The 144,179-nt window shown below is 36.3% G+C and overlaps 1 pseudogene; it reads left to right on the top strand.

Moving 5' to 3' along the window:
• The first annotated feature begins 15,376 nt into the window (after positions 1-15,376).
• On the top strand, positions 15,377-100,310 carry LOC131919829 (tubulin alpha chain-like; annotated as a pseudogene).
• Positions 100,311-144,179: the final 43,869 nt, after the last annotated feature.

Raw genomic sequence — 144,179 nt, forward strand, 5'->3', positions numbered from 1 at the left:
CAAAGCTGTGTATGCAACCTCCCTGACCTTCATGCATCTGTGGAATGAAAACCCAGCAATGAAGCCTGTGCTTTATCCAGTACTCTCAGTACAGCACTGTAAACCATTTATATCAAATTATGTAGGAATTGTATCTATCTCATGCACATTAGAGCTGTCAAAGGAAATACTGCAGTGTTTGAACACCATATGCACAGTGTATAAAGTTCTCCCTAAAAAAATATAGGTTTACCCCAAAATTTAGACAGTTGGGAATGAAAAGGAAATGTTAATATTTGCTACCTAAGTAAAAGGGAAATTATAACACTTTTCTCAGCTCCTTAAGTTTAAGAAAGACGGCTGCAAATAATTCTGAAGAGCATAGAGTTTAATGGAATTACAAAGATAACTACATTTTCTACAACTCATTTTAAAAATGCAGGAAGGCCCTCACAGCACTTCATTACCTTTGAACATACCTCTTTAAAATTGTCGGTACTAACACCACCAATACAAGCCAGCAAGCACAGGACCATAAAACATGAAAGAGGGTCAATAAATTTGATAAAAGAAAAAACAAATCTAAACTAATACACAGGAAAAAAAAAACTTTTAGAAATTGACTTTTTCCCCTAGAATATTAACAGGGGTCCTTGAAACTTAATGTAAGACACAGTTTAAAAAAAAAAACCATAAAATTTTAATGTCCAAATCCCCAAATATTAAAATTCTTAGTGTTCAGTTGGAACCTCCAACTTGCCCCTGCAAGATCCAGGAAGTCCCATTCCTGTCTCTCTCTCCAAAGCCCACCCATTCAGAGAGCCTCTGAACAACGAAAGACACCCAAAAGCCTAGTTCTACATTGTTGGTTGTTACCACAGCTTCCTCCCCTGAAGTTGCCAGCCACCCAATTCTCCACCTAAAGTGTTCAGCTTTGGACCATAGTTGGGCACAAATCCAGTTTGTAGAGGCATGTGATCCTCCTGAGCCTACAACCTCTATGATCCCCCTGCTTTTGTTCGGGCATGGGGCTTCTCTGGCCTTGATTTCTAGGACTGGAGAACCCACCCAGGAGTTGCTTTGCTGAAATCAGCCTGTCAGACTTTTTCAGTTCTGCTTGATCTGTCTCACTCCTGCATCGGTGGGGAAACCTACTGGGGTAGGGAGCAGAAAACCTACTACTCAGTGTCTAAACACCTGGATTGTATCTTGTGTTGCCCTGTTTGGTTGTTATCTCTTGAAGGCCTGCTCTTCTTTGAAGAGGAAATGAAGGGGGAGTGGATCTTGGGGAAGAAGCAGGGTTTGAGTGGCTGGGAGAAGTAAGGAGAGGGGAAACTGGTAGGGATGTATTGCATGAGAAAGAATTAATTTTCAATAAAAATTGGAGAATGAAAAGATTTAAAAAGGGGAAAATAATAATTTTCCTTTACTAAAATCTAACTACTGATACCAGCAGCCCTTGTGGAAAAGAAAGTCTATAAAATGGAGGAAAGCTAAATTCTGAGGAGACTGAGATGACATAATAGCACAATGAAAGCTCCCTTTGCAACTTCCTTTCCCCTTGCATTAGGATTCCTTTAAGCTAATGGAATGCTTGAAGATTCTTACAGTGTAAAGCTGCATTTTGTGGACGAGGCGCCTGAGGTTGGGGACCAGTTAGGAACCACTGATGCTTAAGGCAGGATAAAAAGACCCCATGGGGAATGTTTTTTTTTTCTAATGTCCAGTATCTTTTCTTCCCACTCTGTCTTATACTTGAAAATGGTAGAATGGATGAGTGGGTGTCTCTTGGCACCCTTCTGTACCACAGAAGAACATTTAGCTAGAAATGAAATCACTGGCGAATTTTAAAAAGAAAACATCTTCTTAGGAAGGCAAATGTGAACATATTATCTGCAAAGTCATGACTGCCACAACAAAACCAATAGTAATGCAGCTATTGACCCTGATGCAAGATTTCAAAGTAAAATCATTAGTTGTGAACTTTGGCAGGCTATTATTTACTACCTCCATGCAACTGCTCTATCTAGTCTTGTAATAGAGATGTTTTTAAATTTTGAAATGTCTTATAAGAGTTTTTAGGGAGGGTCTTTAATATTATTTTTATTTCCTCTTATTATTTTTTGTAAATTTCTTGTAACCATTTGAAATTATGAAAAGTTTTAGAAAGTGATGTTATGTATTTGACCTTCTTGTCATTTTACTTTTAATAATAATTTTATTTACATTAACATATAATTACACCATTTCTCCTCTCCCCTTCCTCCTTGCAAGCCCATCCATGACTCCCCCCTTACTCTCTCTCAAATCCATGACGTCTTTTTCTTTGATTATTATTGCCTCAAATATTTATAAATATGTAGCTACAGAAATACAACTTACTGAGTCCCTGTAGTGGTGCTTGTATGTATATGATTCTAGGACTGACTTGTTATCACATAACCAGCTAGGAGGCTCAGCCCTTGTACAGAATAATTCTCATTACCTCAACATTCATAAGTTGCTTATAGTTCTTTGTCTATGGGTGGGGCCACTTGAGATTTCCCTCTTGTACTTTTATGTGTCTATTAGTGTTCTCATTATCTGTGTCTTGTTTAAGAAGTCATATTGTTGTGGAATTGGGTGTGCACCTTCCCTGTCATTTCTAAGAGGCTCAAGTTATTTCTCTACATGGGTGTAATATGTAGAATTTTAGAAGCTTCTAATGTGTTGCATCATTTCTTCTTTTTCTTTTCTTTTTTTTTTAGAAATTCAACCCTTTAAAACATTTACAATGTTGAGTTCATGTAGGAGCATTATGTATACATGTGGATATATATATATATATATATATATATATATATATATATATATAAAACAAATTAAGAGGTTCAGTGTTTGAACATCTGCATTTGTGGAAACAAAATTGCTTAAAATTTTGGTATTGGAGCTGCTTCATATACAGTGGCAAGCCAGCTTACTATGGTATTTCAAATGACTCGCTTATAAATATGGTAAACAATTACCAATGGCATAGATATTCATTTACATGTTTCAATTTAAATATATTTCTTTGATAGTTATGACCAAAATACTACACCCATGCAAATTTCTAAAACTAAATGCTTATTCTTTGAATGGGAATGTCATTCTGTATGCTGTGAATATGTGTTACTCTGATTGGTTGATAGATAAAGCTGTTTGGCCACTGGTGAGGTAGAATAAGGTTAGGCGGGACATTCTAACTAGAGAGAGAGAGGAAGGAGAAAGATCAGAGGAGATGCTGCTAGCCACCACCAGGAGAACCAAGATGTAAAGTACTGATAACCCACAAGCCATGTGGCAAAGTATAGATTTATAGAAATGGGTTAATTTAAGATATAAGAGATAGCTAGCAAAAAAGTCTGTCATGGCCATAGTTTAAAAATAATATAAGCCTCTGTATGTTTACTTGCATCTGAGTGGCTGCAGGACCAGGAGGTTCACAGGAATTTTATAAGTTACTGTGGGACCTTGGTGCTGGGCAAGCACAGGAAAACTTCTGATTACAATTCTTACAAACATGCATTATTATTTTTCTATATTATTGAGTAAAGTAGGAAGTACTTTGTTGTGTTTTTGCATGCTTCTCAAATGAAATCCCCTTTAGAAGATGAATAGATGTCTTCTAAATAATTTTAAATAGAAGGTGAGGGGGGCCGGAGGGGGGAGAACAAGGGAATCCGTGGCTGATATGTAGAACTGAATTGTATTGCAAAATAAAAATTAAAATTAAAAAAAATCCCAAAGACAACACACACAAAAAAAATTTAAATAATTTATTCCACAATTTTGATGTTAGTTTTGCTCTTTGGGAATTTAAAACTCTATTAATCTTAGAAATTAGACATTTTGGCATTTCCAGACTTCAGAGTTAATTACAACATCCAGACTGTGTCTTTTGTACACTTCAAAGGCCACAAAGAGTAATCAGTAATGTGTGTTTAGTTAATGCTTTTAAAGAATGTTTGCTAACAAAACTTATAAGTATTTTCTCCTATTTTAATCATACCTTCTATCAGACTCCAAGGAATAGTTAAATTCTGATATGTTTTAACATCCCCAACGATACAAAATCCTAAATTTTTATCCTTCAAATTTCTGTGTGCTTCCCTTTGGAGGACATTTGTTAGCATCTAGACACACTCTCTAATGATGTTTGTGCAGCAGGAAGTTTTGGAAAGAGTAAACACTATTAAGTGCTGGAGTAGACTTATTTACTGTTGAAGACAATAAGTATCTCTCTCACTGGAAGAGATGTACATGCTCAATTTACTATTATCCATGTGGATGAAATCAGGCTTCCTAAACCATTGTGTTCTCCTGTGTCATAACAGATTGCATGTTTTCCTAACAGTCATATTTCTGTGGGAACTGTCGTTCAAGCTAATAGTCCAACAATGTCAGTGTGGCTACAGCCATTGCTATAAGTAGTAAATCTTCTTAGTATTTTAATGACACTTTATATTTTGCTTTGTTATGTCTCTGTTAATATTGATACTAGTCTATTTTAGGATTGCACATGCAAACCAAAATAGAAATCAAATATGATTCCATTAAGCAAAAAAACATTTCTTTGCTTTCATTTTACTTTTCCTGAAAGCAATACATTTTGCTATGGAAAAATAAAAAATAGCAGATAAGCAAATGGCAATATAAATTTAAATTATCCCATAAGCATATCTCTTAGAAACAACTCCAGTTAAGAATTTCATAAACTTATTTCTGTGAGTTTTCAATAGAAATATATTGAATATTAATTATCTGCTTACAAACCAAATTTTTATTTACCCATATATCACAACCATTCCAAATATCAATTAAGCAGATGAAATAAATTTTATTAAAACATTACTGTTTACTTAAGATATACTTATATTTACAGTTTTACATATATATTAAAGTACTATCCTGGTTGGTTTATTTGTCAACTTGAAACAAGCTAGATTTATCTGGGTAGAAGAAACTTGACTGACAAAATTTCTCTACCAGATTGTCTGTGGGCAAGTCTGTAGTGCATTTTCTTGATTACTGATTGATGTGGGTAGGTCCACCCCACAGTGGGTGTATCCACCCCTGGTCAGGTAATCCTGAGTTGTATAAAAAAGCAAGCCAAGTAAGCCATGAGGAACAAAAGAGTAAGTAGTGTTTTTCTGTGGCTTCTGCTTCAGCTCCTGCCTCTAGATTCCTGACTTGAGTTCTTGCAATGACTCCTTACGGGGATGTCATGTGACATTGGAGCTGTAAAATGAAATAAACCCTTTCTTCCCTAAGTTACAATTGGTTATGGAAATAGGAATCTAACTATGATGGGTGTTCTTCCACCATGTTTTGATATTGTAATTAAGTATATGGTGAACCTCTCTTTTGAGTTAATGAAATATATTGCCTGTTCATGAAAATCTAAGCTCCAGATTTCAGAATTTGCTTAAAAAATAATAACGATGTGTTTATGATCATTGTCAATACTTTCTTTGCAAATAACTCAGCAGTTCATCTTGGACATACAGGAAGAAGAATCTACTTTAGTCTCTAAGGACTACAATTTCTATGAAACTGGTTATCAAAAAAATAGCAGCAACGTGAAACTTTGAATGTAATGGATTAACATTCTATGTCTTGATTTAATCTAGTGAAAAGAAGGAATGTTATGACCACTAGAATCTGGTCTTGTACAAATAAATAGATATGGGTTTTCTGTCTCTGAATGCAACTAATGTTACAGAATATTAACCTCAAAAACTGGCCACATATGTGATCATTTGTCCATGATGAACCAAGACCAAGCAAGACCACTCTTCAATGCCTAAACACAGACAAAAATTTTAACACTGTCCAAATCAAAAAAGGACCCAAATATTCCCTCAGTGCTATGTAGTATGAGGGACACTGTTTCTTGACCAATTAAAGTTTTGGACCCATTCTGCATAAGATTGGCATAACTAATCATAGAAATACTCCCACTTCCTGACAGCATGCCACCAGGAAAAAGTAGTCCTGCCTCATTAAATTCTCCCTAATATCACCCAATCAGGATAATAAGCCTAAATCCTATCACTCTGCTTAATTGCCTCTTACTGAGACACCCCACAGTTCCCCATAATGTGAGTTCATCCTCATTACAGTGAGTCATAATCTCAAATTGGTCAACCACAGTTGTATTCCTGGAGATCTTTGGTTGGAAAACATTGACATTTAAAATATTTGGAATAATTTCTGAAACTTTACACTTTTAAAAACATGAGCCATTAGTATTTTAGGAGAAGTTTCATTGGAAGATAAGATCCACAGGTCTTAGACCTTAAAGAGCTGTTATTTTGGATATATACCAGATTTCTTAAATCTACACTTTTGTTACCTGCAATGTGATGCATAGTAATGCTTTACTGCAGAACAATTAGTATTATTAGATGAGCAAATTAGATGAGTAACTCATTAAGCTTAATGACCCTTCTGTATCTTTCTGTTTATTCTATACATCCTATATAGCATTTCTAAAATGGTATGTGAAACCTCATCAGAACAATATATTTTCTTTGGCTCTTTCATAGGTGCCTACATTAATGAGAAACAAAGACATAAACATTTACAATAACTGAGCACATATTCACTTTTTATTTCTACACAAAGACAAAATTATATTTTTACATATGTAGATAGGTTTAAATATTTTTAAAGTGGTAAAATTTTAGTATTAATGATTAATGGTTATTTGTGTGTAACTCTGGCCATGGAGTTTGGGAAAGAAGATTGTAAATAGCATGTCTTTAAAGAACTGCTAAGAAGTGTCTAAACAAGAAAAAAAATAGATTAATTATTTGTAATATATTAATGAATCAGAGCAACGAGACCAGGTGTGCAAGAAATCAAGCATTCTATATTTTATGTGATGATATTTAACTTTGTAAATTTATTCCAACAATCTTCTAGTAGGAAAGAAAAATAACTTAAGCATTTCCTGATGGATCTTCTTCCTCTTCCTGCAGTTCATCAGAAAACTGCTTAGGGAACTTAGGACAAAAACCAACTTAGCTGAAGGATTGCTAAGCCAAAGCCCCGGGGTCAGGTGTTAGATATCTCCTTATGAATTGAGATAGGAGGCCCCAGAGGCTCCAAGATGATGCAAGCTCTAACTACTCTTTTTGAATGCATGCCAGAACTAGTTGATAAGACCCTAGTGCTGATGACATGGGGCGCTTGGATTGCAAGTATAGAGAAATTAAGTTGGAACTGAACTGGAGCTTTCCCCTTGCTGGATCCTTTGCATGGTGGTAGAAAGTGTGGGATAGGCTGCGGGGAAAACTGGCATCAAAACCTTACCCAGCTGTGAACCCTCCAGCCAATAGTGCCAACAAGCCTGGGAAGATGTGCCCATTAGTGCAGTGGTGGCATGACTTTTCTGTATGCAATGAATTGCTCTCTGAGTGGATTACATGCCTACTTTGCAGCAGGAAACTGATACTTGTTACTATAAACCAGGTCAAAAGCATACATAACATACATACATACATACATACATACGTACATACATGCATACATACAGAGAGAGAGAGGGAGAGGGAGAGAGAGAGAGAGAGAGAGAGAGAGAGAGAGAGAGAGAGAGAGAGAGAGAAGCAATTACAGAAAAAGGTGATGCATTTGAAAAAGAGCCAGATAGTTTACAGCAGAGGAACTGGATGGAGAAAAGGAAGAAGGAAAATGACTTGATTTTATTTTAATTTCAAAGAAAACTTAAAATTAAAAAAAAAAGAAAGGAATGAAAGTTGACTGCATTTTAGGATCTAAAGGGAACTCAATGTTGTTGTTCACCTAAATTATCATGGCACCAAAATATATTCTAAATATATTGATTTATACCCATAGATAAAGGCTTCTCATACATTTAGTAAAAAAAAAAATGCCTCTTTGTTTAATAAATGACAATAGTATGGAAACTCACAGCTACTCAAGGTGCTGAGAATAAGTGACAGTTGAGTACTCAGCCATCAAAAACAAAAACAAAAAAAATTATGTATACAAGCCACTTTAAGGCTAGGAGATCACCCTTGAAATAGGCAGAATGATAGAATCAAAACGCATGGTTTGGGAGGGGAGTTGATTAGCCCCAGCACTGATCCTACTACTATTATTTTGCTAAGTGGACATAATATCAAACTGGCTTTTAAATTCAGGTCTCTCTAATTATACACTGTTTGTTTGGGTTTTTTTAGTCTGGTTTGGTTTGTATGTGTGTGTGTGTGTGTGTGTGTGTGTGTGTGTGTGTGTGTGTAGAGGATGCTGTGCTGGTTAACCCAGAAACTCAAACTGGTTGAAGTGCAGAAAATAAGTATCTGTGCAGTGCTCACTGACAAATGGGACAAGCTATATTACAACACTTGCCAGAGATGATACTGGTGTAAGCAATGCCTTTAGGACATGACAAGACCACTGCACTCATAAACTCCCAGAAGCTGTGATTGCCTAATCAAAACCTGTAGAAGATCAAGCCAGTCAACATCCTAGAACAGAATGAGAAAGTGGTCCATATTACCCCTCCCAATTGAGGAGCTATGAAGAATTGGGGAAGGAAGAATCAGTTTTCATTAAGGATATGACTCCTGACAAGTTGAACACGTTCCAATTGATGGCCTTACATTCAGAAATATATGGCCAAAACAAACTGGAGTCCATGTTTATTAAATTAAAAACAGGAAAAGAGAAGAAAACATAAATTTGAAAGTAAAGAGTAAGTAACAGGAATGGGTCTGAAAGGAGTTAAGGGGGAGAGTTGAGGTGAATGGGATCAAAATGCACTGTATGAAATTTTTCAAAGATTTAGTGAAAGTGTTTATTTAAGAATAAAAATAATCAGAAGATGAGGGAAGGGCTGTGAAAGGCTGTCTTCTGGGTCTGTCACAGCCAATGCAGTCATTTCCTCATACCAGCTGTAGCTCTGCAGTGAACCACCCAAGCCTGGGCCTATCAACAGTCAGTTGTGGATTAGTGAAGAGCTTGGGGAGCTCTGTTCCTCCCCACCAAATTATCTAGTACTGATGGAATCTATAGACTACCCAAGGTTCTCTTAGGTGCAAATGAAGAAACTACCAGGCTACAGTGGACAGTTCCAAACCCATGGTCACACATATGATACCGGTTAAACACTATGGGTCTTGAAAAAATAAAAATAAATACCAAAACCAATAACAAAAGTAATAAAGTCCTGGATATTGGAAAAGAAATTGTATGAAGGATAAGGAGCAGGGTATGGATGTGGGAGCAAGATTAAGAGAGTGACTGATTATATGTATAGCTAAATGAACATAATATATGTATGAAATTGTTAAACTCAATGAATATTTAAAAAAAATAAATCAGGGACAAATGGCCAAACGAATGGAAACACATGAACTATGAACCAATGGCTGAGGGGTCACCAACTGGATCAGGCCCTCTGAATGGGTAAGACAGTTGATTGGCTTGATCTGTTTGGGAGGCATCCAGGCAGTGGGACCAGGTCCTGTGCTCATTGCATGAGTTGGCTGTTTGTAACCTGGGGCCTATGCAGGGTTGCTTGGCTCGGCCTGGAAGGAGGGGACTGGACCTGCCTGGACTGAGTCTACCAGGTTGATCTCAGTCCTCGGGGGAGGCTTTGCCCTGGAGGAGGTGGGAATGGGCAGTGGGCTGGGGGGAAGGTGAGGGGGGCCGGAGAGGGGAGAACAGGGCAATCTGTGGCTGATATGTAGAACTGAATTGTATTGCAAAATAAAAATTAAAAAAATAAAATAAAATAAGGCCAGGCATGGTGGTGCATGCCTTTAATCCCAGCACTGGGGAGGCAGAGACACATGAATGTCTGTGAGTTCAAGGCCAGCCTGGCACAGGGCCAGTTCCAGGACAGTCAGGGCTACACAAAGAAACCCAGTCTTGAAAAACAAAACAAACAAACAAAATAAAAATTAAAAGATTTCCTTGGCTGAAGGAAACTTGAGATAGCCTTTTTCTCCCCTGTGTTTTGTTTGATTGAATGACTTCACCATGCCTTTCCATGAATAACTAGCTTCAAAATAGCTTGCAAATGTTATAATCCAGGAATATCTGTCTCCCAGGAATATCTGTCTCAATGATCTGAGAGCCATTTCCTTTAAAAATTAGGGAAATACCACCCTTGCCTCCTAGTCGCTACCAGAAGGTATCTGTCTACGTAGATGTGACCTAATCACAGAGGGGCGAAAAAAAATTTCAAGCTTTGTAATAACTCTGTGTGGTCAATATACCATTGGTCAATCTCTCTGTCTCTGTCTGGAAATATTTATTTACTAGTGCAGTCCATTTGAAAACCTCCCCGGCTTTTATGCTTATAGGCTATATGACTCTAAAACTGGCCATTTCTTTTTGAAAATTGCACTTCCTATCACCCTTGCTTGAGATCAGTTCAAGGCTAACTTATTTGAATGTTCTCCCTGTCAGAATTCTCTTGGGTTTGTTCTGCAAGCAACAGGGGTCGACTGACACAAAAAAAGATACTTCATGAAATGGATATCTCCAAAACACCATGAGCTTAGCACCACACTGTGTGTGAAGAGTAAACACCCAGCAACTGTAGCATAAACCTGCTGTGCTGTACCTCTGCTCAGCACAATGGTGCTCCTTTCCCTGCCAATTCTAACAACCTTGATCCTGGCCTATTCATGCCTCTGGTTTCCCTGGCAACAACCCTTCTGCTGCTGCCGCTGCAGAATCTGATGCTGCTCACTCACCTCTGTGAGTGGATCTGTTTCCTTATAGTAGCCTCTCAACGACATGTGCTTGCTCTGTGGATAAAAAAAGACATGGAGAATGTGTTTTTAGATTCTACAATGAGAGGTGAGTTCTGCCCCTAAAGCTGAGAAATTCCAGAATTATTGAAAAGTACTATAGAAGTACCTAAAGGTCCTTCTTTTTGTATTATGTAAATTCCCAGTCAAGTATTTTCTGTGTGTTCTATCCTATATCTGGGATGTCCTTTCCTAATTTTTCTGTACAAATCATGAATGTTAGATTTCCAATTTAATAATACCAGACCTGTAATATAGTGTCCATCTGCACCACACCATTATCCTTAAAATAGCTATTATCTCTCCTGGGTTCAGCAGGAATATGAATAACTAAAGGTATGGAGAAGAAAATGAATCACCCTGTACCCTGCAAAATGTCTGCTTCTGTGGATAAGCTCTGTTCAACTTCCAAAATTTTAAGGAAGTACATCACTTGTAATAAGGCTTGTCAATTGACTATTGAGCATCATAATCAGTCTCTGTTAAAATCCAGGAAGTGAATGAAGATTCATTTTGTCACAATTCTATCTTTTTATTTTTTAGATAATCATAAACAAAACATTAAATCTGCACATGCCATGTTCCCTAGACAGCAATTCCTGAAATGTGCAACATGGGTGGTCTAGTGGTGACTGTAGGCCTTTCAGGAACGCCTTTCCTTGCCTCTTTTCAAAGTTAGCACTACAGCAGGTGACTAACTTTTTATAAGCTAAAAAGCAAATACTTCCCAGTAGGAATTTGCCTCCAGTTTGTCTTTTCGTTCATGGTGTTGGGAATCTCTTATTTTCCAAACTGACTCTTGTGACACGTTATGCTATTCTTGCTGTGCAAGGCTGTCATCTCATATTCCTAGCATGCCCTTGGTAGTGATGCTAGTGGATAAAGCATTGGCTCAGCATCTCTAGCAGATTCCCTAAGGTTTCTTGGTGTCTTGTGGCTGTTAAAATGTACTGCACTTGATTCCTGTGGCAAGTTTCATTATGCTCCCTCAATCGTCTGTTCTCACACTGCTTCAGCAACTTCACCTGTTGGGAAAATGTCCTCTCTTTCAGCTAGTGATTTGCAATGATTCAGCAAATACTTCAGTCAGGCATTTTACCATCAAGATTTTATGTGCATTAATTCTTCTATTGTCGTACTATTTGCTGCAGTTCTCATTCCTTCTGTATGCTAAGGAAAATCATGTGTCAGATCCTTAGGAATCATCCAGCGTGAGAAAATTATGATAATGCATTTTGAGCGTTTGAGTTTTGAATCTTAAGCATTTTGGTACATAGGCAGATTAGTTCTTTATGTAGCTGCAGAAAACTGCCAAAAACAACAAAAAAAAAGGAGATGGGGCTTATGGATCTCTCTCTCTCTCTCTCTCTCTCTCTCTCTCTCTCTCTCTCTCTCTCTCTCTCTCTCTCTCTCCGTGTGTGTGTGTGTGTGTGTGTGTGTGTGTGTGTGTGTGTGTGTATACACATGTATGAGTACTGGAAAGCATGGTTAGTTTTAGATAAAGTAGCTTGAATTTGTGACATACTAAATTAGACCTGCTATTCAAGTTAGAAACTATTCAGTTATCTTGCAACTTATGCCAAGAACAAATACACCCATATACACAATAATTTTCTAATATGCTTTTGCATTTCTTTGCTATATTTCCAGCATGTTGCATATTTCTGTACCACAGAGATCTTTTCAAAGGCCTAACCTAGTAGTCAAATCACAATCTACTTTTCTCATGGATTCATCACTCAGTTAAACTTGTGCCCTGAATCCCTGTCACATTCTATTTTTCACAATCTGATAAGTCTTCACAGAAACTCCAAATTTTCTCCTGTTGTTGCTTCATTCAGAAAAAAAAAAATCATTCTAAGCCTGCATTTCTTCTGGTAAGTTTTAAGCTGAGCCATTTACAAATCATCTCATTCAACCCCCTCTTCAGAAAGGTCCTCAGTTTCCTAGATTTTAGTGGTCCACACTCTAAATTCCAACTGAGTGGTTTTCTGTAATACTGACATTGACTACATTTCATAGTTTTCTATTGTCTGTTTATACCAGTCTTGCTGCCTGGAGATCAGAAGCTCAAGGCCACCAGATCCCACTTCATCCTTTGTGTTCTTAATGTCAGGCAAAGGTTCTGACAGATAGAAAGTATTCCATAAACAATGGGGATATTGACTGTGGACTTGCTATTATTATATTGGCCCTGATTTTGTGAATTTCAAAATATGGTGGATTTCTTTTGTTAATATTCCACTGAAAATAATTCAAAGGGCTGAATAAAATATAAAAAGCTTCATCTAATTTACTTTTAATGAGTTTTTAAAGTACATGCATTTGTGCATGTCTGTTTGTGAGTATACAACGTATGCAGGCAGCCACAGAGGCAGAGGAGAGAATTTGATCCCCTGGATGTATGCTTATAGGTGTCTGTGAACTACTAAACATGGGTTCTTTGAACAGAACTCAGGGGTACTAAATGTTCTTAACAGTGAAGACATAACTCCAGCCCCGAAAAATGTTATATCAAATTAATTTCTCTAAATGTTCTTAACAGTGAAGTCATAACTCCAGCCCCGAAAAATGTTATATCAAATTTAATTTCTCTAATAGGTGGAAGGACAGTTGAGAAGGGAAAACAATTTTAAATAACCTGGGCTTCCTTTGTTATGTCTGAAAGTTACACACCATATCTGAGGTGAAGCCTGGAGTTTACCCAAGTTGGTGATGCTTGAAGCCTAAAGCAGTGTTTGTCCACTATAACCAAAACCTTACACTGCATCTGCTTTGTAGGAAGTGTGTGTGCAGGCAAGGGAAATTTCCCCACATCATTGCTAGACAGAGGGGAAGAAAATCACTGTGAAATGAAGCTACCTATATGGTAGGAAAACATCAAAAAGGCAAACCAATAAAGAAGGACAAAAGAATAGAGGACATAGAGCTCAGAGAATGGATATTTCTGATGAGGTAAGAAGAACTAACATAAGAAACAAAACAGACAACAGTATAAGAAATTGATCATGTTTGTATTGAACATTCTATATACCATATTAACGTATCTTAAACATACCGGTTTATTTTTGTAACCAAATTGATATTTGAATTTGAACCACTATAATTTACTAATTCAGTAGCTATTTTTTGAAGTTTTTCTGAATGCAAGGGTTTGTCCTAAGGATTAGAGTGTAGCAGTAACTAAAGCAGATTAAATTCTTAGTATGGGGCAGAAGACATAGAACTTTTAGAGTGAATGACTAGCAGAGACATCCTTTTATTCACTGACAAAGAAACATATTAAAAGTCAAGATGACATTAACATAGACCTCAATGAGGATCAAAGTCCAGACTTAAACATGAACAGTTTTACAATGGGTCATTTTTCCTTTTGTTCCAAATTCAGCTGTCTGTAGAAAAAAATGCTATATAAGAGGAGACTAACTAGAATGATGAAAATGGAGCAAAGGAGAAAAAATGAGATATAGATTCACAGATATTGTACTTAAATCTAAACAAGATACTATGTTCCTGTGAAGTCTTATCTATTAGATGATGTTTTAATTTCTAATTCCTGATTATTAATCATAAAAACAAACTCTTTACAAATGCAGTCCCTAACACAGCATTTGTATTTTTTAAAATAAAATTACATTTTCTTTTTTTTTTTCCAACATAGTATTTTTATTATTTAGGAGTTTCACATGATGCACTATGATCACATTCACTTCTCAGTTCTCCCAGGTCTGCCCCTCCACCCTTATGATCTCCCCCAAGTAAAAGAAAAAGAAGAACATATAAAAAGTAAGTCCAGTTTGTGTTACCCACATACGCGGTAAAGTATGGGCAAACTCCCAGTGGCCAGCCCCTTAAAGGAAACTGAGTCCTTTCCCATCCCTACCCTTGCCAGAGTCTTCAACTCCGAAGAGTTGCACTTCAGGATCCCTATCACAATGCTTTGTTGTTGTTGTTTTCGAGACAGGGTTTCTCTGTGTAGTTTTGGTGCCTGTCCTGGCTCTCACTCTGTAGCCCAGGCTGGCTTTAAACTCACAGAGATCTGCCTGGCTCTGCCTCCCGAGTGCTGGGATTAAAGGCATGCGCCACCACCTACTGGCCCCCTATCACAATTTTTAAGACTTCTCTTCAATGGCTTCCTGTCTAGACAGTTTTTTTTTTTGGGGGGGGGGCGTTGGGGGTCAGATTGGGGGGAGAGGTTGTCAGGGAAGCTTTCTACGCGTATCATTATCAACCGTGAGTCTGTAGTCATTGATACCACTTCAATAGAAGCTTCCTTGCCATTTACAGTCAGCAACAGCAAGGAACACAGACATCCACATGGCCTCCTGTGTCAGCACAGATCACCATGGACCTCAGCATGATCTTTGGCTGCCGCGCAAGCCAAGGACACTAATATGACCACATGGCCTTCAGTGGTAACTAGGAACACAGACATCAATATGGTCTCCTGCAGAAGCACAGACCATAAACATCCACATGGACTCCAGCAGCAACAAGGATCACAGACCTCAACATGGCCTCTACTGGTAGCATAGTCTACAGACATCCAAGTGACTTTTAGCCAGAGAGGGATCACAGACCTCAACATGGCCTACAGTGGCAGCACAGACCATAGACATCAACACAGCCCTCAGCTGCAGCATGGGCCAGGTACACCATCACGGCCCTTGGCAGCAGCACAGATCACAGGTATCAACAGGGCCTCCAGTGGCAACAAGGACCACTAGCATCAACACAGACACAACAGTACCACAGATACCCACATGGCCTCAAGTGGCAGCACAGGCCACTCACATCAACATGGCCCATGGCAGCAGCATGGTTCAGGGACATCAATATGCCCTCTGTCAGCAGCACAGGCCATGTACATTTGTATTTTAAGTAGAAACAAAGACACTAAAATATTCTTCAAAACTCCCCATAAGGGTAGTGCTCTAAAGTCTCTAGCTAACCATGGTAAACTGATTAAATGATCTCTTTGTTAGTAACACATTACCAATTAGTGATACTTTCCTCTTTCATCTTAATCATCTCAAATGGCATGCCAAATGAAGCTTTTGTTAACTTATAGAGACCCATACCAAGATAACACCTCATGTAAAAGAGAAAGTGTAGGTTATGCATTTTGAAGATATTTCCTATTTTTTGCATTTCTAGTTTTATAAAACACATGTTCTTAAGGTGTAATTGAGTGCTAAAATTTCAAAGTAGTCCTATTTACCTGCAGGTATTATCTAAAATCTATACAATTTATAATTTACCTGTCTTTATTTCTGGGAATGTCAATACTTTAAGTACAATTAAATTTTAGTTTCTTTTTCTCTATAAATAAACCAATATACTTGGATTGTCAAATCATCTTTTCTTTATAGAAATTGGTTTTCTGACAAAAATTCACAAATATAAATATGACCAAGCTTTCAAAATTGCTGAATAGAGAAATCTCTGAATATGATTCTATCATAGTTAATATCTCAATTCTATCAGTCAGATAATAGGTTAAGGAACAAAGCATTTAACCCCATTGACAAAGTGTTAATATTTCAATGTTTATCCTGAGAACTGGAGTATAACAACCACCAACATACTGTGAAAGTACAGCTTGACATGGAAATAAAGTCATATGTTCACAGTTTGGCTTTCAGAATACTCATTTCTATTTTATTGAAATCCTCATTTTGCCTCATCTGGCATGGATACAACTACTTCCATTATACAGTATGTTAACCTTCTCTCCTTTAGGGATATGAGTCTTTCATATGGAGCCTGAACCTGTTCACTCAGATTTTTTGTTCTATTATATTAAACTCTTAACATATTCCAATGTAACTTTTATTCAATTACTTTATAAGGTTCTTGATACTCAAAATGAAAATATGAGCTAGACATCACCAGTGTTTCTCCTTTTTCTCTTATTTCAGTTCGTACTTAGTGCCTGTTTGGGGGCCATACACTTTTCAGCTATAAGGGAAAAACATGCTAAATGCATAATGGTTTTAAATGTAAATACGTAATTACTACCAAAAACCTCCTGTGTAAGATAGGAAAACCCTTCACTGATTGGGCCAGGATTGTAGATTGTTCCATTCTAAGACTCAGCTCTGTGCTATCAGGGTGCCAGTGAATATCATACAACACAGGGTTCTCCTTTCCCCATATCCAATAATCTTGACTGCAAACAGTCGAAATCCAAGATCCCTCTTCTGTTCTTGATACTTACATCTTACAAAAGTTGAACATTAATTTGTGAATATAAATGATGTTCCTCTTGGAGGATATCTTTGGGGACTCCAGAGATTAGATGTCTCTGTAGTCATATCTTAGATGCTCACTGGTCCACAATGTCCCCTACTCCACAGCCCCCTTTGGATCAGTGAGCTTTTTCAGAACCTTCCTGTCCTAGCTTAATTTCTGTTGCTATACTTTAGAATGATTTCCTGGAAGTAGTTTCATTTAAAAGAAAATCATAATCATTTACTTGTGCAATAATATTTTAAGAAAAAATTCTAACCTAAAAACACTTGCATAACAACTCATTTACATAGATATCACTTGCACTATCTTAATATGTGATTAAGGGAACCTTAATATGTGATATTAACATAGAAAGCTTATGCTGTATAGACAATATAAAACACAGTAATGCATTTTCATATCGAATTGTACCAAAAGGGATGTAATCATACTTACCTTATACTATAATTGCACTAAGTTCTCATAAAACCATCGTGGTGTCCACAGATTATATATAGAAGAGAGGGTTTATTGACATATGAAATAAAGATACCATACTTTCCTTGTGTGTACATTTCAATATTAGACTGTGTTTAATAAGTTTGAAAAAGTTATGAGAGGTACACATCCAATCACTTTTGAATCCCTACTAGAAGCATATCACTAAGAGGTAACTTCACCATACCTGGATGATGACAACACACAACAAATAAGAGATAAAGTATGGAAAATAGTATGAACATATTGAGTACATAAAATGTTCTAACAACTATTTCATAACCTCCAAAATCAATCAAAATAGCACCCAACTCGAAGATATTTTCTATTTAAATTAGTTATCTAATGTTATAGTCTTTTAAATTTATATTACATAAATGTAGGATATTATTATAGATATGGTATCCAAAAATATTTGTGCCATATTCTACATTATGTGAAACATATGATATATAAAACATGTTTATGAAACTGGCATTCAAAAGTTAAAATGTCAAATTTGTCATATTACATCAAATAATGGAAAATAATTATATCTGGAATAAGTAACTCAGTTCAATTTAAGAAATATTTCTAACAGAGAAATGATTTCTCCATTTTTGTGCTCCTTAATTAACATGGCTGACATATCCAATCCTAATATGAAATAACATTATGATAGGCTCTTCAGGAATTCAAAAGCCTGTTTCATTATTTCTCTCATTCCTGGACATATTTGTTAACATAAGCACAATTAGAGGCAGAGAAAACTTGAAGCATGACAAGTAAATGGTTGAAAATATTCAGTGAAAGATTAAGGTTTTATCTTTGTAGGACTTGGTAATTTATTGTCTGTTTAATTGAAGATTATTTCAAAGTCTGTTTAATGAATACAAAATTATTTCATTTTCTCCTGTGATGAGAAACTTATACTAACTCTTACAATATGTTCAGAGTCATCTTCTTTTATTTCAAGGACATTTTTGACATCTCTACAATTCGTTTTTTATTGTAATTTCATGCTGGTAAAGTATGAAGGATTGTCTGTGTCAATAATTGTCTATTCAGGCTCCAAGACAAAGCTTTAATAATCAAGTCCAATACATCTTATTTTAACTGAGAATACCAGTGTAGTTTTAATTAATATTTTTATTTAAATATAATAATATTACTCCCCCCTTTTCCCTTTTTTCTCCTCTAGTCCCTCCTATGTACCCACCTTGTTCTCTCTAATAATGTTTAATTGTTGAAGCATTATTTGTTTCCTTTGTAAGATATAAGAAAAGTATCCTCTATGTTTAACAACATTTATTATTAATTACTCTTCAGAACTGTAGATTTACAAAGGAAATTATCATATCATATAGACATATTTACTCTGCTTTGTAAAATTCTGCAGCTAGATGCAAACTGATTATTTTAGTGGCAGAAGACAAAACTGTACCATCCTTACCTGTAAGTACAGAAACAATAAAAGATTTATTTCTCAAATGTTATTACTATTTAGTCCAGAATTTTATTAACATCAAAGATATCATCCTTCTAACTAAGAAGAGAATCTTTTGATGTTCTAGAATATTTTAAAAATCATGTACATGCCCAGAAGACTTCAGCCAAGCAGGCTCAGGCCACACAAGCCAGAACAAGTGAGTGACCTGCCTGCCAGCAGAATTGTACTTCTCCCTGGATTCTGTCTTCCAGGACTCTTCCCCAGGCCAACACCATCCCAGATCCTCCCTGGCTCTGCTGCTGTTGGGCCCCCACCTCTGTTCCCAGTGGACTTCCACTACTGAGGCACAAAACACACCTGCCAGAACTGGTTAGTGACTGCCTGCCATAATAACTGCACCCCTCCCTGGATTCTGCCCCCAGTGACCCTTCACCAAGCCCATGCAATTGTACCTAGTTCCCAGCCACGTGTATGGACCCTACCCCCTACCCTAGAAGACTTCCACCAAGCAGGCCTGGCCAAAAAACCAAAAACTGTTACTGATTCAATGGAACCCCTATCAATATTCCAATAAAATTCTTTATAGACCTTGAAAGAATAATACTTAACTTCATATGGGACAACAAAAAAAAAAAAAAAAAAAAAAAAAAAAAAAAAAAAAACAAACAAACAAAAAAAACCAGAATAACCAAAACAATTCTTTACAATAAAGCAACTTCTGGAGGTATCATCAACCCTGATCTCAAGCTCTGCTTTAGAGTTATAGCAATAATAAACAGCTTGGTGTTGGCATAAAAACAGACACATTGATCAATGGAATTAAATCAAAGACTCAGACATATATCCACACACCTATGGACACTTGATATTTGACAAAGAAGCCAAAATAATGCAATGGAGAAAAGACAGTATCTTCAACACATGGTACTGGCATAAGTGGATGTTGGCATGTAGAAGAATACAAATAGGCCCATATCTACTGCCCTGAACAAAATCAAGTCCAAGCGGATCAAAGACCTCAACATAAATCTAGTTACACTGAACCTGATAGAAGAGAAAGTGAGAAATAGCCTTGAATGCATTGGCATAGGAGACTAATTCCTGAATATAACACCAGTAGTACAGACACTGAGATCAACAATTAATAAATGGCATCTCATGAAACTGAAAAGCTTCTCTAAGGCAAAGAACACTGTCAATAGGACAAAACTGCAGCCTACAGAATGGGAAAAGATCACCAACCCCACATCTGACAGAGGGCTGATCTCCAAAATATATAAAGAACTCAAGAAACTATATGTCAAAAATTACAATCCAATTAAAAAAATAGGGTACAGACCTAAACAGAGAATTCTCAACTAAAGAATCTCAAATTGCAGAGAAACACAAATAAATGTTCAACATCCTCGAGCCATCAGAGAAGTGCAAATCAAATGACTCTAAGATTCCACCTTAACACCTGTCAGAATGGCTAAGATCAAAACACAAATGACAGCTTATGCTGCTGGAAAGGATGTAGAGCAAGGGGAACACTCCTCCATTGCTGGTGGGATTGCAAATGTACACAGCCACTTTGGAAATCAATATGGCAGTTCTCAGAAAATTCCAAATTCATCTACCTCAAGACCCAGCTATACCACTCTTGACCATATACCCAAGGATGCTCAATTGTACCACAAGGACACTTGCTCAACTATAGCTCATAGCAGCTTTATTTGTAATAGCTAGAACCGGAAACACACTAGATGCTCCTCAACCAAGAAATGGATAATGAAAATATGGTACATTTATACAATGGAATATTACTGAGCTGTTAAAAACAATGACATCAAGAAATTTGAAAGCATTCATCCTGAGTGAGGTAACCCAGACCCAGAAAGACAAACATGGTATGTACCCCTCATAAGTGGATAGTAACTATAAATGATAATGATGTTACAATCCACAGCCGCAGAGAGGATAGATAACAAGGACAACCCAAAGAGGGAGGCACAGATCTCACTGGGAAGGGTAATAAGAGATCTCCTGGATGGACTGGGGGCAATTGGGCATAAGAACTTGAGGGATCAGGTTGGGGACGTGGTTGGTGGAGGAGAATTCTGAAAGAGATGACTGGAAAGGGGGGTTGAGGTCAGGTAGAAACATAATACAAGGGAAATTTCTATGAATCGACAAGGATGACCCCAGATAAGACTCCTAGCAATAGTGGATATGTAGCCTAAACTGGACACTTGATGATCAGATTGATGACTACCCCAATTGTCATCAGAGAGGCTTCATTTAATAACTGATGGAAACACATGCAGATTCCCACAGCCAATCATTAGGCCAAGTTCAGGGAATCCTGCTGAGGAGAGGGAGGAAGGATTGCAGGAGCCAAAGGGGTCAAAGACATCACAAGAAAACCCATAGAACCAATTTATCTGGGCTCATAGGGGCTCACAAAGACTGAACCAACAACCAGGGAACCTTCATGGAACCGACCTAAGCCCTCTACATATATGTGACAGTTGTGTAGCTTGGACTATTTGTGGGACTCCTAACAGTAGGAGCAGAGACTGTCCCTAATGCTTTGGCTGGCTCTTGGGAACCTATTCCTCATACTAGATTGCCTTGCCTAGTCTAAATACAAGAGAAGGTGCTTAGTCTTACTGCAATTTAATACGCCATGCTTTGTTGATACCCATGGGAAGCCTGCTGCTTTCTGAACAGAAACAGAGGAGTAAATTGAGTGAAGAGAGGTGTGTGAAGGGGAGGTGGGGAGAGGGAATGGGAGAAGAGGAGGGAGGGGAAACTGCAGTTAGGGTGTAAAATAAATTAAATAAAAAATATGTACATAAATTAATACTTCTATGATGAATACATGTTACTCACATAAAAAGATTTAACCGAAAAATAACTACACATAGAAACTTAAGTCAAAACTAATGAAAACTTGTTTTTTGTTTTTTGTTTTTTTACTATCAGAGCAAATGATTCTTATGTAAATGGTGCACTTAGTTTTCGTGAGATCTTTAAACTTGCCACTTTTCTTTTAGTTCTATGTTATTTTAATTTTTTTATTTTCCTATTGGTCTATATTCACTGTATATGTTACTGGGTTACATAGGATATTTTCCCATAACTATATAATGCACTTTGAGCCTATTTCCCAATACACACCCTTAACAACATCTTTTCCCTCGCTTGCCTTCTGTTAGTCCCTTTGTTCCCTTCTACTTTACTTTCATGTGTTCACACTTGATCTCATGTGTTTATATAAAATCCAGGGCTGCAAATGAGACTAAACATGGTATTTTCCTTTCTGAGAATCACTTAATTTACCTAATATGATTATCTCCAACTGCATCCATTTTACTGAAAACAATGTAACTTCAGTTTGCTTTATAATTGAAAAATACTCCAATTTTGTTATGTAAACTTAATTTTCTTTTATATGTTACCGGACACCTAGGTGGTTTTTGTAAGTTAGTTATTGTGAACAGTACTGTAATAAATATTGATGTGAAAATATCTCTGTGATAGGTTCAATATCAAGAGACATCAGAGAAATGAAATTAAAGATACAGTGAGACTCCATCTCACTCCAGTCAGAATGGCAGATATTTAGACAACAATACCAAATGCTCATGAGAATGGGGAAAGGGAAAAGTTTTACACACTGTTGGTGGGAGTGTAAACTAGTCAAGCCATTGAAGAAATCAGTAAAAATAGAACTACTTTTCTACTTGGCTGTACCATGTTTTGTCACTTTTTCTTTCTTTTATTGAAAAATAGGTTTTTTTTCCTCTCACATAATATATCCTGTTTATCACTTCCTTTACCCCTACTCCTCCAAGTTCCTCCATACCTCCCTTCCCATCCTGATCCACTCTGTTGCTGTCTCTCATTAGAAAAAAATGGCATTTAATAGATAATAATAAAATAAAATAAGATAAAGCAAAAAAAAAAAAAAACTCACGCTGGAGTTAGATAAAACAAACAGAAAGAAAAGAGCCCATAAGAAGGCACAAGAATCAGAGACCTCTTTCTTCACACACTCAATAATCCCATAAAAACATTAAACTGGAAGCCTTAACATATATACAAAGGGCCTGATGCAGACCCATGCAGGACCTGTGCATGCTGCCTCAGTCTCTGAGTTCATATGAACTTTGATCATGTTGATTTAGAGGACCTTTGTTTGCTTGGTGTCCTTCATCCCCTGTGGCTCAAACAAACTTTCCATCTCACCTTTCATGGCATTTCCTGAGCTCTTAGGGGAGAGATTTAAGAGAGACATCCTATTTAGGTCTGAGTGTTCCAAGGTCTCTTACTCTGCTTAATGTCTGGTTGTGGGTCTGTATTTGTTGCCATCTGCTGCAGGGAGGGAGCTTCTCTGAGGATGACTGAACAATGTACCAATCTAGGAGTGTAGCAGAATGTCATTAGGAATCATTTTATTGCTACATTTGTTTTTAGGACAGTGAGATTTGGTTTTATCCACTGATCCTGTACTATCTAGTCTCAGGTTCTTGGTCACTTGAGCAGTATCTGCTATGGGTTACATCTCACGGAGTGTTCTTAAGTCCAATCAGATATCGGTTGGTTACTCCCATAAGCTCTGTGCCACCATTGCACTAGTATATCCTACAGGCAGGAATCCATTGTAGGTGACAGGATTTGTGGCTGGTGTGGTGTTTATTCTGTCTTTTAGCAGAGTGCAAAGTACCTTTTTATACTAAAGATTCTTGCACATAGGGGTGATGGCTCTATGTAGGGACTAGGTTGATTTCTTCATGCTCAATGAGTTTTGTAAGGATTTCTTCAGGAAAAGTACCTTGCTATCAGTTTATAGAGAGCAATGTATAGTCTTGGCAATAGCCTGGGGTTGAAGATTGTTGTTTGAGAATTCTCTTTGGACCCTTTTTGCCAACAGCTCAATTAGATGGAACCCAATCCTGGTACTGAAATCTTCATTTGGTAACAGGAATTGGAAAGTTGGGGCTCTGTCTCCCTCATTATTTGGTGATTTCATTTAGATTACCTTAATATATGTACATATTTTTGAAATCTTCTACTGTATTTGGTTCACATACTAACTTTCAAATGGCCCCTAATTTTAGCTCTCTCTCCCATATTCCCTCTTTTGTCAGCCTGCCTCTCCCCTTTCCAATTTGATCTTCAGTTCCAGCTGCCCCCATGCATTTGTAATTCTTTATTCTATTTCTCTTTCTTAAGGAGATCTTGTTACTTTTTAAACACTAAAAACCTCCTATCAATTTTGGATAAAGTGTTGAAGGAAAAACAAAATGACTAATACAATGATGTTACCCGGATTACTTTAAAAAAACAAACAAACAAACTTGTCCTTGAGATTATGATTTAATTAAAAACTTTTCTTGCTTTCCTTTCCTCTCTCCAAACCCACCTGTATACCTCTTCTCACTTTCCTTCAGATTCATGGTCTTTTTTTTTAATTGCATACATATATGTATATACATTTACATTCCTAAACATTGCATGTTCAGTCCATACTATGCTACTTTTACGTATGCTTTCAGGGCTGACTGGCACTGAACAACCCATTGCTATGTTCTTCCTCAGCGAAGATCACCTCTCTTGTTCTAGCTTTCCTCAGTTGCCTACAGTTCTTGGTGTAGGGTTCAGGCCTCATGCTTTTCTCTGTACAATTTGACATCTCCATTGATATTGTCTTTATTCAGCGTGCATTTGGGTAGCCGTGTTGGTGAGATTTTTGCTGTAGCTTCTGATATTACTGAAAGACACAAATTTCAGCCAACTCCATAATCCTCTGGCTCTTACAATCTTTCTACTCCTCTTCTGCAATGTTGCACTGTGGGTGCAGGAATGATCTGCAAATGTAATTACCTTTTAACTATTCCTCTTGCTTAGATGTAATTTTTTTTTAAATAATGACACTTTCAAAAGTGATTTGTTGCAAACACTGATTAATATATCATTTTGTGACTCATTTTTTTAGATTGTACTTAATCAGAATATTTCTCTGTAGCAGGTCTTTCTTTGGAATGCCAGCTCCCAAATAAGGACACAGAGACATTTTATTAATCATAAAAGTTTGGCCTTAGCTTACACTTGTTCCCAACCAGCTGTTTAACTTAAATTAACCTATTTACATTAATCTAAGTTTTGCCATGTGGCTCGTTACCTCTTCTCAGCACAGTATGTCTGACTTCCTCCATATCTGCTGGCAAATCTCCTGTGCCTCAGATTCTTTCCCAGAGTTCCCATCTCTCCACAGAAGTTCCACCTATCTTCTCCTGCCTAGCTATTGGCCATTATGCTCTTTATTAAGCCAATCAGAAGGTGCCTTAAGTAGGTGAGGTTAAATAGCAACACAACTTCACACAGTGTACAAAGATTATCCCAACATTTTTTCCTTCCCCTTTCCTCCCTTCAAGCCCTCCCACAATAACCTTATCACTTTTCTTCAAATTCATGGCCTTTTTTCATGAATTGTTATTGCATGCATATATGTATTTGTATATACTTATATTTTCCCATTTGTAATGTGTTAACTCCATTTAATGTTACTTGTATGTATGTTTTCAGGTCTGACCATCTGGCACTGGGCAACCAATTAACTGATTAGTGTGCTCTCCTCTACAGTAGGCCACTTCACCCACTACCAGATTCATTCAGTTTCCTGCAGTTCTTTGTGTAGGACTGAGGCCTTAGAGGTTTTTCCTTGTTCAGTTTGGCATATTTTATGATTAATTTACAACTAACTTCATTTGATATTTCTCACTGGGGTTGCTCATTAGAGTTAGTATTTATCCATATTGTTCTTCAGATCTGACTTTGGAAAAACACTCCCCACTTTAACATATATAATAAATAGCAGTACTTGAATCTGATGAAAAGTTCTTTAATAAACATTATTTGGGAAATAAAATAAAAAATAATAAGTTGAAACCTTCTCAGTCATGACATTAATTGAAGAATTAAGGAAGTGTTTTGTATATGACATTTTCCCACTAAAATTATTTGCTTATTCTTCCCTTATAAAATTAGCATTCATATATCATGAAAAGCAAAGCTGCCAAGGATATGAGTTAATGTTGGAGACTATCAGGGACTGGAGAACATTAAGATGCTCAGTGCAACCTGTAGAATTTGAGGATAAAGAAAAAAAAACATAAAACTCGTCTATATCAGAAATGTCAAGTTTAGTGACAAAGAAGAGGAAAATCGGAGTAGATCCAAATGTCCAATTTTGAACCAAGAATTTGGTTGTCAAGATCTTGTCAATTTAAACCCCTGAAAGAAATGTAATGTCACCCAAACTGGTGGCAGAGGAAGTGTATGTCAATATGAAAGTAAGCATGTTGATGTTCTGTCATAAATTTTTTGTACTTTTTTCTAAACTTGCTAAAGGTCAGACACATAAAACATGCTGTTTCCTTTTCCAAATATACAGCAAATGGAAATAGTTGAGGGCCAATGATTCAGTTAATTTTAAGAGTACAAATTATTTCAAAGAGAATTAGTGAAACTAGAAAGTTCATTTTTGATAAAAGGGAAAGACTATGTTGGATAGGTGAGTTCAATGTAGTCAGAAAATTCCTAACTATTAAAATCACAGAAACACAAATATTTGTAAAATAATGTGAAATAAAAAAGGTTAGTGGAAAACTAAAATTAAAATTATCTTTGACAAGTTCTAGAGAAGAAAAAAAGCAAACAATTCAGGTCATGTTTAAGTAGAATTCACTAGGTTTTCTACTCTAATTCTGTTAACTATTATTATTAAAGTTATTATTGTTATTTCTGCTGATGTTTTACACAATGTTTTGTGCAAAAAAATAAGGTGAATATTAAAAAGCAGTTTAATTTACTGACAATCATTATTTAATGATTAACAAACATAGACCAGAACATTAAGTACATGAATTGAACATATTCATTCCCCAGGCAAAAAAAAAATTTGCTCTAACTATATATACAACCCAAAATATGTGTATAAGGTTCCTAAAGTCATGCTTAAACTGTTGGTGACACAAATTTCATTACTAGGTTAAAAACACCAAAGAAATAATTTAAGATCAAATTCACAATATTTCAGTGATGGGACAAAATCTATAAAAAGGAAACCAAGTTTATTTCAAAGTTAAAGTCATCCACAATTAGGTAAATTTATTATAACCCAAAGCTCTTTCAATAAAACACTTTGTTCTAAATCCTATTTGTATATCTACATGTACACATTCATACATACATGCTTACTATACTGCATTAGAATTTTTGTTAGTGGGACAAATACCCGAAACAAACAGCTCCAAGGTTGATTTTGTCTCCTCCTATCAGAGGTGTCATTCCAAGATCAGTGGGATCCAATGCTTTGGAACTGACGTGATGCAGAATTATGAGCCTATAGCATCAACTCATGCTGAGCAGAATGTAGACAAAATCAGATAGGAAGGAGTAAATAGCAAGGAAAGATATTTCAATAGTATCCAGAAAAGATCCCAGACAAGGGAAAGAGCCATGGGAGCCAAAACACAAGCTGCAAAGTTTCTACAGAATGCTGTTCATCTATCCGAATCATGTGTATCTGCCTAGACTATTACCAGAGCTGAAATAAGCATTTTTCAAGTCCAAATTTTCAGGCATGTTTGATAGCAAATTGCAATAAATTTTTGTTTGTTAATTAATATAACACTTTATTTTTATTTTGTCCTGACAAGAGGTCAGTTAGAATTCTCTTTTGAACAGTTGATTAGTTATATATCACAATCGGTGACTCTCCAGAAGTAAATGTGCTAATTATCCAGTGACTGGATAGCAGATAACTGGATATGCTCCTAGAACCCACATAGTCATTCAAATTCAACTCACAAGAACCCAAGGAAACAGACCTGACTTAAGTTTGATTTGAGATACAGGAGCTGCCTTCCACAGTTTTATTTGCCATTATCTTCTTTGTGTATATTTCTCTGTGTGGCCCTGCTTGTTAACCTTCCCTCGTTTTGAGCTGTCAGTAAAAGAAAATTCTATCAAAGTGTTATGTTCTACCACCAAAGGATCGTACATCTTATAAAACATGAATGCAATGCTATCTTGGTTGCAGTACATTCTAAACTTCTGTAAAATGTATTCACTTAGGATGCATAGTGTGTGCTTTCCTCCAAGAATACCACCAATTTGTTATGCTTAGTGGTTTGTCCATTTGATGAGATACACATTTGAATAACTTCAAGATGGTTCAATACACATGTTACCTAACTGACAATTGGGTGTATTGGGTGATGCAGCAAATCTGCATTTCAATGTGAATTTGTTCTTGCCTCACAATTGTCTTTACAAAAAAAAAATATAGTAAAGCACCCAAGTCTTTATATATTTGAGAGGCACAATCATGGATGGAGAGATGAGTTTCAATGAAGCTGAAAGAGAGGGAACATGGCTAGAGAAGTAAAGGTTCGTCACAGAATGTGATTCAGCAACAAGTTGGGAGCCTGTGTAAATATATTCATATACTTGAATTTCAGCTGTTTCAAATCACATCTCTCCCAAGTTTCATGACGTAAATCATACAAATTATGTAGTTCAGTGTGCCAAAACCTTTTCTGCTTTTTGTTTTTGTCAATGGACCTTAATATATGCTGTTCTAGCTTGAGACACGTAAATTATTTAATTATTTAATGCAGGATGGCTGCAAAATTTGAGACTCGATTACTGAAAGTAAAATAGCTGCTCTCAAGATCTATGCTTCTTTCTTACTGCATCAGCCCATGTTTAGCAGGGTGGAACTTCTCCAGGTTCTTTACAAAGGAGAAACTTGTAACTTCGTGCTTCCTTGAGCAAGAAAGAGAAAGTGGATTGCTTTCTTTTTCCTAGAGAATTGGGAGATTTAAAAGTCCAAGAAGAAAAAATATATATGTACAGGTGTGTGTGCATATGTGTGTCTATGTGTGTATTTATATATAAATATATATGTATTCTCTAAACAATATGAATTTACATATACAGCAATTTAGTTAAATAATGCATTTGAGTAATTTCTAAACAACAGCTAGGCTGAACTGTTCAATCATATGTTTAAACATTATGCAAGAGACAAAAGTTGTATTTGGATGACATTGCATAAATCATTTCATCTGCTTGGACTCTAATTTTTTTGTATAAAATTTTGGGGACAATAATAGGAACTGCTTTATATTTTTGTAAAGACTAGATGAATGAATGGTATATTACTTGAACATAAAACATGCTCAGAAATTTACCTACCACTGAAGGTGGCCTGTCATTGGTGTTTAGTTTAATAGGAAAGATACGGGGGATAAGATTGGTATATACTTTCATGAGTACTATAGTGATTCCCAAGTCCATGCCTGCAAAATGAGAGATCTGAGATACTTAGTTTTCTCAGGATTTTCCTAGCTTTAAATTTCTGAAAGTCAATTCTTACTTCATATCAATCACTTTACTATCACATCACTTTTACCCCCAATGCATGCTTATAAATGCTACAGGGGTGGTGTGGGAAATATTTGATGTGGTGAGTGCTCCAATGATGGCAAGTGCTGAATGAACCAGCAGCTGAAATATTTTAACGTTCATATTTCATTGTCCTGGACACAAATACCTAAAGAAAGGATAATAATTTAGTAAACTCATTCCATAAGAGATCACATCCCATACTGACCAAGAGAGAGGGATTCTCCAACATTTTCACTAATTTAAAAATAACGATTTATTGTAGCCTTAAGAATAACTGTTCTCCAAAAGTTTTAGATGATGACAAAATACGTGAAAAGTCACTAAGAGAGATACACTTTTGAGTATACAGTTCACCAACGTTAAATGTGCTTGTTCTTTTCTTACCACCACCACCAGCAGCCGCCTCCCCAAAAAACTAAATCTCATGTTCAGTAAGGAAAAGCCTCATTTTCTTTCTCTCCAGTCCCTGGCATCTCTCACTGGACTCTTTCTAAAATTTTTTTCCGAGTGACTCATGTAAGACGAGTCATGTACTATTTGTATTTATGAGACTGGATTATGATTATTTCACTTAGCACAATATCTTCAGGCTTCATCCATATTGTCACAATGACACAATTTCATTCTATTTTAATGCTCCCTAATTGTACACTGTAGGTATGTACTGCGTGCTACTTACTCATTAGTATAAGAATGGGGAGATGTCCTACTTTTTAGCTGTTGTGAATCATACTGGCGTGAACATGAGCTCACATTGTCTCCTGAAGATTCTTCTTTAAATTCTCTTGGATTTTTAATCACAGAAGGGATTGTTGAATCACGTAGTAACTCTATTTTATTTCTATGCTAGATTGGCAGATGTTTTATTTAATTAAAATATAATCACATCCTTTTCCCTCCCTCCTACCTCTCTGATGCACTACCACTCCCTCCCAAATTCTCTTTTTCACACATGACCATTACATATAAGTGAGTCAATAGAACCTGCTGAGTCCATTCAGTGTTCTCCTGCTTGACGAGATGGCCAGTTTGGGTCCATCTTCTTTATTATTTGGAGACTTCATTAAGATCACCTTCATATGTTATAGAGAGTCTCCACTGCACTAGCTTTTCACACTATTACTCAATGCCCTTCAGTTCTAGCTATTTCTCCTTATTCCCTCCCTCAATCCCATCTCCCCACCCTCTTCCTATCTGATATTACTTTTCTTGCCCCCCCCAACACATTTTGTCCACCCATCTAGTCTATTTCCCCTCTCAGGGAGATCCATTTTCCCTCCAGTCTTCCTAGTTCCTTCCTCTATGCTCAACGTCTCTGGGTCTATACACTGTAGCTGGTTATCATTTATTTAATGGCTGGTATCCAGTTATAAACAAATACACACCATATTTATATTTCTGTGTCTTTGTTACCACACTCAGGATAACTTTTTTATAGTTCCACACATTTGTCTGAAAATTTAATAATGCAAGTTTCTAATAGCTGAGTAATTCTCCATTGTGTAAAAATACTATATTTCCTTTATTCATTCTTCTGTTGAATAATATCTAGGTTGTTTCCAATTCTGGCTATTATGAGTAGAGCAGCAATGAACATGCCTGAGCAAGTTTTCCGGTGGCAGTACAAAGCATATTTTGGCTAAATGCCCCAAAATCGTATAGTTTGGGCTAGAGGTAGATATATTTCCACATTTCTGAGGAACCACTAGACTGATTACTATAGTAGCCACACAAGTTTGCATTCCCACCAGAAATGGAAGGTATTCCACTTGCTCTACATGAGCTGTCCCTTGTATTAATGATACTAGCCATTCTGACAGGTGTAAGGTGGAATCTCAAAGTAATTTTGATTTGTATTTCCCTGATAGCTAATCGTGTTGAGCATTTCTTTAAGTGTTTCTTAGTCATTTTGTGTATCTTCTACAGAGAATTCTCTGTTTAGATTTTTACCCATGTTTCAACTGTGTTATTTGGTTTTTATGTATCAAGTCTATGAATTCATTATATGTTTTGTATATTAGCCCTCTAGCTGATGTGGAGCTGCCAAAAATCTTCCTATTCTCTTGGTTGTAGCTTTGTCTGAAAGATGGCATTCTTTGCCATACATAAGTTTTTCAGTTTCATGAGGTACCGTTCATTAATTGTTGATCTTAGTGCCTGTGTTTTCAGTGTTCTGCTTTAATATATTGTCTTATAGTTGATCTATCAGAGGTCTTCCATATGAATAAGTTTTGTTGATTTAGGTTTTTAATTTCATTAAATGGGCTATAATTTTTAGTTCCTTTGTATAGCTAAGTTTTTTGAAAAGTGGACATTTTAAGACATTTGAACCTAGTTACCTAGTGACTCTGGACATCCTAATCCCTTCTTACCCTAGGAATTGATGGCTGGATACTTTGATTTCTGGTGTTTTTAGTTGTTTTTACTTTTTTAAAACCCTGAGTAAAAACTTAAGACTTTATTATGGCTTTTCTGAGCCCTTTCCTTTTCCTAGACATGAATGGTCACATCCATTTTGTCTCATATAAACATTTGTTTCTAAATAATGAATAATGAAGATTTTACTGTTCTTGCTGCTCAAAGTGGAAAAGAGAGAAAGAGAAAGAACATGAGCACACTGGCACTTAATCTCCTGAAACTTGCATTACCCAGTGCAGAAAAGGCTAACAAAACAGGAAGAGCTGAAAAGCAAGAGATACACATGTTTTATTTCTTTTTGGTCTATGTCTGAGCAGCAATCAGAACTTACCTTTAATATTGGGAGTAATCATTCTTGTCTGACTTCTATGCTTTCTGTTAACTATATATGAGTTATACTAGAAATATACTCACAATTGCCTGTCACAGGTCAGAGCAACAAGAGACTGGTAGTGGCCATAGTATTAGGAGCTGAGATTGATTTAAACTAATTGCAGCTTCTCCAGGAAACTGCAAGGCTTTAATAGACTCTCAATGTCCAAAATAATTGTATCAACTGGATTCTGCCATTGCAATTGTCAAGGTGCAGAGATTGATTCCTAGACTTTCCTAGTCTGCCATCTCTTTTGATACTTTATTTGCAATAAACAAAGTTAAACTCACTATTGCAGATCACTATTTGCTGCATAAGAATATTAAGCATAACACCTGATTTTGTGCTTACATGAATTTACCTTATTATAGAAATTCTGTATTTAAAAAGAAAGGAATTATGTGGTGCTCTTCATTTTTAACATCATCTTCATCTAGAATTATAGCCACAGCCAAAGATGTCTGCAGAAATTAACTGAAAATCTAAACCCACTTGGAAAATAATTATTAGTCAATAGTCAACTTTTAAATTTGATTTTTTCTAGTACATACAGACAAATGTTTATGACTACTCTCCGTTTATCACAGATGCCCCATATTTTTAAAGAACAGTCTCAGAGTAAGACACAGATGGCCCTTGTTCCATAAAATCTCTGGTCTTTTTCTCCTTCACTGACCACATAGCCAGTATGCACGAATCACAAAGCTGAGACAGAGCATTTTTTTTCAATTAGTCTGGGGCAACAGTAAATCAAAGATTCATTTCTGGAAATGGCAGACTTCACACATACAAGCTTTGGAGATCAGACAGACATCTGTTTTATGGAAGAATAAAACTAATGGGGCTCAGTTATGCATTAGTGCATAGTTTTCATTCATTCCCATGGGTCAAAAGCTTATTAGGTTAACTCCTCTTTATGTTACTAAAGTGAAGACTTTTAATGCCATGAATACATGACTCTGAGGATTTGAGGTTAAACATTGTAATAAATATTCTATGTCAAAATGCTGATATATCTGTAGCAATAGACAATAGGCAGATCACAACATTTGAAAATTACCTAAATAGTGGATATAAAGTTATAGGTTTTCTTTTAGGAGCTGACACGAAAAAGTTTTTGGAGCAATGCTACATCCAGCACAGCTCCAGGGATGGGCCTGACTGGGATAATGAAGGAATGAAGAAATGACAAACATATAGACACACAGCAAAATTATAATCAGGTGTAGTGTGCTCACAGATGGAGAAGCAGCATCCTGGAAGCTCAGCGTGTTTATTATATACAGTTAACAAGCAGAGGTATTGCATACAGCTGAAAAGGAGTCATGGCTTGTACATATAAATAAATAAGGAAGCAGGGTTAACATACACTGTTTAACAAGGCAGCAAGTTTAACTACCTTGGGGTAGTCTCTGTAGGGGAGTAGTCTTCAGGCCATGAAAATCAGGCCAGGGAAAAATATCAAGTGGATATTTTCTGACATACTTTCAGCATATGCACATGGACCTTTTGTCATCCCTTTGAACCTCACCAGTGTGTGTGTGTGGTCGGGGTTGTGTTGTATGATACTTTGTTTGTGTTCTGACAAATAAAGCTTGCCTGGACATCAGAGAGTAGAGCTAGCCACTAGTTGACCATAGAAGCCAGGCAGTGGTGGCCCACACCTCTAATTTCAGCACTTGAGAGGAGGAAGCAGGAAGATCAGGAGTTCAAGGCCAACTTGGGCTACTTGAGATTGAACCAGTCTAAAAGAGAAACAGAAACAGAACATGGTAGTGCAAATCTTTAATCCCAGCATTAGGGAGGTAGAGACAGGAATATAAGGCAGGTGGAGATGGGAACTTGCTTCCATTTGGTCTGAGGATTGGTAGAAGTAAGAAGTTTCTAGTGGCTGCTGCTCCTCTGCTCTTTCAGCTTTCACCCTCAGTATCTGACTCTAGATTTTGATGTTAAGGCAAATTAGGATTACACATCAGGATGGCTTTGTCATTTTCCCATGAGTCCTTGACAGCCAGCTGGCTCATGTCAACATGTCAACAAAACATTCACTCAGGGCTTCACCTGCTGAGGGCTTCCTCCAGTCTTCACAGAGCAACATTTGTTTTAGTTATGATATACACAGGTAAGAATTCCGAAGGCTAGAAACTATATCCAAGATGATAAATTTGTAAAGTTATGGGAGTCAATATTGAGGTCTCTATGCAATAAATTTAGGACATAAAACAGTGTTAAATTTGAGGTGTGATTTTCACTGGAAAAAAGAAGAAGATTAGAAGGTCCATTGAAACTAAAGAAGAAGGGAAGATTTATCTATTAACAATTTTAGTATATGACTATTGATGTATAAAGTCATCATTCTCTGGAAGATTCTTCTGCAAGCTTGAAATTTAGGAATTCGTGAAGAAATCTGACATTGAAAAGGACATGTGAGGAGTTCAAAATAGTAAGCTGAAGAAGAGTTAGGCAAAAGACAGCAGGAATTGGCATCTTCAGGATTATGGCAATAGACAAGGATCATATTCAAAAAAACATGTAGGAATTATCATAGCCCATTCATTAGGCTTCAGGCAGACTGAATTCTCAATGTGTACCTGTGGATGCATCATCCATCTTTGATGATGGAAAGGCAGAGAGTATATCATAGACAGGTATGAAAAAAGTTCCTTAAATGAAGTATTCTATAGTTCATGTCTGAAATATAGAAAGTGAATAGCTATGTGGAGGGGAGGGAGGATAGTACTTTTATTTTAAAAAAATATTATTTTTTTACTGAAAATAGATGCTGCTCTCATACAATACATTCAGACCACAGTTTCCCCTCCCTCGACTCTCCAAGCTCCCCAACACACACCTCCACTCTCCCCCAGATCTACTCCCTCTCTGTTTCTCTTCAGAAAAGATCAGACCTCCAAGTTCTAATGCAAAGCAAGCAGTTTCTGAAAAATCTTGAATAGAAAATTCTTATGAACTATGACTATAGAGGTTACCCATTTCCTTTATAATTCTGCCTGAGATACAGAAATTAAATATATTTATTCCTATATTACAGAACAATATTCTTGTATATTTATACAATATGAAATATAGTATTGTTGAAAAACAAGTATACAAAACCTATAATCAAAAATATCCTTTTAAAGAAATTTATATTAAGAATGTATCCTGAAAAATGTAGATTTACTAAATGAGATATTTTTTAATGAGGTATTATTAGCACCACATACTTAGACACAAACAATCAGAACATTCTTCATGGCTCCTGGTCAGGACTATTCTCTATGGGCAAAGAATCAGAAGGGACAAGAACACAACTCCATCTTATGCCTATGCTAGTCCTTGTAGAGCATTCTGTGTGACTATAATCACCCAGAATTCAAAGTCCTGATGCTGCCAATCTGTTTTCATCATATGTGTTGCTAAGTAGTTAATTTGGACCTTGCATCTGCTATTGTTACTTTTTCTTGGTATTAGCAAAAGAAACAGACAATGTAGATACTCTTTTTTTCCTTTATTCTTCTCTCATATATTACATCCCAACTGCCAAAGAAACAGACACTATAAATACTCTTTTTTCATTTTTATTTATTCATCTCTCATATATTACATCCCCACTGCATTTCCCTTCCTGCCTCTTCTCCCAGTCATTCCTCCCCACCCCACCCCTCTACCTCATATGCATTCCTCCTCCTTTCCCTTCAGGAAAGCATAAGCCTCCCAGGGATATCAACCAAACAAGGCATATTAAGTTGCAATAAGACTAGTCACCTCCCCTCATGTTGAGACTGGATAAGACAATCCAAGAAGAGGAGAAGGGCCCAAAAGCAAGCAAAAGAATGAGACAACCTCCACTCCCACTGTTAGTTGTTGAAGAAGAAAGTCATGCTACACAACCATAACATGTACGCAGAGGACCTAGGTCAGACATATACAGGCTCCCTGATGGGTGATTCAGTCTCTGTGAGCTCCTATGAGCCCTGGTTAGTTGATTCTCTGAGTTGTGTTCTTGTGGTGCCCTTGACCCCTCTGGCTCCTACAATCCTTTCTTCCCCTCTCCTGCAGGATTCCCCAAGTTCCACCTAATGTGTGTGTGACTGTGAATCTCTGCATCTGCTACCATCAGTTGTGAGACAAAACCTCTCAGATGACAATCTAGATGTCCCTCAATCTAAGAATGAATTAAAAATATATTCCACTTACACAGTGGAATATTACTCAGCTGGTTTGAAAATGGCATCATGAAATTTGTAGGCAAATGGATGGAACTGGAAAAAAATGTCACCCTGAGTGAGATAAGCCAAACCCAAAAAGACAAACATGGTATGTACTCACTTATAAGTGGGTATTATCCATAAAGAATAATCATGCTACAACCCACAGACCCAGAAACACTAAGAAACAAGGAGGGCTTAAGGGAGGATGCAAGGATCTCCCTGGGAAGAGGAAATAGAATAGATTTCATGGATGAACTGGGGGCACATAAGGATGATAACAGCAGGGATCAGGTGGGGGGATGAAGGGAGAATGTATAGCAATGACTGGAATTTGGAGGGTATTTTGGGAGTGGCAAGGAGGGTGGGAGGTAGAAACAGTGCAATGTACACTCCTTGGAATCTACAAGGGTGATCCTAGTGAAGTCTCCTAGTAATGGAGAATATGGAGCCTAAACCAGCCTTCTTATGTAACCAGACAAGACTTTGAGTGAAGGGATTAGAACACCAACCGAGCTACAAAACTTTCAACATAAAAATTATCTTGCCTGCAAGGTGTGGGGGTAATTATGGCACAGAACTTGTGGGAGTTGACTACCAATGGCTGGTCCAGCTTGAGACCCACTCTAAGAGAGGGAGCCCATGCATGATACTACCTGGAGGGCCAGGAACCAGAGGCTGTAGAGCTCAGAAAAAAGGATAGAAACAAATATAGATATTCCTAGCCATTAACTCAAGTATGCTGAACTCAACATTCCTTACAGTTAAGTAGCATTAGGCATGGTTTCTGAAATGACCACACATTTGATAGATTGTCATTTCTGCAATGTGGGAGCTGAAGTATAGAAATTAATTTAAAAATGAAACCAGAATTTTCATTGTTCATAACTGGGTTGATGATAGCAATGCTTACTGCAATAGGCACAAAAAGAGAGAGTCATTTATTGATCATTTTATGTTTAGCTTGGTATATGGGAATCAAGATGGCCACTAGAGCGTGGGCTAATGGGATATAAATATCTGCATTCTGGAGAATAAATTAGTGAGTTATTAGCCAATAGCAATTGAAGGAGTCAATATGTGAAAAGTAGTGAAAGAGGAGACATGAAGAAGAAGAAGTTAATGAGTAAAGCCAACAATGAAGGACATGAATTTGAAGACACTGCAATAAATGGTATATCTAGAGAATTCATGAAATTGTTTGAATATAAAAGATGAATAAAGCTTATAGTTTTTTCTTAGGCATTGCTTCTATCAATGTGAATATAATCTGTTGCAGGATATTTGATCACACTGTGTGAAGATGGCTCTGTTTTACCTCACCTGCCTAAGGCAACTTCTGATTGGTATAATTAAGAGCTGAATGGCCAATAGCTAGGTAAGAGAGGGTAAACAAGACTTCCAGGGAGAGAGAGGAAGATGGGGAAGAATCTGAGAGGTGGAGGAGTTCACCAGCTAAATGCAGAGGAAGTTGGTCATACAGTATGGAGGAGAGGTAACAAGCCATGTGACAGAACATAAATTAATATAAGTTGGTTAATTTAGGTTTTAAGAGCTAGTTAGTAACAAGCCTACACTAAGGCCAAAATTTCATGTCTAATAATAAGTCCCCATGTATGTATTTAGGAGCTGGTGGTCCAAAGAAAGACCTGTTACAGTAATCTGCAAAGATTTCCAGCTATTTCAAGTATTATACCTAAGTGCATAAAATATCCAATGTATTATGGATCAATTCTAATTAATGATCTTCTGTAGATTCTTTTCTTAAGTAATTTATCATACTATTTTGTACTGTTTGCATTTGTTGCATTAAAATAATTTACTTATTCTTCTATATGGCAAGCATAATGGGAACATTTTACTTATTGTCTAACTTAAAACCAACAAAAAAATCTTATAAAATGTACTCAATTTTCTCTCTTTCACATGTGAACAAGTTGGAGTTTAGAGAAATGAAGTATCTTGGCCATTATCACAAAGCTCATAAGTAGCTGATCTAGACCTTGAATCTGCTATTGCTACTTTAGCTAGGTATTAGCAAAAGAAATAGACAATATCCTGCTCTTAGCAGCTGATTCAAGTTTGCTGATCTCTCTCAACATTTCTTATAGTCAACTAGTATTAGGCATCTACACAAAAGCATTCTTTCCAGATATTCACTACCCAAAAACACAGAATCAGCTTAAATTAGCCATTTCTTCTTTTGGCAAATTAAATAACTGGGATGTAATAAGTTTTAATTAATTAATCTAAGTATTAATTTTTCTTGGTATAATAGACACTTCTTGACAACTGTACTATTCAAATCAAGTAGAAAAAAATCAGTATATACAAACAATTGAGAAGACCACACTTTGTATGTGTGACAAGTGCTAGAGAAAGTTAACATTCTTATTTTCATTGTTTACAATGTGTAACACTGTAGCAGAATCATGAATAATTTGGAATAAAATCAGATAAATTCTAGGTAACTTAATGTGACATAAAGTAAAATAATTGTAAATGAGCTCATTGATTATTTCCATGCAAAGTGACACAGCTAATGAACTAAAATATATTTCACTTATAATCATCTTAAAATTATATGAGCCACATAAATTTGTTTAATATAGTATTTTTTCTTGAAATATTAAAATGTCTCATTCCTACTAAATATCCATAAGCAAATCCCAAAAGTAATCAGTGAGACATAGTCAATGATATACAACTATTCTCAGTTACTATGGTAACTTGTAAGCATTTCTATATGCTGTCTTAAATAAATTAAGAGATCCCAACATTCTTCAGTCATCCATCTTACAAGATGGGTCTATCATGAAATTGAGGGAAAACGTTGAGGAATGTAAGGTGGGTGTTTATTGTTGATAAAGAACTTCCAAGAGTCATGTAATAGAAATTTAAGGAAAATAAAGCTGTAGTGACATGAGAATCAACTATTTACTTCCAGAATATTAATTCACAGAAATACTCCATTTATTTATAAACACACATAAATACCTATTGTACTTTTTTAGATTGATATATAGGAACATATTTTAACAGGATAAAAAAGAGATGGTCATGGAGAGACATGACATAAAATAGATAATATTGGTGGTAAATCTATCATTTCTAACAACTGACTTTAATGATCATTTTAAGCATTCACTGACCATGGAATTTTTCTATAATGATTACCATCAATAGTGAAATTCCGTTGAGTCAGAATCTGCTAAAGTATAAATGCTGTGTTCAAGCACATTAGCACTTCAGAGATATTGTGTCATTTCTGCACACTCCGAGAGTTTCTGATTTATAAATCACTCCTTTAACATACTAAGCTAATTCAACTATTTTCTATATATCATAGTATTATTGATTTCATTTCTTTTGAAGATCTTAATACCCACTAAGGTGCAAGAAGTAGAACAAAGGAGTAGAATTCTCTATGTTGCCAAGCTATCAACAGATGAAAAAGAAAAGTTATAATCAACTCAGGCTTGGAGCATCAAAGTTCATGAAATTATGATAACACATTATAGTCATTATGGAAACACATTAAAGAAGTAATCAGTGCTGTCACTGTTTTATGACATATCTCTCTCAAAATATGGCTGACAAAAATATGTTTGCATATTTCACTTTAATATTTAATAAGCATATGCAGTACTTACAAGTTATCATAGTAATTAAGAATAATTTTGGACCTCATTGAATGTCTCTCACTAATTAGGAATTTATGAAATTTTGGAAAACAGTTTTTAATAGTCTAATCTAACTAACCTGTTAACTATCTAAATCATATCTCAAAAGAATTTTATATTTAACTATTCATTAAAAATATATAAGATCATTCCCTATATATCAGACACTATATTTTACTCAGATAGCAGAAATAAACAATATAATTCCTGATCACATTGAACTTTAAGGTCTGTTGATAAAAACATAAAAATTATGATGACATTGTCATTTGCTAAGCAATAATATTAATTGATGCCCACATGCAATGAATGTAAAGGAAGGAATGGACTGGAAAAAATATAAGAATGTTACATATAACAGAAAACACATGTGAAAATGACAGCACAGAATTAAATAGCATCATATGTCTCCAAACTGTAAAAAACTGAATGAGTTAGGTAGAGGTCATGTATAGAGCAAGGTAGGAAAGGAAATAGAAGCTTTTTTCATCAAGGGGGCTTAAAAATTACTCCATAGCCTAGAAATCATAGATGAAGCTATTTGTGTGTGTATCTAAGCAACATTTTGACTTGTCTAGCAGCAGATCCTGCTATCAGATGAGGAGGTATTGAATGTGCCCCTCTGACATGGGTGTAGATCAGGAAAGCAGATCTAAAGTAAGGTGGAGGCTACTGAAAACATATTATAGTGGGCAGAGCATAAAGGATGTTCTGTGGAGGAGTGAGAAAGAGGCCAGTGATGCACATACAACTTACAGATTCACTGATGACAAGAGAGGAGTCAAGTAAACCTGAAAACCATCCTTGCTGTAGTGGTCAATGCTGATCCAATCCAAGCTTTTGGATAATTCTGGCCCTGTGATCGATCAATGGCAATAGGATGCTGAGATTTGGATCTTATGAGAGAGCTGAAAACGACATTAAGGACCACATCTCACACAAGTGATAAAATTTGAATTTATCGGGAGAATGAGAATAGTGAGGACATGCGAAAGGATAATCTCGTATTTCACTCAGAAAAGAAAACTTTAATCTATGGAAATGAAATTTTATCTGTTTCTTATGATAAAAAGATATTCCTTTCTCAAATATAAAGAGCTCTCCTTAAAGTCACTCATTACGTTGTGTAGAATGGGATGTTTCAAGAGAAAAAGTCATTGTAATGGGCATTATTTTCATCTGACATTTTTCTTCATTTGGTGCCAGTGTATTGTGTGTGTGTGTGTGTGTGTGTGTGTGTGTGTGTGTGTGTGTGTGTGTGGTGATTGTATGCATAACTGTGCATCTACACCCATATATTAAGTCCAGAAGTTGATTGGAATGTCTTTCACTCTATCACTTTCTACCTTATCTTTTGAGACAGGGACTCTCAGGGACCAATAGCGCATATAATTGCCTGGACTGTCTAGCCTGTTAATTTCAGGGATATATCTATATTCTACCTTCATGCAACTTCTGGCTTTTACAGAGACGCTAATGATCTGAACTGACATTTTTCATGCCTGCATGCCAGACACTTTACCAACTGAGCTCTCGTCTCAGGCTTTTCATCTGACTTTGGATGTAATCTTTACATCATGTTCAGAGGCAGGCTTATTTGAAGCTGACATCAGGATCTCCTACTTGCACAGTTTTATTCCAAGGCTGAGAAGGGTTCCTCCAAGATGTGCCTGTGGTCATGTGATTTTTTTTTTTGTTTTACATATACAAAAGTAAAATATTTAACTGTCATTTATTAAGATCACTGGGTTTTTTTTTTCTATTGAACTTCATCCCTTGTTAGGTAGCATAGGATTCCTTTGAACAATTTGGAGCTATCTAGATAAGGAGAAGTGGAGTTGGTGATATAGGTTAAGGTTACTGGAAAATATTTATATGAGTTTGTCAATTTTATGCACATCCAGACAATTGCTGCCTGGTTCAATGTAGGGAGAACTCCTAGAAACATCCTTTTCACTTAATAACCTGTTATAATGCTGTTAGAAGGAAATCACTGTATAGATGAAATAGGCAGGTTCCTTGACTAATCAAACCATAACTTGAGATAAGATATGGCTTTTAAATCACACATATTACAAAAGCATCTTTAAAGATTTCTCAGTTTGGGAAAATACTTCTTAAAACTGCATGACATTTTCAGCCATGAGCTATGAAACTAAAACAAACTATTATAAACTATCCAAAGTAAGTATATGTTGATCAAAAAAAACTTAGTTGTTTCTTTCTCTTTAGACAAAAAGGCATAAGAAAACATCAATAATATGAAGCATTGACCAGAGTGAACAACAAAGTTTAGGAGGAAAGTATTGCATAGTATCAGGCAACTAACTGATTGAGTGAGCACCATGCTGCTTCTCTAGACTCTTTCAATTTTAGTGTATGGAGAGAAAGTTTAAATATAATGGTAACTATAATTATTTTTCTCATTGTACACATATGCAAACTTTACATTTGATTATGTACTTACAATTTTACGTGAATTTTAAAGTGGCACCTCCCAAATTGTATAAAACCCAAATGCCCTAAAACCTAGTTTGGCCTTTACATAGCTGTGGGGAATGGAAACAGTTATAAAATACTTACTGTATGATAACTACACAATTGTTGAAATGGATGGAAAAAATATCATTGAACCCTATTCACAGATTTTTAGTTTTTTGACTAATAGTCTAATGTCTTTAAATGATTTTTAATACATCATTTAATGTCATGAGGAGAGCAATATTTTAAGGGTATCACTGTCATCAAACAAAATTACATTGAATTTTGCGTGTTAGAATCTATGATGATTTATTTAAAGCTGTATTTGTCTATTTATTTTGAACAATTATTGTCTAAGTCTCAGAATAAATATACACTTTAGTAGTAAAATATACATTATACTTCCTTTATGACTTAAACTGAGAAAACATTCTATATTTAAAGACTTTTTTAAGAATCATTATCCATGTAAAATGGATGTTTTAAAAATAATGTGTTTTTTGCTTTATTCTGCAGGGTTATCATGCTATGTACGGTACCAGAATCACTCTTTGATGTCTTAGAAGAATAGAAGGAACAAAATGTCCATAAAAAATTATTATTCTGATACTTGGACTGCAATCCTCAAAGATACTGATATTTAGAAATGAATAAGAGAAAAAAGCAATTTTCTAAAATGTCAATTGTTCAGTTTGTGCTAGCCTGAAGCCTTTCAAAATTGCAAAATACCCCTTGGCAGACAGTATGAGAAGCTTCACTGTCCTAGCAGAGCTGGGAGAATGATTTCTTCATTATATTTGTCTATTATACCTTCACTTCATTATACTCTTATATCTCAGACTTAAGTTTTTAAACTATATTTATAACTTTAAATGTTTCCTTAACTCAGCTATGGAAATTGATACTCCTTAAACAAAAATTGGAGTTGGTACATGATTCTTATCATTTAAATCCAGAAATATTTGTCTGATTATTTGCATAGAAGCTCTCTTACTTTAAGAATCAAGCAGGCAGAAGGAATTCCCTACAAACACTTCAACATGAAAATGTATACAATGTCCAACTAACTCCATCTCATAGGGCCCAGCCATTCCACTTTTCACAAAAATTAGTAGATATAAAACCTAATAGAAAATATGGATAATAACTGATCATATACCTGTAAAAGTACATCTATTTAACCACTGTAAGAGCACTACCCAACAATCCTATAACAAAGGCAGATTAGTAACAGAAAATGTCATGAATTAAAGTTTTTATGTGACGGAAAAGTCTTAAATATTGCAGATCAACACACCCATGGAAAAGGGTTTATTTTTCTCTTTAGGTTTGATGAAGAATGGAATTGCATAAAACTGAAAACCTACTGATAATAGATGGAGGGGAGAAAGTCAGCAAGGCCTCTTTACAGAGTATTCATTACTTCATCCTGGTTTTGAGCCAAGAAACCTCTGGAATGAAGATTTTCAAAAGGGTGAGAACAGGAGAAAAGTGAGATTTCAAGGGTTTATGGCTTGCTTTGTAGGAGAGAAATTCTACTCCCTGTGGCTTGGTTTGAGAATAAGGAATTCTACTATCTATGATTTCTTCACTGGAGAAAGGAACAGAGCACAAGAGAGCAGGAGAAAGTCAAAAGGACATTGTTTCTGGAATTTTCTATTCTCCTTCACCATATTGTTCAGATCCTCAGCAATCAAGAGAAGAAAACAAAGCATGGAGGTTGACTTCTATAATCCCAGCTGCAGGGAGGAAGAGACAGAAAGATTCTAGTGCTTGCTAGCACTGAGTCTAACCCAATATGCAAGTTCCAGGTTCAGGGAGAGACTCTGTTTCAACAGCTAAGGTGGAAAACAATTGAAGGGTTGATTAAGATACCCAACATTGACTTCTGATCTCCATATGTACAGGTGCGCATGTACACACACACACACACACACATTCACACATACACACACACACACACACACACACACAGATAAAAACATAAATAAACTTGATGTTCCCTTTCCTATCATGCTACTGACTATAGCTAGCTTCTTAGTAGATTCAATTATTGCTCCCCTATGTAGCTATATTCACATTATATAAAATATGTATGCTTTGTATTATGTATCACATGTTACATTTAGAAAACCCATCATGATTCTAACCAGTTCTAACAATTAAAAATAGTCTTCTCAGGGGAAAGCACACTAATTGGTTATATCATACCAAACTGTCAGCCCTGAAAACATACATATGACTAACATAATATATACTGTGCAGGTTATGTTTATGTATACATATGTATATACATATAATGTATGCATGCAATTGAAATTAATGAAAAAAGAGGCCATGAATTTTAAAGCTAGCAAGGAGAGGTATGTGGGAGGGATTGGAGGGAGGAAATGGAAAGGAGAAATGATGTAATTATATTACAATTTCAAAATGAAAAGAAAAAAATGTCAGTGTCATAGTTAGAGTTTCTATTACTGTGATAAACACCATTACAAAACAACTTGAGGAGGAAGGATTTACTTCGTCAACCACTTTTAGGCAACAATCTATCCCAGAGGTAAGTCGGGGCAGGAATCCAACTAGGGTAGGAACCTGGAGGCAGGAACCAATGCAGAGGCTGGGGAGAAGTACTGTTTGCTGGCTTTCACTCACGGCTTACTCAGCCTACTTTCTAAAAGGACCCGGAACCACCAGTCCAGGATGACATCATCTACAATTAGCTGGACTATTCCAAATTAATCATCAATAAAGAAAACATACCTCAGGCTATGGGCATATTTTCATTTGAGTTTCCCTCTTAAAAATGACTCTAGATTTGTGTCAAGTGACAAAGAAAATCAAGCAACAGTTTCCACATGGTTTCTAAGTTAACTATTTAGATTTTCCCAAAGAAAATCTTATTTTTTATTACCTTATCTGTGTGTTTGCATGCATGTGCATGTAGGTGAACAGGCACATGCCACAGTGCATCTGCAGGTCAGAGAACACCTTGAGGGAGTAAGTTTTCTCCTTCCAACAGTCAGAGGTATCAAGCTCAGACTATCAGACACGATGATAATCATCTCAGCCTACTGAGCCATTTGCTGGCTCCAAAGCTCAGCATTTTAACCCTTGACTTGCAAAGGTAACTATGTAGTTTGGAATATAACGTGTTTTATAACTTTACCTTCCAAAATTAATGTTTGAGTTATTGTATTTGCAAAAATTAAGTCTTCAAAATTAAATTTCTCCTGTGGATAAAATACAATCATTTTGACTAGGTGATTAACTTTGCTTATTGTGCTTGAATACAAGGAACTGCCTGAAGCTTTAGCTAATATTGTCCTCTAAATCTATTGATTAGCAATTTACTTGTCTTGGCAACCAAGCAAGTCAATTTCAATCATTTTCCTGTTGGCTTAAAGATATTTTCCTTAATAAAATGTATTTCAATTACTTGGGCTTGTGAATTTTTTTAAGGTTCAGAACATTCTGCCTGAAAATACACAGAAAGAAACAAGGGACAGGAAAGAAGTGTATTTCAAAGTCTTCATTGTGTTCTTTGTATCAAGGAAAATAACTCAGCACTTCACAAAGGATGAACTGAATTGGCATCCTGCCATTTTAATACACTTCTGTATTAGGCCGTCCCTATCTGTACACATTGATTGGAACATTGTGCTATGTGTTCTTTACAAATGGCTCAGGATAAATGACCCTGCTGTGCAAAAGTCATTACAAGACAATTTGACTAGTGCTTCCAGGTCCTCAGTTGTTGAAAGAGGGAGATTATCCAGAACTAATAAGGTAGCAATGACATTCAGTAGATGATGATAAAAAGGCAAAGAAAAAAGTGAGAAAGAAAAAGAAAAGGCAACAGCTCTGTCAGATCCTCCTCTTCCTAAGGAAATAATGATTTTAGGACTGAAAAATAATTTCTTAGACCATTACTGTGGAAAGTGTTACAATGAAATATGAATGTGAATGCATTTATATTGTAATTGAATTCAGGTTGAGTAATTACTTTGATCCCTAATGAAAAAATACTAAAGGATGACACACATAAGTGTCAGGTCAAATGAATATCTGGATGGGTAGAGTCTCTGAACTTTGTAGTGTCTGCCTTGTACCAAAATGGTGAGACCAGGATCCCACAGCCAGGCTTTGGCCACAAGGCACTGAAAATGTTCAGTAGCTGTGTGATGGTGTGCAGTGTGTGCTTGCCAGGAAAAGCTGCTGTATCCTGTTGGGTCTGCATGTCACTATATTACTAATGAGAGGCAATGTCCTTCTCTAAATCATACACTGAAGCAATCAATATTCATATAAGCACCTGCATAGCACTGATTTGAGTGCAATGGTGAGAAATGGACTCTAGAAATATGAGACATAAATAAGAATATAAATTGCATATATCATTGTAAATGTCCCGATGTTTTCTTGTCTGCATTTCTTGGATATAAGACACTGAACAGGCTTAATAAAGAAGGAAAAAGGCCAAATACTAAGAAGGACTAGGAAATGTCTCTAATTGCCTAATTGATTTTATAGATGTGGTAAGATACTAACATAAAAAAATCAACTCTTAACTATTTGTTTAGTGTAATATGCCCTCATCTATATCTTAGAACTATACCCTACCATCCAGGGCTACAATATATAAAGTGTTCTGCTCTCAGAGCCACTTTATTCAAAGAACCTAATGCCATTCTTATGCTGAGTGATTTAGATTAGACTGCTAAATAAGTTGCTTCAAACACACACGATCTCCAAGTCTCAGTGTTCCCTGATTGATATCAGAGTCTCCTGTGGTAGTACACATGACTTTTTCTGGGAAGACATTAGAGATTCTGGCAGTGTGTAATGTAAGATGGTCCTCCAGGTAATCGCAATGTGTGCCCTGTGCCATGACCAAATATTTCCTACCTCATGTTGGAACATTATGGCTTTGGGAATGCTAGCCTATCGTAGCTGTTGGCACCTCAAGCCTGGAAGGATGAAACAGTCAGATAACTTGTATCTCAAGTGGTAAATCATCTCTTTGGCCTTCTTGTTCATTCACACTCTACAATTCACATAAAGTCAAGGACTTTCTACTGAAATCCAATTGGGATTTACTACACCTTCCTTTTCTCATCACCACAAGACAAGCTGAAGCACTAACACCTTTCTTCTGAAATCCTGTAATATTTTCCTTACCACTGTCCCCATTTCTTATACTGTCCTTTTCAAACTGTTTCTCATGTAATCATCAAAGGGGCCAATTAAAAACATAAATTCATGTCATTACCCTGAAACTTTCAGTGAATTTTCAGTGCTCTAAACTTGGGTGAGGATAGTGAAAAATCATTACTTTTAATATAACTCTTATGTAATGTATATTCACTATCCAAAAAAAGTCTTTTTCAGTCCATAGGAAAAACAGAAAAGAAAAAAGAAATCTCAGCTGGGCAGTGGTGGTGCACACCTTTAGTCCTCTCGCTCGGGAGCCAGAGGGAGGTGGATCTCTGAGTTCAATGCCAGCCTGGGCTACAGAGTGAGTTCCAGGAAAGGTGCAAAGCTACACAGAGAAACCCTGCCTCAAACAAACAAACAAACAAACAAACAAACAAACAAAAATCTCACAAACTCTTTCCCTTCTCTTCTGATTAATTGCTTTCCTCAGTTTCTGTTGTTAATGTTTCTATTCTTTTCCATCTCTCTTGAAACAATCGCTGAGATCGGTCCTAATATAAATTAGCTACTTTTATAACAGTTTATGCTAGCCTGAACGTTTATTGCATAATATTGATTTTTGTCCCAACTTTCTACAGGAGTTGTTTATCACTTACCTTTCCCATTAACAAGTTTGTGAGACCAAAACCAGAGTTTTCTGGCTCTGGGATCTACTCAGAATTAAGCACTGTGCCAAGTGTACTATAGTAGCTAGTCAATAAGGGATAAAAGAATGAATCACAGCACTTTGGTTGTTGGAGGGTCCTCATGGCAAGACTACTGTCAAATTTACTCAACAGTACTAATCTAAGTGCAGCTGTGAAGACTTCACAGATTCTAGGGGCTTAGCCTAGACAACCAACTGGATATTCTTTTTGTCTGTTTTTTGGTTTTGTTTTTGTTTTTTCGAGACAGGGTTCCTCTGCATAGCTTTAGAGTCTATTCTTTGTTCATGCCTAAGAACAAAATAGTATACAGACTACATAGCTGGCACCAGTTCACTCTGATTTAAAATATTATAGTTGATTTGGCACTGGAGCTTTTATTCCCAACCATTCTGCTCAGCACTATACCACTTAGCCAACTTTCATTTACATCAATTGAAAACTCACATAAAAATGATTAGGTGAGCTCCAGTCTAATAAAACCCAAACAAAAAGTACCAGGAGTTCAGCTCTCCCTATGATTGCTTTTGTTTTTTGCTTTTTGTTTTTTTTTCTGTGTTTGTTTTATTGCAATTCTACCTGGATTGAAGCCAAATGGAACCATTTCAAATACTAACGATGTTTTTAGGGTTTTTTTTATTATTACTGAAAACTCACTTAATTTGACTGAGTCTAAAATGTCACCATGTCTATCCACTAATCCTGTAAACGGATCATATTTTTTCAATATCAAGGTAACTGGAAGCAAACAGAAGATTATTTCAAAGTGCAAAGCAGCAAATCTTACATTATAGGTTATTTTAACATGAACAGAACAAGAGGTTTACTAGAGGCTTTTGTTCTGCAAGAGTCCTGTAAGTATGTACACACCTGCTTGAAGATAATAGCAGCATTGCCTTCTTCAATTGCTAAATTGTGACAGGCAACTGCTCATAACAGAACAGATTATAGAGAATGGCTAGATATGTATTTTCCAGGCATTTTTTAATAATTTACCTTTATGATCTTAATACAAATATTTCTCCTGATGATACAGTGTGGGTATAAAACAAGATTATCAGAGATTTGTGTAAGAAAAGATATTTCTATTTAAAAGTTTAAGTGATTCTTGTATAATCTGTAGTTAATTTCAATACAGATATATACACACTATGTGTCCCTGAACTATTAGCATATGGTTGAGAAATCCTTAAATAAATTTTCTCATTGTACAAATATCACAGGGGGCACTTAGTGAGTCTTGATGGCATATATCAGTTATTACATATATTAATGTAATCAAGATATATAGCTCACTTTCCCATTTTACAATAAATTTTCCCATTTTTGTATGTTGAAGAATGTACCTTAAAATAACATTAAAATGTGAAGTATGTCAAACACATAAATCAGTAGGCCATTTATTATCAGCAGGTATTATGGAGTGCATGGCATTGTATACACTATGCTGTTCTAGAACTTGCTGCACAATAGGTTTATAGAGATCAGCATGAGCACTCACATATGAATAACAAGATGTGCTTTGTGGTTATGATGATAGTTGATAGCATTGAGGCCAGCTATTTTCAGCTTTACTATAATCTTAGCTAGCAAGACCATATATGTGAGCACCACTGATCAATAAATCCTAAGAGCACATGTAATTTTAATGTATTCATCTCTTTATATTTATATGCACATTTGAGAAAGTGACGAAGACACAATGTCTACTTAAAATTTCCAAGCATATCCACACATCTAATAAAATAAAAGATGATGCTCCAAATCTGCACTGTAATGGGTCCTTTTTATTTTATATGGCTATAACATTCCTAATTATCTTTCACAGCTTTATCAAAGCATAACTGAAAATTAAATAACAAATCCTCCAATTATATTCCCCCAAATTACACCAGAAATTTGGAATTCCCTGGAAGCAAGAAGAGTCGGTGAGAAGCTGTATTTTAATTGTGAATCTGAATCTCTAGTACACATCATTTTCTTCCCAGGTCAAACTGATAATATCTGTTCCTCATGCATAATTTAGGGAAATCCATACCAGAATATACCCTGAACACCTGAACAAAGGTGCTTACATAGAGCCAAGAAGTTAAGGTCAAACATGTGTGAGACCCTGGGTTCAATCCCAAGAACCAAAAGATATGGCAGAATTGGTCTTTGTTTTCTTTGTGTTCTCCCCTGAGAAAGCTATTTCATCTTTCTGGGTTGCATTAAGATGGGAACACTAATTATAATATCAATCCAGCACTCACCACGAAACGAGATGCACCTATAAAAACACTTCATATATAGATAATACTTCCTAAGTATATTACTAGTGATACTTATTATAAAAGAAACATTTCATGGAGCCAGTTGACAGGGAAAGGAAGAATGCACCCAAGATGAATGCAGTAGTACAGAGATCATTTTAACAGAGAAAATAGATTGAACTCAACTAATTGAGAGAAAAGTCAGGAAATTCTTAGGAATTAGGGTGAGCCAGTCAGAAAGGACACAAGTGTGTAAAAGGGAAGGTTCTACAGTTTTATTAGGCTATGTGTGTTTGCTAATTATTGTTTATTAAAGATAGGCTCCTCCCTTCCTACAAATGGGACAAAAGGACACTATCTTTCCTTATGATTACGTTGCAAAAGAATGAATCCTCTAGTCTTGGAAAAGGATACTCCTTCATGGCAGATTAATTTACATCTCAGAAAAGCTCATGAAGGATTTTAAATTGTATGTATCTTTCTTTCATATTTGTAATTTATTTTTCCCCCATATATTACTTCCTGACTACAGTTTCCCCTCCCTCCTTCCTCCCAGTCCCACCCCCCAATCCGTTCCTCTTCAATTTCCCTTCAAAAAAGGGCAGCCTCCCAAGGATATCAACCAAACATGGCATATCAAATTACAATAAGACTAGGCACCTCCCCTTATATTAAGGCTGGATGCTGCCACTCAGTGGGAGGAAAGGGGTCCCAAAAGCAGACTAAAGAGTCAACGATAGCCCTGGACCCCTCAATGTTCAGAGCCAAGCTATGCATATACGCAGAGGGCTTAAGTCAGAGGCAGGAAGGATTGTAGGAGCCAGTGGGTACAAGGACACCACAAGAAAACCCACAGAGTCAGTTAACCTTGGCCCACAGTGGGCTCACAGAGCATGTATTTTTCTAAATCAAATGCTCCAAGAAAATTGAAATAAGAGATAAACCCATCAAAATGTTTTCAATACCCTAACTGTCATATCAGAGAGCCTTCATCCAGTGACTGATGGAAGGAATGTAGAGGTCCACAACCAAGTACCAGGCCAAGATACAGGAGTCCAGTCAAAGAGAAAGAAGAGGGATTATATGAGCAAGGGAGGTCAAGATCAAGGTGGGGAAATTAGGAACTCATGAACTTTGGACCCACAGCTAGCTGTGGAACCTGCATGGGACTGGACTAGACCCTCTGCATATGCGAGACAGTTGTGTAGCTGGGTCTGTTTGAGGGGCCCCTGGCAGTGTGATCAGGATCTATCTCTGGTGCATGAGCTGACTTTCTGGATTCCATTACCTATGGTCGGATACTTTGCTCACCCTTGATGCATAGGGGAGGGGCTTGGTCCTGCCTCAACTGAATGTACCAGGCTTTGCTGTCTCCCCATGGGAGGCCCTACCCTTTTGGAGGAGGAGATGGAGGGTGGAGGGAGGCTGGGGAGGTGCGAGGAGGGATGAATAGGGGAGGGGGGGTTGTGGTTGATATGTAAAATGAATAAAAAAAAGTTTTCAAGGCAAGAGAAACTAATCCTGAGTAGCTCATGTCAATTGTTATATTATTACAATGAAGGAAAACTGACCAAACTTTTCAATCACACTGGATGAACTTTATGCTTTTAATATGTTTTATACTCCAAATAAGGTCAACACTAAAGTGCTATTTACGCAGTTAAGGCTCTTGTTAGTGCCATAAAATATGTCATGATGTCAGAATTGGAGGTAATGGGAACATAATGTCATAGTCTTTCCAACAGTGACAAAAGGCAAGAGAAAGTATTATTGTACTAATTAATAAATTATAGGCTATATCAAATGTATATCGCTTAACTCTAGGCTAGAAATTATAGGCTGTTCATCTACAAGCCATGGGATTTCAGACCATTAAAATGCATTTTGCCTCTAGGGAGAAGTTTTCTCACTCTAGAAACTATCTGGCATCTGAATGGACTTGTCTATGAAGTTACTAATCACCTTCAACTCACTAAATGTTAATTATCAACACATCAAACCATTTTATATGTTTCCAATTTTGCTGCAATGTTATAAACTGCATGTCATAACACAGTTATTATTTACTCACAGGATAATGGGCTGCTATATGACATGACATGTAGTGATTAAACTTCCTGAAATGACTTCAACCTACAAAAGCAGCTTTGGCAATATCCATGTTTAAGAGAAACCAACATAACTGAACTGAGTGAGAGACTGTGTTCAGACACAGCACTATGGAATACCTGCTCATTATTTTAATGGTTCCTCACTGGATCACTAATTGTAGAGGGACAGAGGAAATTCAAGACATGACTGAACAGTTAGAAACTCTCTGGATCCCTTCCACCTAGAAAGGAGAACAAAGAAACAGGATAATGAGTTTGAGAGCTTTGTACTTTGTGTGTGTTTTTCTCTTATGCCTCAACCCTTTATGGGCAACATTAAAGTACCATGTTTCTGCTGCCTTTGTATGTATAATTTATGTTGCTGTACCAGATCCAATCCATCACTCCTCTCAACCCTCTTTTTCCTTCCCAATCGCATGCATCCAATGTATCTAGATAGCTCCAGGAATAATTCCTGCATTTTACTCCATTCAACTGAAACCTGGGAGTCACCTGATTCTTTTGGCTCTGTTTGCAACTCAGTGCACATGATGTTTAGTCATACATTCTCTACAATGTAGTTTAGTTCTCTAAGCTCCCAACATCATACAGACTAATAAAAAAAAAAACTTCAAATTCATCTCTCCTTTTCTAATGGAAATTTTTCTATTGGAATTCCAATCAGAACTGTAGATCAAACAGGAAAAAATTCCATATTGAGGAGGATTCCATTTCTCTTTTCTTAAAATGTTTTAAAATATTATAGAACCATCTCTTACACACTTACAGAGAAATGAGAGTGAATGAAGGTGAGACATGCTCCTGACACAACTATATTTTTTATTCATGCAAAATTATTCTTTTTTACAATGTTGGTCTCACAGAATTTTCAACTATAATGCAAATGAAATAATTCAGTTTTAATGTATTATATTGACTAATGAACAGTCCAGTAAAATTTGCATGGTGAATCTATTTTCATGTTTGTAATTATTATTACCTTAAATTTCATCAGTTCTTATCAGATATATATGTAAAAGGCCAAGTCAACAAGAAAATTTTTAAATATTGTTGAGTGGCCTTAGCGTGGTAAGGGGCGTAGTCATGGTCCCTGCCTTCACAGAAGCTATCATTACATAAATCAGACAACACTAATCCAAAAACTGTATATTTGTGGCAATCATAGAAAAGTACTTGGAAATTCAGAAGTTTAAATGAAGAAATGAAATTTAAGTAAATAGTTGAAATACTATTAATAATTATTCAGCGAAGTGGATCCTACAATTATTATCCTATTATCTAAAATTATCCCATTTTAAGGTTTTAGTCTTCAAAAGAAACCATTTGATCAGAATAGTAACTAGAATCTTGAATCAATCCTTATAGTTCAGGATGTTACCCTAACTATTTAGGAGGCTGAAACAAATGGATAGCAAGTTCAAGGCCAGTCTATATCATAGAGAGAATTCAAACTAAAATTGATCAAATTAGTTGAGGCACTGTCTCAAATATCAAACAGTAAAATCAGGGCTGGGAATCAGCTAAGTGCTAGTGGACTTACATAACATGTGTTAAGTTCTAGACTCTATTTCCAGTAACATGATAGATAAATAAATGAGTTCTCAGCATTGAAATCTTCACCTAAGCTGTGAAAATGAATGAGATCAATGAAGGAAGAAACAAGAGAAACAGAATTGTGAACACAAAAAAGTTAAGTCTCATGTATATTGTAGCGGGCAGCTGTTCCAGCTTTGACCTGGAAGAACAACCCTCAGTGAGGCTTCCAGTAACCTATGACCTGCCCCTGAGGCGGGGCCAAGATGGGGGCTCCTAAGACCGAAGATACAGATGTGCTGGCTCTCTTGGTTCCTGGTGATCCTAGATGCTGGATGGTAGAACCAGCAGAGTTCTCCAGAGAACCCAGCTGGACTGCACCTTACCTCTCCTGGATCCTGTAACCAACCCCTTTACTAGCTGTAAGTTACCCCCCCAAAAAAATAAACTTCCTTTTTAACTATGTAGAGTTGCTTTAATAAACCCCCCAATAATATATAATGAAATTTGAGGTGTTTTAAAAGGTATGCCACATGTTACATCTCTTATGTTCTTTCTATGGTGAGGCGTGCATACATAATAGATTATCTTAGTTAATTTCCTAGTTGCTGTATCTCTTTCATGTTCTCACACTTTTGCCTTTGAATCTAGCAAAACGTTTGTCCAATAATCCATCTCAGTCTTGCCCAGCTCAGAGGCACTCAATAGCATCCATAGCCCATGCATTGGCCTTGGAGGCCCTTGTGATCTTTCACTAGTACTTCATTACTATTGATTGCTTCTCCCCTTCTCCTTGCTCTTTTGTCTATATGTCATTATCCTCCTTATTGTTTCTTGACAGTATCAGATACACTTTCATGATAGAGTCTAGCATGAATAGTCTCTATGGCCTAAAATCCACATCTTTAAAATCTACACCCATCTAGCTCTTCTCCTTCAATCAATTATGTTCAATTGTCATTCTATCTGCCTAAAATTGCAGCAATCATAACTTCACTAGCCACTTCTATTTTTTTAATTTCTATACCACTTCAATATTCATATATTCTAGCTATCAAGTACTGTTAGTGAGGAATTTTAATATGATAATAATGGAATGAATGAATAAATTAGATGGAAAGAATATAACCAAGCAAGGACACTTAAGGACATAAACCCTTCCATGCCACATGAATTGCAGTGAGGTGGCAAATAAAGCTTCTGAAAAATGTAAAAATTATCTAAGTCTAGCATACCAGTTAAAGTAACTTCAGAGCAGGCCTTCTGATAAGTAGTGAAGTTTCTGTATATATCTGCTTACACAAATGTAACAGATGTATGCAACAGATGTGCACACAGGCAACTGCGTTTGAAATGGGTGCTCATTGTTCTTGCAGTGATACTCCTGTTTCGAAGAGTTACTTCAGCAATTTTGAGAAACTGATTCCTGAAGCTCATCTCCAACTTAGAAATTAAAAGGCACTCAGTAAGTATATCATAGTGTCTGTCTCAGAGCTTTGAACATTGCCCAAATTGGATTCTTTCTTCACTTTTAATTTAAAATGAAGATCCATGTCAATTTGGGGGCACTAAAAAGTTAGTATTTAGCTTAAAGAATTATAGGAAGCAAGAAAAAAAATGTCCTAAATTGTATAATATTTTTTGCACATTTATATGACTAGTCTTAAATTAAAAATAACAAAACATGTCTAGTCGTCTGGTAAATGTGACTCTCAGGCAAATAGCCATGAGTTTTCATAAAAATTGATGCACTTAGGTAACTTTTCTAGTTTTTTAAATTGCAAATGATGCTCAATTTTCAAAGTAACAGGAGAAACTTTTTAGTATAATCCATTTCAAATTTAGAGGCTATTTACATATCATTTTTTTTTAATTTAGGAGTTTCCAATCCACAGTTTTACAGAGGAATTGCCGGACATTGGATGTCAAATAATAATGAATGTCATCAGTCTATCCATTTTTTATGGAAATGGAGAATTACCAGATTTGTTACAAAATAAACTCCTTACCTACTCTGGGTTCATTTCTAATATTAATTCTAGCTTTACCTGTAAAGGCAGATTATTTATTGAAGTAGAAAAATAGCCACATGTAAAATTCAGTAGTTCATTTTGACTTGAGTTTGCAATCGCCATTTTTATTTTAATGTCATCCTCATTTTAAAAAAATTTAGTAACGTTGTTATCTACAGAAGCACCATTATATTCTATTAAAATTTAATTGCCTAAGTATGTAAGAAATGATTTTTGAATCTTGTAATGTTTGAAATAAATTACCCCAGTAAAGGGTAAGATAGAAGCATGCAATTTAATCATAAAAACAAAGATAACAATGAATTACACACACCTAGGGTGAGAAAACAAATACTAAATAACTCTTTCAACACAGCACAATGGGACACTTAATCTCAACATGGTTATTGAAAAGTTCACCTGCTGAGAAGACTCTGTGAAGAAATGAGCTGGACTAAAACTAAATGATATGTCTCACAGTAACTAATTGTAATTTCAGTTGATTCAAAGTGAGAACACGGAGACATACTATATTTTAGAAGGATAAAATAAAGTTACTGGTATTTGAAAATAAGGATAATTCTGGTCTCAGATAGATGCTATTTGAATCTAATGAACCAGATGCTAGGCATGTGATCTTTTCCCATTTACTTTCGTGCCCAGAGAAATATAATTTTGATCTACAAACCTAGGCTAAGCAACTCTCTTACAGGTATGACAGAGATTTTTGTGGTATGAATTGAAGGTGACTGTGAAAACTGGTGAGAAACAAACTTGTGTTATTTTAAAAATTCTCCAAGTTCATTTCTTTCTATTAGACAAGATGAACATAAACAACAGTATATTTCACTGAACTTGCAAAAGTATTAAGAATAGGGACTCCACACCTTTGCAAAAGTAATATTTATTTTTAACTAATTGTGTATACGTGTGGGATGGGGTGTGATTCCCACTGGGTGCTGATTCCCACAGAGACCAAAAGAGGGCATCATATGCCCTGGAATTAGAGTTATGAACAACCCACGTAAGTGCTGGGATTCAGATCCTTTGCATGAGCAATACACACTCAACCAGAGTCATTTCTCTAGGCTCTCCATGTCCTTCTTAATGGCTCATGCTTAAAAGGCTACTGTTTAGGAAATTCCCTGAATCATTAGTGGAGTAGTTCAAAATACTTTTAGAAGACACACAGGAGAGAGAGAGAGAGAGAGAGAGAGAGAGAGAGAGAGAGAGAGAGACTTATTATGTCTGTATAATTCATGAGCATCAATGTAACACAAAGAACATCATAATTTTGTATATAAAAAAAACACAGAAGCAGAATACTTTCCTGAGATTATTAACAAAATGGGGAAGTTACAAATCTCTCTGAGGCTTACCTCAGTGCTCTAAGGCACACTGACATCTGTACTATCTGACAGTTCAGTAGGAGGATCTAATTTGAAGCAAGCACAGGGTACAGTACATAGCATCAGTATAAGACATAAGGTTGTTGGTTATATTTCTTCTCTAGGATGACATTAACATTTTATTACTAGATTTCTAAGTAAAATTCCAGGTCATCTTAAAGATTCTGGAGGCATATGTTAATTAAAGTAGGGAAATTCTTGAATGTGCCCACTAGGCACATTAGTCTAATAATGTTACATTATCTTTGTTTCCACATGCACATTTGCTTGCACATGTACAGGAGGACACAAGAAACTATTAGGTAAGAAAATAAAGCAAACACTAGCCTCAGAATACGTATTTCTTGGTTCCAGTTCAATCTCTGTGCTGTTTTGGAGTTGGCATTCATGTGCTTCAATTATATTTACTCCAAGATAAGCAAAAAGCAAAGAAAATAAAATTAAAGGCTGATGTAAATCTTTGTCACTTGTTGAAGACATCTTATCTTTGAGTCTCTAAGAGATAATCTGTTGGTTCTATCTCCAGCCATTAGGAAGTATCCTTCAATACAATAATAATAATTCATTTAAAAATGACAGAATGCAATGTCTACTCTAATCCTCTTGTCTAGTGTTTGATTTGATGGCATATGCTTTAACTCTGACTATCCTACATGGTACTACACAGTTCAGGAATCCCACTTGCAAGACCTGCAAAGGTCTTCTGAAAGATGCTTCTGTCTTCTCAGCCAATGAGACTTCTTTTATATTCTGTTCCAGCAGCCAGATTGGCCTTTTAAGAAGAAGAAGAAATGGTTAAAGAGATAATAATGCACTCATGGCAACAAAGATACACAATTAATATATTTTTACATACAAGTATGAGGTTTTTTGCCTGCATGTACATATGTGCACCATGTGTGTAACTGGTGTCAACAGAGTCCATGAAAGGAACTTGGATCCCTTGGAATTGGAGGTACAAATGGCTCTGAGTCACCATGTGGTGCTAAGACTTAAACTCAAGTCCTCTGCAAGAGCAGTGAGTGTTCTTAACTACTGAGCCCTCTCTCCAGCCTTGAGCCTGGAAGTATTTGATATATTTCTGGATTACTAATTATTGTGGAACTAAGTTGGGGGACTCAGAAAGATTTAGAGGAGAGGGATGAGTAGACTTGATGTAAATATGGTTTTCATATAGGAAATTTTTTAAAATATGTTTAAATAAGCTAATTTGAAAAAAGCAAATACAGTTATACCACTGTCTTCTCTAGTCAAAATATATATCAAAAACCATATGAGATGGTTACATATTTTTGGTAAGCAACAGAATATATTCTACTTTTAAAGAATATTACCATTTTTTTTTATTCTTTTCTAATTGTGGGAGTCTCCAGAATAGGAATGCTTCCTGTTCAAAGCCACAAAGTGAGCATTGACCATATGAGTTTATTCAAGTAACAAAGAACAGAGAGGTCAGAACTGAACTTGTAGATCAACTACTGAGCTAAAGTTGTTAAAGGGTCATGGGGTAAGAATAATGAGGAAACAAAGCTAGCAATGGGAAGGAATAGTTTTGAATCCAGTGGGAATTTAAAAAGATCTTTCTTGAAAACTATTTTCAAGTCAATATATTTCTTGCTCTGTAATTTAGAATCTTGCAAAAAAAAAAGTACTGGACACATTGCCAGTTAGACTGAGACTATTAATGAGAACAAAAGGATGTAAGTCATATATAAGGAAAAGATCAACCTGAAAATTAACAAAGACTACTTCAGGAAACTTTTCTTTCTTTTTTATTTTATAACTTTTAGATTTTGTATAGTTTTAATTAAAATATAATTACATCACTTTCTCCCTTCCTTCTTTCAGCCACTCCCAAGTCCACTGCCTCCAACTCCTTTCCATGTGGCTCTCTCTCAAATTCATGCCCCCTTCTTCCCCATGTACGATTATTAATCACACATACATGCTTGTGTGTGTGTGTGTGTATATGTATACACAAATATATACAGCACGTTGAGTCTATTTTTGTCATTTGTATGTATCTAATTTCAGGGCTGACCACTTTGTATGGGACAACCAATTGCTCTTCCATCCTCAGGAAAGGCTAGCACTCCCTCTCTCAACAGTCACCATGCCTGCAGGTCCTTGTCCAGAAATGTGACCCCATGAAATTTTCCCTTTTCCCCATGTCTATTGAAATTGCCTTTGCTCAGATCTTGTTTATGCAGCCATTTCTTTTATTTTTTAATATTTATTTATTTTACAGCCTAACCACAGTTTCCCCTCCCTCCTCTTTCCCCAGTCCTCCCCACCTTCCTTCTGCTCTCCCATCCATTCTCCCTCCACATCTATTAAAATTGGCAGGCCTCCCATGGCTACCAACAAATTATGGCATATTAAGTTGTAGTAAGACTAAGCACCACCTCTTGTATTAAGTCTGGATAAGATAAGTTGGTATGAGGTATAGTGTCTCAAAAGCCTGCAAAAAAGTCAGAGAGAACCCCTATGCAGTCATTTCTATGAGAGGATGTTTCATAGCAGAGTTCCTAGTGTGCTGGCCTTTACCCACACACCTCCCATTCCATGATATTCTCTGAGCCCTAGATACAAGTGTTGTGATAGAGATGTAGAAATCTAGTCAACATCCTAGGGCTACTGAGGTCATGGGCCCTAAGAATAATTTATTACTGCTACTTTGATAGACTTAAATAATTCCTAATGACACTTTAAATCTCATTTATTAATGCTATCACCTTTCACCAGAGAAGCTTCTTTGCAACAAATAGAGGCCAACAAAGAAAACCACAATTGGACCCAATGCAGAGAGCAATAGAACATGGACTCCCAGTACCAACTGATACACTTATATCAGCTAAAGAATCCAAAGGAAACATTGCAACCGTGCATCAACAATATTGTCTACATCATAACTTGATTATTCAAAGGATATTCTAAAGTTCGAGCTTCTCTCTCTTCTTTCTTTCACTACCCACATCTGACAGTTCCCTGATCCCCATCTAAGATGCATAATCTTGGTGAATATTCAAAATGACTCATCGTATGTGTGTGTGTACATGTATGTGTGTATGTGGTGTGTGTGGATGTACATACCAGATATCCAAAGCAAGCGATGTCCTCCATCACCAATGCATTTTTTTTTTTTTTGAGGCAAAATCTCTCAATGACCCTGGAGCTTACAGTTTCTGCTGAACTGGCTGGACAGTAAGGTCCTACAGTATATAGTCATAAATGCAAGCTATCACCCTTGGCTTTTAGTGAGAGCTGGAGATTTAAGCTCAGGTCTTCACACTTGCACAGCAAATATTTTACTGATAAAGCCATCACCGCCTCTTTGAATAATAGTTTTGCAGTAACTATAACAAGAAAATAAAAGAATACAGTTCATTTTTAATAGCTGTTTCAATTATAGTTAATGAATTAGAAGTTACTAATTAGTATTCTTCACCTATGTTCTTTCCCCACTGATCTTAGCAAACCAAATGTGGAGCTCTCATGAGCTTATAAATGATTTACTCTTTGAACATTTTTATAGCTTTGATGCATATATAGTCAATAAAATATTGTTAAACTGATTCTAGTTGAAGCTGTTTGCTTGTTTACAGCCACAGCTCCTATTTAACTTTTCAATTATTAAAAAATAAATTCTATAGAGTGTATTTACAAAATTGATGCTTCAAAGATGGCATTAATAGGACATAGGTAGTGAGTTAGTACAAATCAATTTAACAGACACTATTGATTTACCACTATGTGTACAACACTATTTCAGGTGCTATGGGAGACTTAAAGATGAAGACAGTATGGCTCTTGCTTAGAAGAATTTTTCTGAATCATATCTTTGCCTCTGTAAGATTTTTTTAGCATAACAGTGGATATTCAGCCCCAGGGGACTTCAATAAACAGCACTATTATGAAAATTGTGCAAAGCAGTTATGAACTATCGATTATTTCCTTCATTACTTCTTTGTTTCTATTTACTTTGCATTTAATTTGCTCTTTATTTTATGAAGGTGTGTCAAACAGAAGCCAATGTCAAAGCTCTTCAGCTTTCCCAATACATGTACAAATAGGAAAAAACACTTACGTATTGATTTAGTTATATATACAAATTTTATGTATTATATTTTTCTTTTTATTAACTTATAATCATTTCTACATTAGTTTTAAAGATATATTTAACCCAGAAGTCGTTTTAAAATTTTTTCTTTCTAATTTAAGAGGCTTTTTTTTAGATTTTCTCTAAATTTTCCATATGTTATTTCTGAATATTTTCTAATCATTTCCAGGAAATATATCCTGTATAATATATTTTAGATTCAATGGCCTATATTTTGTGCTCTTTATTGGTGAGTCATCCATGTGGACTAAAGAATTGTTCCTGCAGTTGCTTGGAATGATGTGTCAAAATGATGTGTCAATTTGAGTTAAGTCAAGTAAGTTGGAAGTACTATTTAATTTTAATATCTCTATTAATGTCATATATCATGTCTTTTGAATATTAAGGAAGAATTGCTCAAATATCTGATTATGATTGTGGATTTGTCTATTTCTTCTCTTCATTTAATCAATATTTTGTTTCATGTGTTTTGAACTCTACTATAGAATCTATACATAGTTTAGACTTTTAGGTACCACTGGAGAATTGAAGCTGTATCGTTAGGGATGATATTTTTATTCTAGAAAATATTTCCTACTCCAAGGTCTTGTCTGACATTTTAGCCAAAAAAGCCACTTATTTTAATTAACATTTGTATAGAACACATTTTTTTTCACTATTTTGTTTGTTTGCTTTGTTTTGAGACAGGATTAAAGCATGTAGTCAAGGCTGGCTTCAAATTTTTAATTTGTAAGCTTCATCACTTGATACTAGCTTTGCGTACTTTCCATTGCTTTTGCTTATAGACAACATAGAGCTTTTTATTGAAAATAATTTTCCATAAAATATATTCTAATCATGGTTTCCCCTTCCTCATATCTGAGATTCTCCCCACCTCCCCACCATCGAACTCCATGCTTCTTTTTCTCTCTTTAGAAAACAATCAAATAAAACATTTAAGTCAGAATAAACCAAAACAGACATAAAAAATGAAAACACATAAGAAACACATATATATGCAGAGGTATGCACACATACACACACACACCCGTAAAAACATGCAATCAGAAAACACAGTATATAAGCATGTAGTTATGGTTTTTAATCCAATCTGATAATACATCTTCTTTGGTTTTTATAAAGGGGTATCAAGTTTACTAGTAAATATGGAAATAAAAATTAATAGGACAAGGAGATACTATTGTACAAATAATGCTTATAAATTTAACATCTTGATTCTAATTGTTAGAAAGAATACGGTACAATAATTTGCTTTTTTTAAGAGCAAATTGTAAACCTGGCTACCCTAGAAATCACAATGTAGACTAGGCTAGCTGAGACTCACTGAGATCCTCTGTTGTAGCCCACCAGGTTTCCTAGTGGCTAAACCCAGCAGGACTGCATAAGAGGTTGATTGGACCACAGACCTGGATACCAGGTGACTGTAACTAGCAAGGAGGAGGTCTTTTGCTCCACCCCTTGGCATTGTTATAAATAGACCTTCAGAATAAAGCTCTTCGCTGGTGGATAAGGATCCAGGCCCACCAGAGTCTGTCCTGTGTTTCTCTCTGTTTCTCTCCTCTCTATTTCTAAGTCTCTTATCCCTCATTTCTCATTTCTCAAGAGTTTCTAGAGTAAATAAGTGTGGGGGCTTATCCTCCACAATCCTCCTGCCTCCACATCTGTAGTGCTAGCATTTGTTGCTGTGATGTTGTGTTTTCTAGTAATATCAGGAGCTACACCTAAAAAGTCTCACCCACATGACTGTCCAAACATAAGCTGAACAAGGGTGATGTCAACAGATACATCAAAGCGGATGGAGAAAGGCTCATGAGGCCTGATCCCTACATAAAGGACTACAGGCAACTAAGGAAAGCCGGGAGTGGAACATATGGTCTTCCCCAGGGAAAAGCTCACAAATTAGTTGTCCAATGCCAAAGAGTCAACCCTGAAAGCATACACATTAGTAATGTTATGCAGAATGAGCAGGTTATATTTACAAATATATACATATAGGCAGGCAAGAACAATTAGAGAAAAAAAGAGGTCATAAATTTGGAGGAAAGCTGGAAGGATATATTGGGGGGTTGAAGGAAGGAAATGGAAGGGAGAAACGTTGTAATTAAATTGTAATCTCAAAAAATACTTTTCAAGGTAACTGCCACCATGTCAGGAAAATACAAAACAATGAAACATTGATATTCCTGATATGTTTGTAGGAAAGGACATATAAGCCACTCATGAAGAAAAAGATAGTTTGTAAATTGAGAATCATATACCTAATTTTCTACCACTAATAGATAAATACGTTCCTGACATAAATGTACACAAGTACTGGTTGTGAAGGCCCAGTCCAGCTGGGAGGTGTAGGAGGATCAGGATTTTGAAGCCAGACTTGGCTTCATACTGAGTTTTTGTGAGTTTGAGATATGTGAGAGTATTAAAAAAAATAAAACACTCAAACAAATACAAAAATAGCAAAAAGAAGTGCACCCTCCAACTCTGGCTAATATATCCACTCCTCTCTCTCTTCAATAATGATCCTCAAGTCACAAAAAGATTTCAGGGAAGTGGTTGAATATGACTAAAACATACTGTATGGCAGCCCTGAGCTTTCATGAGGAACAGTTTGCTAGAATTCAATGTCACAGCTTCATAAGCATCCAGGTAGGAAAGCAGAACTATATATGGAAAGGGAATGATGTATGCCATTTCCAGGCTCTGTGATTATTATTCATCTGCCATAGCTGAATGATCTAAGAGAAGCAGTGCCTCTGAATTATTATAAACGAGGCAACACAAAGGACTGGACCATGATAGAAAAGAAAAGAGCATCTTCCATGTCTCTGATGATGTAGGTTTGGCTCTTATCAAAAACTATCATTGTCTTAAATAACAAAAAGCCTACATAAAAAAAATTAGTGGAAGTGGTGATGTCTCTGACTCTTGGGACCCTTTACTTACTTCTGAGATGCCTAGTCCAGCATTGATATGAGGATCTATGCCTAGTCTTATTGTAACTTGCTATGCCATATTCAGTTGATATCCCTGGAAATCTTGCTCATTTCTTAAGGGAAGTGGAGGAATGGATCTGGGGAGAGAGAAAGTAGGGACCAGGGAAGAGTGGAGGAAGGGAAAACTTTGGTCAGGATATCATGTATCAGAGAGAAATAAATAAATAAAAATATATGAAAATTTGAAAGAATAAAGGTGTATTTAAAAAGTACATTGTATGAAAAGAAAGAACTAATTAAAATAAATGTCCCATTTACCAAGAAACACACCCATAATAATGCTGATGTCATAATGTTTGTAATGGGAAAAATTCAAGACAATCCACATGGATCTCAACCTTAAAAATATTAGCACAGACACTGAGAGAAACAATCAATCAATGGGACCTCTTGAAACTGAGAAGCTTTTGTAGAGCAAAGGATACGGTCAACAAGGCAAAGCAACAGCCTACAGAATGGGAAAAGATCTTCACCAACCCCACATCTGACAGAGAACTGATATTCAGAATATATAAGGAACTCAAGAAATTAGACATCAAACACCCAACAGTCCAATTAAGAAATGAGCTATAGAACTAAACAGAGAATTCTCAACAGAGGAAACTCAAATGGCTGAAAGACATTTAAGGAATTGCTCAACATCCCTAATCATCAGGGAAATGCAAATCAAAACAACTCTGAGATACCACCTTACGCCTGTCAGAATGGCTAAGATCAAAAACACTGAAGACACCTTATGCTGGAGAGGATGTGGAGCTAGGGGAACTCTCTTCCACTGCTGGTGGGAATGCAAGCTTGTACAACCACTTTGGAAATCAATATGGCGCTTTCTTAGAAAATTGGGAATCCATATCCCCCAAGATCCAGCTATACCACTCTTGGGCATATACCCAAGGAATGCTCAATCACACCACAAGAGCACTTGTTCAGCTATGTCCATATCAGCATTGTTTGTAATAGCCAGAACATGGAAACAACCTAGATGCCCTTCAACTGAAGAATGGATAAACAAAATGTGGTACATATACACAATGGAGTACTACTCAGCAGAGAAAACAATGACATCATGAGGTTTGCAGACAAATGGATGGATCTGGAAAAAATCATCCTGAGTGAGGTAACCCAGACTCAGAAAGACAAACATGATATGTACTCACTCATAGGAGGATACTAGATGTGGAAAAAGGATGACTGAACTGCTACTCACATCACCAGGGAGGCTATCTAGAAAACAGGACCCCAAGAAAGACATGGGGATCGCCCAATGACGGAGAAATGGAAGAGATCTATATGAACAGCCTGGACATGAGTGGGGGTAATGAAGGGCGAGGGTCGAGGGAAAGAGAGCTTGGGGGAGCGGGAGATCCCAGCTGGATCAACAACAGAGAGGGAGAACAAGGAATAGGAGACCATGGTAAATGAAGACCACATGAGAATAGGAAGAAGCAAAGTGCTAGAGAGGCCCACAGAAATCCACAAAGATACCCCCACAACAGACTGCTGGCAATGGTCGAGATACAGCCCGAACTGACCTACTCTGGTGATGGGATGGCCAAACACCCTAATTGTCGTGCTAGAAACCCCATCCAACTACTGAGAGATCTGGATGCAGAGATCCATGGCTAGGCCCCGGGTGGAGCTCTGGGAGTCCAATTAACGAGAATGAGGAGGGTTTATATGAGTGAGAATTGTTGAGACCAAGGTTGGATAAAGCACAGGGACAAATAGCCAAACGAATGGAAACACATGAACTATGAACCAATGGCTAAGGGGTCACCAACTGGATCAGGCCCTCTAAATGGGTGAGACAGTTGTTTGGCTTGATCTGTTTGGGAGGCATCCAGGCAGTGGGACCAGGTCAAACGAATGGAAACACATGAACTATGAACCAATGGCTAAGGGGTCACCAACTGGATCAGGCCCTCTAAATGGGTGAGACAGTTGTTTGGCTTGATCTGTTTGGGAGGCATCCAGGCAGTGGGACCAGGTCCTGTGCTCATTGCATGAGTTGGCTGTTTGAAACCTGCGGCCTATGCAGGATCGCTTGGCTCTGCCTGGGAGGAGGGGACTGGACCTACCTGGACTGAGTCTACCAGGTTGATCTCAGTCCACAGGGGAGGCTTTGCCCTGGAGGAGGTGGGAATGAGGAGTGGGCTGGGGGGAAGGTGAGAGGGGCTGGAGTGGGGAGAACAAGGGAATCCGTGGCTGATATGTAGAACTGAATTGTATTGCAAAATAAAAATAAAAATTAAAAAAAAGTACTTTTAAAGAAAATTTGAAATACACTTGCTAAAATATTTAATTTGTAAACACAGATATGTTAGTATGCGGCCTTGGTTATGTGGATCATTTACATGAGATCAGCTTATCAAAATACATCTGCCATGGGATTATCTATAAGGTAAGCTATAATGACATCAATTTATTTTTTCATGAGGGGAATTGTATACCACTACCAATGCTGAAATGTATTTAGTTTAATTTGGGGTGAGATAGTTTTCTAAACAGAAAATAAAAGGGGGGCAGGGTGTAAACTTATAGACATTTTAATGGCTCAATCCAAATGACCCCAAATCTCCAAAATCTTCATCCATTTGTATGGTGCTATTGGGTGCAGACTGTATGTCTGAATATTACAAAAGATAAACTAGAAAAAATACACAGGAAAAAATTTTTTTTTCAATACGCAATTATTGAGGACTAGTTTCAAAGTCTGTTTGTGTACCATAGTATTACAGTACTGGAAGTTTCTGGACTCATTTTCAAGTTTTACTTGCACTTTCAAGCACAGCTGAACAAAAAAAAATGCATGAAATTGAGCTGTTTCTGGAAATTTGACCACTCATTCCATGTTTGTAAATCTGTTGATGGGTAGTTCTTCCCAACGGTCTCTAATCATGCTTTGCATTCACCAAGTATTGCTCCTATAGACATGTCATTGAGGCTGACCGCTTGGAGTAGGCTAACCTACCAGGGCTTGTCCCTTGAGAAAACTGAGTGTCCTTCTCTCAGCTGCCATTGATTTGCCATAATTCTTTATCTCGGGATGAGTGTTTTAAGACGCTACCTCTCTGTACTGGTATGTGGACTGTTATTTGTCACGATGCAGGTTTTATTTAGGCAAGCACATTGTTGAGATTTCATGACTGCAGCTGCCGTGTCTAGAAGGCACTATCATGATGTAGGCATCCTGGTTGTCTATTTCATACAGTCTTCTTGCCCCCTTTTCTTTGGTGTTTCTAGAGCCTTGGATGTTTGTCTTATCTATAAAATTTGGTATTTGGTTATTAAACTAGCTTCAGAGAAAGGTGGGAAAAAAGAACAAATTCAATTGATTGTTACAAAGCCACTTTAGGCCAATGTCAACACCAGACACATACATGCACATACATGAAAATATCAAATTCTCTTATCTATATATCCAATCTTATCCATGTAAGATTAAGAGCACATGAGAATGAGTGTAAGTTAATCAAATCACACTGATTCTTATGAATATCAGAATACATATTTTAAATAAATGATTATGCATCAGACACTCCTGAATGGGGAAAAATCCTTCTGCTTGGGTAGATGTCACTGTCTGCATATATTAACTTATAAATATAGTGATTATATATAAAAATCACAAAACAATAAGAGCCATCTCTCTAGCCCCACAATATTATTTAAAGTTGAATAGCCCACATTTTTTCTAAAGATCTACAATTGAAAAATTCAAATGCTATTTATAAAAGGGAAACATGCATTATTAGATGTCTAAGGGTCGTCTAATGGTTACAACCGTAAAGATTATCCATGTCTTCTATAAGAACATGCTATGGAACATTGCCAAATACTGATACCAAAAAAAAAAAAAGAAAACCTCTTAACATCAATTCTTTAAAAGAAGCTTCTGCCAGGCGGTGGTGGTGCACGCCTTTAATCCCAGCACTCGGGAGGCAGAGCCAGGCGGATCTCTGTGAGTTCGAGGCCAGCCTGGGCTACCAAGTGAGTTCCAGGAAAAGGCGCAAAGCTACACGGAGAAACCCTGTCTTGAAAAAATAAAAAACAAACAAACAAAAAAAAGAAGCTTCTTAAATGTGTTTTTATATTTTGCTATGGGACATGTTAATTATATAACCTCCTGCATAGTAACAACATGAAATATAGCTACCACTCTTGGAAAGCTCTTAATCTTCCAGATAGTGATTAAAAAATTCATTATAAGCTGGTTGTTTAGAGAGAGGATACTGGTAGGTAAGGTAGTTAAAACAATTTTCCCAGGATATGGATAGTAAAGAAGTAATTTGTGGGTAAAGAATTTACAACAATAAAAAGCTGATGAAACCCAGTTTGCTCTGTGTGATTATCCTGCACAGGTAATTTTCAAACATCTTAGTGACTCATATACTCTTCCTCACCAGACTGAATGGCTTCAACTGCTATCATTGGTATTGTACTATTTGAATGAAATGAATACAGAAATGAAAAAAAAAAGAACAAATGATAGATAACATCCTTCACCTTATTTTTAGTATTAAAAAGGCCATATTAAATGCATAATGTTATCAGGTTGGAAAAATAAGGCTTGAAAGATTTATATTTTACCAACATTAAATTAATGGTACTCACCTATATTTCTTAAGCAATAGTATATTGTTAAAGAAATCCAGGACAAAAATTATACTTACAATCTGTTTTAAAACATGTTTCTTATGTATTATAGTCAATAAAAATTGCCATGTACTAATTCAAGCTATAATCTTATTTTAAACACACTTTTATCATAGTATGGGTGATAACAAGAAAGGTAAACCAAACTATTGACATACACATACATTTTTACTTGAGCAGTTATTCTCAGTCTGGGCTGCATATTGGAATATACTGAGGTGAATTTAAAATACTGACACCCAGAAAACATCCACACTAGTCATACCAGGGTCCAGGAATTGGCAAGGAAAGACAAGGTACTGGTAATTTCCATTGGTGATGTCAATGTTCAACCAAGTTTATAACCAAATAACCCAGTTCTCACTGCTCAAGGCTAGCTTCTCAGTTCTATTTAAATAGCCACTACTGCCTAGGAATGCAGGGTCTAGATGCCCCACACACACCAAAATGCAACAAGATTGTGATAAGAATTGATTGAATTCACTATAGCACAAGAAGCTTTAAAGCATCTCTGCTCCTATTGGTTCCATACTAAATTTAGTTAGAAGGAAGGTTTCTAATTTCCAAACAAATCCAAGGCTACAGAATGGCTAAATTCTTTATTAATCTATCAGTGCTAGAATCACTCACACAGCTAAACATTTTCTTTTGTCTGGAAGAGAACAGAGATCATATTAACTATTATTCAATAAACAAATAAAGCAATGAGAGATCTGTTGAAAACAGGCTTGGAAGGTCATGGGTTGCACCTCTTTGTTCTTGGGAAGAAAACATGGCGTCATGATTTGTCTTCATTATTTGTCTGAGAGAAAAATAAATTTCCAGACTCTAAGTTCAATGTTAAGTTACTTGATTATCTTTTACAAAGCCATATGCTCTAACTTCAGAAGCTAAATTTTAATAAATATCCTAAATCTCTTGAAAAATCAGGTATAATTTGTCTCATATATAGATCAAAAGAATATCTAAATCATTCATATGTATCATTTTCAACACAGTTATTTAAATAATAAACTGCAAATGAGTAAAGTTAATGTAAGGGGGAAAATGAAGCTTGGGGGGAGTATTAAACTGAAGCAAACTTTTAAATTGAAAAAGAAATTGCCATACAAAGTGTTTTGTGTGTGGGCTAAATTTACATAATGGAAATTCTAGGAATCGGAGTCAGTGCAAATAAACAATGTAATAACAACTTTATTAAGATAACAGTGATATACATATAGGAGGAGAAAAAGTCATTTCCTCAGTCTTGAAATGGTATTTTCCTAATAAAAATCAGTATTATAAGCTCTTCAATAACAGAAGAAAATTGGCTGACACACTGGTATTTCTTGTGTTAACATGGTAATGCAAATTCAGTTTCTTTGCTGTTTCTGCTATAAACATTGATATCGTTCTATATGGTGAATAAAAGCTTAAACTAAATATTGTGCCAGAAATTTTGATTAGTGCTCCAAAGTCTTATGAGATTGGTTTTCTTTCCTTACTCAAAAGTATGCATCATAGCTCTGCAAACTTTCGTATCACCGTTAGACAAAGCTAAAACCAGAGGGGTTCTATGAACAACCAAGGATACACATCAATAAGGAGAATGCACACTCCGTGTTTCACTCTAAATTTTTCCAATACCATGCTTTTGTGTAATTTAACTCTACTTCTTTTAGTGCTGATTTAGTTTCTCCCACACTTCTTTTGAGTAGTCATGGACAAACCCCCATCACAGGCCACAAATTCCTAGAGCAATTCATAAACTTACTGTTTCAAGTACTTATGCCAATTGCACATTTCCAGACAACTAAACATGAAGGAACAGTGTCATTCTAATATCACTAACTCTTACTTCTTGTGTGAATATTTCTAGTCAAACTCTCTCAGAGTAGGCACTTTATGGCTAAGAGGGCTAAAGAGTTCATCATTATGCACAGTGAAGTTAATTCTTAATTAAATTTTACATTTTTATAACATCCAGGTGTTTTTTATTGTTAGTTATTTTAGTTTCAAAATTGTCTACCTAGTTTATTTTTCATAATTCAAACACACAACATATGGTGAATTGATATACAGAGATTTGCAGCCCAGAATAGAGTAGCTTAAGTATATCAAATATTCATAAGAATTCTCTGTTCAATTTTCTACATTCACTTCAATTTACCTGTCAGTTTTGCTTACCTAATTTTATTTCTTTTTATGTAACTCTTTTCATGAATGATAAAACCTAAGAAATTTTTAAGAATTCTAAATAGTCTTGATGCTAATATATTTTTATTTAAGTAACTATTCACAAAATTGTAAATCACATGAAGACTATTAGCAGACATTGAATATAATATAAACACAATCAACACCAAATCACAAATTATTTCTATTTAAAAAATTTTCAAATAGTGTCACTGGCCTCATTTTTGTTTTAATTCAATCTGAAATATAATTTCCAAAACGATAGGGGTCCTGTTGGATAGTATGGTTACTTACATACTATATTGCTTTTCTTGATCTTTGAAAATAACCATGGTCTTTACTCAGCACAAAACTCAATATTGAAAAACAAAACTTAGTTAAAGCACATAGTTCTATAAATAACCAGACCTTTGTCCTACCACACATTTATGTTGAGGGGATGGATGCATCTGTTTCAACTTAATTGAAACTAAATACCTTAGTAGTAAACCATCAATAATCTCCATGAATATTTTTAGAATATGATGATCACATATTAATTTCCCAGTTAAAAAAGGAAAATATAATGTATTCAAGGACTAGTTGTCACTAGATTTTGGGGAAAATGGTGAGTATAACATCAAGAAAGACATTTATTTTATGATAACAATTTTTAATTGTGCAACCACAATGAACTAAGACTCCCAGTCCTCACTCCCTATTTGGTCTACACTGCATGATTCTGAGCTGACACTCTGACTTTTTTTGATGAAGGAGAGGTAGTATGAGCATCTCTACATTATTGCTAAGCTCATAAAAAGATTTATAGTGTATAGACGTATGGATATCTTGAAGTGTTTGTTGAATATCTCATAAAAAGTTGTGTGTCTAAAGCCACTGTAGTTGAAGAACCCTGAAGTGCTACATGAAGAACACTAGATGCTTGGTCTTCTCCAGTCATCTAAGCTGCCTATGCCAGAGCTCTAGGCATGCTAGTAAAGAAACCTCAGATATTCTAGTCCCTGAAAATGAAATGTAGGGAGGAATGGTGAAAGTAGGATGATAGCTGTAACTTAGACATCAGATATAAGATTCAAGTGTGTCATCTGTCCATCTCCAATCATGTGAGTCTAGATATCAGGTAGAGAACGAAGAACAGATAAAGATTACTCTGATTACATTCTCATAGGAATCTGACTCATACGAGAGTGCATAATTGAAATTGAAATGAGTGAAAAAAATGACTTCTGTGTACTTCTCTCAATGTTGATGATTATTGACTAGAATCTGAAACCAATAACCCAAAAGCCCACCAGTACCAAATTCAAATTTTAAGTATACAGTTGTTTTTTTTTTAAAAAAAAGAGATTTGAACAGCATAATTTAATCCATTAAGAACCTATCTTCTTTGCACACACCGAGAAGCTTCTAGGATCTATGAGCTATTAATAAAAACAAATGTGCTTAAAAACACAAGGTAATATAGAATATTATTTTAAGGTGTGTTACTTTTGTTTATGTTTTGGGACATTTGCTTTCATGATACAAAAATATGTTGCATTCTTTTATATTGCATTTATTTAACTCTGTGAAGCTGCAATTCTTTGTCTGTCTAAAATACCTGATGGTCTAAAAAAGAACTGAATGGCCAATAGCAAGTCAGGAGAAAGAGTAGGTGGGGATGGCAGGCAGAGAGAATAAATAGGAGAAATTTGGGAGGAGAAATGAAGAAGCAGGAGAACAAGAAGAGGAGGATGCTAGGGGCCAGCCAATGACCCACACAGCTAGCCATGGAGTAAGAGTGAAGGAAAGGTATACAGAAATAGAAAAAGCTAGAAGATCAGAGGCATAAGGTAGATGGGATAATTTAACGTTAAGAAAATCTGGAAAGAAACAAGCCAAGCAAAGGCCAGGCATTTATAATTAAGGATAAACCTCTGTGTCATGATTTGGAAGCAGGGTGGCAGGCCCCCCAAAAGAGTAAAAGAAGAAAGTACAAAACAACTAACAATAAGGTACTGTTCTCTTTAGGGGTTTCTAGTCCAAAGCTTCCTGCAATGGAGATAAACAATGCCATATACACACAGTAGACACAAAATTCTCTTTGACCTACTCCTCTTCTGAAGGGAGCATGCAGATATACATTTGTAACCCTGTTAAAGCATTACTCAGCTAAGCATAGAGAAGCTGGTGATACCTCACACTCATGTATTTTTCCATGATTAGCCTTTAAATCCATTGAGCTCCCCACAGTATTATATTGGCTTTTGTTTGATGCACCAAAATTTCAGAATGATATTTTATTCAGGTTTCTTTAAAGCATTCCAAACCAGTTATAGGACTATAAACTGCCCCAAGATACTTACTAATGTTGTAGCATTGTTTTATGTTAATAAATTAGTCATTGGAAATGTTCAAATTCCTGAAATGATGTTATTTTGAGAGTCTAGTGTGTACTTTTAAAACCACGTGGAGGTGAAAATAATTTTAGTAAGAACAATAAGTAGTCCTTCTAACAAGAAACTGGACCATGATTGATATATAAAATCAAATCACAACTACAGACAAATTTCTAAACAGTCTTATTAAATAAGAAACACAGAGCCAAATACGGAGGTATAAGCCATAGAGATCAAAGCAATAGCCACAAACTAACCTTAGCTTACAATCTCACCATAGCTTCCCAAGAGAGCTTCTTCCTGTCTGACACATCTTAAAACTCATTGTCAAATAAACCACAACTGTGGTCAAATTTTATAGAAAACATAAAGGCAAAACTCAAACTTTCAAGATAGCATATCTGTGCATCATTTAGATGTAAGAAACAAATTCCTTAACAATATTAATCATTTTAAGAACTACCTAAAGACTGACAGTACTGATTTTTGTCAAGGTGACCCCTTGGTCTGCTTGCAGAGTCCAAGTGATCAGTGTCATAACCTAAGAACTCAACAAAGTCTTTGATGAAGTGTCTGATGCATGTTTGTCTCACAAAGAGTTTAAAGGAGAGATAAACAGCAAATCCTCTAGTATTTGATCCATTCCAATAAGTCTTGCCTGGATTTAAAGAAAAATTGCCAATTGGTCCTTAGATACAGATATGAAAATTGAATGTCAGACTACAAATATTTCTCTGTTTTTTTTTTTTTTGTGAACATGGTCTTCATGAACTCTTTGAGAAAACATTCAAAAGAACAGAGAAATTGAGTGAAGTGATTTCTCAGCTTTTGATGACTCCTCTATCTTTAGGCAAATTATATAAACTGAATCTGTACATATTCATAAACTCATATCAATATCAATTTTTTTGATGGTGAGATGTTATAGTGCATGTAAGTTTTTTTTTTTTTTTGGTTTTTTGAGACAAGGTTTCTCTGTGTAGCTTTGCGCCTTTCCTGGAACTCACTTGGTAGCCCAGGCTGGCCTCGAACTCACAGAGATCCACCTGGCTCTGCCTCCCGAGTACTGGGATTAAAGGCGTGCGCCACCACCGCCCGGCTGTAAGATTGTTTTATATACAGTGAGTTACTATGTAAATATAATTTCATGAATTGCTACACAGAGTCAGCACCATAATACATGAATCAGGAAGGAAGAACACATTTGGCTATTTTGTTTATCATGAAGTATCATTATAGGATCTAAACATTTAAGTAAAGAAGTTATCAGTTTCACCATTATCATCTCCTGAATATTGAATAGTATGTCATTTGTACAGCTTGTCTAAGAAATTATAAACAGATTGACTGCAATATCTATTAAGAAGCCTTAGAAGTAGAAAAAATCATATAAAATGTGTTTATATATAACAAAATACTTATGGTAGTTGAATGATTAACATATCCATTCTCTCATATAATTAACTTTCTGTTTGTGCATGAAAACCTACAAGGGCTGAAGAGATCAGACAGTAAAGTACTTGCATTGTAAGCATTAGGACCTGAGTTCAATCCCCAGAATCCATTTTAAAAAGATGGGCATGGTAGCACACTCTTGTGATTCTGATGCCAGGGATATAGAGAGAGGCAGATCCCGAGCTCACTGGTCAGTAGGTCTAGACTACTTGAGTTCTAGGCCAATAAGAGACCCTGTGTCCAAAAACAATCTAAATAAAAAGTGGATGGTCACTAATGAATGACACTCTAGGTAGTCCTCTGGCATGAATATGCACACTAGCACACACAGGAACATACATACACATACATGCCTAGCATCTATTATTCTGAGAAAAACATCTGACCTCAATGTAGTTATTAATTATAATTCTTTAGTTGCTCATTAGATCTCTAGGCTTATTTACGATACTTACTGCAAGTTATTATCTATTGATTTATATCATCCTTTTCTCCATTTGATTCCTTGATAGCCACTGTTTTATTCTATAACTCAGTGGAGAAAACATTTTAGAGTAAACATCATGCAATATTTCTTCATCAGTTTTGTTTATGTGACTTTATTGCTAAACCTTGGTGACACTGCAGGATGCATGCCTGATACAACCACAGACATGGAGCAGGAGTTCACCTTTTTGTTGTTGAATGACTAAGTTAAATAACTGGACTGAATGGGTGAACAACATCCTGTCTTTTCAAAGCCCTATGACATCCATATAAAGTGAAATACTTCCTCTTCTGCACCACTGACACTGTTCATAAGAATCATATATATGACTTTGGTGGTTGCTCCTTTATCAGACAATGAGTCCTTCAGAAGCCTTGAGGGTAGAAATCAGGTCCTTTTCCCTGTTGTACATGGTGACTCAAACAATGCTAGACACATCACAGCCATTCAGTGTGGAGGGAATTAAGTACTGTATAGACACTCTGCTGACTTTATTATTCCAACTGCTCTTTATTCAACAACAAACCCATTTGCACTCAGGAAGTATAGCCAGGTAAATTGCTTAAGCTGCTCCATGTATCACAGATAATGTCCCAAATCTGCTATCAGAGTCTGCCAACATGCTGAGCTTCAGAAAAATTCAAAGCTTACTGCTGCTACTGCATCTTATATTATAAATATTATCCACATGGTAAAAAGTTCACCGACTTTTACACCAAACAAATGCTGCACAGTTATTCATTACTCCCATTAAAGGTACATTCTGATCCACTTTCTTATTTCACTGTTGAGACAAAGCATTAATGTATATAACAAATAATCAAGTTTCCATATGTACTATGCAGAAAATATGATGTTAGAAACAGAAAATAAGCATTTTATATTTAAAATCATGGTTATGCTTATGAGTAACAAAGCCTTAGTTCTTTAACACAGTTAACCTTTAAAATTCAGGACACTTCTTTAAGTTGACCATGGATTTCGTACCCAGGTTGTGAATTTCCAGTGTCTGTGCTTTGTTTAACATACCTGATGAATACATTTTGAATTGAGTTCTTGGTAATGGCAAGCTCCCCTCTTCTTTGGAAAATGACAACATCGTATCATTAGCTTATTCCTTGCCTTCCACCCTAAAGGATTAACATTATGTGAAAGTGCTGTATTAATTATTCTGTGACATTTTTGGGACAAGGCATGACACAGACAACAGGCTTCAAAGAAGAAAAACAGGGAAATAGAAATCTGTGGGGTTTTTTGACTGAATTAAGCAGTAAGCACATCATCAAATTGAGAACACACTAGAGTGTATTGTGTCTGATCTAATGCATAGGATTTAAAGAGAGACATTAACCCAGTATCTCATTTATATGTATTGGTTGGTGCATTTTTATATGTAATGAAATTTATTGGAAAGGGTATTTTTTCTTTATTGTTTTGGGTTAAAGGATTTCTCGTCACAAATTAAGATATTAGTAGGAGATATAATAGATGTTAGTTAAATCCTGTAAAGTTTATCTTATTAAAAATAGACACAGAAAATAACCTTTTTACTTTTAAATCAATCTTATTTAGCAATAGTGTGCAATAAAATGTTCCCCTTCTAAAAATACATATATTTGCATAAATACATGTAAAATAATCAGTTTCTAGTAAAGATGCACAATATGTAAAAGAAACTGTTTTCACTCCCGCCTTTTGGGAAAACACATCAGTTGTATTCACTTTGAATCTATTTTTATTACATCTAAGGTGAACATTCATATGCAAGCTTTTTCTGATAGTTTTCATCTATGCTTGCTACCTAGAAAAATTGCTGAATCATAAAATAGGTATAACTTAAAAGATAAAAAATACCTCCCAGTCTAGAAAATACATGTGTATTTAATATTCAAAGTTGTAATTTCTAGACAAATATTTTCTATGTTTGCATATTAAATAAATATTAAGTGAACATCAACTATGTGATAACACAAGCTTCAATATTAAGGTACAGAATTTAGCAAGACGTGCATCTGACAGGAGCACACTGAGAGAATATGTTAAAATAACTCACTCATGAATAATGCTGGTGCCTATTGATATAACCTTCTAATGATGTAGCTGAATATAGATACCCCAGGGACTGGTTTGGCTAACAATTAGCTACCTGACATTAAGGACACTTTTCATTTCTTTGGTAATTTTTTAAATGCATTACATTTGGTTTGGCTAACAATTAGCTACTTGACATTAAGGACACTTTTCATTTCTTTGGTAATTTTTTAAATGCATTACATCTAATTATTTGTGTGTGTGTGTGTGTGTGTGTGTGTGTGTGTGTGTGTGTGCGTGTGCATGTGCACATGTGTGTGTGTTTGCCACACAACGCATGTGGAGATCAGAGGAAACTTTTGAGAGTCAATTCTGCCCTTCCACTATGTGGGTCCCAGGGATCAAACTCACATTATCAGTCTTGGTGACAGAAGCATTTACCCAAAGTGCTCTCTTGCTGACCCAAAGACAGGTATGAAATATTCACTATTATTTCTAAGACCAAAACAAATCTGTAATTTGTAATAAATAAAAAAAGAAACAGCAAAACTCCCCTAAATCTGGTAAATAGAGTCGATGACATAAACAAAATTTCAAACTTTGAAGTTGTTGAGTTTTATTACACATTGGTGACCAGGGTGACTCCTCAAAGCACAAAGGTAACAAGATCATTTCTTGAAGCATAACAGGTTTACTCATCAGCTTTAGAACATGGATTTTATGACCAATCATATCAATGAGAAGCCTGAAAATTCTCTCTTGGATCTAAGAATCTAAAATCTGGGAGCCAAACAGAAGCAAAAACTGAATTAAACAGGAAAAGAACAAAGTTCTGCTGGTACTCTGAGCATGACAATTTCCAACTGACACATTTTAGTGCTCTTGATAGTGGCTAAACTGAAAACAGATATGTGCAACAGTGATTACTGACCCTTCTCCCAGTAAATAGTACAGAAGTGAATTCTATGAAAAAAAAGTGGGGGGAGGGACAAGGAGGCAAACTTCTTGAAGAAATGGAGTATAGCCTTGGCTCTGGCCATCACCAAAAAGTATTTTCAACTTACAGACTTACAGGAAGAAACTCTCTTTCTTATAACCATGTAAAGGGCTTGAAAGAAGAGCAAATTCAGCTCTAATTTGTTTTGCTTTATTGTGCTGATAACATCCTTAGCTGTCAAGATTCTGTGTCATTCTGATCACAGGAAGACTATAGCTTGGAGAGGACATTCAGCTATTGTCTCTCTAACCTAGAGGATAAATACACCATGGTCTTTAAGGTAGTCTAGGATACAGCCAGACCACAAAGCACTAAGTAGAAGAGAGGAGAGGAGAAGAGGCATGGAAGGTGAAAAATATCTTCCCCCAGCATTTGAACAATGATACAAATCAGTACAAAAATTTCCAAATAATGATGACAGCTTTGGGGGTCTTAGAGAAGAACTGACAGTCATGGAATTAAACAGTGTCCAGTGTCAAAAACTAAATCTACTATTTGTCTTCTCAATTAGAAGCAAGCCAAAAATAATTTCTCAATGCCTTGCCATCAAATAATAATGCCTGCTTTTTAAAGATGTTTTTAAATCATTTTTAACAGAGAATGGATTTTTTCCTGTCTGCGTAATATAGTTTGGAAAATGGTAAAATGTGGTTTGTTAATTATTTACTTTAGTTAGCATATGTAATGATGGATTTCATCATGTTATTGTCACACATACATGCCATTATTATTTGTTCTTATTCTCCCTATTGCATCAGAATCCCAGGCCATATCTCACTTCCTCTCACTGGTCCTCTTTTCCCCCAGATAGTAGATCTGTTTTCATGTCACATGAATTCAGTTACCTTTTCTTTTTCACCTCTTTCTCATTCCCATAACCTTTCTTCCTCTCTTCTCATGGTCTATTTTCTAATTTCATTACACACACACACACACACACACACACACACACACACACACACACACGAGAGGGAGAGAGAGAGAGAGAGAGAGAGAGAGAGAGAGAGAGAGAGAGAGAGAGAGAGAGGAGAGTGTTTAAATAATAGACAAGAAAACATACTGTATTTGTCTTCCCAAATCTGCTTAGTTTGTATAACATAATAATCTACAGCTTCAACCACTTTGGTGCCAATACTATAGTTTTATTTTATTTTCTACCTGAAAAAAAAATCAGTCATGTACATGCCCCACATTTTTATCATACACTTATCTGTTGATGAACACCTAGGTTGCTTCCATTTCTTAGCTACTATAAACTGTACAGGAGTACACGTGTTCAAGTAATTGCTGTAGTATGCATATTTAGAATCCCTCAAAGATAGACCCAGGAGTGATGTTGCTGGGTTACATAGTGGTGTATTTTCAGTTTCATAAGGACACAACATACTGATTTCCACAGTAGCTGCCCTTCTGTCCATTCCCAGCAGTAGTATATAAAGCTCTTCCTTCTCCTCAGACTTGTCAGCATTTTTGTCATCTATTTTTGTGAATATAATCAGTCTGACTGGGGTGAGGTAGAATCTCAAAGCAATTTTCATTTTCATTTCCCTGATGGCTAAAATGCTGAATACTTTTTCAAATATTTATTGACTGTTAGTATTTCTTCTTTTGAGACAAGTTCATTGAGTTCTTTAGTCCATTTATTGATTAGACAATTTGATTTTTGGTGTCTAATTTTTACAGTGTCCTATGTGTTATAGATGTCAATTCCTTGTCTGTTATACACCCTCTCTGATGTTTATTTCCATCACTGTGCAGAAGCTTTTTAATATCATGTAATCCCATTGGTCATTATTTTTATTATTTCATGTTTTATTGGAGATCTTTACAAAAAGTCTTTGCCTATGCCTGTATCTTGAAGTGTTTCAAAGTTTCACATCTTACATTAAGGTATTTGGTCTATCTTATTTTTCAGCAAGGTAAGAAATATAGAGAAAATCTAGTTTTCCCACAACCATTCATTGAAGAGGCTATCTTCTAGCCAATGTTTATTTTGGACACCTTTGGTGAAGATGAGGTGCCTCTGTGGGTTTATTTCTTGCCCTGTCTTCTACCTCATTGATCCATCTGTTTTCTTTCACAAGAAAGAACAATTCCAAGCATGGTGACAGCACTAGAGATTAATGATATAAAGCAAAACTGAACACCCTAAAAAGGAAACAAACAGTAAAAACTGATCCATTTCCTGAATCCTTTGTGTGTGTGTGTGTGTGTGTGTGTGTGTGTGTGTGTGTGTGTGTGTGTATTATCACTCATCTCCTGTGCACTTGGGTCTGGCGTTACTCTCATGATACATGATACTATGGCTGACTGGGGGCTCAAGTCACACATTCTTTCTTCTACCCACCAGCCTGATCTGCATAATAGCTGGTGATCATGAAAACATACTGTCCGACGTGCATGACATTGTCCCCTTTTGTTTCAATCTATACTGACTTTTCCTCTTAAAGTGAGCTACAGCAGGTAATTCAGGAGCTCAATGATTTAATTGTCCCATTCACATTTAGTTAATTTCAAAACAACAACAACAAAACAGGTCAAGTAGAAATTTACCAAAACATTTGGACAGTGAAAGAATAAGAAACTACAAATCTTTAACATTCAAAACCAAAAATGTGAACTGTAAAATGAACAATTAGCCTTAACAGCTTGTTTCCATAGTATTATCACATATGGGACAGCTGGTTTCTAAAAGATTTCTTCTTTCTTTTTCCCCATTTTTATTTACATTTTTTGTGCAATAAATCTTGATAATATTCTCCCTGCCCCAACTTCTACTGGATCCTTTCTACCTCTCTACCCATCCAATTTCATTCATTCATGTTTTCTCTCTCAAAAAAAAGCACACAAAGACAAATATCAAAACTGAATAAGAAATGTAAATTAATATACAAAATACAAGAAATAAAAATTAAGCACACAAAGAAATATGGATTCTGTTTTGTGATTTCATGGCTCGTAAAATCAGATGTCAAAGAATGAGAGTTAGGAGTTGGAAAGCTTTTTAAAAGGAAACATCAATTTAATGTTTTGTCTGTAACTGAAAAAAAATGCAACATTATTTGCCTAATCTCGGGTGTTTCTGAGGTCATCTGATGGCCTTGTTAATAACAACTGATAATGGCTTCCATCATTATCAGCATCATAGAGCTCACTGAGTGGTAAGACTATGTTACACAAAAGGAGCAGCCTTCAGAAATACTAGTGTGTTCCATTCTGATATATATATAAAATAGAATAAAATATAGAGCATGCATATAGATATATAACAATAGCATGAGACAAAGTTTCTCATTTAAATATATAGTTAAATATCCCTTAGAATTGAGTTTCACAAATAGGAACATGGTCCTATAACTAAACAACCACTTGATTTGGAGGACATGTTCTATTTTTACCCTCTTAAGAGTGGTTTGGCAATCAGCACCAAAATTGATTCTGTTTCATTTGATAAAGAAATTGGTAAGGTTGGATCTCCGTGAAAGAATGAGTCATAAGTGGATGGCTTACCTTTAAGGCACAGAACATTTGTACAAAAACAAACATAGGAGTGATGGGACCTGGTCCCTTGGTTTCAGTTATGACTCTGCTAGCCAGAAAAAAGCTGGACCTCAGGATACACTGCCAGGGTGCAGGAGGGGGAAATCAAGATGATGAACACAAGGCGCTGCAGAGAAAGCCTGAGAGAGTTGAACACATGTGTGCTCTCTAAATGGGAAAGCATTTTTACATTTGCATTTTTTAAAATACACTCTTCCTTTGTATACCCAAGAGCTAATTTATGAAACTAAACATCACAGTTCAAATATGTAGGTTATTTTCCTATATATTAAGAAAGGTAAAAATCAAAAGTGCAATTCAAATCCAGCATGATGTATTTTGTAAAGCCTTCCTAAAACAAATACAAAAAATATACTAATAGTTGTGGTGCATTTTACTTGAGAGAGAGAGAGAGAGAGAGAGAGAGAGAGAGAGAGAGAGAGAGAGAGAGAGAGAGAAACATTCGAGATTTCTAAAGATGACTGTATTCCCTGTGACTTTGCTGCTCCAAAATCAAATAAAATGGGATTTAAGGCTCCTGAAAGCATAACTTCATTCAGCTTTAGGTCAAGCATAAATCCATAGACAAAAACTTCAGACAACTTTTCAAGGATACCATTACCTTGTCTTTTAAATTAATATGACCTTAAATGATTGCTAGGAAATAACAAGGTGATAGACTGATAGACAGGAGGGGACGAAGTGGAGCTTTTCAGTTAAGTTATGGCCAGAGTCAAAGGCAAGTGTAAGCAGTGAGCCTAGCAGGTGATAGTGAAATAACCTATGTTCCACTTTGACTTAGTTTCTAACCATGGCTTCCTATAACACCCTGTATGAATATTTACATGTCTTAAGAGTGAATGAAGGGAATGGAGAAACAGAACCTTATGGAGGAGTAACGGTGGGAACCTGAAGTAAGAAAATGACCTGACACCTTCCAGAGGGTGCTAATCTGTCACACTGTCCTTCCATGCTTAAAAGTCTCAGGTGAATCACTTCTTTCTTCTTTCTCCCTTTTTCTTTGCCTGTTTTCTCTGGAGCAGCATCAATGATATTGACAGCACAGGAAGTTTCTTAAGAGTGTTAAAGCTTTAGTAGAAAAGTGAGAGGAAGGATAGGGTCTTTGTGTTGAAACGGCAATGGAAATATTATGTCACTATGGTAACACCACAGTAACTTTGTCATTATCATTATCACACCACTTTACAATGTATAATAACTTTTAATTCTTGTAAAACATATAAAATGTTTAACTTTGTAATATCTGAGTCACATATTATAGTGCATTAAATGACATAAAGCTGAAGATGTATGTATACGTTGTGATAAGAATTTCAATAAAGTAAAGGACAGAGCATTTTCACCTCTCTATGTGCTAATGTTTGGTATCAAGAATTAGCTGTAACCCAAAGATATATATCTTGGCCTTTTTCGTAATGGCTTTCCATTGTATCCAGCTAATTGCTTTAGAATGTATCTGCAGTTTTCCCTATCAATAGTATTCCTGGCTCGTTATGGGAATTCAATTTCACTTATCTTGCACATAAATTATAGGCAACTTGAAATCAGTAAGACACAATGTTGGATGTAATTTACAGTGTGTGATCTGCAAGAAACCAGGGATGACTGACCACTGCGGTGGAATTGTGGCACCAAACATCATTACACTTTAAAAGGACAGTGAAGTAGGTGTGAGAGAATCCTGCGAAGCTGCCGTTCTAGACTCCTCATCTGGGATATGGGACGTAGATTTGATTGAGGAGAAAAGTGAAAGAGCTATCATCAATTTAGTTGGTATTGTAATACTGACACTGAATTCTTGGGTAGTCTTGAGAGAAGCCATTGCCTACTTCACTCTTACAAGACTCTAAGTATTTTCCCTGTTTGCTACTTCCTCAAAGTTATCGGTGCCCAATTCAGAAAACTAAAGTCCCCATTGATTTCTTCCTGTCAGGCTTCATATCTGACCCACTACTAAAGTGTCACTTGAACTCCAAAGTATATTATACAATCTATATACCCAAATCTATTTTCTGTTCTCCATCTGCACAACCAATCCCTCCCACAGTCCATGTGTTCATGATCTCACCAGCAATACTAGCTGATAATGAGTGTTTTGTGCTCAATCCTTATCTACATCAAGAAAGAGAAAGCTTTATCAGAGAAAGCAGACTTTTCATTTTCACCATTAAATTTATTTTGTTAATTTTAAGAATTCAGTTATTTTTATTTTATGTGTGTGTGCTTGCCTCCATGTATGTCTGCACAGCACATGAATGCAGTGCCCACAGAGGCTGGAAAAGGCATTAGATACCCTGAAACTCTAGTAAAAGGTGATTGTGAGCCATCATGTGGGGTCTGGGAATAGAACCCTGGTCCTTCGGGAAGAGGAAGAAATGCTCTTAAGCACTACACCATCTCTTCAACTCTTTGTGTTAAATTTTCATTTACACATATTTTACTTTTTAGTCAGAATATATACTCAGACTGAAATTTTCCAATGTCTTTCTAATTGTAAGCTGAATGCAATGATCTCTGGGTGATGACCTTCGGTAGCCCAAATGATCTCATCTCTACTTATTTCTCACTTTATCTAATTCCTCAATTTTAGACCATTCATTTAACTGAATGTTTTTCTTTTCCCAACTCAATTCAGGCTGAAAGAATATATTGCACTATAGCTCAGTCCCTAATTATTAATATATATTATATGGAAAACAGAGATGTAAAACAAATGAGCTAATGAACAAATGCATCCAGCCTGTTTTCTGTCTTCTCTACCATTCTATATAATTCCAAAGGAGTAGACAGAGGAACTATAACAAAGAGACACTGAAGTCACATTCTAATGCCAATCACTTCTTAAAATGGGATTGGAATACAATTCTTTCCAGAGGAATTTTAGCACCGCACTCATCCCATATGTGTGTGGTGTGTGTATATATGTGTGTGTGTGTGTGTATGCACGTGTGTGTGTGTGTGTGTGTGTGTGTGTATTCAAGACACACACAAAAATACTCCTTTTTAAAACTTTCCTAAAATGTATGTGTAATCATATAAACATGAATTGGGCTTTTCCAAGGATTTGGATAGAGCTAATAAGAGCCTCTAAAACAGTTTAACATAGTTGATGGTAAATGATGCTGGGAAGCCCACAAAATGTTATTGTGGCCACTGGAATTTGTCACAGAAGACATTTTCTTGAGAGACTGCAGGAGTCCAACTTTGACCTGTCGAAGAGTTCTTAGGGGGAAGAGTGAGGAATAAGGAAGTATTAGATAGAAATGTAGATAGAGACAATGAGAAAGACAGAGACACAGGATAGCCTCAGGAGAGCCCTGGGTCAATACTCAGTCACCCAGACTTTATTCATGATGGGCCTTTTAAACCTCAGCAAGAGGAGGCGCAAAAACATCCCCATTCCAAGGTCAAGGTATAAAGTACCAACAAGTGTAGACCCTTCAAAACACCTGGTAACTAGGCCCCGGCCAAATCATCCCATTATGCAACCCCGCTGGGTAAAGCCTGCTCAGATTCTCTGACCTTGAGTAAGGCCTCACTTAGGGACCTCTGGGGGCCCCCACAAGAGTCAAGTGGATAATGCCACTCCAGGATGGCATTGTAGGGGAGGCAACACTGTGATGGAGCGTTGCAGCTCCTCTAGTGCTTGTCCCAGAAGAGAGAAAAAGGAGATGGAGAGTGACACAAATTGAATGGAACAATTTGTAAGAAAAGGGTAAAAAGCATTTAGAGAAATCTGAAGATGGAGAAGTTGATACGTTGGCAAAACCTCAGTACTTGGCTCACCAGGAGTGTCCTACACATGATCCTCAACAGTCAACAACAGCTATGAATGTGACTTAACACAAAGATCATTAGCTTACTTAAAACAATGTGAGTTTTTAGAGGGGTGTGTGTGTGTGTGTGTGTGTGTGTGTGTGTGTGTGTGTGCTGTACACTTGCAAAGAGTAACTTTGTAGAAGAAAAGACTTCAATGTCAAAGGTTTGAAAATGCCTGTGGGGATCATGGAAGTAATCAGAAATCAGTTCAGAAAAATCCTGGGTGCTGCATGAAGGAGTGCATGTTGTTTCCCATCTGAGTCCCAACCATCCCAGCCCTGTTTAGCTCCTGAAATCAGACAAGATCAGGCATATTCAAGACGTTATGGCTACAGATGACATAAAGATATTAAATCAAAAAGTAGTGTGTGAAATACGTTTTTATAAGCTTTTTCTTTTGATAATGAGAACATATGTGTTAAAGAAGGGCAAGACTGCAAGTGAAGAAATGAGTTAGCAAAGAACGATGGCTAAAATAAAGAGTTTGTAGTCAGCAGCTTCCAGTCCAGGTTTCTCATTTAAAAACAAAGCATTTAATGAACATAATCTGTAATAGGATCAGTTATCCTCATTCATACCAGGAACACTGGGGACAGTGGATTTCCTAAGCCAGCCTTAGCAACTAATTACACCTTACTCTTAGCATCTGAGAGATGGGAGAAGTGACCTGGACAAGCTGTGAACCTCCTTTTCAACTCTAAACTTACATGGACAAATCTAATTTCTCCATTTAAAGGTTGAGCTATAATTTATTGCTCTTTTTTGCTCAAGCTAGGGAAAGAAAATGAGCTCATTAACTTGGAATTAATCCCCCCATTGTGCTTTCTTATATCTAGAATGCCAGGCATTGATATGGACATTTTACAAACACTAATTGAACTGAGTTATCTTTATGGGAAAAGCTCCTCCAAAGAAGAGATTAATTTAAAATACAAATTCTGAATTAAATTTGAATTTTCTCAATGTCATAAACAATAGTATAAAACATATCTCTCCCTATGTTTTAACGTGTCATATATTATTTACCTCAAAATGACATAAATTAATAATTATACAAAGTGAGGCACCTCAAAATCGAATGTTTATAGTTACAAACTACATTTAATAATTTTTCAATAATTATAGTTGGTAATTCTAATTAAAGATAAGCTGAAGAATTCCAGGTCTGAATTTCAGCTAGAAGCTTGGTATCAAGCACAGGCTTGTTATTTATGAAACAGACCCAGGCAAATAGTTCACTAAGGCCACCTTGCTCTGTATGTTTATTCCAGCTAAATGCATTTCATTTTGCATATTAAGTAGAAGTATATGGTAAAAAATTAAATACATTTGAATATACTTGACCTCAAACACAACAATTTCACATGGTTCTCATAGTATGTGAAAGTTACTTAACTATAATTTGTATAATTTATATTTGTCAATTGTAAAAATATAGATTCAATATTTTATTTCAGTTCTTCATATATATTTTATAGGATAGTAATATATTAAGCATACTATATAAAATCTCAGGCAAAAAAAATCACATTTTGAAATTTACTAAAAGTTGATTCTCAATATCAAATAGGAGTACTAGAATCAAGTGATTGTTCCTTTTAAAGACTTACGAGAATTAGAATTTGTGACTTCACTTTTCAAGCCATCTGAAGAAAAATAGAGTAAAACCTACACCAAGTCTTCAGATGACCTGGACCTTCAGCTTCATAGCCCATCCCTAGAGCATACTGCAGACATGGACCCCCAGCTGCACAGAGTATCCCTAGAGCAGCCTGCTGATCTGGACCCCCAGCTGCACAGCCATGCCTAGAGCATTACCTCTGACACCAGCAGAAAACAAGAGACCACACACACCAAGGACCCAGCAAAGCCAGGAGAAATGTATCCTAATGTATTTGCAAAATGGATTCTTTGAGAAAGGCTAAAGAGCATTTACAAGAGAAAAAAAGTGTTCTGAGGCAAAGCTTGAAACAGAGAGGGAGAGAAGGAGAGAGAGAGGGGTGGAGGGATGGAGGGGTGTAAAGTAAGATAAAAATGGTAAAACGTAAGGACTGTGAAACATTGATCTTCATCTTTCACATTTGTTCCCTGAAATAATATTACAGGAAGGTTTATTTCACAACCGAAGAGACTTAGACATTGGATTTACAGTGCCAAATTTGATCACACTCAAGAAAAACAGGTATGTGTGTGGTGTGTGTGTGTGTGGTGGGGGTGGGGTGGGATGGTGGGTGTGCAGGAGCATGAGAGCACACACACACACACACACACACACACACAAATGCACACAGAGTCCCATGGCACATCTGGGAAAAGATGGTTGTCAGAAAAAAAAATAGTATCATAAACTACTGTGACTGAAAGTTAAACTTCAGAAAGTAGACAGCAATGTGAAATGTGCAATAGCATCATCACAGAACAACACAGTTAAGTAGGGACTGGTGTCACTTTCAGTTCCTCTAGAGGAGAGATGTGGAAGCTGATCTTAAAGTTTCTTTGCTCGAGTTACTATTGAAACCCACAAAGCATTTTTCATAATCAAGACAAAGAAAACATTTATACAAGTGAGTGGAAACATGATTAGAAGATTTTTGGAGGAACAAATGAGAATATAATAAAAGTTGAGCATTGCTATTGAGGATGATGAATTGAAACTTTACATTATCAGCTTCAAAAAAATAGAAATTTGGGTATTATAAAGTGCGGTTAAGTAGAGAAACTGGAATGCTCTAAATTGGTGTGTTGGGGCATAAATTATTACAGTAATCTTACAGGAAAATCTGGAAGGGTTTAGTTAAATCCACTGCATGACCACACTGACTTCGAACGTGTGGACCGTGGTTAATTATAGTTCTCGTTGTTGGTGCACAGGTATTCCAGAGAATCTTTTCAGGGAATATAAAGGAGTTGATGAAAGGGGGTAAAGCACTCTAGTTGTCGATCACTTGTCAAATGGAGATAAAAATTACGTTGGAGATGTAAATTTCTATGTACCACTCAAGACTGATTGAGATATTCCTAGTGCAGCAACAAGGGTAAGACTTCACATTAAGATTGACTAAAATAGCAGGAAGCAGAGGTGTGTGCCACAATGACATTAAGTGTTTTTTTTTTAAATAAACCTTGTAATAAATATATTTTAAGTCTGCAGCTAGATCAGACACGGATACCTATCGTAAAACCTAACAGTGATGCCTATTGAGTAGGGAGTCAAGGGGTCAGGACTTGAACATGAAAGGAGAAAATTAAACTGAACAAATAGCTCAGGTCATGCAGAGAGAAGTGGTTTGCTACAGTGTCAAGGCACAGATTGACAGCTACGTTAATTTTGCACTTCTGGTAAAGTAAGAGTAGAAATTAAAAACAGAACACTTCCTCTCGGTGCTCCTTTTGATCTTTGCTCAGATAAGCATGGTAAATTTCCATTAATCCTCTGCATATGTTTTTCCTTTGCTCTTTTCTACCCTGCTGCATATCCCTGAGCTATTTCACAGTAATTGCTGTGTTGTGAAAGTTATTTCACCAACAATTTTTACCTTAGACAAGTTGCTGATATTACTAGTGTTTCAAGCCCCAGTCTGCTTCCTATCATATTAGGGATAATAAAGCTGAACACACAATGAAAGGATGGCCATAATGCTATTTGGCATGGTTAGGTTTAAATGAATATCATTAGGTGTCTGTTGACCTACCAATCTTGATACTATATGACCTTGCAAATAAATACATCTACATTGCCTAATCTGTTCCATGATTGTTTTTACTTGTCACTGTTTTTTATTCAGTGTTTTCTCTTTTTCTCTAACAGCTGATATTTCATGCAACAAAAGCTAAAATCTGAAAGTCTAATGAAGTGATCTAGGGGCAAGGGAAAGTCCTTACCTGGATGCTTGACACTCTGGTACCCAGGTTTCTGGCACTGTACCCATCAGAACTGGTAGAGATACTTTCCTTCCCTCAATCATGACCCTTTTCACCTTGCAACATTGGTCCTCAATCAATCTTCTTGGAATCTCCTGGAACAATTACTGCCCTCACCTTGAAACCTAAGCTTCTACATACCACTGATGAGAATTCAAAAATACTACCCAAAATGTGGTACATGCGTACTTGTAGAAATATCAGAAGCAGAAATACTATTCTGATTGTCTTCTGCTCCAGTCCCCTGCATCAGGCCATTCAAAGAATTCTCTTCATCAGATGTAAGCTATAAAGACCTGAATACAGAAGCACTCTCCCTATTCAGGGAGGAAAACAATGCCCTTATCTCTGCAGACACAAGGCACAGAGAACAGACAGACCTGGTGAGTCTCTCCACTTTATTACCATATATCATAACCTATCATCTAATTATATCAGTTATGTCTACATGAATGCTGTCTCTTCATCAACTCCAAAAGAGGGGGAAGTAAAAAGGGTAGAGTGGCTTTCTATTGTTGTAGGTGCCTCATCTGTGAATCTAGCAATGGATTACAGCACATGGTCCTTTGAGCTTTCTTTGCTATCACTCGACAGCTGAAAATGAGTTCCAAAATTAGCATGAAAGGCCCTTCATCTGACATGAGAGAACAGATAAAACCCTCCATACTTTCCACAGCAACATCAGAGCAAGAAGAGTCCAAGACATCTTAAAAGTCTCTGACTGACACTTCCTCAGCTCTAGACTCCAGATCCTAAAGACAGATGAGGAAGGCCCAGTGTTCTAGAACTGCTTCTCAAACACTGTCTTTCAAAATCCTTTTACTGTAATTAATAATTAAAATATAAATTCCTGTCTTTGTACCTAATCAGTGTTCAAATTGTATAGAAAGTTGATACGCAAGTATGGAGAGATATTGCAATCACCATGGGACATATTGAAATTTACAGATCATTAAAAGACTAAAACTTTACACAAAATGTGTTGATATTATATCAATTTAATAATTAAATAGTAAAATTCTAACAAATAGAAACAAAAAAATATGAAAATATTTTTTAAATGGCCCATGTGTTGATAAGGCAAAAATTAAGGCTCAACAACTTGAATGGTTTCTGAGCAGTAAACACAATAGCTAATAAGATTAAACTAATGAGTGCCAACAATAACAATACAGCTAAAAGGAAACAATGCATTGCATTTTGAAGTGAAAATATACTTTTAAATTAAATATGAATTAAATAAGTATTAATGTAATTATATCATAATCTCAAAGATAAAAGAAAAAAAGAATTAATGAAATTACAAAAATCAGTGAGGTTGAAAATAATGTTTGTTTTAAAAGACAAAAGTTGACTAAAGAGTAAAAGTTATAGATCAAATGAGATTATTTCAATGTTAAAAAAAAATGTCTAAGTGAGGCATATTGAGGCACAATTTTAGTCCCAGGACTCAGGAGACAGAAGAAGGTAGATCTCTTTGAGTTCTGGACCACCCTCATCTAAATAGCAAATTCTGTTAGTCTGGTGAATACAGCAAGTTCCAGACAACTTAATCCTGAAAAGTGAGACCATGTACCACAAAAAAAAAAGAAAAGAAAAGATCCAAGCCTTATGCTCAAAAAGCTGAAAAAAGACATAAGATTAATATAAAATGAGGATTACGAAGAATTATTTTAAATCACTGAAATACAAACTTCAACAAATAGTAAAGCTATTGTATTAAAGCCTCCAGTCTCTTTATTTTCTGAAGGAAAAAAAAGTCAAACATTAGGAATGATTAATGAAGAAGTAAAGGGTAAACAGTATCACCAAAGACAATGGGACAGACAGAAATCCTGGATATGAGGGAACGTCTTAAATTTTCTTAAGCGCTTTAAACATTTTTTTCTGATAAAATCTGAAAGTATATTATAGATGGAGGGATAACCATGTATATTAAAAAAACTAAGCAGGGCTTAGGGGATATCTTGGGGTGTAAAGACGCTGTTGTGCAAGTATGCAGTCCTGAATTTGTATCTCTAGCTTCCACAATTAAAAACAGACACAGCAGCACACTCCTAAAATCCTGACAGTGGAGATGCTGTGGCCTCGTTCTTGTCAGTCTTGCAGATTAGTGAACTCCAGGTTTAGTGAGAGACCTTGTCTCAAAAAGTGTGGGGATAGCAATTGAAGAATATACTTCTTGCCTCCCTATGCATACATGTTTGCATCCAACAGCATATACACACACATGCACTTAAACAAGTAAATGCCTAAGAAATATATAGACATAAAAGTCAGTAATCTCTCAGCTTCAAAAAGAGCCTGGGCAAGTTTAAAACCTATCTTTTTACAATCTAAAACAAAACAAAAACAAAAAGGAATGTTTAGGTTTTGTGAAATGTTCTGGAAATTAGAAAACAAATACTCCAACTCATTTTGTGGGTCATTTTAACTCTGATTCATATTAAAGACAAAGACTAAACAAGATAAAAAAGTAAAGGCCAATTCATATATGCCCTCGAATTTTAAAAAAAAAACCCTAGATTAATCTTACTTATACTGTCTAGAAGGATTCTTATGGACAAGTTCATCAAAAAAAAATATTTGAGTGTGTGGTTTTGAACTTTTATGTTAGAGAATTCCCAGACATGTGGAACACAATCTTCAGTTTTTAAATTTCAATGTTACTTTAATTTTCATACTGTAGGCTTTTTAATTTTCATATTGTAGATTTTTATGAATGCACTTAACAACTTTTGATGGTTCTTGGGAGATGTGCTATTGCATAACAATAAAAAAGACTGGATGAGACTGAAGAAGAGTTTGGGTTCAGGACAGCAAAGGGGCTTCTTGTTTTATTCTTCACTGTCTACCTCCCAAACAACACAAAAGGAGATCATTGAAAGTAAAATCAAAGCATTAATAATACATTAGGTGAGACAGCAAAGGACAATGTACACATGTGTTGAATGACTGCTTTTACTTTTTAAAAACACATATGTGCCAATATGCACCCTAGAATAGCATGTATAGAAAAAAATTGAAAATGATCCATCTAGAAAGGAAAAGGGGGAGGGGCATTCTGGTAAGGCAGATAAACAAAATTAACAGGAAACAAAATAGACAATAATGACTAAAATAGACAAAAAGGAACAGGACACACTTAGGAGAAGTTGTCTAGCTCACTTGATTTGTATAAATATGGGAACATAAGAATAGTGGATAATCTTTAGGAAAAACACCAAAACCAACACAAGATGAAATATTTCAATAAATTTGTAGCAACAGAAGATATTGAAAAGATAAAATCTATTTCCCAAATATCTAGATGTATTCTACAAAATTTCAGGGAATTCGGGAACTGAACTGCCTTTATTAGTGTGTCATAAAAGTTTATGCTATTCCATCAGGGCAGTGGTGGTGCATACTTTTAATCCCAGCACTCTACTCAGGAAACAGAAGCAGGCAGATCTTTGTAAGTTTGAGTCCAGCCTAGTCTAAAGACTGAGTTTCAAGATAGCCAGGGCTACACAGAGAAATCCTGTCTCAAAAAAAAAAAGAAAAAAAGAAAAGAAAAAAAGAGTTTATGGGATTCCTGTTTAATTCCAGAGAATCATGAAAATGGCAGCTGCAATGGGTTAGTATTTTAAAGTAGCTGCTGTGGTAGTAATAATGATAAAACAGAATCTAATAAATATTTATAGAGAAACAAAACCTAAATAATATCACCAAACAGAATCCAGAAATAAGTAAACAGATTACCCCTAACTAGATTGCATTCAAAAATAAAAATAAAGATTCCTTGTAGCTGAAAAGTTTTCCTGTATCTCGCCTGGCCCAAGGTCAGAACAAATCTTTCTCATCCACTAATCCTGCAACAGCTTGGAACCAAGTAAACACACAGAGGCTTATATTATTTACAAACTGTATGGCCATTAGCTCAAGCTTATTACTGACTAGCTCTTACACTTAAATTAACCCATAATTCTTATTTATGTTTAGCCACATGGCTTGGTACCTTTTCTCAGTTCTGTCTTCACATGTTGCTTTCTCTGTATCTGGCTGGCAACTCCTGACTCAGCCTTACTTTTCCCAGAATTCCCCTTGTCTGCTTATCCTGCCTATATTTCCTGCCTAGCTACTGGCCAATCAGCATTTTATTAAACCAGTGTACAAAAGCATTATCCCACAACATTCCTTTGATTTAGTAAACACATTAATAACAATCTCAATAGATAACCAGAAAACATGTAATAAAATTACATTTTTAATCCAATTAAAACTCATAAATATCATGTATATGAAAAAGTCTCCCCTTCTCCTTGTATCCTGCCAGTGAATACCCTATTTGTCTGCTCACTTCTTTTTTTTTCTTGCTTTGTCTTTAATCTTCCTTAAGGTATTTATTAATCCCCAACAGTACTCTTACTTGTGAAACTAATTAGGACCATCTTCCCAGAATATTGGGCACTGTTCACTGTAGTAGAATATTTTAAGGTGTGTTACTCTTGTTTATGTTACAATTGTTTAACTCTGTGAGGCTATGTTGCTGTGCCTGTGTAAAATACCTGATGATCTAATAAAGAACTGGCTAATAGCAAGGCAGGAGAAAGGATAGGTGGGGCTGGTAGGCAGGGAATATGTATAAAAGGAGAAAACTGGGGGGTGAGCTAAGGGCTAACAGCCAGAGAAGGAGGTGGACTCCAGAGTCCAGCTACCCAGCTACACACACAGCAGGCCACAGAGTAATATTAAGATACAGACGGAAGGAAAAGTCCGGAGGCAAAAGGTAGATGGGATGAGTTAAGTTAAGGAAAGCTGGCTAGAAACTAAGCCAAGCTAAGGCTGGGCATTCATAACTAAGAATAAGTCTTCTGTGTATGATTTATTTGGTAGCTGGGTGGCTATCAAATAATATAATGGCATGGGACCTTTTTTTTTCCCACGCAGGGCTTAAGAAAGTTGAGTTTAAAATAAAAAGCAGTTATCAAGTAAGATATGGCTCCTGTAAGAGTTTCAGCTGACCATTTCTGCTGGCCAATGAGCTCTTGAGCAGCCAGTATCTGAAGTAGGAACAAAAAACTAAGTAAAAATGCCTATCACAGCACAAGCATTGGCATTCCAGAGCTCATTTATTCTGTTAATTTTCTTTTCCTTGCACCCAATAATTCCTTATACGTAACATGGGATTGATGGAAGTGAGTCATCAAGTTTCTTCTCTTCCAGCCTCAGTCACTACACCTGTGATATGTAAACACCGTGTTCTAACTGTCTCCTGATCATAGTTCAGAGGATTTCCAGCTAATGTAGCAAACACACACACACACACACCCCAAAATTACAGTAAACAGACAAAACAAAAGTTTCCTTCTCATAAAACAGTTCTGTATAGGTTTTTGTGGCATATGAACTGTTATTTTATAAAGAATCAGGAATTTAATTATTTAAAGAGTTTTTTTATATGTCCTTCAGCTCTTACTCTCTTATCTAGGACTTGGCATTTTTAGATGATCCCTGGAAATCAAAGCCCTAGTACTAGCATTAATCCATGAGCTTGGAAGTATATGTTCACACATAATCATGTACTTAGCAGCAGATAGGGACTTTGCACAGGACATGAAGTTTTGCTGACTGTAGAACTAACACACACACAAATAAGTAGCTGCTCAGGAATGGATATAGTTTTATCAAGGACAGCCAAGTTAGTGCACAGATCAATACAGAGAAGCTATCTTAATTCAAGACAAGGCCAAAACTCCTGTGAATGAATATTCAAGCCCATCTGATACTTTCATAATTTTTGCCAATTTCACAGGTATAAGTGAAAGAGATAGAGTATAAGAATTTCAAGCATATTCATCAGGAATATGGGACATGCATATTATTTCAAAAGAATCACTAAAGTTCAGATGAAGAGATCAGCAATAAAAGAAAGCAATTGATCAAGTTACTAATTATAAACAATCAACAATAATAATGATTTTAAAAAGGTAATGTTTAGTGTAGGGTCTTCTTCCATGTGGTCTACATCATTTCACATAAACACATTTAATCCTCACACTGACTCTGTGACACATAATACCCCATCCTACAGAGAAAAAAAAAACTGAGGGACAGACAAGAGGTTACATGATTTGTTCAGGTTCTATACTAAATTTCTGAAAGAACATTCTGTTCTTATTATCCCAGGCTCTGAATGTTGTGACCTTAAACCATCTGTACCATTAGTTACAGCACTGGGATAAGGAATTTCCATAAGGTGAAAAAGAAGAATTGACATTTATAGAAGTTATAGTATTACTGTTGATGAATTTCTACAAATTAATTTTAATAGACAGACAATATAGTTATATAAATTCTATAAAAATGCTTTGAAAAATTGGGCATGATGGCTCATGCCTGTGATCTCAGTACACTTGGTGGCTGTGCTAGGAGGGCTGTCGTGCATTAAAAGTCAGACTGGCCTACAAAGAGAGACACTGCCTCAAAGCAATAAAAGAAACTTGTTTTCAAAGAAAAACAAGTTTTTTCATACAAGTCTTTCACTTGCTTAGTTGAAGTTACTCCACGTTATTTCATATTATTTGAAGCTATTGTGAAAGGTGTTTTTTTTTTCTTTCTAAAGTCTATCTGTTGTTTGTATATAGGAGGGCTACTGATTTTGTGAGTTAATTTTGTACCCAGCTACATTGCTGAAAGTGCTTACCAATTGTAGGGGTTCCGCAATGGAAGTTTTAGGGTCATGTATGTATATAATCATATCATCTGCAAATAAAGATACTTTGACTTCTTCCTTCGGATTGAGGAAAGAAGTGAGGGGAGAGACAGCTAGAACTCAAGGGCATTTGAGGGACTATATGGAAACCTAGTGCAGTGGAAATCTCCTATAATATATGAAGGTGATCGTAATGAAGTCTCCAAATTATGTAGGAGATGGAATTCTACCAGCCATCTCTTGTCACCAAATGAAGCTTCTAATGACAGAACTTTGTTTCATCCAATTGAGTTGTTTGCCCAAAGGGTCCCATGGAAATCCCCAAACAAGCCACACTATTGACAAGACAGTAGGTTGCTCTCCACAAACTGACAGCAAGAGCCCACTGCTGAAGACAACACCCACACAACTAATTGAACGTGGACAGGTCAAGTCTTGCCTACATAAAACCTTCACCCACATGTTCTAGTGTCTATGACACAGAAAGGTACTCTGTAAGCTAGCAAATGAGAAAAGTAAATACCCATACAACCACAAAATCTTTGATTCATAATTTGTCCTGCCTACAAAATATGTTTAGGCAATGGTGGCACAAACCTTGGGAGAGTAAGCAACCAATGTCTAATTTGACTTAAGGCCCACTCATGAGAGGAGAACACATACCTGACACTTCTTGAATGAACAAGAACAAGAGACCTAGGGTAAAACTAAATAGTACTGGTAAAAAAGTTTAAAGTAACATGAAATGACTCTTAATGATATTCTGCTATACTCATAGATTGAATGAATCCTTATTTAACAACTATCAGAGAGCATTCCTCCTGCAGCAGATGAGAATAAATACAGAAACCTACAGGCAGGCATTTTACACACACAGAGAGAGAGAGAGAGAGAGAGAGAGAGAGAGAGAGAGAGAGAGAGAGAGAGAGAGAGAGAGAGAGAGAGAGAGATCTTGGAACACACAGCTCTAAACAAGGTGTTTTCATCCAATCCCTCTCTTCAGAGATCGGGGAAGCTCAGGGAACCCTAAGGAAGAGGTATCTCAGTCTAACTTTGAGCTCACTGTGTAACCAAAGATGGTCTTGACCTCCTGATTCTCTTGCCTCTACCTTCCCAGTGTTAAAATTATAAGTCTACATCAAAGTGTCTGGTTAATGTGGTGCTGCAAAATCAGGGCTTTCTGCATATATATGAAGCAAGCATTCTATCAGCTCATTACATCCCCAGATCTTTCAATTGAATATTAACTTCCCATAACAAAATAGTCAGCTGTTCTCAATGAAAAAATGCAATAACAGAAAAATTAAAATCATTACTGGTATTGAAACAATCAAATTTTCCCCAATGACTTTAAGACTAAAAAGCATACTTAAAATCATAATGTTTAATTTTCTACACTTTACCTACAAATATATTTTTCAGATTGTTAAATTTGTCTATATGCATAGTTTTAATGCCATTACCAAAATTTACTCAGTATATTTGTTTTCTTTAAGTTTTTGTGAGAGTGAGTGTGTGTGTGAATATATGCCACAGGTGTGCTGGTGGTACACAATAAGGGCATCAGATACCTTGGAACTGGAATTCCAAGCAGTTGTGAGCCCTGTGTACCTCTGTCATCTGGAAGAACGGGATGTGATCTTAACCACTGAGCTGACTCTCCACCCCCACCCCATTCATTCTGTAGGTATACCATTTTTACATAAGTTTTCATTATTATAAAAATAAAGTAGGTATTATAATGTGATATAAATCACCTTAAGATGTTTCCTGTGCTAGCTGTGGTAATGTATGCCTGCAATCTCAGCACTGAAGAGGCAGAGGACAGAGAATTTGGAGTTACAGGTTGAGGAACTAAGTGAAAATAATAAATACGTTTCTTTGACCTATATTTTCTTCTTTTCTCCTGTTCATTCGTTTCACCTTTGATGTCACAGTCTTATCTTCATTTCTTTTTGACTACTGTGGTTACTGCTTTTTCAAGTTCTCGATTTTCAAATCAAGTTTAAGAATTTTCTTACTTACCTTGACTCTTGGGTTGTTGGGGATGGTAACTGTGTCCCAATGTCTTCTTGTCACCCACACCTCTGAACCTGTAGCTACTATGTATGAGTACATCTCCATCTATGTTGACCAGGCTAGTGTCCAGATCAGCAATGCCCATAGGGGAGCTCTTCTGCCTCCAGGCTGGATGCCCAACAACAAGACCATCCAGAGATACCATGACCACAGCCACTCTAATAAAGAAAATATTTAATTGAGGTGGCAGCTTATAATGTTAGAGGTTTAGTCCAATATCATCATGGTGAGGAGCATGGCAGTGTGCAGGCAGACATGGTGCTGACTACATCTTGATCAGAGGGCAACAGGAAGTGGACTGAATGTCACATTGAGCAAAGTTGGAGCAAAAGAGACCTCAACGCTTGTCCCCAACAATGCAAACTTCCTCCGACAAGACTACACCTACTCCAACAAGGCCACACCTCCTAATAATGCCACTCCCTATGATATTATGGGGGTGAATTACATTCAAACTACCACAACATCCATCAGAGGAACCCCGATATTGAGCACCTGACCTAATTACCTCAACAGCCTTATTTACCAGATTGTGTCATCTATCACTGCTTCTCTCAGATTTGATAGGACCCTGAATGTGGATCTGACCTAATTCATGACCAACCTGGTAACCTACCTGCACATCCACTTCCTTGTGGCTGCATATGGCCTTGTCATCACTGCTGAGAAAGCCTACCATGAGCAGTTTTCTATACCAGACACCACAAGTGCCTGCTTTGAGCCCGCTAACCAGATGGTGAAATGTGATCCCAGCCATGGTAAATACATGCATGGCTTGTTGCCTGTTGTCATGTGGTGATGTAATCCCAGAGATGTCAATGCTGCCATTGTCACCATAACGACCAAATGCAGCATCCAGTTTGTGGACTGGAGCCCCACTTCAAGGTTGGCATTAATTACCAGCCTCCCACTGTGATACCTGGTAGAGTCCTGGCTAAGGTACAAACAACAGTGTGCATGCTGAGCAACACCATAGCCGTTACTGAAGTCTGGCTGCACCTAGACCATAGATTTGACCTGATATATGCCAAGTGTGCGTCAGTGCACTGGTATATGTGTGACAACATGGAGGAAAGGGAGTTCTCTGAGGTCCATGAAGACATGGCTGCCTTAGAGAAGGATTATGGAGAGGTTGGTATGGAGTCTTTTGAAGGAGAGAGTGAGAAAGAAGGAGATGAATATTAATCCATTGCTTTCAGCCCCATAGCACATCAAACTCTCAGAATTTCAGCTTCAACATTAGCTGACAGGCATCAATGTTCCTATTATGTTATTTTCATTCTGTTATCATGTCTATCTTTTCCATGTATGCCTGTCAGGTTTCCCCATAATGTCTTAAAGCAAAAGCTTTAAGGAAAAAAAAAGATTTTATTTTCCATGTAAAAAGAAGTCTATGATCAACTCAAATAGTTTTAAAAAGAGGTCATGAATTAGGAGTGTTGTAAGGGGCATATGGGAGGGTTTGGAGGGAGAAAAGAGAAGGGAGAAATGGTGTAATTCAATTATAATCTTAAGAAAAAATGGTTTATATTTAGCTGTTTTGGCTGAAGACAAATTCTTTTCATTTTAATGTTTATTATGTATCTAATCACAAGCTTTTACATAAGCATGTATTTTAAAAATGTTTATGATTTCAGTAGTTCTAAGTTAACATTCATTAATCCCAACTTGTATTGGATTACGGTCATAAAACATGGCCTGCTTAACTTCTATTGCTTATTTCCATAAAGCTTTCAGGAAGTGTTGTATGCCAACTCCTTTGTGGATCCAAATGAGGCATTCTCACTTCCTCTAACTGCTTTTACTTCGGAGCATTCACTGCTGTTAGTACTATTTCCCAGCTTGGTCACTAGCTTAGGATGTTCCTCTTAGCTCTATCAGGATGTCTGCGTCAGTGGTTGATGTATTCCCTGAATAATACATACTGGGAAGGAGAGAAGTGAGAGAAATACCCAAGAGACAACAGTAGTTAGTGCAGAGAGAATATAAAAGGGCAGAAAGACTTTGGGAAAGAAATACACCCAAGGGCTTCCTCTGAGGAAAAAGTTAATATTAACGTTAGCCATGAGAGAGAGAGAGGCACTGACGTTGCTTGTCTTCTACTTACTTCAGACAAGCTATAGGAAAAAGGAAGACATGAGAAATGTCTTCATATCTGGTCCTCACTGGGTTTGCTATTTAATTCATAAATTGTCCATGGTAATTGTTGTTGTTTCTCTGATTTTCTGATTTTTTTCTCTGTATGTGCTATTAATAATGTTTTTCATCTCTGTCTTCTCTCTCTCTCTCTCTCTCTCTCTCTCTCTCTCTCTCTCTCTCTCTCTCTCTCTCTCTCTCTGCTATCTAATTTAAAAGCCTATATTCTGAGGCTGGCAAACACCAGCTGTATTATAAACTGAGATGTAATTCCCTTCCAGGGGTCACTAAGATAATTCTAACACAGCCATGGTAATTACACTTTAAGAAGAAAACAAGGAATTGATTGAACCACGGATCCTAAAGACAACATGAAGGGCATGTACCATATGGGAAGAGGTCCTAGAGATCTAATGAGGATGATAGAAAGGGAAGGAGGAAGGACATGTATGTAGACATCTTTAATGGACTCAGGATGGAGTGATGAATAAAAAGGTGGGAAAGGATTTCAAAGGTGTGCTTAAATATCAGTAACGTGGCAGAGAAGAAAGGACGATTGTGACAGGAAACAGCTTCATCCACTGGTAATGGCATTCACAGTTTATTTTTGTAGATGTGGAGGTACAAAACCATGAAGTTTCAAATTTGTATATTACAAAATTGACCTATCTTATTTGCAATACTTTTATTTATTCTTTTATAATTACACACACACACATACACATATAGATAGATAGATAGATAGATAGATAGATAGATAGATAGATAGATAGATAGATAAAATGTTATTTGATTAAAGTTCCCTCATTATCCTCTATTTTCTCCTTCATCCTCCTACCAAATCCCTTCTTCTTCCCAAGGACTCTCTTATTTTTATGTTTTGTCTGGTGTGTGTGACCTAATTCATTTAATCAAAGTTTTCTTCATAAGCAGGGAGGGGGCTTTTTACCTGAGCAGGAGAGGGTACCAGTACACCACTGAAGCACATGCCTTTCACACACCTTCAAAATTTAACTAGTTATAGCTCTTCTGGCAAGTCTGGAGCCTTATAGGTCCCTTCCCCATCTATGGTGGAATACTGACATACCCAGTCTTGTAAAAACTTTAGCTTTAGCAAGTTTATATCAAGGGCATTTCAATTAAAAAAATCTAGAGACACTATATTCAGAATCCCAAGTCTAACCTTGCATTAATTTCAGATCTTGATAAGGCTTCTTAATGCATAATTGTTATATTGTTCATATATCATGATTTTAGTTAATACATTTATTATTTCCTAAAGACATAAGTTACTAAAGTACTACTATCTATTCAACAGCTTCCAAAAGCATGTTATTATTCACAAATTTAGATGGCCAACAATATTTTTTGTGTGAAAAATAAATCTTTCTGTGGACAAGGTGTCATTGCTTATTGATTTTGTGGAGTGACACAGGGAAGAAGTTGAACTGGAAACATGATTTCCCAAGCTCTTTTTAAGGAACACAAAACTACTCATGACAATAAGAGAGTGAGACTTTTAATGAATGTCTTACATTCCGAACAACATCTCTCCCTTTTTTGTTTAGATTGATATTACCTTTCTTCAAGAATTACCAGGGCTGGAGAGATGGCTCAGCGGTTAAGAGCACTGGCTGCTCTTCCAAAGGTCCTGAGTTCAATTCCCAACCACCACATGGTGGCTCACAACTGTCTGTAATGAGATCTGGTGCCCTCTTCTGGTCTGCAGGGATACATGTAGACAGAACACTGTATACATAATAAATAAATAAATCTTAAAAAAAAAAAAAAAAGAAATAATAGAAAAAAAAAATAGGGTTAGGGTTAGGGTTAGGGTTAGGGTTAGGGTTAGGGTTAGGGTTAAGGGTTAGGGTTTAGGGTTTAGGGTTTAGGGTTTAGGGTTTAGGGTTTAGGGTTTAGGGTTTAGGGTTTAGGGTTTAGGGTTTAGGGTTTAGGGTTAGGGTTTAGGGTTAGGGTTAGGGGTTAGGGTTAGGGTTAGGGTTAGGGTTAGGGGTTAGGGTTAGGGGTTAGGGGTTAGGGGTTAGGGTTAGGGTTAGGGTTAGGGTTAGGGTTAGGGTTAGGGTTAGGGTTAGGGTTAGGGTTAGGGTTAGGAAAAAAAGAAAAAAAAAAAAAAAAAAAAAAAAAAAAGAATTACCACTAAGCTTCAATGACCATCAGAAGATTCAACTAAGGTAGAATAGGTAACCCTCAGTGGCAGTCCTGTTCAGATCTTTGTATTTCAGTGTTATCTAAAAACCAGATATTGTAAACATGCGTCATATGCACTTGTCAGGGGATATACGTGTGTTTTACAAGTAGCAATGAACTCAGCAATGAACAAATTAAAATCATAAGAGAACTGGTGCCTACTTGGGCTTCTCAAAGTCTACAGAAGTAACAGTTCTCATCAAATATTCTTGTCCTTTCTATTGGAGCAAGTTTTATTGCATCTATCTCACAAATGTACTTTATTAACATTTAATTCCTATCTATTCCACTACCTAAAGAAATGGATAGTTAACTAAGTACATATTTAGAAAATGCATAATAGATACTAGCTTCTAAAATACAATGGTGAGTGAATATATATACAACAATTATTGAAGACCCCAAACAGAACTTAAAATAAAACATGGTTTACTTACTCAGGATTTTTCCAGTGAACTTGAAACATTCTCATCCCTTATAAACTGATTGTTTGAGGCTTCAATACTGAAGGATCTATTTTCTAAAACTTCATTAATTGGGCAGGGACAAATTCACTATAATTGCCTTCTGTGTTCAAAGTGGAGGGTGCTGACAGCCATGCCCTGGTCTATCCTAGACCAATAACTTTCTAGTCACTAGTTTGGCTATGCTGTCGAAAAAGCAAAGGAGCTGTTAATTAGCAAGTGAGAATAATACTTGATTGATTCTACTAAATTGGATTTTGTTGACCTGCCAAAGTGAATTTGTCGTTAGCATTCACACACACACACACACACACACACACACACACACACACACTCCTCTAAAGGGTAATAGTTGATAAATTCTCTTTACTCAAAAATGATATAACTTTAAGGAAAAAGCTGTGGAGTCACAAGAGCTGTGGAAATTTTTCAGCTCTTCCTCCTTTTAAATAGCTACAAGCCCTGGGAATTTCATTTAACTTATCTGAGCCACAGTGTTCTAGTGTCTACATGTTAATAAAGCTTTCTTTATAGCGTTAATATGATATTCAACTTAAACAATGCAAAAGCCTGTTTGTGCCTAGTGTTATGACTGCTGTTTACTGGTAATTATTAAGTCTTTGGAAAAGGGGATTGTTGAAGAACAATAATGCTATTGTAAGAGCTTTGAAGTTGAAGATTTTCTGCCGAAGTTCATGAAGTCACTTAGTCAATACAAATACATTGGGAGAATCCAATGTGAATTTTGAAAGGTACGGAAGTTTTATAATTCCTATTCTCAAGTGTTCGTGATTCATGTAGATGTGACCAACATAATATATAATATGCAAGATTAGATGATTTTTTATCTTTCTATATTTATATTTAGTTATATTCTAGTTTCTCTTCAGGTTGTAAGGGATAAAGGGTTTGCTTTTCTCACAGTTCCAGGTCATAGTTCATCATGGTTGAGAAATCATGGCAAGGACCTTGAAGCAGCTGGTCATATTGTATTCAGGAACAGAAAGTAATGAAACCTAATGTACAACTGGTTTTCTCCATAACACATAATTCAAAATTCCTGCTCAGAGAAAAGCCCCAACCACAATTAAGATGGATCTTCCCATAAGCATTAACCTAATCAAGATAATCCCTTACTGGCATACCCAGAGGTTCACTTCCCAGGTGACCCTATAGCTGTCAGGACACATTAACCATCCCATTGTGTCTCCTTAAAATAAATCTGTTTGTTCAACTGAATGCAATTACATAGTCTTTTTAATTAAGCACTGTTGATTGGAATCTCTCATTGTCAAAGTTGACTTAGCGAGTCATCCTAATACTTTAGATATATGTTTTCACCATTGAAACAACAATCTTGCTTTCTAATCCCCACTTTCCCTAGCTATTTCAAAAAGCCAAATTTTATAAGGTTATTTCCAATAGCTCTTCTTATTTTGTTAGTATAGATGTTTTCACTTCATAAGACAAGTGCCACTGGGATGTTATTTAAAATGGTATCCAAACTGCTTTATTTTAATATTCTGTGCATGTTTCAGATCAAAGTTATTCTGTGATGCTTAGAAGACAGAGTAAATGATAGAATCAGGATATCAGGCATTGTTTATGCAGTGGGCTCTTTCCTACAAAAAAAATAATAAAACTTAGGAGGGAATACTGAAGGATAAAGGTGAATAGAGAAATAAGGGTATGATAAGAGGAATAAGGAATAAGGATAAAATGTGAATGAATGAAAATCACTGTCAATAAATCAAATGTGTGAGTATTAAATATTTAACTCATATTAAATGCTTACAGTAAACTGAAATATACTTTAAGCTTTCAATAAATGTCAATATGCTTCATTAAAACTTTAAGCTTCTCTAATACACAAATGTTAAAGGCTGCTTCATTCCTTAGCTGCGCCTCCATCATTCAGATATTTTGCTAAATTCGATTCTAGCGATAACTAAATCACACTCATTAGTATTCTCTAATCAATTTAAAGCTTTGCTGTTAAATATCCTTTTTAATAAAGTTAATTTGTCATTTCCTCCTCCTAGGCATGTACTAGAGTATTATTAACCTAAGGAGGAGACTCCCTGGTACATGAAGCAGTTCAATATTTTAGCTTTTTTTTAAACCACTAACAACACTCACAACTCTGTATGCTTACTTCAGATAACTCCATGGCACCTCAGTGTCATCATCTATGAAGTGAAGAGAAAACTCCCCTCTTCAAGTCTGAGATAATATATGTTACCAAGAGGATTCTGTATAGGTAAGTATTACTATGAAGAATGCCACTATTTGTTTACGAGATTCATTTTTATTGCGGTAAGAGTTCTTAGCACAAGAACCAATTTTAAGTTAACACATTATTTTCGTGTATAGGTTCGAGACTATCCTGAAAATCTCTGGAATCCACTTATTGATTATAATGCCCATTGATTAGAAACTCCTCATTTTCTCTTCTGCTTTATTTACTAATTCATTTCTAGGTCTGTCACAGATTCTCAGGAAAGAGCAGCCTAGTCACTCTCTCGTCCTTTGGAGGATATCATACTCAATATCCACAATTATAAACCAGATCTTCAAAGAAAAATGTTCCTTATAAATTTCCAGTAAATGCAGAGAAAAATACCAAATTAGTGAGAAATATCTTCCTCATGAATTTTGGCACCTCCTGGCACTTGGAAAGAAATCAAAATTTGAATGAAAATTATCCACCCACACCCTCAAAAAAGTCAATCTGCAGAAATAATTAATTGTTTGATGCAGGTATGGACAGACAGAATCTATCCTCAGCCATATTTTAATCCAACTTATAAAGACAAAACATACAATTTCTGACCTAGAAAGATATTGGGAAGTAAGACCAACATACAAAGCCTAGCTTAAAGAAAGAAATTACATTACAAAAATTGAGATGCAGTTAGTAGGGGGCTCTTTAAGAAAACACTCATTTTTTAAACTAAATGATCTAGAAACATTCTAAAGATCAAGGTGCTTTTTATTTAGGGAATGTCTACCAATTTGCATAGGGATAAGACATCTAACATGTGATAGTTTCCTCAGGGAATCAATTCTCTCCAGTATACACATTATCAAAGGACACTTTGGTTTTTAAACATCAGTTGACACAAATTAGAGGTTCATTGCTCTCAGACTATTACAAGAAGCTTCTGGCTTTCCCTCCCTTTTAACGTTACGTAAGCCTGTGCACTAAAAAGAAGCTCTAGGCAGGATGCTGGCACATTGCTAAGGGAGCTAAAAATAAAGTTGGAAGGCAGTAATAGTGTATATTTTTTAGAGCCTGAATCAAACATATCAACAAAGCAATAATAATAAAATCTAACCAGCAGCGCCACTGTCTAAGTGGAAAGCACAGCGTGTGCTGTGGAACAAGACCAAACAAATCAACAAATCCTCGGAAACTGCAAGTCATACTTCCCAAGAAATATGCAGCATTCAAACATACAACAGAAAAGAAAATGCAGCAAAGTGATCATATGTGCTCCAATTACTAAGGCTGGCTAAAAGCCCACTTAATTCATAGCATCTGAAAGAGTTACACTGGCCTGTGATGCAATGATAACTTGCCATATCTGTATTTCATTTAGCGTAATACAATTTCTTGGAGCTTAAAAGGCTGCCTTTAGGGGAACTCTTCCCCACAGGTCATGCTGTCCCAGTTACCTCCTCTCCATTGCATTTCTTACTGTGGCTGCTTTCTACCAATAAGAGCAGGATGGGTGCTAAACAGTTTCAACCAAATCTCACCATCTCATCTCTTCTTAGCTTTCCATCACATGGCTGCAAGTGTAACAGGTTTATCAGAGAGAAAATGTGGCCACAGCACAGACAAAACAAGACCCCTAGCTGCAGGAACCTATCATCCTTTTTGCAAGAAGTCAGGGAATACTCAAAGAGGAAACTGTGGCTTGTATTTAGATACGCAGGTACCCCAGCAGAGCCATAGCCTGAAAAAACAAATCTCCCCTGAGTAAATACGTGAGTATTGGCAAAGAGAACACAGTTTCATGCTTTCAGCATTGTACACAATGGATATTCTCCAATTCCCTTCCTACATGAGTCCTAATTCTAATACTGCTTTGTACTGCTCTGAGGGAAGCCCCAGCACATACATACAAAACACTGTGGGGAAATAGTTCCATTGTCAGATATATGCAGTTCCTATTATAGAAATGCTATCATTACCACATTCTGTTATGAAATAGAAAAAAATGTGCCTGTTATATAAAAGGGAAAATTCATGGTGACAAAAACTAGTGCTCATTTTCATTCATTTATTAGAAATTGTAACATTTATTAAATCTTACATATGCCAAAATCTAAAACCTATTACTTCTATTGTTCAGCCCTGAGTAAAATATGTACATATAAAATACAGAACTCTGTGAGAAAAAAATTCTTTTATTAGAAAAGCATAATTATTATTATATAAAATGATACTATTATTCTTTTATATTAAAAATAGTCCTATCTATGGCTTTCAAGAAAATTATAAAATTCACTGTAAAAAAAAACCCTAAATCTTATTTCTATTCATTCATCCATTCATCTATACACTCAAAAATGTTTCTGAAACCATTAGGTAATTTCAGAGTATCATTTGGTCTGAGAAAATAACAATATACAAGGACAAATGCACCCTCTGTTTTAATGAGAGTAATCATGCATAGAGCTCATGATAATTTAAACCAGAAGGTACTGTTCTTGGGAGTGAAAACACAGAGTGTGAAGGTTTTATGACAACACAGACTTGGGGGGAGATGAGTCTACAAGACGCCTGTGTGAACTAGGTATCTTTGAGAATGTCAAACAATGCATTTTTATCATCTACAACCCACCCTTCCTCCAGTTCCTCCCAGATCCATCCCCCTTCCCTGCCCGTTGAACTTTGTTTCCTCTTTATTTAAATCTTATATTCTTAAAAATATATGAAGTAGTTTGTTTAGCTGGGGGTGGGATTTCATGCCTACTTCCCCTCTCCTTACTGGGACTTGGTCAGTCTTTTTTTTTTTTCCCTGCGTAGCTTTGTGCCTTTCCTGGAACTCACTCTGTAGCCCAGGCTGGCATCGAACTCACAAGGATCTGCCTGCTTCTGCCTCCCAAGTGCTGGGATTAAAGGCGTGCACCATCATAGCCCGGCTTGGTCAGTCTTGAGTTTGTGCAGGTTTTATGCATGCTGTCACAAATGCTACAAGTTCATGTTCAACTGCCCCAATATGTACAGAAAGCACTGGGGTTTTTTTTGTAATCATTGACCACCTTTTATTCTCACATTCTTTTCTTCAATGATCCCTGAACCTTACAAAAAAGAGTTGTGATACAGATATCTGAATTAAGGCTGTCTCTCATTTTCTGCACCTTGATCAGTTGTAGGTCTTTGTATTTATTGTCAACTGCTACAAAAAAAAAAAAAAGAAGCTCTCTGGTGGGAGCTGAGCGATATACATATACTAATATATGCATATAGAATATAGAATGAGTCATTTTAATAAATTATTGGTTTAACTGAGTAATCATACTGGGTTATCACCTAGGGCATATGACCTATCTAGCCACAGGTTCTTGGACTAATAATAGTGCCAGGCTCAGGGTTCATCTTGTGTAATGGGCCTCAAATCCAATCAGAAAATGATGAGTTAATCCCATAACATTTATGGCATTATTGATTCTGAGGGCATGTCTTTTTGGACTGGTTTTTATTGTAACACAGAGGGTTCATAGTTGGTTAAGACTGATGGTTACTTCTTTTCCCCAGTAGTATGCATATCAATGCTTAAAACTAGGAAATTTGGCAGAAGGGATGCTGCTTCCAAGTCAATACCAGTTGATTTCTCCATGTTTTGTGACTTAAATAGTGGTATTTTAAGCAACAAGTTCTTACCATCTAGTTCTGGTGGGTAACCAAGCGCATTTCCAATAGTTTCTTATGTATTGGGAGGCTATGGGACCTCAGTCGCCAAGACTTCCTAAAAAAATAACCTGCTTCTGGCACGGGGCATTTTATTTGTTACACTGTGGTGACTATTAGGGATAGCATTGTCCCATTACAGTTTTTCAGAAGCCAAGTAGAGTCTCTTTTTCAAATAGCAATAATAAGGACTGAAGGCATAAGTTAGTGGTAGAGTGCTTGCTAAGTATGATCAAGGCCTTGTATTCAATTTTCAACACTGCAAGAAGGAAGGAAGGAAGGAAGGAAGGAAGGAAGGAAGGAAGGAAGGAAGGAAGGAAAAAAAGGAAAAATAAAGGAAGAAAAGAAAGAAGACAAATAAAAAACGTGTGGGGAGAATAATAAGTATTATTGCTGCTAAATTATCAAAAACATGTATATCAACCTGGCAAGAAGAATTTCTATTAAATCAGATCCAGGAGTATTTAGATACAAGCCAGACAGAAATAGATGAAGGAGTCAAGTGGGGCTGCAGAAATGAGGGTGATTTCTTAATCGGGTACTTTTGAGAAAAAGGCCATTTTTACAGACAACTTACTGGAATTGGACTAGCATGCTTAGGCAATTAGTAGTTCCTCTTTTGGTCGAGGATTTCAAGTCTTGCCTCTAGTGATGCCAGTGTCCAATGATTCTCTTGTTATGGTTCCTAAAAGCAACAACCCTAAGTTGTTGTTTGTCCCTGACTTTTTCAATGATCTATATATGAAAAAAAGCCTTATAGGATACAAAGTATATCTGTCCTCTCAGCAGATAGGAATATTTGATGCCTATCAAGAGATATTCAGGTGCCCTGAGAACAGAATTTCTCTCCTACAGCATAAATTATTGCATGTACAGTTATAGCTGGCTTTCTTCACATCTTCAGGAAACTGGAACTCCAGAATTTTGTAAAGGAAAAACTGATCCCCTATTATTGACATTACTATGTGCACAGAGTCCCGACTGAACACTCTGCTGTCTTCTGCCACCAATCATGACAACACAATAAGCCTGCTTAGTCTACAACTAGAGAAAATCCTTAGATTAGTCACAGTTCCTCAAAACAGACTTTTTAAAACAATACCACTGAAAAATCTAGATCAAATTGTTACTCTGGAGAGAAAGGGATTGCTGTTTTATCTATGTTTTGAAACATATCCCATCAATTTCATGCAAAGTATAGACTAACAGTGTAAATTAGGAAAATGGAATTGCACTCCAACAGGCTTACAGGGTAATATTTCTTTGTTCTGCATTTGAGTACATCACTTAAAGTGCAGATTTCCAGGCTATGTTCACTCTGCAGACACAAACGTAGTGAGAACTGCATTGCTTTTATTTTTATGACAGGTACAATACCATGTGATGCAGACATATGATTTCTATAAGACACCATAGGATACCTAATTTTTAAATGATGGAAACTCTGTTAATTAATTATAATTCTTAAAAATAATTTTGTCTAACAGGAAAAAAATGCATTTTTAAAACAAGATATAATAAATTACTTCCCAAGGGATCTATGAGTCCATAGTTATGATTTGAGTGAAAAATTGACTAGGCAAATTGAGAATGGCTTATACCAAAGTCATTATGTCATATGGGAGACTCACTAGATAGTCATCTAAAATCATCTCTGGGTAACTTAGATCATCTTGATACCATTTAATAAATTGAGATCTATTAGTGATGGGTAGCTAAAATGCTAATAGATGCCTAGATTCAAAGTTATATAAGACAAGGTCATGGTGACCTTCATATAAATGCTCAACAAAAATGAAATTAAAACAAATACAGCAGAAAGAATAAGCATGACATGAGTATAAGTATGTATTTAGCTCAATAGAACAATATAACAAAAGAAAGTAATTGGAATCATAGAGAGAAAATCAGGTATTATAGGGGAAAACCAGTAAAAATGACAAGGTATTTGTATTATCATGTCTAATGAGACAATCATGAGGTGTCTGGCATGACTTTTACCAGGCTTGAAAAGGAGGGATGAAGAATCTATGAATACTTCATATTAACAGTAGAAAACATATTTTAAAATCACATTAAGCTCTAAAAACACCTAGATAGCACCATTACCAAGAGCATTTATTCTTAATTATAAGCAAACCTTCAGAGACAGTATTGACTAAAGGATGGAAGCATCTCCTCCAATGGGAAGATGGAGCTTAGAAATAGACACATATAGAGAATAAAGGGTCATCTGAACAAAACTCAACATTAAAAAAATTTCCTAGTAAAAATATTCATCTTAACATGTTGTAGTCTCCCATTATTGTTTTAAATATTCTGTCATACCAGTAAGTAGAAACTTTCCTATATAATGGAACAAAAATCTTTAGAGTGCTCATAGTCCTTTACAAATTACAAAATAGTATCTTTCTGCTGTGGGATGGTCTATATGTCAAATTGCTCTGATTGGTCAATAAATAAAACACTGATTGGCCAGTGGCCAGGCAGGAAGTATAGGCGGGACTAACAGAGAGGAGAACAGAGAAAACAGGAAGGTGGAAGGAGTCACTGCCAGGGGCTGCCATGACAAGCAGCATGTGAAGACGCCAGTACGCCACGAGCCATGTGGCAAGGTATAGATTTATGGAAATGGATTAATTTAAACTGTAAGAACAGTTAACAAGAAGCCTGCCACGGCCATACAGTTTGTAAGCAATATAAGTCTCTGTGTTTACTTGGTTGGGTCTGAGCGGCTGTGGGACTGGCAGGTGACAGGGCCAGGCAGGAAAACTCTAGCTACATATCTTAATTTCAGACCTGACTGGATTGAAAAGAATAACAAAGTGACCAAGTTGTGCCTATGCAGATATATGCATAAAGATTTACTTTATATCAGATTTGGCAAGCTCAATAAACTAACTGAACATTCCAATTTATTTCTTCCCACCTTTTCTATGCATTTTAATCATCTCTTTATCAGATAGAAATATTATGAGTATTTGAGTACTGAGCTATCTTCACCAATCTAGAACCTGATGTAGTGCACCTACTACTTCTGCAACCAACTAAAACCTCTAGTTCCAGAAAAGGTTACAGCTTGTTGAGTCATTGCCCAAAGAGTTCCATAGACTCCCCCAAATATCACAGGCTATTGACAAGGCTGTTCATTACTCTTCAAAGCCTATTGCTTAAGACAAAACTTCCTTCTGTTATCAAACATTGAGAAAGTGAGTTGGCTCCCTAGAATTTATTGTGCTGGAAAGTATTTTGCACACAGCTAGAGGAGAAAACTTGTCATCAATATCATGCAGCTACTTACTTTGTGACCTATAGCAGTAACCAGACTAAAGACACACTAGTTCAATAGTAGCTCAAATGTTATTTGAGTAACTAACTACTTTTCAATTAGATTTAAGGCTCACTCCATGAGATAGAACCCATACCTGACACTGTCAAATTTGCCAAGACCCTGTGAATAGGTCATGGGTCCTAAGGAAAAACCTACTGCAATTATTCTGCTAAAGAAATACAGCAATACAATGACTCCTAGTGATATATTTTATACTCATAATAGATCAGTGCCTTGTTCAACCCTCTTTAGACCATCTTCTTCCAACATATGGTAATTAACACAAAGCCTCATGAGTGGAAAACATAGGGAGAATGAGAGACTTGAGAGCCGTCAGCCCTAAGTGGGATATCTTTATGAAACTCCTCTCCTCAAGGCTCAGGGAATCTATGCAGAAGAAGAGGAGACAGAAAGATTTTATAATTCAGAAGTAGTAAATGACTAAAAGGAAGTAGCATCTTCCAGACACAATAGGATTGATACCCAGCTTGGACAACACCTTCACAGGTTCAAACCCGATGAAATACCAGCACTAAGAAGGGGAATTGGACATGGGCTTACACCATAAAATACCCCTAACAATAAGGTCTTAGCAGTTGATACATTTTGGGAAAAGGAAAGAAATCAGTTTTCTCCAGTGAAGGTTCTTTGGGTATATCAACAACACTCTAAGGCAGACCACAGGCTGAAAAATAGTTGGCCAACACAAAATGAACTCCAGGATTTTGTACACTTCATGTTTTGTTTTGTTTCAGCAATTTTGCCTTACTGTGTTGTTTATTTTCTTTGATTTTCATTTTTTAATCTTATTTTTGAGATTATAATACAAATACAAAATTTCTCCCTTCCTTTTCCTTGCCAAACCCTGCTATAAACCCCCTCTCTATTCTCCTTCAAATCCATGGCCTCCTTTACAACTAACTGTGTTTGCAGTCATATATATATATATATATATATATATATATATATATATATATATATGACTCAGTCCATATAATATTAGTTGTATGATTTTTTTGTTTTCCTTTGTGATAGATGTGGGAGAATGAGAACAGGGAGTTTGATGAGTATGGGGTTGGAGAGTATCTGGGAGAAGTTGGGGGAGTGGAAAGAATATGATCAAACTGTATAAAAAATTGGAAATAAAAAATTCAGCATATTGTATAAAAATTTTAAATTTAATAAAAGGGGTGTGTTTGTGTGTGTGTTGTGGGCTGCAAGGGTACTTGAAATTAGGTAGCACACATATGGAGAAAAGTATTGGGAATTTAGCAAGCACATGATGGATGATCTTTTAATTAATAATCTGGAAAAACAATGTATTATTCCACCTATTCTCATCACATCTTTCTTTAACCATTTTCCTATGTTTTCTATTTTCAGAAAATAATTCTTATTTTTCCATTTTGATATTCTAAGTTCAGTAAAACAATTAAACAAGATAGTAGAAATGAGTAAGTTTCTGAAGTTCTATAACATTTATGACTTTCAGAATAGGGACTAAAGTGCAATTCTAGCTAATAGGAACTTCTTATTTGAATTGTTTCAAAATGTTCTTAAAGTTATAGCTATAGAGAAGATGGTATAATGTTCCTTGTTAGATCAATGTAGCTGGAAGTTTTCTTGTGTCCCACCTGGTCTGCAGCTGCTCAGACCCAAGTAAACACACAGAGGCTTATATTAATTAAAACTACTTGGCCATTAGCTCAGGCTTCCTACTGACTAGCTCTTACACTTAAACTCAGCCCATTTCTGTTAATCTATATGTTGCCACATGTTCCGTGGCTTTACCTATGTGCCTTTACATGCTGCTCCCTGGATGGCAGGCTGGCGTCTCCTGACTCAGCATTCCTCGTCCCATAATTCCCTTTGTCTGCTTACCCCACCTATACTTCCTGCCTGGCTACTGGCCATTAAGCATTTTATTAAAGCAGTGTACAAAAGCATTATCCCACAGTATTTTCTCTTTTCTGTTTAATTAAAAAGAAAGGTTTTAACTTTAACATAGTAAAATTACATATAACAAACAGTTATCAAGCAAGAATTACAGTTACAATATCTAGTCTATTTGTATTTGGCAAACTTAAAGAAAATATTCTATCCTATATTTGTGAGTCTAAAGTTTTTTATCTAATTTATCTTTTATCATAACCAAGGAAAATTATAACTATCTAGTCCTTCAACTACATCAAAGACCCCAGAAGGATACAATATTACCTAAGTAAACAGGAAGAGCATTGTAAGCAACTTTCAAAAATCTAGAATGACAGAGACAGCTGGCTGCTTGGACATTCACTCAAAATTCCTCTGTAACATTGAGGCATCCATCTTCAGCCCATAGGTCTAGTCTCTCAGTCATTTCGTGTGTGTGTGTGTGTGTGTGTGTGTGTGTGTGTGTGTGTGTCCTGTAGAATGTCTGGCAGTTTCTTCTGTGAAGCAGGAACCTGAAGGACCATCTTGCCTTGCAAAGTTCATTTTGTCAAACAGTCCAGGCAAGAACAGTTTCTTGCCCAAATGGCTAACTTTTGCCATGAAGATAAACTCCACATGGAGTGTCTTTGGTGCCCATCATCTTCTTTGAATAAATTGGTGCTGCCAGGAGCAGACACATTTCAATGTCCAGAAAGTCAAAGTTCTTAAAATATTTTAAATGCCATATTCTGTAGGTCATTGAAGTATTTGAAGATTACCTACCTAACTGAATTATATCTATGTATACCTAGAAAACTTAACATGACTATAAGTTTGACTATTATAGAAGACTAATTATTAATCTGTATTTCTTAATTATCCATTACAATCTAAATGAGCTGCACAAAAATAATGTCTTAAATAAGAGTAGAAATATACATACAGTATAACAAAATTAACTTTAAATTTGTATCAATAAACTAAAATCTATAGCAATGTAAAACATTTTAAACAAGTTGCTCTTTAAAAGTAGGTTCAATAATCTACCCTTTCATCCTATCATATCTATATCAGCTCAAGATGAGTTTCATAGTAGATGTCTAACAAGAGTGTTTAAGTATCTCTCCCAGTGCTAATTATATAATGGACACTAAATAGGCAAACTTCATCTCAATAATATTGGGAGTATTTCTAAAGTTACCCCTCAACCATGTTTTATCTTATTTACTGAAGAAAAGAATCGAAGCAATTCACTGAAGACCTTGTATCCTGGATACCTAAAGACCTTGTATCCTGGATACCTAATGTTTGACATTTCATTTGGACTCACCTTAACACCAAAACCAGATATTAGCTTTCCATTTTGTAGGTGAGAAACTGTAGATGTAGACAGATTTTATAATTTTCCAAAGGCTCACAAATCCAACTCTGTCCAACCCAAAGTTGCTCATATTCAATTTGAATGTGTTGCCATCCTAAAATCAAAGTTAAGTCCCATAGTCCTAGAAAACACCAGCTGCCTTATGTTAAGTAAACATAACATCATGACATCATCTGTTTTCTTCTGTAAACCTTTTGACCATTTACATAATTTAAATTTTTAACTACTCTCACACATGCTTAAAACAGAGATATAAAAAATAATGATTTTATTTTTAACAGAGCTTTAACATTTCAATTTATCTAATAAGTATGAAGGATAATAGTAATGCATGCAAAGGAATTTTCTTTCTCCAAATGGTTCCATTACTTCAGCAAATTGCTTTCATTATAAAGAACTCCATTTCATATATTTGACATATATGAATTCTGTGTTTTGCCACATCCTTGTTCATAATATTGTAATGCATTTATATCACAAAAATGCTTTTCCCTCTAAAGAGCTCATCATATTTTAAAACTAAATGGAAGGAATACCCTTGAAGTGTAGCTTTCTTGATTTCTGCTTTATTAAATTTTCAAAACATATTGAGATATATATTTAAAGCTTTTACAGTTAAGCCAGGACTAATTTGAACAAAGTTAGTAGACTTGGGTTCAATAATTCTAATCCATTGTGAGTTATTTCCATAATCAACTTTACAAGGTTAAGAATCACTATGGGTATAGGCAGGATTTCTGGGGAGAAAAAAGAAAAGGAGGAGAATATAGGTACATAGGAGATGCCAGGAGACATGGAGAGGAAACAGGAAGTACAAGATGAGAGGTAATGCCATGTAATAGAACATGGATTAATCTAAATGGGTTAATTTAAGTTATAAGCGCTAGTTAGAAACAAGCCTAAGCTGTAGGCTGCACTATTGCTGCTGCTGCTGATGATGATGATGATGGTGATGATGATGATGATTGATGATAATGAAGAATTACTATGGAGGTGCTAGATAGATGGCTCAGCTGTTAAGAGTACTGGCTGCTCCTCTAGATTACCTGGGCTTGATTCCCAGCACCCACATGGCAACTCACAACCATCTATAACTCAAGTCCCAGGGAATCAGATGCCCTCTTCTGACCTCTACCAGCATGAAGCTCATATGTGGTACACAGATACACATGCTGGAAAATCTCCCATACAGATAAAATAAAAAAGAATCACAGTGGAAACACAGTCGAAATATGTACATATAGGCATTTCTATGACTGTTAAAGAAAAGATGGCAGCCAGGCAGTGGTGGCACATGCCTTTAATCCCAGCACGTGGGAGGCGGAGGCAGGCAGATCTTTCTGAGTTCAAGGCCTGCTTGGGCTACAGAGCGAGATCCAGGAAAGGCACAAAGCTACACAGAGAAACCCTGTCTCGAAAAACCAAAAAGAAAAAAAAAGAAAAGATGTATAGATTTCCTGTCTCTGCCTTCAAAGTGCTTGGATTACATGTGGGTTGCCATACCTAGACAGCATGTATGTGAGGTTTACCAATCCATACTAAGTTTTCACATTTGTACAGAAAATATTTTACCTCTGGAGCCATCTTCCAAACCCAAGAAGACAAGTTTATGTAAAAGAAAAACAAAAAACAAGCAAACAAACAAAACAAACCTCATAAATCAGAATGGGGCTTTTCAGAGTGATCTGGCAAAATAGGAAAACAAAATACTAAGTTTTCAATTTAAATCTCTTTAATTCTGAAAAAAGTCACTGATATCAGTCATATTGTTTTTGACTTACCATTGTTTCCCTATTGGTCTTACTTAAATTATTATCTAACCAAGGAGATCATGAGTCTCAAATTCTCAAAGAGTCTGGGTTTCTGGGACCCAGTTTTTCTCAGCTACTTTAAGACAGCAAGCAAAGGGAAACTGAAATTCATTTAATGAGAGCAGGCACAAGAAGAAAAGAAATGTCCAAAGCTGTTTGTTTGAGAATAGATGTCAAGACTGAACTCAATGCATACATAAATGGTATAACTAGACATGATTTCTGAGGCACTGGAATCCTGGGTAAGGAGTCTTATAGCTTGTCAGATGTTCCTTTGGGCAGGTAAGCATCTATTACAAATGTTGGCAGAGATGAGGCATTTTGTGGACTGTAAACCTTTAAATGTCAAGGATGCTATATGCCTGGCTCATCTTCAGAAACAGATCAAATGTCACCTCTTCTTGAAGGCTACTGTGATAGGTCCCCATATCAGAATCAATTTCTTATTTTTTAGTGTCCATAGCATTTTATGTGTGTCAATAGATTCATCCCTGATTCTGTATATTGTGGCTAAATGTTTGTTGTCTGCACCCCATAGAATTCCTTAAAGTACAAAACCATCCCATAGTTGTGATTTTATTATATAGCTTTGTATTTTGGAATTGAGTGGGCACTTAATAGGTGTGTGTTAGGCTACCTTATCCTTTTTGTCACACACAAGTGTACAGAAAGGTTTAATTAGATTAGAACAGAAAGAACCAGAAACACTAAAATATATTTAACTAAGAGGGTAAAAATATTAATAAAAACAACAGAATTCATTATAGTAGATGCAGATCAGTTGTGGTCAATGACGAGAGTTCTTTTAGGTTGCTGTTGAAGGTTCCCTAATGTATCTTAGAAAACATGCTAATGCAGAAAATGCAAATTATAGGTTCCCCACTTAGGGATATTAATTTAACCTGTGGGAACACACTACATACCAATGTAGAAGATAGACTGATGATTTCTATACTAAGCACAAAACTTTTAACCAGTCCACATTTATAGAATGTGAGGAAGAAACTTTTGACAAGGCAAAGGAGGAACCTGAGACATGAGAATATAGAATGATGTTCAATTATGAACATGTAGAAGAGCTACAAGAAAGTATAAGGTCAAATGATTCACAACCTGAGGGAGTGGATTTGGAACTCTGATGTTGACAGGGAACAAAGTGATTTTGATATGCTGTGTTGAGATGAGCTACATATAGCAGACTCATAAGAAAACGACTGAGTCAGGGGATGATTATCTTAAAAAGAGATATAAACACCATAAAGAACATGTTGTACAAACACCAATCAAGTGAGTTGCCAGGAAGAACCTGAAAAGCTCACAAAAGCATTTCCCTCATTAGGAGAAAGATGAGTCTCAGTTAAAGGAAATCATGCAGGAGGAGCTATTGAAAGGCTAGACATGAACATAAGGCAACACAGTGTAAGGGGTTGGTGAATTACAGTCAGCTGAGTGCTGTATGAGCTAATTAAGTGATGGGGTTTAATTCACTGGGATTGCATTTGTTCTTATTTTGAACCATTTACAGAAATAGCAAATTGATTTAGAAGATGACAGTCAATATTTACTGAGTAAATTGTATCAAGAACCATTTTACATAGACAATTTCTTTTATACTTAGCTATCCTGAAAAACAGCTATTATATTATAGTCATTAAAAATGATAAACCTGATTTTCAGTTTATACCATTAAGTAAAGAGACCAAAATGCAAATTCAGGCACTTGGATTCCACAAATCATGATTATTTTTTTTTCTCTCATTTATCCCAGGCTGGCCTTGAACTCACTATGTAGTGGAAGATGACCTTGAACTGCTGATGCTCGTTTCCATTTCTTAAATGCTGGGGTTACAAGCACACACCATCATTACTGGCCTATATATTGCTAGGAATCAAACCCTGTACTCTACCAACCGAACTTAAACCGTAACTTAAAAATCATGATTTTTTAATACTAGAGTTTTATGAAGTTACTAGAAAACTACTGTTACCCTGACCATATAATTACACCCTGCTGTCTTAAAATGATACATATACAATAGTCTTTCCAACAAAACATAGTATTTGCATGAATATTGTCTATACATAAAACAAATTATTTTTTGTGCATCTTTCCTGGCAAGTATCCTACAATCTTTAGTGTAGGGCATTTTAGGAAAGGGTAGATTAAAGAAAGTGACATCGCTTCAAGGTTCAGATTGGATATCATCATTAATCTTAGCATCCCATACTTACATTTGTCTGAACACAGAGAGATGGTTAGTTTTACAGGACAGGGTCAGAATCCATCTATTTAACCGAAGTGTTTGTCTAGTCAAACTAGAAACAGAAACAGAAAGGAAAACAACTAGTTGGGCTTAGCAAAGTGAATGTGGTGGGTGTTAAGATGTGTTACTGTAGCTTGAGTTTTTCTGCCTGGCCCACAGTCAGGACAAATCTCTCTCACCTGCCAGTCCCACAGCCGCTCAAACCCGACCAAGTAAACACAGAGACTTATATTGGTTACAAACTGTATGGCCGTGGCAGGCTTCTTGCTAACTGTTCTTACAGCTTAATCCATTTCCATTAATCTATACCTTGCCACATGGCTCGTGGCTTACCAGCATCTTCACATGCTGTTTCTCATCATGGCGGCTGGCAGTGTCTCTCTGACTCAGCCTTCCACTTCCCAGACTTATTCTCCTCCTTGTCCTGCCCACACTTCCTGCCTAGCCAATGGCCAATCAGTGTTTTATTGACTAATCAGCAACACATTTGTCATACAGAACATCCCACAGCACTTCCCCCCTTTTTTTTTTTTCAAAAAGGAAGGTTTTAACCTTAACAAAGTAAAATTACATATAATTTGGGAATTTGGGTGTAGCTTCTCTTACTACTTCCTGCTGGAGGGGGGCACTGTATCTTATGGGGACACAAAGAAAATTTTAGGATCATGGAGTAGTCCGTGAGGCTGTATCGTCTGAGCCAGTTGCCTTGAAACCATTCTGGATGTTGGATCATCTGGGCCATGGTGTCATCAGAGACCTTTCAGGGGGTCTTGGCTGGTCAAACCTGATGTATCTTAATCTGGAACAAATCCATAACCTTTGGCTTTCTGTGGGAACAAAAGCAGAGACTCTTTTCCAAAGCAACACATCCTTACATCCAAATTTTGAAGTCAAGGTATCTTTAAAATATACATATTGGTTTAATTCAGCTTCCTTTACAATCAAATATCTCTCTGCAGTTAAGAATCCCAAAGACAGGCCGGGCGGTGGTGGCACACGCCTTTAATCCCAGCACTCGGGAGGCAGAGGCAGGTGGATCTTTGTGAGTTCGAGGCCAGCCTGGTCTACAGAGTGAGTTCCAGGAAAGGTGCAAAGCTACACAGAGAAACCCTGTCTTGAAAAACCAAAAAAAAAAAAAAAAAAAAGAATCCCAAAGACAACACAATCCAGATTCTCTGTGTAATATTCATCTTTACGTGGCTTATTTTCTATATTAATTTTACTGTCTCTTTAAAGACTTTATTTTTTAAAACTATGTATTTGTTTCTATAACTGTATATATCACCTTTTTTGTCTCTTTCAAGCCTACATATATTTTACACACATTTCAACTATTACATCTGAATCTGTCTTATTGTGAATCTGTTGCTTTAAACTGCAGCAGCTGTGGCTGCTAGCTCCACCCACGTCAGCTTCCCAACATGGCTACTTTTACCACCAGCTCTGGGAGCTATCATGGGTCTATGCTTTTATCCAAGCAGTGTGTAGTCCAGAAACCTCTTTTTTTGTTTTGTACCAGCAAAGGCTAAATCCACCATGCAGCTTAATGTACCACTTGCAGAGGCCTCATTCCCGCCAAACTGCAGGTCGAGCACGCACACCAGAAACCCACAAGGAGCTCAAACCAGCAGCTGCCGCTCATTTGAGAGAGACAATTAGGAACTGTTTTTAGCTCCATTTTAGAATCTTTTCTCAGGTTTTAGGTGGAAACTCTTGCCACCACGTTGGACGCCATTTGTAGCTAGAGTTTTCCTGCCTGGCCCACAATCAGGGCAAATCTCTCTCACTTGCCAGTCCCACAGCCGCTCAAACCTGACCAAGTAAACACAGAGACTTATATTGGTTACAAACTGTATGGCCGTGGCAGGCTTCTTGCTAACTGTTCTTACAGCTTAAATTAATCCATTTCCATTAATCTATACCTTGCCACATGGCTCGTGGCTTACCGGCATCTTCACATGCTGTTTCTCATCATGGCGGCTGGCAGTGTCTCTCTGACTCAGCCTTCCACTTCCCAGATTTATTCTCCTCCTTGTCCTGCCCACACTTCCTGCCTAGCCAATGGCCAATCAGTGTTTTATTGACTAATCAGCAACACATTTGCCATACAGAACATCCCACAGCATGTTACCATGATTGCCCCTTCAGAATTTAGAAGTTTACCTTTCTAGCCAACAGCTAGTGATTATACTCAACTACTTACAGCTGAATCCCCATTGAGAAATTATTTTTCAGTCTTCTAAATGAAACTGTCTTGCCATAGTATGTGCCCACTCCACAGCAGCTGCATCAAATGACTGTCTGATAAAGGAGCACAAATGCTCAGCAATGACTTTTAAAAATAATCTCCACAAACACAGGCAATAAAAGCAAAAATAGGAAAATGGTATTACTTCAAGCTGAAAACCTCAACATAGCAAAGAAAGAATGAAAAACAAAAAAAAAGTCAATGTAGCTGATAAATAGGAATAAAAAATTTATTTGCAAACCATACATTTAATAAAATTAGTGCCCAAAATACATAAGAATTAAAACTATTAAATGGTAAGTACATGACTAATCTGATTTTTAAAATGAACAAAAAATATCTGGATGAATATTTCTTAAAAGGTATGTATACGCCCACAAGATAGATGAAGAAAATTTCAGACATCACTAATCATTGGGATGATATAAATCAAAATCAGAATGAGATATCATTTCACTTCATTAAGAGAAATAACATGAAGTTGAGTGTTAAGGGGTTGAGATAACCTGGGAGGAGTTGGGGGCATGAAAGACATGATAAAATATATTATATTAAAACAATTTAAGAAAAATATGAAAAAATGAATAAGCATTATAAAAAAGATGAAAGAAAAGTACTTGTGGGGATGTGGATTAAAGAGAGGATCTATTCTTTACTGATGCAAGTTTTTTGAGGGGAGGGGTTTGAGAGAAGATTTCCCTCTACAATCATCTTGGTTGTCCTGGAACTCACTCCGTAGACCAGGTTGGCTTGAAACTAATAGAGATCTGCCTGTCTCTGCCTCCAGAGTGCTGGGATTAAAGGTGTGTGCCACCACTGCTTGGTACTGGTACAAACTTAAATTGATTAATCATTCTGAAATACAATATAAAAATTTCCCCCCACATTAAAATGTAACTATTATATGACATAGAAATCACACACACACACACACACACACACACACACACACACACACACACCCCAAAATAGAGAGTATAGTGGCCAGTGGTAAAACTTGAGGTTTGTTATGTATGGAGAAACTGATGAGATGTTTGTCTTTGAATGCATAAAGTATTACATTCACAAGCAGTCAGATCAAGAGAACTATTGCATATCGTGGTAACCATAGCTTTTGTGCTGTAGCATATTCTAGAAACTTGTTTAAAGAATAGATTCCAGGTGTCCTCACCACATAAAAACAGTAATGATGATAGGCAATGAATATATTACTTTTGAATAAATGTATGTATATCAAAATATCACATTGGAGGCTGGGGAGATGGCTCAGCATGTAAAAGAGATTTCCGTACAAGCATGAGAATCCATTTTTTTTTTATTTCCAGCATATAAATGCTAGATGGGAGTGGCAGCCTTCCTGTAATCCCACCATGCAGAGAGGCAGAAACAAAATACCTAGAGCAAGCTAGTTCACCAGAATTGCTAAAATTGGGAGCTCCAGATTCAGCAAGAGACCCTATATCAACATATAAGGTCAAGAGCAACTGAGAAAGACACTTGGCAACAATGTTGGATATCCACACCTACTTTACCTACACAGGCACAATTGCACTACACACTCATGTCTACACATATGTAAGCATGTAAATACACATGAATATTCATAGTACAATCCTACATACACACTTAGAAAAAAAACATATTGTACTCAATAATCATAAGCAATTATAAAGTAAGTTTTAGAACTGGGAAGATGGCAGAGTCTGTATAATGCTTACTTTCCAAGCAGGAAAACCTGCATTTGATCCCAATACCCCAAATCAAGAACAAAGCAAGGCTGTCTACTCTCTCCATACCTGTTCAATATAGTACTCAAGGTTCTAACTAGAGTAATAAGACAACAAAAGGAGATCAAGGGGATACAAGTTAGAAAGGAAGAAGTCAAAGTATTGCTATTTGCAGATGATGATATGATAATATACAGAAGCAACCCCAAAAATTCCACCAGGAAACTCTTACAACTAATAAACACCCTCAATGACATGGCTAGATACAATATTAACTAAAGAAGAAATCAGTAACCTTCCTATATACAAAAAGTAAATTGGTTAAGAAGGAAATCAGGGAAACAACACCCTTCACAATAGCCACAAATAATATAAAATAGCTTGGGGTAACTCTAATCAAGCAAATAAAAGACCTATATGACAAGAACTTTAAGTCTCTGAAGAAAGAAATTAGGGAAGATATTTGAAGTTGGAAAGATCTCCCATGCTCTTGGATTGGTAGGATTAACATAGTAAAAATGGCATCTTACCAAAAGCAATCTACAGATTCAATGCAATCACAATCAAAATTCCAACACAATTCTTTCAGACCTTGAAAGAACAATGCTCAACTTCATATGGAAAACAAAACCCAGGTGTAACATGAATTGTTGGAAGGTCTTATTAATAAAAAGAAACCTGGTGCCAGGTATTGGGGTGAATGCTGAAAGATTAGAGAGAGAGAAACAGCCACAGTTAACCTCCCCTCGCTAATTTCTCTGCTGATCTCATTTCCTCAAACTGGAAGCTTCTGTGTCCTCATCCAAATGGATCTCAGCTGAACTGCTACTAAAAGCCTAAAGGCTTAACAGATTCTAGTTCCTCATTTTCACACCTTATATACCTTTCTGCTTCCTGCCATCACTTCCTGGGATTAAAGGCATGTGTCACCAAGCCTGGCTGTTTCCAGTGTGGCTTTGAACTCACAGAGATCTGGATGAATCTCTGCCTCCAGAATGCTAGGATTAAAGGTGTGTGTACCACCATTTTCTGGCCTCTATGTTTATTTAGTGGCTGTTCTGTTCTCTGACCCCAGATAAGTTTATTAGGGTGCACAATATTTTGGGGAATATAATATCACTACACCTATGATAGCTAAAACAATCCTGTACAATAAAAAGCACTTCTGGGGGTATCACCACTCCTGATTTCAAGCTCTACTACAGATCTATAGTAATAAAAACAGCATGTGTTGGCATAAAAACAGACAGGTGGATCAATGCATTTGAATCATAAGTCTACATACATATAAACACTTAATTTTTGAAAAAGAAACTAAAATTATACAATGGAAAAAAGAAAACATCTTCACAAATGGTACTGGAATAACTGGATGTCAGCATGCAGAAGAATATAAATAGATCCATATCTTTTGCCTTTCACAAAACTTAAATCCAAGTGGATCAAAGACCTCAGCATAAATCCAATAACACTGAACTGGATAGAAGAGAAAGTGGAAAGTAGCCTCAAATGCACTGGCACAGGAGACCACTTCCTGAATATAACAACAGTAGCACAAACCTTGAGACTGACAATTAATAAAAGGTACCTCATAAAACTGAAAAGCTTCTGTAAGGTAAAGGACAATGTCAATAAGACAGAATGGCAGCCTACAGAATGGGAAAAGATCTTCACCAACTCCACATCTGACACACGGCTGTTCTCCAAAATATATAAAGAATTCAAGAAACTAGACATCAAAAAAACCAAATAATCCAAATTAAAAATGGAGTACAGATCTAAACAGAGAATTCTCAACAGAAGACTCTCAGATTGCTGAAATACACTTAGTGTTGGTCAATCGTTAGCCATTAGGAAAATGCAAATCAAAATGACTCTGAGATTCCATGTTACACCTGTCAGATTGGCTAAGACCAAAAAGACTAATGACAACTTATGATGGAGAGGATATGGAGTGAGGGGAACATTCTTCCACTGCTGGTGGGAGTGCAAAGTTGTATAGCCACTTTGAAATTTAATATAGCTGTTTCTCAGAAAATTGGAAATCTATCTACCAAGCTATACCAATCTTGGGCATAATACCCAAAGGATGCTCAGTCATACCACAAGGACACTTATTCAGCTATATTCATAGCAGTGTTATTCATAATAGCCATATCCTGGAAACAACCTAGATGTCTGTTGAAGAATGAAAAAAGAAAATGTGGTACATTTATACAATGGAATATTACTCAGTGGTTAAAAACAATGAAATCAGGAAATTTGAAGGCAAATGGATGGAACTAGAAAAAAATAATCTTGAGTGAGGTAATCCAGATACAGAAAGACAAACATGGTATGTACTCACTCATAAGTGGATATTAGCTGTAAAGTAAAGGATAATCATGCTACAATCCGCAGCTCCAGAGAAGCTAGGTAACAAGGAGAGCCCAAAAAGGGACAGATGGATTTCCCTAGGAAGAAGAAATGGAAGAGAACTCCTGGGTAAACTGTGGGTGGACAGGGATGGGAACAAGAGGGATTGGGTTTGGGGGTGGCTAGAGGGAGAAAGTAACAGAAGAGCTGTCTTGATAAGGTTGTATTTCCAGGTCAAGTAGAAACTTGATGCAAAGGAAACTCCAATATGCAAGGATGACTACAGCTTAGATTCCTAGCAATAATGGATAGGTAGCCTGAACTGGCCATTTCCTGTAATCAGATTGGTGACAACCCTAATTGTCATCAGAGAGCCATCATCCAGTAACTGATGGAAGCAGCTGCAAAGATCCACAGCCAAGGAATGGGAATCCTGTTGAAGAGACAAAAGAAGGATTGTGAGAGCTAGAGGTCAAAGTCATCACAATGGAACCCACAGAGACAAGTAACCTGGCCTCATAGGAGCTCACAGACACTGGACCAATGCTAAGGAGCCCTCATGGGACTGACTTAGGCCCTCTACATATGTGTGACAGTTGTATAGCTTACTCTATTTATGGAACTCCAAGCAGTGGGAACAGGGCCTGTTCCTGGTGCTTTGGCAGGCATTTGGGAACCTATTTCTCACAATGTGTTGTCTTAACCAAGCCTTAATATGAGGGGAGGAGCTTAGTCCTAACTCAACTTGATATGCCATGCTTTGTTGACACCCATGGGATGCTTGCCCCTTTCTGAACAGAAACAGAGGAGTGGATGGGAGGAAGGGACAGACGGGAGGCAGGGGAGGGAATGGGAGGGGGAAAGGGAGAGGAAACTAAGATCAGCATGTAAAATAAATTAATAAATTTAATTAATTAAAATAAAAACTATATTGTTGAAATCCTAGTGCTAGAAAGAGGAAACGGGTAAACCCTTAGGGCTTTCTGGTCAGCCAGTGTAACATCCTCCGTGAGTTCTAGGTCAGTGAAAGGCTCTCTCAACAACCACCAAAATGGTGGATGACACCTGAGGAATGACATTGGAGTTTTCCTCCGGCCTCCATACGCATGCCCATATTTGTGCCCATGTACATACATATAGATAGTGAGTTATGAGCCCAGTTATCTATTGATGATTCTCTTTGAGACTGTTGAGTCTTTTTTTAGAGGGTTTTAGTAATGAACATTTCGCCACTCATCCAGTAAAGAATCCTGAAGACAAAACTAAGTCACACTAACAAAGTAGCAGATAAACACAGCAAGGAACCGTTTTTGCATGAGAGGACCATATGAAATGCAGCTTTGTATCCTGAAAGCCTAACAGCACACACAGAATTGGTAGATGTTCCCTAAATGCTTGTCAAAAACTGAACTTTTTTATTCTAATGGTGTAGGTAAGAAGTGAGTCATATTAAACATTATGACCTTGCATGAATAAACATCGGAGGTTAAATAAAACTCCTCACTTAAATACTGATCACTTTTTGAAAAAAAAAAAAGACCATTATTTTAGTGTTCTTATTTACATCAGGAGTCACATATGCCCTTCATATTGATAAAAATTTCCAAATGTATTTTTTCATTAAAATATGCTCTTTTAATAAAGCAAAAAATTTTAAATGGATTTCTTATTCAATTCATAAAAATATTCTATTACTTTAAGCTTCCTTGCATTCATAGGGAAAAACAAATACCCATTAAAAACACTATCTGTAATAAGCAAGTAGTCCTAATTACATCAGCTGATGGACAGATTGGAAGTAGAGGCAAGACAGTGGGAGCCATTTGTAGCTAGAGTTTTCCTGCCTGGCCCACAGTCAGGACAAATCTCTGTCACCCGCCAGTCCCACAGCCGCTCAGACCCAACCAAGTAAACACAGAGACATATTGCTTACAAACTGTATGGCTGTGGCAGGCTTCTTGCTAACTGTTCTTATGTCTTAAATTAACCCATTTCTATTAATCTATACCTTGCCACATGGCTCATGGCTTACTGGCATCTTTACATGCTGTTTGTCATTGTGGCGGCTGGCAGTGTCTCTCTGACTCAGCCTTCCACTTCTCAGCTTTATTCTCCTCCTTGTCCTGCCTGTACTTCCTACCTGGCCACTGGCCAATCAGTGATTTATTTACCAACCAATCAGCAACACACTTGACATACAGACCATCCCACAGCAGCCAGTGACTGATGATCAAGATGAGTTCTTTCTAAAGAACTCTGTGGAGTATATATAGATTCTTTCTAATTACCACTTCTCCCTGGTCTCAGATTTTCCTATATTCTTTACTCTTCATATCTCCTTTAAACACCTTCTTTTTAATTCCTTCCTCTTGACCACCATATCTTTCCAAATTAGTTCAATGTAAAGAAGAGAAAAATGTCAATTCTTTTATGATAGTGTGATATGTTTCTCAGCCATTACTATTTACAGTAACATGGAATGTAAAAAGTGATACCCAATGAAGACTACTTCATTTTAGGTGAATTTTTGTGATTCATTTTGGACTTGCTAGAATACCTTAAGTAATGCCTTTTTTACTATCATTAATACCAATCTTCCTTCAATTCATTATTTAGCATAGTACTGAAAACTTATTGATGGAATGGGACCCCCCTCCCAAATTACTAGGATACTTTCAAGCCTGTTTGTGGTAAATAAGTTTGAAAATGACAGCAATATTGAAACTGATATTTATGGATTCTTAAGGTATTTAAGGGTACAGGAAGTTCTTGATATGACTTATGTAAATGCAATAAAGTCCCTCAGAGTAGACATTATTACTATCTCCATTTCAGATGAAACTAGGCTTAGAAAAAATTGAATCATTTACATAGGAAGGAATTAGATTTAAAAAATGAACTGTAGAGTTTCATCAGATTCTAGAATTTGCAAGACCTTGCAAGTAAAATGTTATTTCTCATACATTTCTATACTATAGGAATTATAAGAATGTCTAGAACTACTATATTGAGAAATGAACTTATGTTAGTAAAGTAAGTGATTTCTCTGAAGGCATTGCCAACAATAATACAAAAATAAACTGATTAAATGATACAAAATGAAAATGTATAGTTTTTCATATAAGTGCTAATAGCAGACATTTATAAAAGAGTTTAATATCTTCCTTATACGGTACCAAGCTACACAAGCTGAAACAGTATGTACACCAAGTGATTATATTCCATCAATTATGTTTTTGCCTAATATTTTACAATAAAATGTGATAGTATCATTTTCTCATATAATGTAAACAAAGCCAGTTGAAAACACTGAGACACGATTGCCCTTACTTTGGAGCAATGCTCTTTAATTTGCTGTGGGTGGGAGGGCTCTTTGTGCTCAGAGATTCTCACATTGAGATGAAATTATACCCTTTCCCTTTGGAGATTATGAAAAATGAATATCTGATCAAATAAACTGAGATATCTTGTCAGATATAATAGCCTCCTTCTAAAGTAACATGACAACCACCCACACAAAATACAAGCTAGGGTTACTCCCAGCCCAGTCTGAGCTCCCACATAACATCTCAGCAAATATCACATAGCATTCATCTGATAGACTTATTGAAAAAAAGCAGGCAAAAATAAGCATCTTGTTAATAACCATCCAACTCTGACATTCACAAATTTTATCTTAAGGTGTTCATAAAGTATCAGTCATCCCATTCATTTCCTAGCTGCTGAAGAGTGACAGATCATGGATTTGAGGTATTGTTTATATTTTCAGCATCCTTACCAAATGAAAAGAAAAATGAAATGTTACTATCATTTTATAAATTACAGTTATTTTTCATTCTCCTGGTGCTGAATAGAAAATGTTGGCTGAACAGTGCCATGATTATATTATTGTTTACCTTATTTCTATCATTTACATACTAACAAGATACAGAAGATAAGCAATTGGTATGTAAAAGCAATTTTAAATATTTAGTTCTTATATTTGGGTTTTTATCTTTGTCTAGTTTTACAAACTGAAATGATTATTAGACAGTGTGCTCCAGTCTTGTAAGGACATTACAAAAGAGAGTCTGCCCTAAGAAGCCCTTGTACTGGCAAGCAATGAACCAGCAGCATATTGAACAAAAATATTCAGGGGTGCAGTCCTATAGTAAAAGGAGAAAAAAGTTCCCCTGAATGTTCATCCATAATGAAACTGTGTTTTGCTCAATAAATTATGCCATCTCTGTATAGATGATGCATGATATATATAATATAGAATATATATATATATATATATATATACATATTATATACATTGTAACCAATGACAACAAATATAGTCATTTTTCTATAGTGAGGAATCTTAGGGTAGCAGTAAGGTCATCATCTATCAAGTATCTATCAAGACACCCATTAATACTAAATGGGTATCTGTGATCAGAGGACTGTCATAAGAGGGAAAGACTGAATGAGACACACGACACTGTTAGGCAGTCAGAGGTGTTGGCCTCCTGGCACAGTGACAACTGAAGTGAGAAGAAAGAGTACATATTAATGAGTTGTGTTTGTGCATGATGGGAGCACATATAAGCAGAGAGATGTGCATATGCAGATGATTTGTGTCAATGTTAGCAAGGAACTGAGGTGACAGGAAAGAAATTCAGGAAGGGGAACTTTGAGAAGGAATGAAGGAGAAGGATGCAGAGTTCCAAGAAGCTAGTCTTCAGTCCCTGCTTTGCCAAGTAGTTTCAGTATACATTTCTATAAAGAGGACTGGAAATATGTTCATTCTTCCTAAGATTGAAGGAAGGAGCACAGACATCTCTAATATGATATAACTGTATTTTTATAACAATTTTCTGTGCCAGTATAAGTAATGGGTTGTGGTAGGTACAAGCAGATTCATAAAAACACTTAGAGATGCTTGCTTCCATCATCAAAGCATAAGATAAGTCTCTTGAATCAGAGAAGTAGCAGAAGAGATAGGCAACAGTGAATGGACTGTACTAATCACCAAACAGGGCAATGTGTCAATTGAATAAGGGATGTCAGAAAGATAAGGGATGTCAGAAAGAAATGATTGGGGGGGTGGTATCTACAGGTTTCTGGGTTTCATTTCCACTTCTGAGATTATCCTATTTACTGAGAGAGTAAGATATGGGACAGTGAAGAAGACCAGACCAGAGTTTGATGGGAAGCAAAAAGTTAAAGTTTTTAGTGCATCAAGAAAGAAAATTGCATGCTAGCCATTAGTTGCTTGAGTTTCACTTATAGAAGAAGATCTATGTATGCTAAAATATATTAAGGAAACATCTATATACAAAAAAGAATTTGAGACAATCTTCTATGTTTTATGTTCTACTTGGAAATTAACAAATTCTGGTTTTGAATAAGCAATTTATAAAGCTAATATTTCTAATTTTAGAACATTTTATTTAACTTGAATCTGTCTAAAAACCTCTTATTCAAATCATTCTAAACCTCTCTAGGTAAAACCAATCACCTTCAGAATTCTGCAGCACATAGGAGCTTCTAAGTCTTGGTGGCCCTGGTGACAACATCCCAAAGGAATAAAGAGTTCTAGTGAAGATAAGGGTGGTACTGGTGGCCTTGAGTAGAATCTAACAGCTTCATATGGTGAAAAGGACACCCGCACAAACTCAGTTCTGACATCAAAGACCAGCCAATAGATTCAGCGAGGCCACATGGATGTGTGTCAGAGGGTAGCCTCTGCAGAATGAAGAATCTCTAGGGTAGAGAATGGGGACAGCTTAGGACATTATTCCAGATTCTGACTGGAAGGAAGTGAACTAGATGACCTGGGAGAAACCTGGGTAACCTATTGTAGCAACCTAGGAGTGCTTAAAAGGCTGACTCGCTTTGTCTCTCAGCAAACAGCTTATAAACTGAACTGAGAACATATTACTGAGCTAGACTATAACAAACCATTCTCAGAGTGATGAGAAGTATCAAAAAGGCAAGGAAGACATCATGGAATTTGTCATGAGAGAAATGTGGGAATCTTGAACATCCAAAGAAATCAATATATTAACGGATTGCCACTCATCTGGCAAAATAGAAATCTGTCAGTATGCACTGTAAGAAATACAGAATGAGAAAGGGACTATTCACCAAGTGTCTTAGTTAGTGTCTCTATTATTGTGAAGAGACACCATGACCACAGGAACTCATTAAAAAAAAAACATTTAATTGATGTGGCAGCTTACAGTTTCAGAGATTTAATCCACTATCATCAGGCTGGGATTATGGCAGCATGCACACAGACATGGTGCTGGAGAAGTAGCTGGGAGTCCTACATCTGGTAGGCAACAAGGAGTGGTCTTCATTCGTGTTACACTGAGGGAAACTTAAGCAAAAGAGACCACAAAGCCTGCCACCACAGTGACACAAAAGGTCACACCTAGGCCTTAGCTTCTAATTGTACCACTCCCTTTCGGGGCCATTTTCTTTCAAACCACCACATCTAGGTTCAAGAATCTGCTTTGAAATGCTGAGGGAAGAAAAGTCTGGAAAGTTCCACTTTGTCCATAGCTGAGTATATCAAAAACTTACAATAGAATGCAGAGAGGACACATTAGCTATGCAGTGGCCCTGAAATGTATATATTGAGCTCAACCTTGAGAGAACACAAAACAATTCCCAAATGAAGGTCATGCTGCTAAATAACTGATCTAAAAATATTTAAAAGCATCAGTGCTAGGCAGTAGATGGGAAAAAATAGAGAAAGCCACAGCTGGACAATGTGCAGAGAGTGAGAGACTTTGAATCACTCAGTCACAAATGGGATATATCCATTAAATCCCTCCATTCAGAGCTCAGGAAATCCTGCAAAGAAGAGGTGGAAAAAGTGTAAGAGTCAGAGTATATAGAGGACAGCAAGAAAATAAGGCACTGTAATCACAGCAGGGCCAACACCCAAATGTACTCACGGAGAACGTGATGGCATTTTCAGGGCCTGCGTGGGTCTGTGCCAGATGGGGTTCTAGAGCTATGAGGAGACATAAGCCCCCATCTCTAACTCAAAAAGTATCTCTAAATGATAACCACTCAAGATGAAAAAATAATCTTCTTCAGAGGAGTCTCACTGGGCATACAAACCTGCCAACACAAATGAACTCAGGGGCATTTTTGTCTCATAATATTTTGACAAGTTAATTTTTTTTAAGCTTAGAGAAACTTTCGCTGTATATTATGGCTTTAAATTTCATTTTATGGGATTTCTGTGTGTATGTCTAGATGTGTTTTTATGCTTTTTCTTTGGCTCATTTTGATGTTTGTCTATTTGTTTTGTCCTATTCTAGTTTATTTGCTTTTATTTTATCTTATTTTATTGTTGTTCTTTAGACTGCTTTACTACAGACAGAAAGGATGTGGATTCAGATAGGAGGGAAAGTGGGAAGATCTGGGAGGAGTTGGGGGAGGGGAAACCATAATCAGAATACGTTGAATGAAAAAAAGTCTATTTTCAAGAGAAGAAAAATAGGAAAAATTTAATGAACTTGAAAAATATTAAATGTTACATGTTATATGACATGCACATACTATTTATCCATTTTGAGCCACAATGTTCCTGTTTAATAATTAACTACTCACTATTAGTATTATGTTATTAGTTATTGACCCAGTATGCAAATCGAGTAATGGTGTGTCTATATTAATTGGTAAGAGAATGAAATGGTCTCAGGAATTACTCTGTGGAGTTAATCCCAAGTGTCATAAACAGTGATTATTGTAGGATGAAAGGTGGTAGAGCTTGCTATATTTTATATCACATTATCCAGGACTTTTACATGATACTGAACTATCACTTCAGAAATTAGTTTGCCTTTAACATTTGGAAGCAGCTGTCATGTGTTTGGGACGGTGTTTTCAGAAAGGTGAACTCAGCAGAATAGAAGTATTAACTGGAGTGCAAAATAAACATATAAACAAAATAAATGAGGGAGGAGACACAAAAGATAAATGAAAAGATATAAAGAAGGAACTAGAACTCAGCATAAGGTTAGGAATGAAGGATTATAGTTCTCAAAGAAACAATTAACAAAAGGAAAAATATTCAATTTACACTAAAATTTCTAGTGGTTTGTTTCAAAGGTGGAAGTAATACACCAGTTTTACAAACAATGAAATAATAACCATATACCGTAGGAAGAGGAAAAGAAAAATAAAGCAATGATGAAGGCATCATTCCAGACTGAAAAAGAGGCCCACAGAAATCCACAAAGATACCCCCACAACAGACTGCTGGCAATGGTCGAGAGACAGTCCGAACTGACCTACTCTGGTGATGGGATGGCCAAACACCCTAATTGTCGTGCTAGAAACCTCATCCAACTACCGAGGGATCTGGATGCAGAGATCCATGACTAGGCCCCAGGTGGATCTCTGGGAGTCCAATTAGCGAGAATGAGGAGGGTTTATATGAGAGAGAATTGTTGAGACCAAGGTCGGATAAAGCACAGAGACAAATAGCCAAACAAACGGAAACACATGAAATATGAACCAATGGCTGAGGGGTCACCAACTAGATCAGGCCCTCTGAGTGGGTGAGACAGTTGATTGGCCTGATCTGTTTGGGAGGCATCCAGGCAGTGGCACCGGGTCCTGTGCTCATTGCATGAGTTGGCTGTTTGAAACCTGGGGCCTATGCAGGATCCCTTAGCTCGGCCTGGGAGGAGGGGACTGGACCTACCTGGACTGAGTCCACCAGGTTGATCTCAGTCTGTGGGGAAGGCTTTGCCCTGGAGGAGATTGGAATGGGGGGCGGGCTGGGGGGAAGGTGAGGGGGGGGAGGGGGGAGAACAAGGGAATCTGTGGCTGATATGTAGAACTGAATTGTATTGCAAAATAAAAATTAAAAAAAAAAAGGAGACTGGACAGCAAAATTCATCATGTGAATGTGAATGTGCTAGGAAGATTATTACTTGTAAAAGCCATGACGGCCTAAGTATCAAATAATACAATGTACCATTAGTATTTTCAGACTTGATTCTATTGAGATTCAAGAGAATCCCCAATTCAGAGATGTGTTCAGCACAGGAGGACAAATAGGACACCATATCAGCCACTAGCTTTCAGGTGGTATAGAAAAATAATGTCATATTTCTAGTGTATTCAACTTTTCTCTAAGCCTAACTTCACATCCCAGGGAATTTGTATGAATTCATTTTTAAAAGGTAGGCTTATGTTTATTTAAAATAAACATAAAAATTATAAATATTTTCTACAATACACAACAAAATAGTATGTCAAAGAAATAATTTTATCATAGAAAATTTGAAACAGGAAGATAACAAAAGGTAAGAGTTACCAAGACACAGATAGGCCAGTTAGTATGAGAAGCAAGCCGCTTGATGACCATCCTTGACTTTCTGAATGGTTCTGGTCAATATAATTCCAACTATTGCTTAAATATTATTCTTAATATTGAAAATCAATATTATAAATTTGAAGATCATCCCTACTGGTATCCTTTCTATTTGAAAGTGCCAGGGTAGATGGGGCTGATGAAGTAGGTTGGCCCCCTTATACAGAGAATAGTCAGACCATAATGTGAGCAAAGCACTTAGACATGGGATGTTTTCAAGTCAGAATGAACCTTATTGAGTGGAGTATTGGATTTTCATAAGATGAAAGACCATAGTCATAAATACAGTCTCTTAGGAATGTGACATGTCATTTACTTATTTATTTTTACCCATTTTACTATTGGCTGATTGCTTAAAATGATAGAAGGCAAATAATTTAACATGGCTCTTCCTCTCATCAGTATTTATCACTTGATTTCTATCATTATCTTCAAGCAAACAATAAATGCAGCAGCTTTGGATTGTGAAGTGTTAAGAGATGGTAAGGCTTCTGCTGTAGCTTAATGTACCATCAAAGATGAACTCTGATACTGGAATGGAGGGATGGCCTGACTGACTACCTCAACCTATTGCGGTTGAGTTCTTACAGCATAATCTGAAAACTTCATTCTATTTCAGAAAAAGGATGCATTGAAGCAGGAAAAGTTAGGTGTAAGGGGAAGGGGGTGGTAAAAGATTGTAAGAAATGAAGCTAGTAACATAATAAATAGCAAAAATGTATTAGTTGTACAAATGTATGTCACTCTGACTTTATAAGTAAACCTCCTGAGTGTTACCTCACTCAGGATGATATTTTCTAGTTCCATCCATTTGCCTGTAAATTTCATGATGTCATTGTTTTTCTCAGCTGATTAGTACTCCATTGTGTATATGTACCACATTTTCTTAATCCATTCTTCAGTTGAGGGGCATCTAGGTTGTTTCCAGGTTCTGGCTATTATGAATAATGCTGCGATGAACATAGTTGAGCATGTGTCTCTGTGGTATGATTGAGAATTCATTGGTTATATGCCCAAGAGTGGTATAGCTAGGTCTTGAGGAAGATTGATTCCCAATTTTCTGAGAAACTGCCACACTGACTTCCAAAGTGGTTGTACAAGTTTGCACTCCTACCAACAGTGGAGGAATGTTCCCCTTGCTCCACATCCTCTCCAACAAAGCAAAGGATAAACAGACAACAACCCACAACTCCAGAGAAGCTAGCTAACAAGGAAGATCCAAAGTGGAACACATGGATCACCCTGAGATGAGGAAATAGATGAGATCTTCATGAGTGAACTGGGGGTGAGAGGTGGGCATTGGAGGGTAGGGGATGGGTGATGAGAACATAAGGGAATGGGATGGTCAAGCTGGAACAGGGATGGAGTAGGAAAGCAATAAGAGAGATACCATGATGGAAGGAAATATCATGGGGATAGAGAGAAACCTGGTGCTAGGGAAGTTGCCAGGAATCCCCAAGGATGACCCCAGCTTGGACTACTAGAAATAGTGGAGAGGGTGCCTGAGCTAAACTGGCTTGCCCCAATGATCAGATAGGTGAATACCCTAACTGTCATCACAGAGCTTTTCTCCAATGACTGATGGAAACAAATGCAGAGATCCACAGCCAATCACCAGACAGAGCTCCAGGAGTCCAGTAGGAGAGAGAGAGGAGGAATTCTATGAGCAAGTGCATCAGGATCATAATGGGAAACCTGCAGAGACGACCAAACCAAACTAGTAGGAACTCATGAAAGTTGGATCAATGGCTGTGGAGCCTGCATGGGACTGGACTAGGCCCTCTGCATGATGAGACAATTGTCCTGGCAGTAGAATCAGAATCCATTCCTGGCACATGAGGGGGTTTTTGGGAGCCCACTACCTATGATGGAATACCTGATGCAGCCTTGAGGCAGGGGGAAGGGCTTGAACAGCCTCTACTGGATGTGCCTCCCCATGGGAGGCCTTGCATTCTTGTGGGGGATAGTGGGGGTGGGTTGGGGGGAGGCTGAGGGGACAGAAGGAGGGAAGAGGGGGATCTTTGATTGGTGTATAAAATGAATGAAAAAATTTCTTAATAAAAAATAAGTAAACCTACTTGTGGCATTTTGATTTTGCAGACTGAACTAAAATAGCCAGATATAGAACCTCTTTTTGAAATTAAGTAATAAATATTTTCAGACTAGTAAAGAGGTGTAAATGGTGCTTTTCTCCTTCCTTTACGTTATTGCTAGAATTAATGTCATCACCAATAGTTAACAGGCTACACTAAGAACCTCTAAATAGTACAAACTGTGGTTCTCTTTTCCTCACTCTGCTATCTATCAGGTGATTGTCTTTGGTGCTCATTAGTTCCTATTAATTACTCGTTCAGCTTCCCCATGGCAACCCATTTTTAAGCCATTTTCTTGAGAGGTGTTTTACAAGAAAAGATGATAAAACTGCATAATTCTCCCACATTTTTTCAGTGTTTTTGATACCCTCTGCATTCAAAGGTCCAGCAGACTGGTCACTCATAAAAACCCTAGAATTTCATGTATTCTATTGGTTTTAACGTTCATCAGTAATGACACTTTGACATCCACTATGGGCTTGATATTTACTAAACTCCTTTGTGCTGGTTAATTCTGATTATCAGCTTGGTTTGTTTAAAAAACACTGGAGATATTAGAAGGAATGCCTCAGGTACATCTGTGAAAGCATTTTCAGAAGTTAGACCATGAAGGCTCTTACCTAAGGAATGGATTGATTCCCATGACATACTAAAGTGGTAAAAGGTAGGATGCAAGGTCTAATGGAATGAATGAAGTAAGTCACTGGGAATATATCTTTGGAGTCACTGCCCCAATTTCTTCTTAATCCCTTTTCTCTCTTCCATGGCTGCCTTACTGTAAGCCACTTTGTTCTCCCATGCCCATCGCTCCTCATTTACATTGTTTCTGCCAGGTCATTGCATCACAGCCATGAGAAAAGCAATGCATATGCTCACTAGAACCCGCTGATCTGCTGATCCCATCTGTTGTAGGTGTTGCCAGGACCCTCATGATAAAATGCTCACGCTCTTGACCAATGTGATCTCCTCAGGAGCCTTTGAAATATCCCAAACAAGGCCAAACCAAAAGAAAATCTGTGTGATCTTTCCATTAAATAACATAATAACTTCCCTCCTTCACCTCCTCTCCCTGTATTATCTTACTGTGAGAAAATGCCTGCAACCTAATTCAAGTATAGGCAAAATAACTTACTTGAAATGGACCTTTTACATTGTATTTACTGTTCCTCCTCTTCCTGAAACTTATATATATAAGACAACTCAGGAGTGTGGAGCTTACCTGGAACCCTCTGAGAACTAATCTCTTGTTATCACGGTAGACTTTCTCTTCTAAATGATTTTTTCTCCCAAAGAAAGCTGTCTTTGACCAATCAATGCATTTTCCTAGTCAATCTCACATACTTTAATTCCAAATAGGCAAAGATTAATCTAACTAAAAACTTCATTTTCATTATACAGAATGCATAGAAGATTGTCACTCACTTTTGGTATCACCAATTTAAGTGCTCTTTTCTTTAATACATATTCTTTATAAGTGATGGTAGGTTAAAAAGAAAGCATTAAGACAAGATAATATAGAGAATACTTAAAACAAAATACAGTAAAACTATGCTAAGAAGCTAACCCACAATAATGTAAATCAATCCTTTCTGAGAACATTTCTGTAATTACTGTAGTGAAATAACTATTACCTGCTCTAAAAACTTAAATAAATGATCAGTTTTAATGAGTTCTATAGTAAGCTTGTGTTTCTAGTCAGGATAATATGATATTTTATGTCTATGGTGCACTCATTTATTCATTTCCCCATCCATTTAACAACATATGTTGTATGTTCAATATATTCCAGACAGATGTGCGCATAAGTAATCACGCTACATTAGGATAAGGGAAGATTAGCAGTTTTGACCAGGACCAAAGGGAGTAGAAAGGACAGTGTCATCAATTCTGCAAGGCTGATTAAGATAATGCTTAACAGAGAGAATACACAGGAGATTTCATCTTATGGGATGAAAGTATTAGAATCTACCAAGGGAGCAATAAAGAAGAGCATAACAAGCAGAATAGAAGTTTGTGTAAAGTATGAACTAATAAGACTGTTTCACAGAACTGTAAATACTTCTAAATACTTAGTCTCAGAAGTCATGGACTTTGGGATCAGAGAAGGCGGCTTTGAATTTAGCTTCAATGTTTACTTCCAGTTTAGTTTAGGGAAAATTCATTTATTCTTTCCACACTTCCATCTTGTTCATTTGGTGAAGGAAGGTAGTAGTAATAGTCACCTCAGCATTTTGGTAAGGAATGAATAATATGTTGCCAGCTGCCCTAGTTAGGGTTACTATTGCTATAATGAAACACCATGACCAAAAGCAACTTGGGAAGAAAAGAGTTTATTTCTCTCACAGTTCCATGTAAGAGTTCATCATCAAAAGCAGTGATAACAGGAACTCACACAGAGCAGTAACCTGGAGTAAAGATGATACAGAAGTTACGCAGGGGTGCTACTTACAGGATTATTTCTTATGGCTTGCTCAGCCTGGTTAATCCAGGACCACTAGTCCAGGATGACCTCACCCACAATGGACTGGGCCCTCCCACATCAATCACTAATTAAGAAAATGTCCTTCAGGTTTTCCTGCAGCCCAGTCTTATAGAAACATTCTCTCAGTGAAGTCTCCCTCCTCTCAGATGACTACCTCTTATGTCAAGTTGATATAAAACTAGCCAGCATGCCTGCTAAACAGTTTTATACAGCCTGTGGGGCATGGAAAATTATCTGTAACTGCAAGCAGTGTTGTAGCTAATGGTATTACTATCATTCTTGCTGTTGATGCAAGGGGGAAAGATGATGAGTATGTGGAGATTAAGTCATGTAGACTGGGGATGATTGGCTAAGAAGTGCGATGAACACATTTTTGAATGATATGTTCATTCACAACATTTTTCAAAACTGAATGAAACCAGTGTTTGAAACCTTCCATCTTTCATCTGCACAATTTAATCATCCAATTATATATTTGTATCAGTCTAATACTGTTATTGATCCCTCTCTTGTCATATAGATTTTCCAATACTCAATTTTCTACTATGTTTAGCCATGTAATTTTGTGCTCTTTGCCAAGATGTAGAAATTAATATTCATGGTATCTTCACTTGTGACTTCTATGGGGGATGTTAAACTTTTAATTTAATATTTTATCGTAAGACCTCCCTACCTACTTTTCTTCTATCTCCGCATTTTAAATAAACCCATGTATTCAAATTAGTATCACCTATGAAAATGGGGAAAACCTCTTATCTCAATGCTTTAATGAAACCACAACAGTGATATAACTGTATTAATCACAGCATATGAATAGAACTTTATTCCAAGTCAAAGAATCTTCTTTTCTTAAGTGATCTTATACTGTTAAAACACAGGCATGTGTGCTGCCAATATCCTAGCATGAACAACAAAAATGAAGCTATATGTGAGAACTACAAGAAGATATTTATACAGGAAAGTGAATTTGGTTCTGAATAGCATCCCCAAAAATATTTTTTGCAGTATTTCAAAATAGTCATTTCCATAACTCCTACCCATGATATATTTGCCTTGCCAAATCCCTCCTACTGAACTAGCAAAACTGAAAAATTCATCAGGCATAAAGATGCTTGGAGAAAAATGTACAATCTAAATAAGTTAGATTTTGCAAGATAAGTGTAGCTACCTTTAAGTTTCTCATAGTAAAGTCATTTATTTTTCCCCCAATAACAATTTCTTCAGATTAAGAGGAGTGAAAATTTGCATGTCAAGCAATTTGTAATATAAGAACATTTCTTGTATGCTAGAATCCACAAATGATAATATTCACTCATTCAAAGTGATCAAATAATGCAGTGAACTTAATAGAGTAACAAAGTTTTGCAACCAGCAGCACAATTTACGTGTAGAACACTTGTGTCATGCCTGTATCTGTCAGCTTTCTGTCACTATGACAAACACATAAAATAGTTCATATAGAAAAAATGTATTTGTCTCACTTCCCATGGCCAATTGGCCACCTTGCTTTTGGGCTCATGGCAAGGCTGTGTATCGTGTCAAAAGTACATAATGAAACAGAACTGCTGATATCACAAGCCAGGGAGAACAGTAGAGTCATTTTGTGTTCTTCCACTGATGACCTAAAGCATTCCCACAACTCTTCAAAGTTCTACCACTTTCTAGGAACAGTCCACTTCAAACCCAGCTTAAAACAATAAATCTTTGAACTGGATTTAAAATCCAACAAGAACTAAACTTTACATGAAGAACTACAGACAATTAAGAAATACTGTAGGCAGGAGAAATAGTCTTCCCCAGGGATGAGCTTATCCAATATCAAATGGTCAGCCCTGAAAGCATATATACAAGTAACATTGTACAGACCTGAGCAGTATGTATTTAGGACTATACATTACATACATATACATAGATGCATGTAATAACAAAAAAGGCCATGAATTTGAAAGATGGCAAGGACAGGTAAATGGGAGGATTTGGAGGGAGGAAAGAGAAGGGAGAAATGATGACTATATTATAATCTCAGAGATTAAAAAATAAAAAATAATCTGAAGGATAACAACTCTTAAATAACTACTTCATCCATTACAGTCATTTTCCAGACATATGCCGGTCCTAGATGCCACTCTCTACTTCCTCTAAATACAGTTCCTGAATTTGAACATTCGACATCAGTGGAACCATACTCTAGATTTTCTTTCACAACTGTTTTCTCTCCCTTTGTAATGTTTTCAGCTTTATCCAACTGAGTCATGTGCCGGTATTTATTCTTTAATGGTTGATGGAATTTTCTGATGGATCCAGGACAGCTTGTCTGTTAAATCAACCAATAGATGCCTGCATCCTTTACATAATTTTTTGATGATGAATGGTGCTATGACTAATGTTAAGCACAAACTTTGCATGGGTGAGGGTTTATATTAGTTTAGTATTTAGAGGACAGGAATTAATGACTTGTGTGGTTAACTCTATGCTTAATCTTAGGAAAAAACAAAAAATTTTCCAAATAAATTTTAGTACCTTACATTTTTTGCCAAAATAAGTAGAGGATTATACCTGTTACAATCTAATTTTTTCTTTGAGTTTTTCTTAAGTGGACGCAAAATGGAATCTATGTAAAAGTTTTATTGTTTTTATCCATAATATTATCTTATAATTCATTTTATTCCTATAAGGACAATAGTGATATTGTATCCTACAGTCCTGCTTTTCATCACTTAAATCTTTTCTTGTGTTTTCTTTATCAACTTAGGTAGTTTGTCAAATATTATTGACCTTTTAAAGAAACCAAATTTCTAAATTATTATTATTTTTCTATCTGTTTTGTTTCTTTCTCCATTGATAGTTAATTTATTACTATGTAACCATAGATTATTAATTAGGAATCTTTAAAACACATTTACAACAGTTGCACTTGTTGGTATCTTGCTTTTATGCCAAAGTATTTTCTAATTTCCTTTGTGATTTCTTCTTTGATCAAAATTGTTCATGAAGTGATTCATTATTCATTTCCACAAATTTCTGAATTCCACAACTTTATTTTCTAATTTTCCAGCACAGTAGTTAAAGAAGATACTTTGTGTGATTTTATTCCTTTTGAACTTAGTGAGTCTTATTTAATGGTTTAAGAGAGTAGTCAAAAACCAGTTGCAAAGTTTGATTAATAAAAATAACATTTTATAGAAACTTCTTATATCACAATTTAAAACAAAATAGTGATGTTGTTTGCAATATTATGAAGTATTATTGTTACTTAATTGATAACTTTCAATTCATTAAACCTTGTAAAAAATTACAAACAAAATACACATATTGTAGCTTGAGTTTTCTCCAGTCCCGCCTGGGCCTGC

Source organism: Peromyscus eremicus, chromosome 9 (genome assembly GCF_949786415.1).
Source record: "Peromyscus eremicus chromosome 9, PerEre_H2_v1, whole genome shotgun sequence".
Taxonomy (NCBI): domain Eukaryota; kingdom Metazoa; phylum Chordata; class Mammalia; order Rodentia; family Cricetidae; genus Peromyscus; species Peromyscus eremicus.